Source organism: Oncorhynchus masou, chromosome 31, assembly GCF_036934945.1.
Source record: "Oncorhynchus masou masou isolate Uvic2021 chromosome 31, UVic_Omas_1.1, whole genome shotgun sequence".
Classification (NCBI taxonomy): Eukaryota; Metazoa; Chordata; class Actinopteri; order Salmoniformes; family Salmonidae; genus Oncorhynchus; species Oncorhynchus masou.
Window position 1 is genome coordinate 13627307 of NC_088242.1, and position 140908 is coordinate 13768214.

A 140908-nucleotide genomic window follows, 5' to 3' on the forward strand; every position below is an offset into this window, starting at 1 on the left:
ATGATTGGAAAAATTACTTGTGTCATGCACAAAGTAGATGTACTAACTGACTTGCCAAAACTATAGTTTGTTAGCAATACATTTGTGGAGTGGTTGAAAAACAAGTTTTAATGACTCCAACCTAAGTGTATGTAAACTTCCGACTTCAACTGTATATCTATATTTGCACGTAAAAGTGTTTCCACCACCATTTCTCCCATCAACACATTTTACCGACCAAATCTCACCTTGTCTACCATATTTTGTTTTGTCGACATTCTTAAAATTTTACATCAGGCATTGCGTAACATGTTTTATCCAACATGTACTTTACTCGCATAAAAAGGTTGGATGGAAACCTGGCTAACCTGCAATATATCACTAGCCACTTTAAACAATGCTACCTAATATAATGTTTACATACCCTACATTATTCATCTCATATGTATACTTATATACTGTACTCTATATCATCTACTGCATCCTTATCTAATACATGTATCACTAGCCACTTTAACTATGCCACTTTGTTTACATACTCATCTCATATGTATATACTGTACTCGATACCATCTACTGTATCTTGCCTATGCTGCTCTGCACCATCACTCATTCATATTTTTATGTACATATTCTTTATCCCCTTACACTGTGTATAAGAAATTAGTTTTGGAATTGTTAGTTATATTACTTGTTGGTTATTACTGCATTGTCGGAACTAGAAGCACAAGCATTTCGCTGCACTCGCATTAACATCTGCTAACCATGTGTATGTGACAAATAAAATTTGATTTGATTTGAATTGGAACTGGATTGATAGCACATAGCATTCTAAATGTAGAGCTAAAAGTCTGATGTGCCAGTGCCCATATCATGTTCAACACCAGTCAAAAGTTTGGACACACCTACTCACTCCAGGGTTTTTCTTTATTTTGACTATTTTCTACATTGTAGAATAATAGTGAAAACATCAAAGCTATGAAATAACACATACTGTACAGAATGTGTTAAACAAATCAAAATACATTTGTGGAATATATTTCCTTCTTAATGCGTTTGAGCCAATCCGTTGTGTCGGGACAAGCTAGAGGTGACATACAGAAGATAGCCTTATTTGGTGAACGACCAAGTCCATATTATGGCAAGAACAGCTCAAATAAGCATAGAGAAATGGCAGTCCATCATTACTTTAAGACATGAAGGTCAGTCAATGTGAACATTTCAAGAACTTTGAAAGTTTCTTCAAGTGCCGTTGCAAAAACACGCGCTGTGATGAAACTGGCTCTCATGACGGCCACCACAGGAAAGGAAGACCCAGAGTTACTTCTGATACAGAGGATAAGTTCATTGGAGTTACCTGCCTCAGAAATTGCAACCCAAATAAATGCTTCACCGAGTTGAAGTAACAGACACATCTAAACATCAACTGTTCAGAGGAGACTGCATGAATCAGACCTTCATAGTCGAAATGCTGCAAAGAAACCACTACTAAAGGACACCAATATTAAGAAGAGACATGCTTGGGCCAAGAAACATGAGCAATGGACAATAGACCGGTAGAAATATGTCCTTTGGTCTTATGAGCCCAAATTTGCGATTTTTGGTTCCAACCGCTGTGTCTTTGTGAGACTAGGTGAACGGATGATCTCTGCATGTTTATTTCCTACCATGAAGGATGAAGGAGGATGTGTGATGGTGTGGGGGTGCTATGCTGGTGACACTGTCAGTGATTTACTTAGAATTCAGGGCACACTTAACCAGCATGACTTCCACAGCATTCTGTAGCGATGCGGCATCCCATCTGGTTTGCACTTAGTGGGACTATCATTTGTTTTTTGACAATGACCCAACACACCTCCAGGCTGTGTAAAGGCTATTTGACCAAGTAGGAGAGTGATGAAGTGCTGCATCAGATGACCTGGCCTCCACAAGCACCCGACCTCAACCCAATTGAGATGATTTGGGATGAGTTGGACCGCAGAGTGAAGGAAAAGCAGTCAACAAGTGCTCAGCATATGTGGGAACTCCTTCAAGACTGTTAAAAAAGCATTTCAGCTGAAGCTTATCTAGATAATGACAAGAATGTGCAAAGCTGTCAGAGGCAAAGGATGGCTACTTTGAAGAATCTAAAATGTGGAATATATTTTGATGTGTGGAATTTTTTATTTTTTATTTTGTTGGAAAAGATAAATGAAATAATGTGTATTTTTGCCATAATTCCCCATTTAGGGTCAGAAATTACCCCTGTTGCCGCTTTTAGGGTTAAGGATATGTTATTTGTTTCATGAGCAAACCTCTAAATTACTTTCATAAACCACTCAAGGTGTTGTTATCCTCTTTCCCCCTTATTATTCTTTGTAACACCTTCCACCTTCTATAGAGCGGATATTATACATGTTGAGACATTTCATGACAGTTGTTTAGTATGCAGACCGAAGCTTGTCACCTGCCTTCTTGCCTTTGGGACGACTCCCATTGGTAGTGCGGAGACATGAGCAACTCGTCATTATATAGTCAACAGATCTCGGACTAATGCTGCATTCAATTGCACTCTGAAATTTCCGACATGTGAACTGATATTATTTATACCGCAGCCCAACGAAACAGGAAGTCGGATATTTCAGAGTAGCATATGAACGCGGTATAAGGTAACACTGACATCATCTTTTAGGGTGTGGTAATGAGGTGAACATTAATGATTGCAATTGAGATCAGCCGTGTGGGTGAATTTAGCACATACTGATGTTCATACTGACATCAGCTGGCGTTAATCTCGTGCCATCCATGGTCGCAATAGGCACCTTGTTATTTGATTAAATTCCAATAGGCCACATTTTGCCTAGCCATTGTCACAAATTGAAAGGTGTGAAACCCATTAATAGGCTACTGTTTGTGTTTCCCTGAGCTGATTTGGGCCATCAGTTGATTGACAGATGTCGACCTACTGTAGAATGGTAAACTTTCCTCCAGTGTGGATGCTCGCCCATGTTTTATAGTTAGGCTATGTACAATTTGCAGAGGAATGTATGGTACTGAAAATCTGTACTTAAAGCGGTTATCAGCAGTAGAAACAATAACAAAGTGCTCTCCCAGACCCTGTTTCGGTATAAAGCTGAGGGATGGGGCTGGAGAAATGTAACCATTTAAATTCATAGACAGAGCTATTGATGCAAGGACTGACCATCCATGATATCACAATTATAGTTTTAACCATGTTTTGAGGCTATATAGTCTTTCATTTGTTTAGAAACAGAAAAACACCTAAGTACTAGTCAACAAATTTAGTTAGGATCACCACTTTATTTTAAGAATAATTTTTACACCTTATTGTAAATTGTGACAGCAAAGAAAAAGGACAGTTTAGTGCAAGTGATTTGACATGCATTGTTTAATTTCAGCCTGCCAGCCAGCACCATCTTGCAGATGTCCTCCAGCACAGCTAAAATCTTGATATAATAACCATCAGATGGAAATAAACGGGGTCACGCAATGATATGGTGTGGTCCTCTCACTACATAGACACACATCGAACTTTAGATTTTTATTTCGGTACATGAAAATGTAAGCGAAAAGTAAATTTTGTGTGGATTATGTCATCACGTGACGATGTTTATCCCTAACATGTCAATTTGGTGTTAACACCCCTGGTGGGAAAAGGCACATATTTTCTTTACGCGGATTCTAGAATATTCACATGAAAGTCGCCAATTGGATCGAAACCTAGCTGCTGAGCAAAATTTCATAAAAAGGTAAATGGTAACTGAGACATTTTAATAATTTTACAATTACAATAGCATTAGAACGCCAGGCAGCCCTGAGGTTAAGAGGTTGATCCGGTAACCGAAAGGTTGCTGGTTTGAATCCCCAAGCTGACTAGGTGAAAAAATCTGTCGACGTGCCCTCGAGCAAGGCACTTCACTCTAATTGCTCCTGTAATGGATAAGAGCGTCTGCTACATGAGTAAAATGTCAAATGTAATTGCACAATATAATTTCAAGTACATGTGATGGTGAATGCCCACTAAAACGATTTACACCATGTTTCACTCAAAATGAAATATCAAGGATGATCAGGCAAGCGTACAAAAGTAAAATAACCATCAATATAGAAATGTCACTATCAATCGGGTTACTAGTATGCAAATCAGGCACATTACAACGTGTAATTAAACATCAAGGTAGGTATTCAGGTCAGCATCATAAGTAGCCTAACAGATAATCAAAAGGCCCAATAGAATATCAATTGCCATAGTCAACTCAATCATCTTTTTCCAGTCAAGGTAGGATTTACTGGTCATGTTTCAATAGGATTTTGACATCAAAGTAGATTTATTGGTACATTTTAGCTAACCGTAACCCTTCTTGTCATGTCTTGTTATGTCTGTTCCTGTCCTTTCTCTTCATTCTCTCTCTCTGCTGGTCTTTTTAGGTTACCTTCTCTGTCTCTCATTCCTCAGCTGTTCTACATCTGCCCTAACTAGCTCTTTCACTCTTCCCCACCTGTTCTCTCTTCCCCTCTGATTAGGTCTCTATTTCTCTCTCTGTTCCTGCTACTTTCAGTGTCTGATTCTTGTTTGTGTTTTTTGATGCCAGAAGCAAGCTGTCGTCTCGTTTGCTTCCACCTTGTCCTGTCCTGTCGGAGTCTGCCTGGCAGGTGCCACCTGCACTATACTAACGTTCTTTTTGTTCCGCTGACAACGTTGGAAGAGGATTTATGCCATTCCTGTTTTTTCATTAAAGAACTCTGTTTCCTGTTAAAACCGCTTTTGGGTCTTCACTCAAGTTCATAACAGAAGAATCAGACCAAGAATGGACCCAGCGGCTCCGGACCCTTTTCACTCCGCCGTCGAGATCCATGGAGCGATGCTAGGCAGACACGAGGAGGAATTGTCTGCTGCTCGACATGCCGTTGAGACCCTGGCCGTCCAGGTCTCCGACCTCACAAGACAGGTTCACCAACTCCACCTTGATCCACCGCCCACTTCCAGGGTTTCCGAGTCTCCGGAGCCCAGGATCAACAACCCGCCGTGTTACTCTGGGGAGCCCACTGAGTGCCGCTCATTCCTCACTCAGTGTGATGTGGTGTTCTCTCTCCAGCCCAACACTTACTCCAGGAGCGCAGCCCGCATCGCCTACGTCATTTCTCTCCTTACCGGACGGGCGCGTGAGTGGGGCACGGCAGTCTGGGAGGCGAGGGCTGAGTGTATTAACCAGTATCAGGACTTTAAGGAGGAGATGATACGGGTTTTTGACCGTTCTGTTTTTGGCGAGGAGGCTTCCAGGGCCCTGTCTTCCCTATGTCAGGGGAATAGATCCATAACGGATTATTCTATTGAGTTTCGCACTCTCGCTGCCTCTAGTGACTGGAACGAGCCGGCTTTGCTCGCTCGTTTTCTGGAGGGTCTCCACGTCGAGGTTAAGGATGAGATCCTCTCCCGGGAGGTTCCTTCCAGTCTGGACTCCTTAATAGCTCTCGCTATTCGCATAGAGCGACGGTTTGATCTTCGTCGCCGAGCTCGTGGAAAGGAGCTCACGTTCTCCGTTGCTTCACTCTCCACATCACTGCCACCTGCCGCATCACTGCCACCCTCCTCCGCCGGCTCGGATGCTGAGCCTATGCAGCTGGGGGTATTCGCATCTCGGCCGAGGAGAGGGAACGGAGAATCACCAATCGCCTCTGTCTCTACTGCGGCTCCGCTGGTCATTTTGTCACCTCATGTCCAGTAAAAGCCAGAGCTCATCAGTAAGAGGAGGGCTACTGGTGAGCGCAACTACTCAGGCCTCTCCTTCTGGATCACGCACTACCTTTCCGGTCCATCTCCGCTGGCCCGGTTCATCTGCTTCCTGCAGTGCCTTGATAGACTCTGGGGCGGAGGGCTGTTTTATGGACGAGACCTGGGCTCGGGAACATGACATTCCTCTCAGACAGTTAGGGGAGCCCAGGGCCTTGTTCGCTTTAGATGGTAGTTCTCTCCCCAAGATTCAGCGTGAGACGCTGCCTTTAACCTCACTGTCTCTGGTAATCATAGCGAAACCATTTCTTTTTAATTTTTCGTTCACCTTTTACACCTGTTGTTTTGGGTCATCCCTGGCTAGTGCGCCATAACCCTTCTATTAATTGGTCTAGTAATACTATCCTATCCTGGAATGTTTCTTGTCATGTAACCTGTTTAATGTCTGCTATCCCTCCTGTTTCCTCTGTCTCTTCTTCACAGGAGGAGCCTGGCGATTTGACAGGGGTGCCGGAGGAGTATCACGATCTGCGCACGGTGTTCAGTCGTTCCAAGGCCACTTCTCTCCCTCCACACCGGTCGTATGACTGTAGTATTGATCTCCTTCCGGGAACTACTCCCCCGGGGTAGATTATACTCTCTGTCGGCTCCCGAACGTAAGGCTCTCGAGGATTATTTGTCGGTTTCGCTCGACGCCGGTACCATAGTCTCCTCCTCCTCCCCCGCCGGAGCGGGGTTTTTTTTTGTTCAGAAGAAGGACGGGTCCCTGCGCCCATGCGTGGATTATCGAGGGCTGAATGACATAACAGTTAAGAATCGTTATCCGCTTCCTCTTATGTCTTCAGCCTTCGAGATCCTGCAGGGAGCCAGGTTTTTCACCAAATTGGACCTTCGTAACGCCTACCATCTCGTGCGCATCAGGGAGGGGGACGAGTGGAAGACGGCGTTTAACACTCCATTAGGGCACTTTGAATACCGGGTTCTTCCTTTCGGCCTCGTTAACGCTCCAGCTGTCTTTCAGGCACTAGTTAACGACGTCCTGAGAGACATGCTGAACATTTTTGTTTTCGTTTACATGGACGATATCCTGATTTTTTTCTCCGTCTCTCTCGATTCATGTTCAACACGTGCGACGCGTCCTCCAGCGCCTTTTGGAGAACTGTCTTTATGTGAAGGCTGAGAAGTGCATTTTTCATGCCGCCTCTGTCCCTTTTCTCGGTTCCGTTATTTCCGCTGAGGGCATTAAGATGGATCCCGCTAAGGTCCAGGCTGTCATTGATTGGCCCGTTCCTAAGTCACGCGTCGAGCTGCAGCGCTTTCTGGGCTTCGCTAATTTCTATCGTCGTTTCATCCGTAATTTCGGTCAGGTGGCAGCTCCCCTCACAGCCCTTACTTCTGTTAAGACGTGCTTTAAGTGGTCCGTTTCCGCCCAGGGAGCTTTTGATCTTCTTAAGAATCGTTTTACATCCGCACCTATTCTTGTTACACCTGACATCTCTAGTCAGTTTGTTGTTGAGGTTGACGCGTCAGAGGTGGGCGTGGGAGCCATTCTTTCTCAGCGCTCTCTCTCTGACGGCAAGGTCCATCCTTGCGCGTTTTTCTCTCATCGCTTATCGCCGTCAGAACGTAACTATGATGTTGGTAATCGCGAACTGCTCGCCATCCGCTTAGCCCTAGGCGAATGGCGACAGTGGTTGGAGGGGCGACCGTTCCTTTGTCGTTTGGACTGACCATAGGAACCTTGAGTACATCCGTTCAGCCAAACGACTTAATGCGCGTCAGGCTCGTTGGGCTCTGTTTTTCGCTCGTTTCGAGTTTGTTATTTCTTATCGTCCGGGCTCAAAAAACACCAAGCCTGATGCTTTATCTCGTCTCTTCAGTTCTTCTGAGGTCTCCACCGACCCCGGGGATTCTCCCTGACGGGCGTGTTGTCGGGTTGACTGTCTGGGGAATTGAGAGGCAGGTAAAGCAAGCACTCGCTCACACTCCGTCGCCGCGAGCTTGTCCTAGGAACCTTCTGTTCGTTCCCGTTCCTACTCGTCCGGCCGTTCTTCAGTGGGCCCACTCTGCCAAGTTAGCCGGCCACCCCGGCGTTCGGGTACGCTCGCTTCCATTCGCCAGCGTTTCTGGTGGCCCACTCGGGAACGTGACGCGCGTCGATTTGTCGCCGCTTGTTCGGTCTGCGCGCAGACTAAATCTGGGAACTCTCCTCCTGCCGGCCGTCTCAGACCGCTTCCCATTCCCTCTCGACCGTGGTCTCACATCGCTTTAGATTTTATCACCGGACTGCCTTCATCAGCGGGGAAGACAGTTATTCTTACGGTTGTCGATAGATTCTCTAAGGCGGCTCATTTCATTCCTCTCGATAAGCTCCCTTCTGCTAAGGAGACGGCTCAGATCATTATCGAGAATGTTTTCCGAATTCATGGCCTTCCGTCTGACGTCGTTTCCGACAGAGGCCCGCAGTTCACGTCTCAATTTTGGAGGGAGTTTTGCCGTTTGATTGGGGCTTCCGTCAGTCTCTCGTCCGGCTTTCATCCCCAGTCTAACGGTCAAGCCGAACGGGCCAATCAGACTGTTGGTCGCATTTTACGCAGTCTTTCTTTTCGTAACCCTGCATCTTGGTCAGAACAGCTCCCCTGGGCAGAGTACGCCCACAACTCGCTTCCCTCGTCTGCTACCGGTCTATCCCCTTTTCAGTGTAGCCTCGGGTACCAGCCTCCGCTGTTCTCATCTCAGCTCGCCGAGTCCTGCGTTCCCTCCGCTCAGGCTTTTGTCCAGCGTTGCGAGCGCACCTGGAAGGGGGTCAGGTCGGCACTTTGCCGTAATAGGGCGCAGACTGTGAGGGCCGCTAATAGCGTAGGACCAAGAGTCCTAGATATTGTTGCGGTCAGAGAGTATGGCTCTCCACTCAGAACCTTCCCTTAAGACAGCTTCTCGCAAGTTGGCCCCGCGGTTCATTGGTCCGTTCCGTATTTCCCAGGTCATTAATCCTGTCGCAGTGCGACTTCTTCTCCAGCGCTATCTTCGTCGCGTTCACCCGGTCTTCCATGTCTCCTGTGTTAAGCCCGTTCTTCGCGCCCCCGCTTCGTCCCTCCCCCCATCCTTGTCGAGGGCGCACCCATCTACAGGGTTCGTAAGATTTTGGACATGCGCCCTCGGGGCCGTGGTCATCAGTACCTAGTGGATTGGGAGGGGTACGGTCCTGAGGAGAGGAGTTGGGTTCCCTCTCGGGACGTGCTGGACCGTTCGCTGATCGATGATTTCCTCCGTTGCCGCCAGGTTTCCTCCTCGAGTGCGCCAGGAGGCGCTCGGTGAGTGGGGGGTACTGTCATGTCTTGTTATGTCTGTTCCTGTCCTTTCTCTTCATTCTCTCTCTCTGCTGGTCTTTTTAGGTTACCTTCTCTGTCTCTCATTCCTCAGCTGTTCTACATCTGCCCTAACTAGCTCTTTCACTCTTCCCCACCTGTTCTCTCTTCCCCCTCTGATTAGGTCTCTATTTCTCTCTCTGTTCCTGCTACTTTCAGTGTCTGATTCTTGTTTGTGTTTTTTGATGCCAGAAGCAAGCTGTCGTCTCGTTTGCTTCCACCTTGTCCTGTCCTGTCGGAGTCTGCCTGGCAGGTGCCACCTGCACTATACTAACGTTCTTTTTGTTCCGCTGACAACGTTGGAAGAGGATTTATGCCATTCCTGTTTTTTCATTAAAGAACTCTGTTTTCTGTTAAAACCGCTTTTGGGTCTTCACTCAAGTTCATAACACTTCTCCTGACCTACTCCTCCTAACCTGCATTGTTAATTCTCTTAACCTGCTGCATAACTTCCAAAAGCAGTATCCCTTCTAGACAACCAGATTTACCCTCCGAACCTCACCTTTCCACTTACAAAGGTATTTTATTTTATTGGCTGGCCTATTCTCCTCCCCCTTGGTTATGCTGTAAATAAGACAGACACAAAAACGACTTTGTAGTATATGGCACAAAAAAGCTTACTGATATGATACATTGACTGAATGAGAGATTTGCTCATGGGCCTAGATCATAAAAACACAGGGACATTTACACACACGCACACTGCGCTGAACATTAGCTAGCTAGCTATATGGTTTACACTGCAGCTAGCTAGCTAGTTTAGACAGCATATCTACTTGCACTTAATGTGATAGCTAGTTAGCTATTGCCTCACACATCTGATTAATCTGGGCACTATTTAAGCCAATGACACGGTGGCTAGTTAGCCAATAAGCAGAGATAATATGGAGAGCTAAAAACAGGTAGTTAGCAACCTAGCCATTTAATTTGCACTCGACCCTCAAAACACAATCAAAATAAAATTTCATTTGTCATTTGCACCGAATACACATTACCGTGAAATGCTTACTTACAAGCCCTTTACCAACAATGTAGAGTATGAAAATACTGGCTAAATAAACTAATGCAAAAAAAATAACAAAAAAAGTTGTAAGTTTATATACACTTAGGTTGGAGTCAAACCTCTTGGAACTCCCCATCCGGGATCGTGACTAAAGCCTCCGGCTCATTAGCATAACGCAACGTTAACGATTTCTGAAAATAATGCGTCTGCTCTCAAGCTTAGCCTTTTCTTAACAACACTGTCATCTCAGATTTTCAAAATATGCTTTTGAACCATAGAAATTGACTAATTTGTGTAAGAGTATGCAAAGCTAGCATAGCATTTTGAGTAGCATTTAGCACGCAACATTTTCACAAAAACCAGATAACCAAATAAATAAAATCATTTACCTTTGAAGAGCTTCTGATGTTTTCAATGAGGAGACTCTCAGTTACATACCAAATGCGCAGTTTTTCCTGAAAGCGTCTGTGTGTAGGAGAAATCGTTCCGTTTTCTACATTGCGTCTGGCTACCGAAACGAACCGAAAATTCAGTCACCTACAACGTAAAACTTTTTCCGAATTAACTACATAATATCGACCGAAACATGGCAAACGTTGTTTGGAATCAATCCTCAAGGTGTTTTTTCACATATCTCTTCATTGATATGCAGTTCGTGGAAGCTTGCTTTCCTCTCTGTATCCCATGGAAAAATACTGGCAGCTGCCTTTTGCACACCAATTTCGGCGCAGGACACCGGGCGGACACCTGGTAAATGTGGTCTCTTATGGTCAATCTTCCAATGATCTGCCTACAAATACGTCACAATGCTGCAGACACCTTGGGGAAACGACAGAAAGGGCAGGCTCATTCCTCTCGCATTCACAGCCATATAAGGAGACAATGGAAAACAGAGCCTCAAATATCCTGCTCATTTCCTGGATGCCGTCTCATCTTGGTTTTGCCTGAAGCTCACGTTCTAGGGCACGCACAGAAAATATCTTGGTAGTTCTGGACACGTCAGAGTGTTTTCTTTCGAAAGCTATCAATTATATGCATAGTCGAGCATCTTTTTGTGAAAAAAAACGGGAACGTTTTTCATCCAAAAATGAAATAGCGCCCCCAGAGCATCAACAGGTTAAAACTAGTTTTTCAACCACTCCACAAATTTCTTGTTAACAAACTATAGTTTTGGCAAGTCAGTAAGGACATCTACTTTGTGTATGACACAAGTGATTTTTACAACCATTGTTTACAGACAGATTATTTCACTTATAATTCACTGTATCACACTTCCAGTGGGTCAGAAGTTTACGTACACTAAGTTGACTGTGCCTTTAAACAGCTTGGAAAATTTCAGAAAATGATGTCATGGCTTTAGAAGCTTCTGATAGGCTAATTGTCATCATTTGAGTCAATTGGAGGTGTACCTGTGGCTGTATTTCAAGAACTACCTTCAAACTCTGTGCCTCTTTCCTTGACATCATGGGAAAATCAAAAGAAATCAGCCAAGCCCTCAGAAAAAATGTCTGGTTCATCCTTGGGAGCAATTTCCAAATGCCTGAAGGTACCACGTTCATCTGTAAAAACAATAGTACACAAGTATAAACCATGGGACCACGCAGCCGTCATACCGCTCAGGAAGGAGACGCTTTCTGTCTTTTAGAGGTGAACGCTCTTTGGTGTGAAAAGTGCAAATCAATCCCAGGACAACAGCAAAGGACCTTGTGAAGGTACTTGAGGAAACAGATACAAAAGTATCTATATCCACAGTAAAATGAGTCCTATATCGACATAACCTGAAAGGTCGCTCAGCAAGGAAGAAGCCACTGCTCCAAAACCACCATAAAAAAAGCCAGACTACGGTTTACAACTGCACATGGGGGACAAAGATCGTACTTTTGGAGAAATGTCCTCTCGTCTGATAAAACAACAATCTCTATTTCTGAGTTTTGTAACGCTTCTGCTTGGCTGGTTACTGTTTGTAATAATTTGTCAACTGGGCTATGTTCTTGGCTAGGTATGTTCTGGGCTAGGTATGCTTTCACCGAAAAGCATTTTATAAAATCTGACACCGTGGTAGGATTGACAAGAAGTTAATCTTTAATCCTATGCAAAATATGTTTTGTTTTCTGAATTTTTATAATGAGCATTTCTGTATTTGAATTTGACGCTCTGCAATCTCACTGGATGTTAGCCAGATGGGACGCTAGCGTCCCACATACCCTAGAGAGGTTAACAGTGTCATGACGTTGCCCTCTTTGGACACAGCGAGCACCATCCTCCTACCTCTCTCTCTCCTACACTCAGGCTGCTGTGGTCAGAGAGGTCATAAATTCCTGGAGGAGAATCTTCCTCATGGCCAGACAGTATAGAGAGAGCGTGAGTTTCATAGAGAGAACAAAGGAATTTATTCCACCTCAAAGAACTGGAGAACCGAACAATATTTATGTTCTGGAGAATGTATAAAAGATCGGTGAAGAATCCAGCTACGAACTGGTCCATTTGGTACAATTTTGTGAAAATCATGAGAGTCGACACAGCCGCATTACCATAACCCTGTTTTTACAAGAGTCTCAGTTATGAGGCTTACATCTAATTGTTGTATAAAATGAATGAGTAAAGATGAAACTATTTGTGAAATTATGTAATGTGATTTTAGACTGTTTAATGAAGGAAACTCCAATTCCCTTTGGAGTTTAACTAAATCAGAGGACCGCCCCCAGCACAGGCAGGACCCGGCGTCATGGGACCGCCTCTTTTTATGTTCTGAATAAAACCACCACCTGGGTTTTCCCACTTCAGACCGAGTTTACCTCAATTATGAAAGGGCTAAGGGTTGAGACCAGACCAGCTTACCTCGATAACCACGAGAGGGCTAAGGTTGCAGACCATGCATTTCTCTTGTTGAAAACCATACCACGTGGTTAGACTATTGATACCGACAGAATAAGAACAAATCTTTGATGCTAATTACTAGTCTGCAGCTAGGAATTAGGTATCATTGAACGCGAAGACCGACAACCGCTAAAACATCTATTCTATAACAACATGAATGAATGTTACTCTGAACTATCCATTCTAACCACGGCAGAGAGAGAGGGCGGACAAACTCTCCAACAGAAACAAACTTTTCAACAAAGATCCCGATGACACACTGAGCGTAAATATATATTGATTGCAATTATTCCCAAATGAGTGAGCGTTCATGTGCAAATGTTTAGCATTTCAATTGTTATAATTATCAACTTTGTAGTGTCTCATCTCATCCCACTTCCCTTTTTGTCCACCAAGCCGCAATACCTGTTTATCCCACTAGGAAAACTCCGCTATCATTTCCTTGTAACTATCTACTGCATGTTTATGCATTTATGTGAATTACTTAGTTAGTAAATAAATGATTTAAGACAATTGATGTATGGATGACTCATAGTGAAGACTGGGTTCATGCAGATAACCAACTATTTACGACGTTTGGAATGAGACTAATGTGAGGTAAAGAATAACTCATTAATTCGAAGACTAAGTGATCAAATATTAAAATACCTGAAGTTACATTATGAAAATTATAACTTTGTAATCTGAATATTTTCCTTGGTGCCCCGACTTCCCAGTTAATTACAGTTACACGATTAATTTGTTTAACCTCTTGATGCTATGGGGGCGCTATTTCATTTTTGGATAAAAAGACGTGCCCGTTTTAAGCGCAATATTTTGTCACAAAAAGATGCTCGACTATGCATGTAATTGGTAGCTTTGGAAAGAAAACACTCTGACGTGTCCAGAACTGCAAAGATATTCTCTGTGCGTGCCCTAGAACGTGAGCTACAGGCAAAACCAAGATGAGACGGCATCCAGGAAATGAGCAGGATTTTTGAGGCTCTGTTTTCCATTGTCTCCTTATATGGCTGTGAATGCGAGAGGAGTAAGTCTGCCCTTTCTGTCGTTTCCCCAAGGTGTCTGCAGCATTGTGACGTATTTGTAGGCATATCATTGGAAGATTGACCATAAGAGACCACATTTACCAGGTGTTCGCCCGGTGTCCTGCGCCGAAATTGGTGCGCAAAAGTCAGCTGCAAGTATTTTTCCACAGAATTCAGAGAAGAATGCAGGCTTCCACGGAACGATATATCAATGAAGAGATATGTGAAAAAACACCTTGAGGATTGATTCCAAACAACGTATGCCATTTTTCGGTCGATATTATGGAGTTAATTCGGAAAAAGTTTGACGTTGTAGGTGACTGAATTTTCGGTTCGTTTCGGTAGCCAAATGTGATGTACAAAACGGAGCGATTTCTCCTACACACAGACGCTTTCAGGAAAAACTGCACATTTGCTATGTAACTGAGAGTCTCCTCATTGAAAACATCCGAAGCTCTTCAAAGGTAAATGATTTTATTTATTTGCTTATCTGGTTTTTGTGAAAATGTTGCGTGCTAAATGCTACTCAAAATGCTAAGCTAGCTTTGCATACTCTTACACAAATTAGTCAATTGCTATGCTTCAAAAGCATATTTTGAAAATCTGAGATGACAGTGTTGTTAAGAAAAGGCTAAGCTCGAGAGTAGGCGCATTATTTTCATTTTATTTGCGATTTTCAGAAATCGTTAACGTTGCGTTATGCTAATGAGCCTGAGGCTTTAGTCACGATCCCGGATCCGGGATGGGGAGTTTCAAGAGGTTATTAATCGCGTAATAATAATTACAGAGAGTTATTTGATAAAAATAAGTCTTCAGTTTTAATGATGCCAAAGACACGACAACAGTCTAATGGCCTGGGGATAAACCGTTTCTATCACTCTCCTCCCAGCTTTGATGCACCTGTACTGTCTCCTCTTTCTAGATGATAGCAGGGTGACCAGGCGCTGTTTCGAGTGGCTGAGGTCCTTGATGATCTTCTTGGACTTCCTGTGATACCGGGCTGACCTCACCACCATCTGGAGAGCCCTGTGTTTGCGGACTGTGCAATTGTCATACCAGGGGTTGATACAACCCAACAGGATGCTCTCAATGGTGCATCTGTAGAAGTTTGTGATGGTTTTAGGGGCCAAGCTGAATTTCTTTAGCCTCTTGAGGTTGAATCAAATCAAAGTTTATTTGTCACGTGCGCTGAATACAACAGGTGTAGACCTTACAGTGAAATGCTTACCGGCTCTAACCAATAGTGCAAAAAAAGGTATTAGGTGAACAATACATTTTTACATTTACATATTACATTTAGCAGACGCTCTTATCCAGAGCGACTTACAAGTTAATTTTTACCTTTATTTAACCAGGCACGTCAGTTAAGAACACATTCTTATTTTTTTCAATGACGGCCTGGGAACAGTGGGTTAACTGCCTGTTCAGGGGCAGAACGACAGATTTGTACCTTGTCGGCTCGGGGGTTTGAACTTACAACCTTCCGGTTACTAGTCCAACGCTCTAACCACTAGGCTACCCTGCCGCCCCAAATAGGTAGGTAAAGAAATAAAACAGTAAAAAGACAGGCTATATACAGTAGCGAGGCTATAAAAGTAGTGAGGCTACATACAGACACCGGTTAGTCAGGCTGATTGAGGTAGTATATATGATAAACAGTTTGATTACCTGTTCAGGCTTGGGGGTAAAAACTGTTAAAGAAGCCGTTTTGTCCTAGACTTGGCACTCCGGTACCGCTTGCCATGCGGTAGTAGAGAGAACAGTCTATGACTGGGGTGGCTGGGGTCTTTGACAATTTTTAGGGCCTTCCTCTGACACCACCTGGTGTAGAGGTCCTGGATGGCAGGCAGCTTCGCCCCAGTGATGTACTGGGCCATACGCACTACCCTCTGTAGTGCCTTGCGGTCAGGATCCGAGCAATTGCTGTACCAGGCAGTGATGCAATGCTCTCGATGTCGCAGCTGAGGAACCTTTTGAGGATCTCAGGACCCATGCCAAATCTTTTTAGTTTCCTGAGGGGGAATAGGCTTTGTTGTGCCCTCTTCACGACTGTCTTGGTGTGTTTGGACCATTTTAGTTTGTTGGTGATGTGGACACCAAGGAATGTGAAGCTCTCAACCTGCTCCACTACAGCCCTGTCGATGAAAATGGGGCCGTGCTCAGTCCTCCTTTTCCTGTAGTCCACAATCATCTCCTTAGTCTTGGTTACATTGAGAGATAGGTTATTATTTTGGCACCACCCAGCCAGGTCTCTGACTTCCTCCCTATAGGCTGTCTTGTCGTTGTTGGTGATCAGGCATACCTTGTGTCATCTGCAAACTTAATGATGGTGTTGGAGTCGTGCCTGGCCATGCAGTCATGGGTGAACAGGGAGTGCAGGAGGGAACTGAGCACACACCTCTGGGTTTAGTCCCAGGATCCTTAGCTTAGTGATGAGCTTTGAGGGTATTATGTTGTTAAACGCTGATCTGTAGTCAATGAATAGCATTCTCACGTAAGTGTTCCTCTTGTCCAGTTGGGAAAGGGCAGTGTGGAGTGCAATAGAGATTGCATCATCTGTGGATCTGTTTGGGCGGTATGCAAATTGGAGTGGGTCTTTCTGGGATAATGGTGTTGATGTGAGCCATTACCAGCCTTTCAAAGCACTTCATGGCTTTGGACATGAGTGCTACTTGTCTGTAGTCATTTTGACAGGTTGCCTTCGTGTTCTTGGGCACAGGGACTATGGTGGTCTGCTTGAAACATGTTGGTTTAACAGACTCAATCAAGGACATGTTGAAAATGTCAGTGAAGACACCTGCCAGTTGGTCAGCACATGCCCAGAGCACACGTCCTGGTAATCCATCTGGCCCCGCAGCCTTGTGTATGTCATCCTGTTTAAAGGTATTACTCACGTCGGCTACAGAGAGCATGATCACACAGTCGTCCGGAACAGCTGATGCTCTCATGCATGCCTCAGTGTTGCTTGCCTCGAAGCGAGCATAGAAGTGATTTAGCTTGTCTGGTAGGCTCGTGTCACTGGGCAGCTCGTGACTGTGCTTCCCTTTGTAGTCTGTAATAGTTTGCAAGCCCTGCCACATAAGACGAGCGTCAGAGCCGGTGTAGTATTATTCAATCTTAGTCCTGTATTGACGCTTTGCCTGTTTGATGGTTCGTCGGAGGGCATAGCAGGATTTCTTGTAAGCTTCTGGGTTAGAATCCCGTACCTTGAAAGCGGCAGCTCTACCCTTTAGCTCAGTGTGAGTGTTGCCTGTAATCCATTGGTTCTGGTTGAGGTATGTACTTACAGTCACTGTCGGGACGACATCCTAGATGCACTTTTTGATAAAGCCAGTGACTGATGTGATGTATTCCTCAATGCCATTGGAAGAATCCCGGAACATGTTCCAGTCTGTGATAGCAAAACAATCCTGTAGTTTAGCATCTGCTTCATCTGACCACTTTTTTATAGACCGAGTCACTGGTGCTTCCTGCTTTAATTTTTGCTTGTAAGCAGGAATCAGGAGGATAGAGTTGTGATCGGATTTACCAAATGGAGGGCGAGGGAGAGTTTGTACGTGTTTCTGTGTGTGGAGTACAGGTGATCTAGAATGGTTTTCCCTCTGGTTGCACATTTAACATGTTGATGAAAATTTGGTAAAACTGATTTAAATTTCCCTGCATAAAAGTCTCCGGCCACTAGGAGCGCCGCCTCTGGGTGATTGGTTTCTTGTTTGCTTATTTCCTTATACAGCTGATTGAGTGCCGTCTTAGTGCCAGCATCTGTCTGTGGTGGTAAATAAACAGCCACGAAAAGTATAGCTGAAAACTCTCTAGGCAAGTAGTGTGGCCTGCAATTTATCACAACATACTCTACTTCAGGCGAGCAAAATCTAGAGACTTCCTTAGATTTCGTGCACCAGCTGTTGTTTACAAATATGCACAGCGCCCCCCCCCCCTGTTCTATCTTGCCGGGGCAGTGTGTATCCCACTAGCTGAATATCCATGTCGTCATTCAGCCACGATTCCGTAAGACATAGGATATTACAGTTTTTGATGTCCCGTTGGTAGGATATTTGTGATCGTACCTCTACTCTTGGCGAGTAGTATTGACGGTAACGGCAGCTTTCCCACTCGCCTTTTCCAGGTCCTGACCAGGCATCTGGCTCTGTGATCTCTGTACCTGCGTCGCTACCTCTTGCAAATAACGGGGATGTCGGCCCTGTCTGTCTTGATGTTCGTAATAATGGATGTCGGACCAAGGCGCAGCGTACCTTGAGTTCAACATAATTTATTAAAGAAGTTAAACTTTAGCAAAGACAAAACAATAAACAATAAACTAACAAACAACAAACCGTGACTACAACACTAACTCAAAACATAAACAATATCCCATAACCCACAGGTGGAAAAAATGAGTATGATAAGTATGATCCCCAATTAGAGACAACGATAGCCAGCTGCCTCTAATTGGGAATCATATCAAAACCCCAACATAGAAAAAACAACCTAGAACCACACATAGAAAATATAAACTAGACTAACCCCCCAGTCACACCCTGACCTACTCCACCATGGAAAATAAAGGCTCTCTATGGTCACTTGATGATTGAGTTGGAGACGTGCGTTGCTACACAGTCATGGGTGAACAGGAAGTACAGGAGGGAAAGGAGCACGCACCCCTGTGGGGCCCCCATGTTGAGGATCAGTGTGGCAGAGGTGTTGTTGCCTACCTTCAGCACTGACCCAGGGCCTTGAGCTTAGTGATGAGCTTTGAGATCACTATGGTGTTAAAGTCAAGGAACAGCATTCTGTGGGATGGGCAGTGTGCCTTGCAATGACGATTGTGTTATTCGTGGATCTGTTGGTGGTCTAAGTTGTCGGGTAAGGTAGAGGTGATATGGTCCTTAACTAGCCTCTCAAAGCACTTCAAGATTACAGGAGTGGGTGCTATGGGGCAATAGTCATTTTGTTCAGTTACCTTTGCTATTTTGGGTCCAGGAATAATGGTGAACATTTTGAAGGAAGTGTGGGGGACAACAGACTGGGATATGGAGAGATTGAATATATCCGTAAACACTCCAGCCAGCTGGTCTGCACATGCTCTGAGGAATCGGCTTGGAATGCCTTCTGGGACGGTAGCCCTGCGAGGGTTAACACGCTTAAATGACTTACTCACGTCGGCCAGAGAGAACAAGAGCACACAGTCCTCATGAGCGGAGGGGGCCCGCGTCCGCGACTTGATGTTGTTTTCCTCGAAGTGGGCGAAGGAGGTGTTTAGCTTATCCGGGAGTGAGGCATCGTTAGATCAACACTTAACCCTGCTGAGACCACTGAAACACAAAACTGACATTTCATCAGAACTGGGTGTGCAGTGCAGGGTAGCTCCTGTGCAGTGGCTAACAAGATATTAAATATAAAGGAGCTGATTGACATCTTCAAAATCACGAATAAGATTACAAAATCAGTTATAATATTAAACTGAAATATATTCTGCTATCCATGAGCTCAGTTGTTTCAAAAGGCATGCTAAATGAGGAGAATCTAGGTCAGGGATGTGCATCTGGGCAGGCCCCTTTTGAAGACGCTTATAGCCCTTGGTTCACTCCAGACCTGACTGCCCTTGACCAGCACAAAAACATCCTGTGCGGACTGCCATAGCATCGAATAGTCCCCACGATATGCAACTGTTCAGGGAAGTAATGGAACCAATACATGCAGTCAGTCAGGAAAGCAAAGGCTAGCTTTAATCAAGCAGAAATTCACATCCTGTAGCTCTAACTCCAAAACGATTTGGGACACTGTAAAGTCCATGGAGAACAAGAGCACCTCCTCCCAGCTGCCCACTGCACTGAGGCTAGGTAACACAGTCACCACTGATAAATCCATGATAATCGAAAATTTCAATAAGCATTTCTCAACGGCTGGCCATGCCTTCCTCCTGGCTACTCCAACCCCGGCCAACAGCTCCACCCCCCCATCCCGTAGCTACTCGCCCAAGCATCCCAAGCTTCTGCTTCATTATATCCAGACAGCAGATGTTCTGAAAGAGTTGCAAAACCTGGAAAAGTACAAATCAGCTGGGCTAGACAATCTGGACCCTCTCTTTCTATCTTTCTAAAACTATCCTCCACCATTGTTTCAACCCCTATTACCAGCCTGTTCAACCTCTCTTTCGTATTGTCCGAGATCCCTAAAGATTGGAAAGCTGCCGTGGTCATCCCCCTCTTCAAAGGGGGTGACACCCTAGACCCAAACTGTTACAGACCTATATCCATCCTGCCCTGCCTATCTAAAGTCTTCGAAAGCCAAGTTAATATACAGATCACTGACCATTTCGAGTCCCACCCGTACCTTCTCCGCTGTGCAATCTGGTTTCCGAGACGGTCACGGGTGCACCTCAGCCACGCTCAAGGTACTAAACGATATCACAACCGCCATCAATAAAATACAGTGCTGTGCAGGCGTCTGCATCCACCTGGCCAAGGCTTTCGACTCTGTCAATCACCGTATTCTTATCGGCAGACTCAATAGCCTTGGTTTTTCTGACGACTGCCTCGCCTGGCAACTACTTTGCAGACAGAGTTCAGTGTGTCAAATCGGAGGCCATGTTGTCCGGATCTCTGGCAGTCTCTATGAGGGTACCACAGGGTTCAATTCTCGGGCCGACTTTTTTCTCTGTGTATATCAATGATGTCGCTCTTGCTGCGGGCGATTCCCTGATCCACCTCTACGCAGACGACACCATTCTGTATTCTTCTGGCTCTTCCTTGGACACTGTGCTAAGTAACCTCCAAACAAGCTTCAATGCCATACAACACTCCTTCCGTGGCCTCCAACTGCTCTTAAACCCTAGTAAAACCAAATGCATGCTTTTCAACCGTTCGCTGCCCGCACCCGCCCGCCCGTCTAGCATCACCACCCTGGACGGTTCCGACCTAGAATATGTGGACAACTATAAATACCTAGGTGTCTGGCTAGACTGTAAACTCTCCTTTTAGACTCATATTAAACATCTCCAATCCAAAATCGTATCTAGAATCGGCTTCCTATTTCACAACGAAGCCTCCTTCACTCACGCCGCCAAACTTACCCTAGTAAAACTGACTATCCTACTGATCCTTGACTTTGGCGATGTCATCTACAAAATAGCTTCCAACACTCTACTCAGCAAACTGGATGCAGTCTATCACAGTGCCATCCATTTTGTTACCAAATCACCTTATACCACCCTCCTCTGCGACCTGTATGCTCTAGTCGGCTGGCCCTCGCTACATATTCGTCGCCAGACCCACTGGTTCCAGGTCATCTACAAGTCCATGCTAGGTAAATCTCCACCTTATCTCAGTTCACTGGTCACGATAACAACACGTAGCACACGTTCCAGCAGGTGTATCTCACTGATCATCCCCAAAGCAACACCTCATTTGACAGCCTTTCATTCCAGTTCTCTGCTGCCAGTGACTGGAACGAATTAAAAAAATCGCTGAAGTTGGAGACTTTTATTTCCCTCACCAACTTTAAACATCAACTATCTGAGCAGCTGACTGATCACTGCAGCTGTACATAGTCCATCTGTAATTAGCCCACCCAATCCACCTACCTCATCCCCATACTGTTTTTATTTCATTTAATTTTCTGCTCTTTTGCACACCAGTATCTCTACTTGCACATCATCATCTGTTCGTTTATCACTCCAGTGTTAATCTGCTAAATTGTAATTATTCGCTCCTATAGCCTATTTATTGCCTACCTCCTCATGCCTTTTGCACACACTGTATATAGACTTTCTTTTATCTACTGTGTCATTGACTTGTTTGTGTCATTGGCTTGTTTATTTTTTACTCCATATGTAACTCTGTGTTGTTGTCTGTTTTACACTGCTTTGCTTTATCTTGGCCAGGTCGCAGTTTCAAATGAGAACTTTTTCTCAACTAGCCTACCTGGTTAAATAAAGGTAAAATAAATCATTAAATACAAGTATTGTTGTGATGAGGGCACCCTTGGGAAAGAGACCATGGTCTCAAGGAGTTTTCTCTGAATAAACAAAGAACAATACAAAATAATACATAATAGTACTTGCTAAAATAAAAAATACATCTGTTCAAGGTACAAAAACTAGTAACACTCAAGCAAAGAAAGACATAAAGAACGAAAGAAAGAGAGAAAGAAAGATAAAAAGATAGAAAGAAAGAAAAACACCCTACACAAACTTTAGTGAATTGTCATGGGTTGTTTTACTGCTGTTTTCAGAGCAGCCATTTTGTGGTGTGCCTCAGAAGTAAGGGGCTGTTGATGTGATGGGATTCAGAGCACCTCTGACTCACTGTGGGCTGTAATTCAGCAGGAGGCCCTCCCGAGGGAAAGGAGGCAGTGTATCAATCTGCCCTCAGTATTGCAACTCCTTTCATGTGGTCAGGGGGTTTACGCTAAGAGGCCTCTATACTTGCTGAGAGTTCCTGAAAGTACGAGTTTATTCATGCTAGCCCCGTACGTTATAGAGAGGGAGAAATGTAGCTGGATTGGAAAGAATCCATGATATTAAACAGTAGATGGGATTGTAAGTGCTAGAAGTAATCATGCCAGGCAACAGGCCACAGGAATGCAAATCATCCTCCACGCCAAGAGTTAAGTTAGCAGGTGGCCTCTTCTATTCATTGAACATCAACACTTTACGATGGGAGCGCACATAACATCTGGGCAGACTGGTCACTGCTTTAAATTAAGTGAAATATAGTCACTCAATGTTCTGCCATTTGGAGAAAAAAAAGCTATAAAAAGGGTGACTGAGGGAAGAAAAAGTATAACTGAATACATGTCCTGTGTTTGGTGAAGGTCAATACAGTTGTGTAAATAAATATTCATCTTTAACCTAATCCCTTTGGTTATCTACCTTTCCAAGTGTACTGACCATCCCTGGGCAACCAAAGGACTTCAGGAAGCCCTACTTGGACTGATTTGTTAGACCAGGGGTGAATGCAAGAGCTATTCATCCCAGGTCCCTGCTCTCATTTCATAAATGAGCTGCTATGGTGAGATATTGCATTAGTTAGGACAGCGCATGCTCCTGTTGATAGAACCTTCTTCTGATTCGACTTAAGCCTGCTCATTTCATAGGTAGATGCTTACAGCTTTCAGAATAAAATGTGTGTGAGAAGTAGATTAATATCACTTTATTCATACACAAGATCACTTTTTTCATACACATGATCACCTTATTCATACACAAGATCACCTTATTCATACACAAGATCACCTTATTCATACACAATATCACTTTATTTGTACAAAAGATCACCTTATTCATATACAATATCACTTTATTTGTACACAATATCACCTTATTTGTACACGCAAGATCCAATGGAAGAAAGACACACATACACACTCAGGTTGGAAAGGTTGGCGCGGGGGGCTGTTGTTGTTGTCGTGGAGCAGTTGTTGTTGGGTTTTAAGTGCCTTGCTCAAGGGCACAACGGCATGCAATGGCATCTATGATTTGATACCAGCAACCCTCCGGTTGCCAGCTCAATTCCCAACAGATTTTTCCCATCAGATCCGGGATTCAATCTTGCAACCCTCCGGTTGCTTGCTCGCCTCTCTAACTGCTAGGTTCCCTGTTGCTAGGCTACTCTATAAACATTTTTTTTTACTTTATGTACAGTGGCGTTTATTCATGGATGCCAAGGGAACCCAGGCTTCCCCCAAAAATTAACGAAAAAAAACAATATAAAATAATATATCTTTCGTCTCTCTGTGTTTCATAATTTTGATTCAATTCGCAAGAGACTGAATGTATCTCACCGGAGAAAGCATCTGAGCAAGCGAAACAGTGCCCCTCTCTCTGTCTCTGTATGTGTTGCCCATGCTGTCTGGTCAAAAAGAGTATGACATTTTTGCCGCCCGCAGAATTGAATGCAAAGGAAGCCAGAGAGCATTTGGCCTCTGTTGATAAAAACATAAAAGTAATAAAAGCCAATCAACATTGAGCTAAACTGAGTGAGCTCAACTGTGAAATTAGCCATGGATGGAGACACGAATTTGGACTTAATTATCCATACTGGCCAAAGATTATAACATCGATTCCATTAATTCATATTGTGCCCATGGCTTGAGGATGGTAGTTCAATATGCTGCTAGATGTAGTAGGCTAACATTAACTAACTGGTTCATCATTGCCCATGAAAGGAAGTCAGGCTAGTGAGCAAGCATTTGAGCTCGGTAGTCTTGGAAAACATATATTGTGGTAACTCTCCGTGGTTCTAAATCATCAGTTATTTAGTAGTCCGAAAATGTTGGAAACATTAACTTGCTTGACTATGCTGTAGGTGATGTAACTGTTCGTGTGCTTTGTGGACTTCACAGGACAAATGTTGCTCCCCGGTTTTGTAATGAAACAAAGGTGTTGAATTTATTCTGCCACTGTCTTCTTATTGTCTGGGTCTTAGGCCTATATGTCACAGTGGCAAGGCATAACAGGTTATAGAGCAAACAATGCAAATATCACAACTAAAAGGTTGTAATGTTTTTTTCTGGCCTGGCTTCCTCAGTGATTTTACCCATGCACCGCTACTGTTTATGTATATTGCATAAACAAGAAGTTTGACTGAATCCTACTCTTGGTGTGTTAGTGGTTATTAGGGACAAATTCCTCAATGGTTAACTATCTGTTCTTCATCCCATTTGAGCCAAGTGGGAGCTGGAATAGCAACTATAGCAAATACCATTGCTTCTTTTTTTATCTCGAAGGATAGGAGGCAATGTCAGTGGTCAAAAAAGTAAGTAGAACTGTCTTGAACTGAATTGTGTCTCCAAAGTGTTGGTGTGTCACAGGGAAAACTGAATCCATTTAGATATTCTCCCTCTTGGCAGTTGTCGTTCTAATAGCGTTGATTTCCTAGCTAGTTGATTTAAAAGGTCACTTCTCTATGGAAACCCCATGCACAACGGTGCTTTACCAACAGCTGCTTGGCGGGACTCATGATTAAGTGCTAGCAGAGACGAAAAAAGCATAACAACCATTGTGATCACACCACCGTAATTCAAACCCTGATGCTACTCATATACTTTGCATTAAACAATAATGTAGCAGTAGAACATTTGGTCAATGTATGGTCTAACCCGTACATTTATTTTATATTCTCCAAAATAGGAGGGATGCCTCTTTGGTGCCTAGTGACTATAGATCACCGCACACAGCAACAATATGATGGTGTAATCCTCCCTGTCAGGAGTCAGGAGAGAGCTCTGCTGAAGCTCACAAAACAACTAAACACTAGCAGTCTGTCACTACGCAGCAGATGTACAGGCTCCCTGGGTGGACCCCTATGTTTATATCATTCTTGTCAAACATTTATAAATCTCAGACGGTAGTCCGGCAACAGTGCATAAAACATCCATAGAATTCCAAACACTAATACACGAAGACAACTTGGATTTGAAAAACCTGAAGGCCTGCAGCTGGAGGACAAAAGAGAGTGTTTGTCAATGGAGTTTCTTTAAGGTGGGATTGGTGTTTTAAGCCTTTGGGGGTGGGGAAAATTGTTATTTTCACGTTTAAACTGAACATCTTTTAAGGGATGTAAATTGTCTGTTTATTTTTTAATATGTATTGGTTGAGTTAATAATAAATTGAAAGTATTTGGAAGCAATATTTTCAAAAAGATCATTTAATAATATGTAAACAACACTAACAATACAGTAACCTGTATTTTTCCCAAACATATATTACTCAAATTACTATGAAGCATAACAACATGACAATAATAATATAACATCAATAATAATACAAAAATAACAGTGATATAACCACAATTGGGCAAACAATGTATTTTCTCACACCTTGACCAAACCTGTCCCAAGCATGCATCCGCGTGCGCCATCGTGTGCATTTTGATTTTGTTTATCTCCGCCAAATGCGTTCAGGACACGCAGGTTAAAATACCAAAACCAACTGTGAAGCAACTATATTCATTTGGGGACAAGTTGAAACACAAATGAAACATTCATGGACATTTAGCTAGCTTGCTGTTGCTAGCTAATTTGTCCTGGGAGATAAACATTGACTTGCTATTTTATCTGAAATGCAAATGGTCCTATTTTTTTGCTGGATCTTTGTAGAATTTTGTCCCAATTTGAGTCATACAAAATTGTGTGTCCTCTACTCCGACAATTCATTTTGTTGTCAGTTTTCTTTGATTAATCTCTCCTTGTTAATTATTCAATCACCCATGTGGGTTAGTATGGTCGTGAAAACAAAAGAGTAGATGGGAGAGGCAGGACATGGAACCAAGTTCTGGCTATGCAGACGCTCATTGACACATGCAAGCAGTTTGGATGAAATGACTGAATAACGTGTACATGATGTGTACATTTATTTTGCAACACTCGCGCACACAACGTGGCCGGTCTAGTCAGCATGTTAGGGATGTTTCATCCATTACGTATTGAATATGTAAAATATGAAAATATATACTGGCCATAAAGTACTTTTAAGAGAGCTACTGCACAACTTTTGCCTAATTTTCATATATTCCTACTGTTATTGAACTATGACATTTCAAGGGTCTGAGAATATAGCAGGCCAGTCCTCATGTTTTTTCAGTGAATGCTCTGGAAATATGTATTCAACAGAATATAGCTATGGGATACTTTGGCATAGAGGAAGTACCTTTCAGCAGAACTTATTTGATATAAAACATGATATATACATATATTTTATAGCCAGAAGTCTAAGGATACCGTATAAACAACCACACGTTTTTCCAAACCCATTTTCATGATAGACTGAAGCCTGTGCACAGTGTAAATATGATTCACTTCAAGCCTGGAGGAAAAACTCAGAGTGTTATTCAAGGGGACCTATTTGAAATACTTTCTTTGCTCTTTTACTGCATACCTTTAATGTGATTTATGTTGTGCCAGGCTCTTACTCAGTCAATGACATCAATACGGATTCTGCTTTAACACATCTGATGGATAAATCAAATACATTTTTTTGCAAGTTGCATAGGCTAGTATAGGTTATAATGTGCTTCATAATACAATGTTGATGCAATAATTGACACTATTTCTAGGTAAGATACTGTAGCTACGGAAACCATTTTCAATTGCGATGTCATAAGATTTTACCTCATTTTACTGTAGCAGCATCTTGTAAATCTTTTTTGAGTGGTTAGAATGGTTTAAAACAATGGTTTGTAAATTAAACCTAATGTAACAGTTTGAAAAACAGTGCTATACACTCCTAGAAAACGGGTTCCAAAACGATTCTTCCGCCATCCCCATAGAAGCACCATTTTGGGTTCAATGTAGAACCGTATGTGGAAAGGCTTCTATATGGAACCCCAAAAGGTTCTACCTGGGAAGAAAAGGGTCTCTTCAAATGGTTCTCCTATGGGGACAGCCGAAGAACCATGTTGGTAAAATGTGTATACTTAGTTGAACCGTATTTAATAACAATACGTCCATTAGATCCATATTGGATCGAGAAGTTTCCTTTTGCTAAGATGTACAACAAAATTCTACAACTATAACAACGTACCTGTATATGTTTGATATGGCCTATAGGAGAGAGTGCCAAGTGATGTCTAATATACATGCACTCTAATTTCATATTCTAAGTCATATTCATTGTACAATGTTGAGTGTTTCCACAAAAATAGGGGAAATAAATAAGTTAATACAACTAATATATACATAATACTGTACATCACACCTCCAACCTATCTAAATCGATATTGTACTTTTTCAGCAATACCACATATCTGAAATATAATGCTGCTTGCCCGTTAATGGCAACCACATGACCTGACGACCATGTTTCTGTATTTCTTGAGGATGACATTTGAGCTGTCATCAAAGTAAAGCACAGATATAGCGTTCAGCTTGGTCGGTGCACAGCATGGCTTTGGCACATTGTCAGGGAACATCAGATGGACCTGTGGAAGTGAACAGAAAGGACTGAGTAAAATATAAATGAAAATGACTGAAAGAAAGAAAGAAAGGACTGAGTATAGAAAGGAGATAGCATCAAAGCAGCAGTTTGAGAAGCTCATAAAATCTATATGGTGAGGGAATAATTATCACCATATTGTTAAAGAAATTCAATATGAATTCAAATAAGTAACTTTTGAGACTTTGCACTTACCAGAGTTTGCACAATGGCGTGATTTGTCGCATTCATATGTGCATTGAGTGGAAAAGAACATTCCCCATCGCAGTAAAAAGCAGCATAGCCTTCAGGTGCAATAATCCAGTCCTTCAAATAGAATTAAAAAAGACAAAATAAGCCTCAATGTGGTCCTCATTGAATATTGAAGACACTTCATTCACACTTCATGTGTTTTCTTTAGTCAGTCATCTGTCTGTTTCTCGTGCACTGCATTGAATACTCTAAATAACAGTGTTGAAACTAAAAGAGGTGTTTTTACAAACACACACATATTTGTAACACACATGTAACACACATGTTATGATTCTGATATTTTTTTTTTACTAATTGGTCTTTTGACCAATCAAATCAGCCATGAAAAAGAGCTGATGTTATTGGTCAGAAGACCAATTATTGGAGAAGGAAAAGAATTGGGCTGAATTGGGCTGCCTGTCTAAATGCAGCCTATGTGCCTTCTGCTCTGACATGCTTATGACAGTGTAGAATAGACACTAATAATGTTGAAATGGTATTACATCTTTCTTACCTGCCATCCTAAGTCTCGGAAGCTGACGTAAAGTTCATGCTTCTTGCAGGCTTGTTTCTGTTCACTGGTGTTATGATCTGAAAACAAGAAACATTAAATTAATCTGCAAGTTTACCGGTTTTTCATGCATCATTAGGCTTTTATTTTATTTTATTGAGCACCTGTGAGCACTATTATTATTTTGGACAATGGGAAACTAGAAAATTCTTAGTGAAACGTTAACAAACTGTTAACAGCAAATGGCAGCACCAACTCATTTCTAGTTATTACAGTAAAGCGGCCACTGAAAGGGTGTTGACTGGGTGTCCCTAACGCACTGAACCACATCAGTTCTAAACAGCTGTGGAGCTGAAGCAAGTGCACATAGACTTCTATAAAATGACAGCCAAATTAAACTAATTTATTGAGGGTCATTGGGGACGTTTTGCGTACTTTAGCTAGAGTATTTATTTAAGGTGAGCGTTACATGTTAATATCCATGGACCATCCTGAGTTGAAGGAAGGGTAAAAGATTCAGCAGGTAGGTTTATTATTTTGAAAAGCTATGTGTTTTATATGGATCTATAGTACACGTGTAACTGCCAAAACAAGGCTAATTGGCAACAAGAAGCTGCTTGAGTAGACATAACATCCTGGAGGGTAGACATAACAATTATGATGGTTTAATATGCCCACCTCCACTTTTTGGTGCCTGTGATGATTCCTGTTGACCACCTGATTTGTTACGATTGTGATTCTTTTTCTTTCCACCAGCGGCCCTGACAGAGCGCAGCAATACCTCACTGGCCTTGAAGAATGAGACGAGGAATGGCTGTTTGGATTGTGGTCCATTCCTACCAACGATGCCAGCAGACTTCATGTTGATACTCCGTCCTTTAAAACAACAAGCAGTGTGAATAGCAGCAAACAGAAGCATACTTACGCTCCTATCTAATCAAATGCAATGATCGGGGCACAACATAAGAGTTTATTTCCAAAAGGCAATATCCACCAATCCTTCACATTTGTGTTTTTAGGATTGCATATGGATTTTCAGTTTCAGTTTTTCACAATGTAAAATATTACTGTTCTCAGATGTTTCATTCATAGATTTTAGATGTACAGTTGAAGTTAGAAGTTTACATACACCTTAGCCAAATACATTTTTCACAATTCCTGACATTCAATCTGAGTAAAAAATTCACTGTTTTAGGTCAAATCAAATCAAATCAAATCAATTTTTATTTGTCACATACACATGGTTAGCAGATGTTAATGCGAGTGTAGCGAAATGCTTGTGCTTCTAGTTCCGACAATGCAGTAATAACCAACAAGTAATCTAACTAACAATTCCTAAACTACTGTCTTATACACAGTGTAAGGGGATAAAGAATATGTACATAAGGATATATGAATGAGTGATGGTACAGAGCAGCATAGGCAAGATACAGTAGATGGTATCGAGTACAGTATATACATATGAGATGAGTATGTAAACAAAGTGGCATAGTTAAAGTTGCTAGTGATACATGTACTACATAAGGATGCAGTCGATGATATAGAGTACAGTATATACATATGCATATGAGATGAATAATGTAGGGTAAGTAACATTATATAAGGTAGCATTGTTTAAAGTGGCTAGTGATATATTTACATCATTTCCCATCAATTCCCATTATTAAAGTGGCTGGAGTTGAGTCAGTGTTAGTGTGTTGGCAGCAGCCACTCAATGAGAGTGGTGGCTGTTTAACAGTCTGATGGCCTTGAGATAGAAGCTGTTTTTCAGTCTCTCAGTCCCAGCTTTGATGCACCTGTACTGACCTCGCCTTCTGGATGATAGCGGGGTGAACAGGCAGTGGCTCGGGTGGTTGATGTCCTTGATGATCTTTATGGCCTTCCTGTAACGTCGGATGGTGTAGGTGTCCTGGAGGGCAGGTAGTTTGTCCCCGGTGATGCGTTGTGCAGACCTCACTACCCTCTGGAGAGCCTTACGGTTGAGGGCGGAGCAGTTGCCGTACCAGGCGGTGATACAGCCCGCCAGGATGCTCTCGATTGTGCATCTGTAGAAGTTTGTGAGTGCTTTTGGTGACAAGCCGAATTTCTTCAGCCTCCTGAGGTTGAAGAGGCGCTGCTGCGCCTTCTTCACGATGCTGTCTGTGTGAGTGGACCAATTCAGTTTGTCTGTGATGTGTATGCTGAGAAACTTAAAACTTGCTAATCTCTCCACTACTGTTCCATCGATGTGGATAGGGGGGTGTTCCCTCTGCTGTTTCCTGAAGTCCACAATCATCTCCTTAGTTTTGTTGACATTGAGTGTGAGGTTATTTTCCTGACACCACACTCCGAGGGCCCTCACCTCCTCCCTGTAGGCCGTCTCGTCGTTGTTGGTAATCAAGCCTACCACTGTTGTGTCGTCCGCAAACTTGATGATTGAGTTGGAGGCGTACGTGGCCACGCAGTCGTGGGTGAACAGGGAGTACAGGAGAGGGCTCAGAACGCACCCTTGTGGGGCCCCAGTGTTGAGGATCAGCGGGGAGGAGATGTTGTTACCTACCCTCACCACCTGGGGGCGGCCCGTCAGGAAGTCCAGTACCCAGTTGCACAGGGCGGGTCGAGACCCAGGGTCTCGAGCTTGATGACGAGCTTGGAGGGTACTATGGTGTTGAATGCCGAGCTGTAGTCGATGAACAGCATTCTCACATAGGTATTCCTCTTGTCCAGATGGGTTAGGGCAGTGTGCAGTGTGGTTGAGATTGCATCGTCTGTGGACCTATTTGGGCGGTAAGCAAATTGGAGTGGGTCTAGGGTGTCAGGTAGGGTGGAGGTGATATGGTCCTTGACTAGTCTCTCAAAGCACTTCATGATGACGGAAGTGAGTGCTACGGGGCGGTAGTCGTTTAGCTCGTTACCTTAGCTTTCTTGGGAACAGGAACAATGGTGGCCCTCTTGAAGCATGTGGGAACAGCAGACTGGTATAGGGATTGATTGAATATGTCCGTAAACACACCAGCCAGCTGGTCTGCGAATGCTCTGAGGGCGCGGCTGGGGATGCCGTCTGGGCCTGCAGCCTTGCGAGGGTTAACACGTTTAAATGTTTTACTCACCTCGGCTGCAGTGAAGGAGAGACCGCATGTTTCCGTTGCAGGCCGTGTCAGTGGCACTGTATTGTCCTCAAAGCGGGCAAAAAAGTGATTTAGTCTGCCTGGGAGCAAGACATCCTGGTCCGTGACTGGGCTGGATTTCTTCCTATAGTCCGTGATTGACTGTAGACCCTGCCACATGCCTCTTGTGTCTGAGCCGTTGAATTGAGATTCTACTTTGTCTCTGTACTGACGCTTAGCTTGTTTGATAGCCTTACGGAGGGAATAGCTGCACTGTTTTGTATTCAGTCATGTTACCAGACACCTTGCCCTGATTGAAAGCAGTGGTTCGCGCTTTCAGTTTCACGTGAATGCTGCCATCAATCCACGGTTTCTGGTTAGGGAATGTTTTAATCGTTGCTATGGGAACGACATCTTCAACGCACGTTCTAATGAACTCGCACACCGAATCAGCGTATTCGTCAATGTTGTTATCTGACGCAATACGAAACATGTCCCAGTCCACGTGATGGAAGCAGTCTTGGAGTGTGGAGTCAGCTTGGTCGGACCAGCGTTGGACAGACCTCAGCGTGGGAGCTTCTTTTTTTAGTTTTTGTCTGTAGGCAGGTATCAGCAAAATGGAGTCGTGGTCAGCTTTTCCGAAAGGGGGGCGGGGCAGGGCCTTATATGCATCGCGGAAGTTAGAGTAACAGTGATCCAAGGTTTTTCCGCCCCTGGTTGTGCAATCGATATGCTGATAAAATTTAGGGAGTCTTGTTTTCAGATTAGCCTTGTTAAAATCCCCAGCAACAATGAATGCAGCCTCCGGATAAATGGTTTCCAGTTTGCAAAGAGTTAAATAAAGTTCGTTCAGAGCCATTGATGTGTCTGCTTGGGGGGGATATATACGGCTGTGATTATAATCGAAGAGAATTCTCTTGGTAGATAGAGCGGTCTACATTTGATTGTGAGGAATTCTAAATCAGGTGAACAGAAATAAAAGCTGAAATAGGATCACCACTTTATTTTAAGAATGTGAAATGTCAGAATAATAATAGTAGAGCAAATTATTTATTTCAGCTTTTATTTCTTTCGATCACATTCGAAGCGGGTCAGAAGTTTACATACACTCAATTTGTATTTGGTAGCATTGCCTTTAAATAGTTTAACTTGGGTCAAATGTTTCGGGTAGCCTTCCACACGCTTCCCACAATAAATTGGGTGAATTTTGGCCCATTCCCCTTGACAGAGCTGGTGTAACTGAGTATTGTAGGCCTCCTTTCTGGCAAACGCTTTTTCAGTTCTGCCCGCAAATTTTCTATGGGATTGAGGTCAGGGTTTTGTGATGGCCACTCCAATACCTTGACTTTGTTGTCCTTTAGCCATTTCGCCACAACTTTGGAAGTATGCTTGGGGTCAATGTCCATTTGGAAGACCCATTTGCGACCAAGCTTTAATTTCCTGACTGATGTCTTGAGATGTTACTTCAATATATCCACATAATTTTCCTACCTCATGATGCCATCTATTTTGTGAAGTGCACCAGTCCCTCCTGCAGCAAAGCACCCCCACAACATGATGCTTCCACCCCCTTGCTTCATGGTTAGGATGGTGTTCTTCAGCTTGCTAGCCTCTCCCTTTTCCCTCTAAACATAACAATGGTCATTATGGCCAAACAGTTCTATTTTTGCTTCATCAGACCAGAGGACATTTCTCCAAAAAGTACGATCTTTGTCCCCATGTGCAGTTGCAAACCGTAGTCTGGCTTTTATATGGTGGTTTGGAGCAGTGGCTTCTTCCTTGCTGAGCGGCCTTTCAGGTTATGTCGATATAGGACTCGTTTTACTGTGGATATATATACTTTTGTACCTGTTTCGTCCAGCATCTTCACACGGTCCTTTGCAATTTATTAAAATATCGTCATGAACACTTTGATTGATTTGCACTTTCCGCACCAAAGTATGTTCATCTCTAGGGGACAGAACGCGTCTCCTTCCTGAGCGGTATGACGGATGCGTGGTCCCATGGTGTTTATACTTGCGTACTATTGTTTGTACAGATGAACGGGGCACCATCAGGCATTTGGAAATTGCTCCCAAAGATGAACCAGACTTGTGGAGGTCTCGGTTGATTTCTTTTGATTTTCCAATGATGTCAAGCAAAGAGGCACCGAGTTTGAAGGTAGGCCTTGAAATACAACCACAGGTACACCTCCAATTGACTCAAATTATCAGACGCTTCTAAAGCCATGACATCATTTTCTGGATTTTTCCAAGCTGTTTCAAGGCACAGTCAATTTAGTGACCCACTGGAATTTTGAGACAGTGAATTATAAGTGAAATAATCTGTCTGTAAACAATTGTTGGGAAAATTACTTGTGTCATGCACAAAGTAAATGTCCTAACCGACTTGCCAAAGCTATAGTTTGTGAACAAGAAATTTGTGGAGAGGTTGAGAAACGAGTTTTAATGACTCCAACCTAAGTGCATGTAAACTTCTGACTTCAACTGTATATTTAGATTTTGTTTTGCAAAACGCTACAAAATGTATACGTTGTTTAGCTGGAATTTGTTATTTTTTATTTAACCTTTATTTAACCTGGCAAGTCAGTTAAGAACAAATTCTTATTTGCATTGACGGCCTACCAAAAGGCAAAAGGCCTCCTGCGGGGATGGGCCTGGAATTAAAAATAAACATGTATTAAATCAAAATATAGGACAAAACACACAACACAACAAGAGAGACAACACAACACTACATAAAGAGAGACTTAAGACAACAACATAGTATAGCAGCAACACATAACAGCACAGCATGGTAGCAACACAACATGACAACAACATGGTTGCAACACAACATGGCAGCAGCACAACATGGTAGCAGCACAAAACAGGGTACAAACATTATTGGGCAAAGACAACAGCACAAAGGGCCAGAAGGAAGAGACAACAATACATCACGCAAAGCAGCCGCATCTGTCAGTAAGAGTGTACATGTATTTGAATGAAGAGATTGAGATAAAACTGTCCAGTTAGAGTGTTTGTTGCAGCTTGTTCCAGTCGCTAGCTGCAGTGAACTGAGAAGATGATGTGTGTGCTTTGGGGACCTTTAACAGAATGTGACTGGCAGAACGGGTGTTGTAAGTGGAGGATGAGGGCTGCAGTAGATATCTCAGATAGCGGGGAGTGAGCACTAAGAAGGTTTTATAAATAAGCATCAACCAGTGGGTCTTGCGATGGGTATACAGATTGATGTGTCCTACAAGCAGCATTGGTGGAAAAACTGATGGCCGAATGATAAAGAACACCCATCTGCTAATCTATGAATTACATCTCCGTATTCTAGCATGGGTAGGATGGTCATCTGAATCAGGGTTAGTTTGGCAGCAGGGGTGAAAGAGGAGCTATTACGATAGAGAAAACCAAGTCTAGATTTAACTTTAGCCTGCAGTTTTGATATGTGCTGAGAGAAGGACAGTATACCGTCTAGCTATACTCCCAAGTACTTGTATGAGGTGACTACTTCAAGCTCTAAACCCTCAGAGGTTGTAATCACACCTAGGGGGAGAGGGGCCTTCTTTTTACCAAACCACAGGACCTTTGTTTTAAGGGCAGATAAAGCTTTTTGGACACTAAGAAAGCTTTGTTGTAGAGCATTTAACACAAACTCCGGGGAGGGGCCAGCTGAGCATAAGACTGTATCCTCTGCATATAATTGGATGAGAGAGCTTCCTACTACCTGAGTTATGTTGTTGATGTAAATTGAGAAGAGCATGGGGCCTAGGATCGAGCCTTGGGGTGTACCTTGGTGACAGGCAGTGGCTGAGACAGCAGATATTCTGATTTTATACACTGCACTCTTTGAGAGAGGTAGTTAGCAAACCAGGACAAAGACCTTCTTGTCTACACCCATTCAGCATCATTCACACCCTCTTCAGCTTTAGCCCCAACCAGCTCTTAAGGGTTGTTCCGAATGTACTAACAGCAGCAGTCAAGCACCCAAGCTAACTTGTTAGCTACTTAAGTGAGAGAGAACAGCTCACTGAACATTACTCACCCTAGCAGAGCTAATTAGGCTGTTATGTTATCCAGAACATTGGAGACTGCAACTGTGTTGTCAGACTGTCCGTTAATAAATTCAGAGCATTTCGCGTTCAGAGTGCACACCGGATGCTTTGGCCAATTAGTAGGGCTGATCCGAACATTTTGATGGCTCTTTCTGTCAAAATTAGACATTTGTAATATCTGAAAATATAGCTAGCTAGAATATCTTAATATCTTATCTTACATTATTCATGGATGGAAGCGTCTCCTGTCGGATGCCATGGTTGCTCTTAGGTTGATGTAATCCGGAGACATATTATATTCCACTGATTTCAAAATTCAGTCCTCCAGAAAGTGGAGAACAACACTTATGCAGTTTTAATACACAATAGACTTTAAAAAAAGCCACGCTAGACAGGATTACTTAGACATATTGACCAGCTCAAATAGACAGAAGCGCACTAAACTCAGCAAAAAAAGAAAGTCCCTTTTTCAGTCTTTCAAAGATAATTTGTAAAAATCCAAATAACTTCACAGATCTTCATTGTAAAGGGTTTAAACACTGTTTCCCATGCTTGTTCAATTAACCATAAGCAATTAATGAACATGCAGCTGTGGAACGGTTGTTAAGACACTAACAGCTTACAAACGGTAGGCAATTAAGTTCAAAGTTATTAAAATTTAGGGCACCAATGAGGCCTTTCTACTGACTCTAAAAAACAGCAAAAGAAAGATGCCCAGGGTCCTTGCTCATCTGCATGAACGTGCCTTAGGCATGCTGCAAGGAGGCATGAGGACTGCAGATGTGGCCAGGGCTATAAATTGTAATGTCCGTACTGTGAGACGCCTAAGACAGTGCTACAGGGAGACAGGATGGACAGCTGATCATCCTCGCAGTGGCAGACCACATGTAACAACATCTGCACAGGACCGGTACATCCGAACATCACACCTGCAGGACATGTATAGGATGGCAACAATAACTGCCTGAGTTACACCAGGAACACACAATCCCTTCATCAGTGCTCAGACTGTCCGCAGTAGGCTGAGAGAGGCAGGACTGAGGACTTGTAGGCCTGTTGTAAGGCAGCTCCTCACCAGACATCACCGGCAACAAAGTCGCCTATGGGCACAAACCCACCGTCGCTGGACCAGACAGGATTGGCAAAAAGTGCTCTTCACGGACAAGTCACGGTTTTGTCTCATCTGGGGTGATACACTGAGGCATTTCACTCTGGTGCGGAATCGATTTGGAGGTGGAGGGTCCGTCATTGTCACGTTCTGAACTTTATTTCCTTTGTTTTGTCTTTATTTAGTATGGTCAGGGCGTGAGTTGGGGTGGGCAGTCTATGTTTGTTTTTCTATGTTTGGTTTCTGTTTCGGCCTAGTATGGTTCTCAATCAGAGGCAGGTGTCGTTAGTTGTCTCTGATTGAGAATCATACTTAGGTAGCCTGGGTTTCACTGTTGGTTTGTGTGGTGTTTGTTTCCGTGTGTGTTTGTCCGCACACGGTACTGTTTTGTTTTTTGTAGATTTCACGTTATCGTTTTCTCGTTTATTGTTTTTGCTCATTTGTCTTTATTAAAATATTGTCATGAACACTTACCACGCTGCATCTTGGTCCGATCCTTACTCCTGTTCAGACGAAGATCTGCTGTTAGTCGTGGTCTGGGGCGATGTGTCACAGCATCATCGGACTGAGCTTGTTGTCATTGCAGGCAATCTCAATGCTGTGCATTACAGGGAAGACATCCTCCTCCCTCATGTGGTACCCTTCCTGCAGGCTCATCCTGACATGACCCTCCAGCATGACAATGCCACCAGCCATACTGTTCGTTCTGTGTGTGATTTCCTGCAAGACAGGAATGTGTTCTGCATGGGCAGCGAAGAGCCCGGAACTCAATCCCTTTGAGCACATATGTGACCTGTTGGATCGGAGGGTGAGGGCTAGGGCCATTCCCCCCAGAAATGTCCGGGGATTGCACGTGCCTTGGTGGAAGAGTGGGGTAACATATCACAGCAAGAACTGGCAAATCTTTTGCAGTCCATGAGGAGGAGATGCACTGCGGTACTGTTGATGGAATTTATAGCTTTAAAGGAATGATTAGAATACTCCACTCAGAAACCATATAATTGTAGAAATTGACTAGAATCATAATTGACTAGTTATAATTAATGATGTGTGTAGTTTTAGTCAGTCAAACAATATGTCTATTATAGCGTCTTGAGCACAGACTGTCTGACCAATATTCGGTGCCGACCTGACTAGAGATTTGGGAGAGAACGGGACGTCTCAAGGACAAGGTCTCCCTAATCTCTGTCGGCTGGGTAGTGAGACGGTATGTGCGTCGGATACCTTCTGTTTTGTGTGGATGTATGTGTGTGCATATGTTTGCGTGAATGTGTGTGCGTATGTTTGTGTGAAGGTGTGCGTGAAAAGCCAGTATAAAATTAATTGTTTTGTACAACAGGCTAGCGTGCTCTCGTATATACATTTTCTGACTATTGTAGCTGGGCCTCCGTCTGATTAATTTCAACCAGTTTCTTACAAATTCTGGGTTTCAAGCTGAGTAATTAATTAAATTGGGTTTATGAACATTGAGAACATAATTCTCGTGACATGTACTTAATGCAGCTGGTGGCCACACCAGATACTGACTGTTCCTTTTGATTTTTAGCCCCCCAACTTTGTTCAGGGACACATTATTCAATTTCTGTTAGTCTCATGTCTGTAGAACTTGTTCAGTTTATGTCTCAGTTGTTGAATCTTGTTATGTTCATAACAAATATTTACACGTTAAGTTTGCTGAAAATAAATTCTGTTGAAGGTGAGAGGACGTTTCTTTTTTTGCTGAGTTCATATGGCAGAACAATCCCAAATCATCTCTCGGCAAGTCCAGCCCACTCATTATCTCAGCCAATCATGGCTAGTGGGAGGTTTGCTGACTTTCTGCTCAACCAACTCGGCTTGTATTTTACATTTTTTATTTGTATTTACAGATTGCATACACATTTGTTATTAAGACAAATAAAAGCTCACATGTTCGAGAAGGCATTTCTGCCAAGAACGCATTTTGATAAAAATGTTTACGTTCAAATGGCTCTCCTGTGAAGTAGTGACCCGCGACATAGGCCTAGTTTCCTGAAATGAGTCACATTTTACTGTGATATGTGGCTGTCTTACCTAGCTATCTTAAGATGAATACACTAACTGTAAGTTGCTGTGGACAAGAGCAACTTGCGTTCTTGGCAGAAATGTCTTCTCGAACATGTGAGCTTTCATGTGCCTTAATAACAAACATGTATGCCATCTGTAAATACAAATAAAATTGTTAACCTCTATGAGGAATGGGCTTCTCAGGATGTTCACCACAAACACATGAAGAGGATCTATCCTTAACTTTCATTTATTATTAGGAAAGTCAGTTAAGAACTAATTTTTATTTACAATACTGCCTACCCTAGCCAAACACAGACTACACTGGACCAATTGTACACCACCCCATGGGACTCTCAATCACAGCCAGATGTGATGCAACCTGTATTTGAACCAGGGATGGCAGTTATATCTCTTGCACTGAGACAGAGTGCCTTAGACCACTGCGCCACTTGGGAGCCCATAAAGCCAAGCAACACGTGTTGGGTTAAATGCGGAAGACACATTTCAGTTAAAGGTATTCAGTTGTGCAACTGACTAGGTTGACTTTCTCCTTTACCCAGGGCTCAGTTCTCCTCCCCTGTTGTTCTCTCTGTAGACCACGACCAAGTCACAGGGCTCTGTTTTCTCTTCACAGGGCTTATCCTGCATTTGCTATGCAGAAGGCAAACAGCTCTGTCTGTCCTTCTCTCATCTGACATACAGGTTATGATATGGTACAGTATGTATCTCTTCATGGTAAACATCAACATCACAACCTCAAACCTTGACAATGAAGACCTAAACTCTCCTCTATGGACAGCTGTGTCTGCCTACAAGATGGCAAAGAACTTTGGAAGACCAGTTTTGGGGTAACTACAAAGATTAACTGCCATTTGCTTTTCTATATGTAATTCCCAGCAACAACAAAGACTGAAGAAAAGTAATGCTTCCATTACCATCCATAGTTTCAACAGAGAGCTGCAGACCCATGTTCTGCAGTGGATTCAGCACCCAGTGGTTACTGGTAGCTGTGATATCAAAGACCAGCCAACCCCCATCAGAGGCCTTGATCTTTTTGGAATCCAACAAGAACGTCTCTGCATCCCTGTTGAGGAAAAAATACATAGAAAATCAATAAAAAAATAACAGGTGAATGCATGTGATCACTTGACACGCAAAGCAATGCACATACATTATTATGTGTAATAGTTTGATTTATTGAATAAAAAAGATTTAGCACAGTGGTGATATAATTGATGGGCCTTCCTCTCCTCTTTAAGCTCTGGAACTAATCATGAAATTCCTGTCATTCCACGTTAATTTTGTTAAAACTTGCACGGGGCCACACAAAGAGAGAACATGCTTCCTCTGTGTCGTTTAGACTTGGATGCAGAAGAACAGTTAAGGAGGCCCTGACACACCATATTGGAAATTATTATAGAAACAAAGTACCATTGAATAACCCCTACTGGATGCAATTTATTCCATCTTTCTCTCTCAGATCTGAGCCAAAAACATCCTTTGACAAACATGTATCTTGCTAGTTACATTTATTGATCCCATTTGCTCTGTACTTTGAGCCCCATACTTTGAAGTAGATTCTTCTGAAATACAGGCACGCAACTTTCACTGGGGACTGGGGGTCATGTCGACCCTACATTCTGAAATTACATTTCAAACTCAAATAAAATCGAATCAATTTTATTGGTCACAATCATGTGTTTAGCAGATGTTATTGTGAGTGTAGCGAAATGCTTGTGCTTCTAGTACTGACCGTGCAGCAATAACAAGTAATATCTAACAATTCCACAAAAAATACCTAATGGAATCATTTACATTCTGAAATTACATTTCTGTCCCCCCCCCAGTTTTATCATTGCAATATGATACAAAAAAGCGGCAACGGCGTGCTTTAGGACGACGTGGACGCCTCAGAGAGATCCACTATGCTGTTTGGAGTGTTCAGCAGGCTGGATTTAGGACCATCCGGACACCTCAGAGGGGGCGGACAGGCTGTGTAAAACGCAAAGGAACTGGAAGGCTGGTTGGACCAACACCAGAGTTGAACAGATGCAGCTGCTGTCAGTGTGTCACACTTTTTTTCCAAATTGTAAAAGAAAGCAGAGCAGAAACTGGCTACTCTTTAGTTGACTGATGTAGCTGGTAAGGTAACTGCTGTTTAACTTAACAGAATAAAACAAAACTAGTGTTTATTCACAGTTCTGAGCTATTAGCTAGTGTGCCTGACATATAACATTTGCTAAAGTTTCATCCTCTCTCGACTGAGGTGAATGAATTAGCTGCACCAGCTAGTAACTACCATAGCCAGGTCAGCTCTAGCCTCTAGCTGTCTGTCAGATTGCGATATGAGGTCCCTATTATAACTATATAACAGCAGTTGCTTGTATGTACAGTATTTTTGGGCCTAACTTTAAGAGAGTGGGAAGATTTTCAGACCAAGAAATATGAGTTATCAATATTTAGGCATATTTCTAGGCAATGTAGTAAACTAATTAAGAATTATATTTTCTTGGAAAGATAACTGCCCAGTGCTTCTCTGCCCATCCATAGGCTATAGCCTACTCTATTTAATTGAGACCACAAGCGCACCTGATGTCGCAAGCTACTGAACTTGAAGCAGCAAGAATGATGACAGCGACACTTGCTATTTTTTGCAGAGTCCTATAGGATATAGCCTACCTTTTAGAAGGACGATTTGCAGGCATTGACAAATAAATGGGTAATCAATGCTTATTGAAAATGAAAAGGCGCAGCCCTCGCTCACCATAGTAGCCTAACCTATGTGCGTATTGTGCCTTTTTCTTTTCAGTGATGATTATATTTTTGGATTGCACTTCAACTCAGGTTGGTTGAGCACCCTTCACGTCGTTCCATTACCAATATTTATTTACAGACACTGTGGTAAACTACAGTCTAATCATATTTAAGTTTAACAGCCACGTCATTCTCTGCCCATGGATGTAGCTTAGTCTATTTCAATGAGACCACACATTCTAGATGCACTTAAACTCTCACGCCCAACTAGGAAAGGTAGGCTACTAAAGTTGAAGCACCATATTCTGAGTGTGTGAGTAATGCAGAAAAATATGTGCTTTTAAACCTCTCTTGGGTATGGGGCAGTATTTTGACATCCGGATGAAAAGCATGCTTGTTACTCTGCCCCAGAAGCTAGGATATGCATATAATTGGTAGATTTTGATAGAAAACACTCTAAAGTTTCTGATACTGTTACAATAATGTCTGTGAGTATAACATAACTAATTTGGCAGGCGAAACCCAGAGAACAAACCATCCAGGGGAAAATCAATTGAGGTCATAGGATTTTCCAATGGATTTCTATGGGATACACTTATTATTAGGAACCTGGTTGCAGTTCCTATGGCTTCCACTAGATGTCAACAGTCTTTAGAAATTGTTCAATGTTTTTCTTTTGAGAAATGAAGAAGTAGTTCTATTCATTGTATGTGTCACTCCAGGTGGACTCAAAAATCAAATCAAATCAAATCAAATTTGTCACATACACATGGTTAGCAGATGTTAATGCGAGTGTAGCGAAATGCTTGTGCTTCTAGTTCCGACAATGCAGTAATAACCAACAAGTAATCTAACTAACAATTCCTAAACTACTGTCTTATACACAGTGTAAGGGGATAAAGAATATGTACATAAGGATATATGAATGAGTGATGGTACAGAGCAGCATAGGCAAGATACAGTAGATGGTATCGAGTACAGTATATACATATGAGATGAGTATGTAAACAAAGTGGCATAGTTAAAGTGGCTAGTGATACATGTACATTTACATTTACATTTAAGTCATTTAGCAGACGCTCTTATCCAGAGCGACTTACAAATTGCGACTTACAAATGACTTACAAACTTACAAATGTACTACATAAGGATGCAGTCGATGATATAGAGTACAGTATATACGTATGCATATGAGATGAATAATGTAGGGTAAGTAACATTATATAAGGTAGCATTGTTTAAAGTGGCTAGTGATATATTTACATCATTTCCCATCAATTCCCATTATTAAAGTGGCTGGAGTTGAGTCAGTGTCAGTGTGTTGGCAGCAGCCACTCAATGTTAGTGGTGGCTGTTTAACAGTCTGATGGCCTTGAGATAGAAGCTGTTTTTCAGTCTCTCGGTCCCAGCTTTGATGCACCTGTACTGACCTCGCCTTCTGGATGATAGCGGGGTGAACAGGCAGTGGCTCGGGTGGTTGATGTCCTTGATGATCTTTATGGCCTTCCTGTAACATCGGATGGTGTAGGTGTCCTGGAGGGCAGGTAGTTTGTCCCCGGTGATGCGTTGTGCAGACCTCACTACCCTCTGGAGAGCCTTACGGTTGAGGGCGGAGCAGTTGCCGTACCAGGCGGTGATACAGCCCGCCAGGATGCTCTCGATTGTGCATCTGTAGAAGTTTGTGAGTGCTTTTGGTGACAAGCCAAATTTTTTCAGCCTCCTGAGGTTGAATAGGCGCTGCTGCGCCTTCTTCATGATGCTGTCTGTGTGAGTGGACCAATTCAGTTTGTCTGTGATGTGTATGACGAGGAACTTAAAACTTGCTACTCTCTCCACTACTGTTCCATCGATGTGGATAGGGGGGTGTTCCCTCTGCTGTTTCCTGAAGTCCACAATCATCTCCTTAGTTTTGTTGACGTTGAGTGTGAGGTTATTTTCCCGACACCACACTCCGAGGGCCCTCACCTCCTCCCTGTAGGCCGTGTCGTCGTTGTTGGTAATCAAGCCTACCACTGTTGTGTCGTCCGCAAACTTGATGATTGAGTTGGAGGCGTGCGTGGCCACGCAGTCGTGGGTGAACAGGAAGTACAGGAGAGGGCTCAGAACGAACCCTTGTGGGGCCCCAGTGTTGAGGATCAGCGGGGAGGAGATGTTGTTACCTACCCTCACCACCTGGGGGCGTCCCGTCAGGAAGTCCAGTACCCAGTTGCACAGGGCGGGGTCGAGACCCAGGGCCTCGAGCTTGATGACGAGCTTGGAGGGTACTATGGTGTTGAATGCTGAGCTGTAGTCGATGAACAACATTCTCACATAGGTATTCCTCTTGTCCAGATGGGTTAGGGCAGTGTGCAGTGTGGTTGAGATTGCATCGTCTGTGGACCTATTTGAGCGGTAAGAAAATTGGAGTGGGTCTAGGGTGTCAGGTAGGGTGGAGGTGATATGGTCCTTAACTAGTCTCTCAAAGCACTTCATGATGACGGAAGTGAGTGCTACGGGGCGGTAGTCGTTTAGCTCAGTTACCTTAGCTTTCTTGGGAACAGGAACAATGGTGGCCCTCTTGAAGCATGTGGGAACAGCAGACTGGTATAGGGATTGATTGAATATGTCCGTAAACACATTTACATTACATTTACATTTAAGTCATTTAGCAGACGCTCTTATCCAGAGCGACTTACAAATTGGGTCTGCGCATGCTCTGAGGGAGCGGCTGGGGATGCCGTCTGGGCCTACAGTCTTGCGAGGGTTAACACGTTTAAATGTTTTACTCACCTCGGCTGCAGTGAAGGAGAGACCGCATTTTTCCGTTGCAGGCAATGTCAGTGGCACTGTATTGTCCTCAAAGCGGGCAAAAAAGTTATTTAGACTGCCTGGGAGCAAGACATCCTGGTCCGTGACTGGGCTGGATTTCTTCCTGTAGTCCGTGATTGACTGTAGACCCTGCCACATGCCTCTTGTGTCTGAGCCGTTGAATTGGGATTCTACTTTGTCTCTGTACTGACGCTTAGCTTGTTTGATAGCCTTACGGAGGGAATAGCTGCATTGTTTGTATTCAGTCATGTTACCAGACACCTTGCCCTGATTGAAAGCAGTGGTTCGCGCTTTCAGTTTCACGCGAATGCTGCCATCAATCCAAGGTTTCTGGTTAGGGAATGTTTTAATCGTTGCTATGGGAACGACATCTTCAATGCACGTTCTAATGAACTCGCACACCGAATCAGCGTATTCGTCAATGATGTTATCTGACGCAATACGAAACATGTCCCAGTCCACGTGATGGAAGCAGTCTTGGAGTGTGGAGTCAGCTACTCTACTGTTTTGGTGCGCGTGAACTGGAGCGCGCTTCACATTGTATTTATCCGATATTAGAAACCGTTTATTCTGTCTTAAATTTGATTGATTATTTACGTTTTAGGCTACCTGAGGTTGGTTAGGAACGTTGTTTGAAATGTTTGGACCAAGTTTACAGGTAACTTATTAGATACTGCGTAGGAATGTCAGGCGAGTTGAAACCGATGTATTTCTGAATCAAGCGCCCCACATAAATTGACATTTTTGGGACATAAAGAAGGACATTATCGAACAAAAGGACAATTTGTGATGTTTCTGGGACATGATGTTTCTCGGAGTGCCAACAGAAGAAGTTCTTCAAGGGTAAGGCATTAATTATATCGCTATTACTGACTTATGTGTCGCACATTCCTGGTTGAAAAATGATTTTCATGTGTTTCTATTCGGGGCGCTGTCCTCAGATAATCGCATGGTGTGCTTTTGCCATAAAGCCTTTTTGAAATCTGACACAGAGGCTGGATTAACAGGAATTTAAGCTTTTTTTGATGTGTAACACATATATTTTCAAGAATGTTAAATATTTGAATTTAGTATTTTTGTATTTCGCGCTCTGCAATTTCACCAGATGTTGGCCAGGTGGGACGGTAGCGTCCCACCTGGCCAACAAGAAGTTAATACAATACAATACCATAGGCTAACGCATACAAAGCAGAAAGAGGACCGTTTCCAAATAATCTGTTGGACAAGAAAAATATTTTCATCCCAAAGTCATTTGTCTGACCGCCTACAGCATAAAAAATACAGACCGCACCGCAATGATCTCTGTCAGGTCCTGTAGGCATCCCCCGGGAATGCAGCCCTCTAGTGCACAGACAGTACACAATACTGCTCATCATGTCTTAGCAGGATCAGATGGTCACATGGGTCAGGGAAGACTAATCTACAGAGCTCAGGTGAATTTTGCAGTATATTAACAATATCAGTGAATGATACAACGTTCCATCTTGAATTGATGGGTAGACCTACAGTAGCCACAGGTCATTTCAATTATTGAACCATTGATTATATTCTTGGATAACATCATGTATAAATATACACCAAGGTAATTTGTTGTCATGCCTCATCTTAGGAGGATCAGATGGTGACAGGGGTCTCAGCAGAGTCAGGCAGCCTGGGAAAACCAGTCTGTGACGGAGCTGACGTAAAGGTTTGCAGATACAACACGTTATTCTCTCTGTGCAGCAAACACTGGACAAGCCACATACGGCTTCCAAACTGTATAAAGGGTTGAAAGAGGCTTTGTCTGATGGCACAAAACATTCTGAAACAAAAATGTGAAGAAGACCCATGGGCAGGATTCACAAAACCTTCTTAAGAAGAAATTTCTTCTTAACAGACATTTTTTCCCCTTAACTATAGACTCAAGTTAAGAAAAATTGCTATTCCTCAATAAAGTTATTGGAAATGTTCTTAAGGTTTTTCCTAAATGTCTTCCTAAGAAAAAAAGTTGAAAAGAAATGGGATTCTTGAAAATAATGCTTTAGAATTTCTTCTTGGAAATGTACTTAACTTTAGAACAGCTTAAACCCTTGTCTTGAGACGAATGGATACTTTTTTACCCATGAACATTTTCTGACACAGTTGGCTAACGGATATTTAAATACAGCAAGAATACAAATTAAACATGCATTATCTAGCTAGCTAGTAATTAACAACATATTACAATATTCTAGAAGTGTTAAATAGCTAGTGCTATCTCATCAATTTGCAAAGAAGAACACGGCTAATTTAGCTAACGTTAACATTGTTAGCTATGTTGGCTATAATGTCTTTACACGTCAGCTAGCTCACGTATCTAACTAATTTACTGGTTGCGCAGTCCGTCTACCACCATCTCTATGATGGACGACACCTTCTCCTCCAGCTGGTCCACATGAATGGTCTCTCAGCTCCCTTCTTCTTAGCAGCCGAATTGATGTCGGACCACTTCTTCTTTACGGCGTCACTGTCCCTTGCCATACCCCCGACGGCAGAGACAGATTCGGCCATCCTTTCTTTTTGGTCTCTGCAGTGACCACACAGTTATCAAGTCTCACCAATAGCAACCTTTTCCTGGCTGCTATTTCCTCCACCATCACTTCAATCTCTTTTTTTTGGTTATCAATTTTTGATTTTGATTTAGTTAGTCTGCTTGGCTGTAATGTGTGAAAAATAACAAAATAACCAAATCTGATCATCCCTGTCACATAGGCTTATTGACTGGTTTCAAGCACGTCACTAATGTCAATGCACATAAGGAAGATATTTACGAAGTTCTTAAGAAAGATATTTACGAAAGAAAACTCAGAATTCCTAAGAACATTTTGAGGAATTGCATATAAGAACTATCTTATGAACTTCCTTACTTTTTCTTTAAGAAACTTCTTACGTTTTTTATAAGTAATGTTTTGTGAATCTGGCTCCTGTTAGAAGCTATTGATGATGATGAATGGATACAGACATGTTGGAATGCCCAGTCATGTTCATATCATCTCAGGCAGTTTAAGACCATCCATAGAATGTACTATATGCCAGTGAAACTGAATGTATCACCAGAATTGATTTATTACCAGATTAAGGGTATACTGGGCAACTTTCATAAGGGCTTGGTGCCTTATATGGAATACAGTACGACTAAAGGAGTCTGTTTTGAAAACATGCCCACGTCAGAGGAGATAACTATTTAGGCAACCCCTAGCTGCTGGGCTGCTCAGTCCTGGCCCTGGGGGTCTGCCATCTTGTGGGTTGTCACTCTGGTCTTGGCCTAACACATCCAAAACCAATAAATGAATGTTTCACAAAGATCCTAAAGCTGGGTTGGGGCGCTGCAGGGTGGTGGACCCCTAGGGACAGGAAGGGGTGACCCAGCTATATTGTGTGCAAGTAAAAAGAGCTCTACAGTACTATCAGGCCTATGAGACTAATTATATGGAGGATTTGCTGTTTCTTTGTTGTTTCCAAACCTTTTCCTTGAGAATTAAAACAATTCAAGGTGGGAACTGGGAGGGAAATTGTGTTGGGAGTGAGTTGAGTTATTGACCAGACTGGTGGGGGTCGGGCGTGCAGAAGGATCAGGCTGGCTGGTCGGTCTGGCTTAAAATCGATAGAGAGGAAGTCTTAATAAAGACAATGAAAAGTCTATCTTTTTTAAGGAGTTTGTTCATTTGTTAAGCTATTGGTTAAACACATTTAAATAATGATCTCTTACCTAGCTTGGTAACTGTGGGAATTTTTACCTACTTTTTTGTTTTAAATAGAGACGGCATATTGGATTGTGTAAAAATGCAGGAAATTAGCTTTAGATGCCCTAAAATAATCTGGGGAAGGATCCCCAGATCCCCCGCCAGGTTGTCCCTCTCACTTCTAAAACCAAAGTGGCGCCCAGGGTTGAAGTAATTGGATTACATGTAAGGGATTATAAAAAAACAGTAACTATAATCCGTTACGTTACAAACTAAAATATTGCAATCAGATTACAGATACTTTTGAAAAAGTAGATGATTACAACGAGAATTACTTTTAAATTCAGAAAGGATGTTTGCGGAAAAAATCTTTGACACTTCACTGTTTTCTCAATGACATTCAAACTGTTGAAGTGTAATGTCAATGCATCAATGCGCAGAAACCGCATTGGCCCAGCTCTCTATATAAATTACTCTATAGGGAGAACCATGTAGAACGATGAATAAAGTATTCTTGCTGTATTTAAATATCCGTTAGCCAACTGTGTCAGAAAACGTTCATGGTTAAAAAAGTATCCATTCGTCTCAAGACAAGGGTTTAAGCTGTTCTAAAGTTAAGTACATTTCCAAGAAGAAATTCTAAAGCATTATTTTCAAGAATCCCATTTCTTTTAAACTTTTTTTCTTAGGACGACATTTAGGAAAAACCTTAAGAACATTTCCAATAACTTTCTTGAGGAATAGCAATTTTTCTTAACATTAGTCTATAGTTAAGGGGAAAAAATGGCTGTTAAGAAGAAATTTCTTCTTAAGAAGGTTTTGTGAATCCTACCCATGGGTCTTCTTCACATTTTTGTTTCAGAATGTTTTGTGTCATCAGACAAAGCCTCTTTCAACCCTTTATACAGTTTGGAAACAGTATGTGGCTTACGATACAATATTTTTTTATGGTGGTTTTGGACCAGTGGGTTCTTCCTTGCTGTCAGGTTATGTCAGGTTATGTCGATATAGGTCTCGTTTTACTGTGGATATAGATACTTTTGAATCTGTTTCCTCCAGCATCTTCACAAGGTCCTTTGCTGTTGTTCTGGGATTGATTTGCACTTTCCGCACCAAAGTATGTTCATCTCTAGTAGACAGAACGCGTCTCCTTCCTGAGTGGTATAACGGCTGTGTGGCCCCATGGTGTTTATACTTGCGTACTATTGTTTGTACAGATGAGCGTGGCACCTTCAGGCATTTGGAAATTGCTCCCAAGGATGAACCAGACTTGTGAAGGTCTACAGTTTTTTCTGAGATCTTGGCAGATTTCTTTTGATTTTCCAATGATGTCAAGCAAAGATGCACTGAGTTTTAAGGTAGGCCTTGAAATACATCCACAGGTACACCTCCAATTGACTCAAATTATGTCAATTAGCCTATCAGAAGCTTCTAAAGCCATGACATAATTTTCTGGAATTTTCCAAGCTGTTTAAAGGTAGAGTCAACTTAGTGTATGTAAACGTCTGACCCACTGGAATTGTGATACAGTGAAATAATCTGTCTGTAAACAATTGTTGGGAAAATTACTTCTGTCATGCACATAGTAGATGTACTATCCGACATGCCAAAACTATAGTTTGTTAGCAATACATTTGTGGAGTGGTTGAAAAACAAGTTTTAATGACTCCAACCTAAGTGTATGTGAACCTCCGACTTCAACTTCAACTATATATATTTTTCAAGACTAATGATGAGTGACAAAGTTACAAATGCACAAATATCCTAATCCTAAAACATGCCAACCTCTCACCATTACAACAACAAGGGAGGTTCGCATATTTTGGGGGATATGATATTTGTGCGTCTGTAACTTTCTTCCCCATCATTATTCACGGTTCATTCAGGGTTACCTGTAACCATGGTAGCATCCACATTAATGTAGAAGTGTTTAGAAACATATTATATTCTTATTTACAATGAAAGTTACTCTGAAGTTCCACAATACATTATTTACCATTAACCTCTATTGGGCACAAAATAATCTGAAACACAACCAAAACAACCAGCAAATGCATCCAATAAGTTTTTGTCACAAGCTTGGAATTTGGGACCAAAACATACAAAAAGTGCTCTAAATTATAAATTCAGCCAATATGGATGAAAATACCCTCAAATTATAAAAGTCTACACTTTAATCTCATAGCCATTGTATCATTTCAAATCCAAAGTGCCGGAGTACAGAGCTAATACAACAAAAGATGTGTCACTGTCCCAATACTTTTGGCGCTCACTGAGTGTACAAAACAATTAAGAACACCTTCCTAATATTGAGTTGCACTGATTGAAGTGGATTTAACAAGTGACGTCAATAAGGGATCATAGCTTTCACCTGGATTCACCTGGTCACCTATGTCACAGAAAGAGCAGGTGATCTTAATGTTTTGTACACTCAGTGTGTGTGTGTGCGTGTGTGTGTATATATATATACAGTGGGAGAACAAGTATTTGATACGCTGCCGATTTTGCAGGTTTTCCTATTTACAAAGCATGAAGAGGTCTGTAATTTTTATCATAGGTAAACTTCAACTGTGAGAGACGGAATCTAAAACAAAAATCCAGAAAATCACATTGTATGATTTTTAAGTAATTCATTTGCATTTTATTGCATGACATAAGTATTTGATCACCTACCAACCAGTAAGAATTCCAGCTCTCACATACCTGTTAGTTTTTCTTCAAGAAGACCTCCTGTTCTCCACACATTACCTGTATTAACTGCACCTGTTTGAACTTGTTACCTGTATAAAAAACATCTGTCCACACACTCAATCAAACAGACTCCAACCTCTCCACAATGGCCAAGACCAGAGAGCTGTGTAAGGACATCAGAGATAAAATTGTAGACCTGCACAAGGCTGGGATGGGCTACAGGACAATAGGCAAGCAGCTTGGTGAGAAGGCAACAACTGTTGGAGCAATTATTAGAAAATGGAAGAAGTTCAAGATGATGGTCAATCACCCTCGGTCTGGGGCCCCATGCGAGATCTCACCTCGTGGGGCATCAATGATCATGAGGAAGGTGAGGAATCAGCCCAGAACTACACGGCAGGACCTGGTCAATGACCTGAAGAGAGCTGAGACCACAGTTTCAAAGAAAACCATTAGTAACACACTACGCCGTCATGGATTAAAATCCTGCAGACCACGCAAGGTCCCCCTGCACAAGCCAACGCATGTCGAGACCCATCTGAAGTTTACCAATGCCATCTGGATGATCCAGAGGGGGAATGGGAGAAGGTCGTGTGGTCTGATGAGACAAAAATAGAGCTTTTTGGTCTAAACTCCACTCGCCATGTTTGGAGGAAGAAGAAGGATGAGTACAACCCCAAGAACACCATCCCAACCATGAAGCATGGAGGTGGAAACATCATTATTTGGGGATGCTTTTCTGCAAAGGGGACAGGACAACTGCACCATATTTAGGGGAGGATGGATGGGGCCATGTATCACGAGATCTTGGCCAACAACCTCTTTCCCTCAGTAAGAGCATTGAAGATGGGTTGTGGCTGGGTCTTCCTGCATGACAACGGCCCGAAACACATAGCCAGGGCAACTAAGGAGTGTCTCCGTAAGAAGCATCTCAAGGTCCTGGAGTGGCCTAGCCAGTCTCCAGACCTGAACCCAATAGAAAATCTTTGGAGGGAGCTGAAAGTCCGTATTGCCCAGCGACAGCCCAGAAACCTGAAGGATCTGGAGAAGGTCTGTATGGAGGAGTGTGCCAAAATCCCTGCTGCAGTGTGTGCAAACCTGGTCAAGAACTACAGGAAACGTATGATCTCTGTAATTGCAAACAAAGGTTTCTGTACCAAATATTAAGTTCTGCTTTTCTGATGTATCAAATACTTACGTAAAAAAACTAATGCAAAAAATGCTTTGTAAGTAGGAAAACCTGCAAAATCATCAGTGAATCAAATACTTGTTCTCCCCACTGTATATACAAAACATTAAGATCACTTGCTCTTTCTGTGACATAGGTGAACAGGTGAATCCAGGTGAAAGCTATGATCCCTTATTGACGTCACTTGTCAAATCCACTTCAATCAGTGCAACTGGCCTGCACAGAGCACTTACCTCAACCCCATCGAACACCTGGATGAATTGGAACACGGACTGCGAGCCAGGCCTAATCACCCAACATCAGTTCCCAACCTCACTAATGCTATTGTGGCGGATTGGAAGCAAATTCCTGCAGCAATGTTCCAACATCTAGTGAAAAGCCTTCCCAGAAGAGTGGAGGCTGTTATAGCTGCAAAGGGGGATCCAAACCTATATTAGATGCCAGACGAGCAGGTGTCCACATGCTTTTATATATATCACCTATGTCACAGAAAGAGCAGGTGATCTTAATGTTTTGTTCACTCAGTATGTGTTCACTCAGTGTGAGTGTGTATATATATATATATTTAACATTTAATAGCAACGGACATATATATATATATATATATATATATATATATATATATATATATATATATATATATATATATATATATATATGTCCGTTGCTATTAAATGTTCACTCCCTGTACCTGCTTCTCGGCTCTACCAGCGTCAACCCTTACAGAATGCTGACACCACTAAAAGAAGCATCAGGGAGTTTTGTTTTTTGTTTTGGTTGGCGTCGCCGAGGGAACCGAGTGTGCCTCAGCTAGCTCGTCGGGCTTCCATGCCTTAACTGGCTTGAGAGGTCTGCTTGCCCTCGGTGGCCTCGGCAGGCACCCACCCCATGTCATGCTTCAGCCGGCCCATCAGGCTCCCACGCCTCAGCCAGCTAGCTGGCTCCCATGCCTCTGCCGGTTTGTCGGGCTTCTCCGCCCCAGCCGGCTTGTCCAGCGTCCATGCCTCGGCACTCCCTCTACCTGCTTCTTGTCTCTACCAGCATCGACCCTTACACACTTGACATTGTGCATGGGTGTGCACTGAAAGCCAATTCATGAAGCTCCGATGAACAGTTCTTGTGCTGACTTTGGTTCCAAAGGCAGTTTGGAACTTGGTAGTGACTGTTGCAACTGAGGACAGATGATTTTTACGAGTTACACGCTTCAGCATTCGGGGGCCCCATTCTGTGAGCTTGTGTGGCCTACCACTTTGCGGCTGAGCCCTTGTTGCTCCTAGACGTTTCCACTTCACAATAACAGCACTTACGGTTGACTGGGGCAGCTCTAGCAGGGCAGAAATTTGACAAACTGACTTGTTGGAAAGGTGGCATCTGACGGCGGTGCCACGTTGAAAGTTACTGAGCTCTTCAGTAAGACCATTCTACTGCCAATGTTTGTCTATGGAGATTGCATGATTGTGTGCTCGAATTTATACACCTGTCAGCAACGGGTGTGGCTGAAATAGCCAAATCCATTCATTTGAAGAGGCTTCGATATGCTTTTGACAGAATTAGATTACTTCCCAAAAAATGCAGGTTTTTGTCTTTGGCAATAGCAGGTTGTAACTCAGCCTCTGAATATCAAAGAAACAAAAAATGATATCAATATGCATCTGAGTAACGTCTTTCCCAGGTATTTTACATCTTGTTTCTAGCATAAAGCATTGCAGACCAAAGCGCTTTTATAGATCACTTTATATAATCGGATCAGTTTTATTTGAATCAAAATCTTAAGCTAACAAGGGGTAGGCTTTTAGACATTTTCTTTAATAAAAGGTCAATCTATGGGATACCCTCTCATACCCCCTCAATTCGAGTCTTGGTTTAAACATAACAGCCCTTCACTGGCACGGAGGTAGGCTTTTTAAAGAGTACAATATGGGTGGAGGAATTGACCAACAAATCTATGGATGTAGCAGCATATAGCCTAATTTTGTTTGTCAAACAGGTAGGCCTACTTTTTATTTCTTAAATAGGAAGAAATAGGTTCAACACAAAGCCCTCTTGTTGTTAGTAAAGTCTAATTTAAATGAAGACTGTTGAAATGAATTATGCTTACTTGAATTTGCCTACTTTCAGCACCCTGAGCTGTCTATTTCTGATTGATTGTGGCGCGGCTGCTAATTCGAAGTTTAAGCACCACAATGTAAATTACTCCAATCTGGCTTATTGTCAATAACTCTGATAAATACACTACTGTTCATAGTGATAACACCTCTACTACTGTTCATAGTGATAACACCTCCACTACTGTTCATAGTGATAACACCTCCACTACTGTTCATAGTGATAACACCTCTACTAGTGTTTATAGTGATAACACCTCCACTACTGTTCATAGTGATAACACCTCCACTACTGTTCATAGTGATAACACCTCCACTACTGTTCATAGTGATAAGACCTCCAGTACTGTTCATAGTGATAACACCTCTACTACTGTTCATAGTGATAAGACCTCCAGTACTGTTCATAGTGATAACACCTCTACTACTGTTCATAGTGATAACACCTCCACTACTGTTCATAGTGATAACACCTCCACTACTGTTCATAGTGATAACACCTCCACTACTGTTCATAGTGATAACACCTCCACTACTGTTCATAGTGATAACACCTCTACTACTGTTCATAGTGATAACACCTCCACTACTGTTCATAGTGATAACACCTCCACTACTGTTCATAGTGATAACACCTCCACTACTGTTCATAGTGATAACACCTCCACTACAGTTCATAGTGATAACACCTCCACTACTGTTCATAGTGATAACACCTCCACTACTTTTCATAGTGATAACACCTCCACTACTGTTCATAGTGATAACACCTCCACTACTGTTCATAGTGATAACACCTCCACTACTGTTCATAGTGATAACACCTCCACTACTGTTCATAGTGATAACACCTCCACTACTGTTCATAGTGATAACACATCCACTACTGTTCATAGTGATAACACCTCCACTACTGTTCATAGTGATAACACCTCCACTACTGTCCATAGTCATAACACATCCACTACTGTTCATAGTCATAACACCTCTACTACTGTTCATAGTGATAACACCTCCACTACTGTTCATAGTGATAACACCTCCACTACTGTTCATAGTGATAACACCTCCACTACTGTTCATAGTGATAACACCTCCACTACTGTTCAAAAGTTTGGGGTCACTTAGAAATGTTTTTGAAAGAAACGCACATTTCTTGTCCATTAAAATAACATTAAATTGATAAGAAATACAGAGTAGACATTGTTATTGTTGTAGATGACTATTGTAGCTGGAAACGGCAGATTGTTTATGGAATATCTACGTAGGCGTATAGAGGCCCATTATTAGCAACCATCACTCCTGTGTTCCAATGACACGTTGTGTTAGCTAATCCAAGTTTATCATTTTAAAAGACTAATTTATCATTAGAAAACCCTTTTGCAATTATGTTAGCACAGCTGAAAACTGTTGTGCTTATTAAAGAAGCAATGAAACTGGCCTCCTTTAGACTAGTTGAGTATCTGGAGCATCAGGATTTTTGGGTTCGATTACAGGCAAATGGCCAGAAACAAAGCACTTTCTTCTGAAACTCAGTCTATTATTGTTCTGAGAAATGAAGGCGAATCCATGTGAGAAATTTCCAAGAAACTGATGATGTCGTACAACGCTGTGTACTACTCCCTTCCCAGAACAGTGCAAACTAGCTCTAACCAGAATAGAAAGAGGAGTGGGAGGCTCTGAGCAAAATGACAAGTACATTAGAGTGTCTAGCTGAGAATCAGATGCCTCACAAGTCCTCAACTGGCAGCTTCATTAAATAGTACCCACAAAACATCAGTCTCAACATCAACAGTGAAGAGACGACTCCGGGATGCTGACCTAGGCAGAGGTGCAAAGAAAAAGCCATATCTCAGACTGGCCAATAAAAAAGATTAAGATGGGCAAAAGAACACAGCATCCCGGAGTTGCCTCTTCACTGTTGATGGTGAGACTGGTGTATTGCGGGTGCTATTTAATGAAGCTGCCAGTTGAGGACTTGTGAGGTATCTTCTTCTCAAACTAGACACTCTAATGTACTTGTCCTCTTGCTCAGTTGTGCACCCGGGCCTCCCACTCCCTTTTTCTATTCTGGTTAGAGCCAGTTTGCTCTGTTCTGTGAAGGGAGTAGGACACAGCTTAAGTTAGTCATTTACAACATTAACAATGTCTACACTGTATTTCTGTTCAATATGATGTTATTTTAATGGATAAGAAATGTGATTTTCTTTCAAAAATAAGGACATTTCTAATTGACCCCAAACTTCTGAACAGTAGTGTACATCATGGGCAGGAAACATACTGTTTTTTATAAAATCTACTATATTAGTAGCAAGCTATCAAAGTTGATCTCCTATCATTCCTCCTAATCTTCACACTCTCCTTAAACTGATGAGAACATAGGCTATAGGCTAGTCCATGCGCAATAAATGCGTTTTTTGGACTAGGCCTAATCTTTTCCCAAAAATCGGAAGAAGCCTTTGACTCCTCTTCTGAACTGCAACCTGCACAGCACAGCCACTGGCCAGGCAGCACATAGACACGTTTTTGATCAGCAAGAGCAGAGCAGGCAGGGGCTCAGGGTTGGAATATCCATTGCGGTGTGTAATGCAGCCTAGTTTAATTACACCGTCACAGCAGCTATTTTCGAAATGTAACTTTACTCTGTGATTCTCCGAGCGTGCACTTCATAGACTACAGCCTATATGGAAAATCTGATTGAGACCACAGTAAATAGCCTATAGGCGCAATTGATATTGCACGCCCAGCTGAGAATCATAGATGAGGGGCAGCATCGATATATAACCTAATAAGCAACTAATTGTACAAATATGTTTTTTAACCAATTACAAATTACTCTGACTAGATTTAAAAAAGACTAAACCTTCTCATGTCTAGACTTAAAAAAGACTAAACCCTCCTCTGACTATATTTAAAAAAGACTAAACCCCCCCCTTGACTGAAATTGAAAAAGTATGGTCCATTTTCCTCCAGGTAACCATTCTGTAACTTTCGATTCATGCCTAATGACTGTTTGGCCACAATCTGTTTTCACAACCGCACAATGTATGGACAGGCAGGATATTAATCAACCAGTCACATACTCAAAGCCATAATTTCCAAGTAGTGAAAAAACGTTAAAGTTACAAATGTGTCTTTGTTCTACCACACATTTAAAGTCCTATGTGTCTGAGCTGTTGAGCAGTTTAGAGCCATCTTTATGAGAGCTTCGTGGGGGAGGAGCAGAGAAAGGAGGTGCTGAACTGTGAAACTCTGAATAAGTTTTATCCAGCAGAAAAATAACAGTTAGGACCTAAGAAGCTAAATGTGTGGTGTGTGATGGCTCCAGACCTGGGTGAGCTATAAAGGTGACCGTGATGACTGGGGCCCAGGGCTTCAGATGGGAGAGTTTATTGACTAGGACCTCCAGAAAAGCCCAAGAGGGCCATATCTCCCCTTCAATCACCCGCACACATATTTGGCCAGTGAATGTGGGCCCTGCTTTAAGTAGACCCCTGTGTGTTCAGCTATGTCACTGCTTCCCACTTCCAGAACAGCTTTTAAGAGAAGCAGGTAGGCATAAGGGTTACCATGGGAACCCCCTAGGCAGCTCCTATTGGGCCAATATGGCTTCAACTGAAAGGGAATGCAACAAGTCGCCTAATAGTTAACACATAGAGCAGGAGGACTGATAACTAATGGATTTCTGAGGCTTCACAAGTGGTGAACTTGCTAATGGAAAAGCTTTATCCAAGAACTATATTTGTGAGCCCCTGGTGTGGTGAGAATGAGACAGAACAGGGTTTGAGATACAATGATGAGGTTCACAAACTGTATCTAGTCAGTCAACTGAAAGGAGAGCAATGCAGAACACTTTTAGACCAGGCAGAGATCAACTGTAGAATTCATACATAACATTGACATATTTACTTAACATGCAAATGTATGTTTGTTCTAAAGTTTCAATAACTTATTAAAACCTATTTTTCATGTCCAAATACACATAAAGTCAAAATGTATGTTTGGTCTTAATTAATTAAAATAAAAACCTGATTGGGCCAGAATGTTTGCGTAACCATGTCCATTAAGCTGTGTTTACACAAGCAGTCTAATCAGATCTTTTGCCAATATTTGGTCATTTGAACAATCAGATCTTTAGCCCATATTTGGTAATTTTAACAATCAGATCTTTAGCCCATATTTGGTAATTTTAACAATCAGATATTTTGCCAATAATTGGTAATTTTAACAATCAGATATTTTGCCCATATTTGGTAATTTTAACAATCAGATATTTTGCCCATAATTGGGTAAAAGATCAGAATTGGGCTGCCTGTGTCAACCCAGCCTTATTGCCTCCTTTGTTGTTTGCTTCATCTTCATTGGATTGTTTCATGACTCACCACACTGTGTAGGCTACCGATTGCATTTACCACAGCTAAAACTCTCTTTCCATGGAAGACGTATAATATAAGTACCACAATGGATGTTTCTAGTCAATAAAATAAAATAACCTTAATCTAGATCCTCCATTTGGAATCAAAGTTAAGATAAAACAAAAGTATAGTCAAGCTCCTAACGATAATATATTTGACAAGCTTCATTTCGTGGCATTTCTTATTACTTTGTGCCACTTAATGCTCTGCAATATCCATCTATTGCCCAAATTTTTGTATCACGTCATGATTTGATATTTCAAAGGAGACAAATAAAATGTTTGAAGATACTCAAAACAAGCTGATTAATCAAGGAAAATACCCTCTAAACTTTAGAGATGGGCTAGTGTAAACATGTCCTTTATTTTCTGTCAGATTGCCTGCCACAAGTGTTTCACAGTATTGTGCAGGTGTTAAAGGGACATTTGAAAGCCTCCCTTGGAGAAAACCTCCCTTGGAGTTGATTGATTGACTGACTAAGAGCACAAGATTGGATAGTGCTCGAGGTTCCAAGGGTGGCTTCTGATTTAAGGCCAATTTATGCTTGATCTCCAAATGCGGTTGGAGGTTCCGTATGGACGGTGTGACACAATTGTGGAGCCGCTGGAGGCATGCAGAGGCCATTGAAGCCCGTACCGCATTGCCGTGCGCCTCCCAAATTTTGCAACAATGAGGATGGCTCTATTGCTCCGTATAGCTCCGCATTGACATGATTGGTTAAAGAATGGTAGGGGCGGGAGGTCCTGTGTCAACACAAACTCACTTTGTTAACAACTTCCTTCACAACAACTCTGCTTCATAAAGCACAATACGTATGAATGCCCTGACTTCTGCGGAAGCTGCATCACAGTAAACGCTGTAAAGCCACGGCAGACGTCAGATTGATCATGCATAGCCTTTTAGGGAGAGCTGCTCATAGATGTTATGCTCTACAGATGTAGAATATGTTGCACGGAAAGCTCAGGCTTGAATGCCTCGTGCCCTTTACGGAATGTACAGCATTAGTGGGGGATGCTCTAACGGAAGATTGTGTTTGTTTTTTATGTTTATGTCTTGTAATTTAGTATTTGTGTTTTGTATTGATGTGCGTGTTTGTATTGTGCAGGGCTCATTTGTAAAAGAGACTTGGTCTCAATATGACACCCTGTTAAAATAAAGGTGAAGAAAAAGTATAAAATGTGATTGATTGGATTTATTGATTAATTAATTAGTTAATTAATTAATGCATTTATTCATTCATCCATTCATTTGAAAATACATTTAAATCCATATCACTGAGGTATTACATCTCACATATGATAAAGTCATGTTTTCTATTCTCAAACTTTCCAATTTAAAAATCCAAATCAGCAACCATTTTGGATCTCTAACTGGCAAAAAGACCAGGGCAGAACAAGGCAAACTGGTTTGTAAACTCACATGGCTGCATCTTTTATGTACAGTGATTCAGGATGCCTATAAACAGTTATAGGGGACATTTGAGATGGCTGTTTCCTCTCAGTTAAACAGAATAAGATGTGCTTTCACCTCCCTTCGTATAGGCGTTTGATTGAGGAATCCACCACTCTAAACCATAGAATGATCAATTACATGCAGTAGCAAATTCAGTTCATAACATAGTTTGATTTAGACCAAATGTACAGTGACCGTCTAAAGAGGTATAAAACTGGATGTCAAGGATACTCTACTGTGCACAGTACTGTTTTAGGAAGAAAAGATTGTGGAACTTATTCCAAAGGTGGCATTCAATATACTCTGTTTCTGTGGAGGGACTTTTAAATGCCCATGCCTTATGAATCATAAATATACAGTTCACCCTATTCCAAAGGTAGCAGTCAATATAATCTGTTTCTGTGGAGGGACTTTTAAATGCCCATGACTGAATGTATATTCCATTTCACAAGAATTTACAAGGTAATGATATACTTCATATAAAAACATTTTTATAGGATGGATGATTTACAGAGTCAAATTGAAAAGCAGCTGGTCATGATTTGATATTTCAAAGGAGACAAATGACCTGATCAAGAAATCAAGAAAAAATACCCTCTAAACTTCAGCGATGTACTTATATAAACAGGATGTCCTTTATTTTATGCCTGATTGCCTGACACAAGTGTTTCACAGAACCGTGCAGGTTTTAAAGGGCCATTTAAAAGCCTCCCTTTGAGTAAGCTGTCACAAGCATGTCCCCAAACATGGATGCTCAGCTTTAGATAATGATCTAAAGATATCCACGCCCAAAATTCCAAACTTTCAAATGCATTCACATCAAATCAAATCAACTGTTGTTTTTCACATGCGTCGAATACAACAGGTGTAAACGTTACTGTGAAATGCTTACTTGCAAGCCCTTAACCAACAATGCCATTTTAAGAAAACATAGTTAAGAAAATGTGAAAATGTGCCGATGTGTTCTTGCCTACCCTTACCGCCGGAAGACGACTCATCAGGAAGTCCAGTATCCAATTGCAGAGGGAGGTGTTTAGTACCAGGGCTCTTAGCTTAGTGATGAGCTTTGTGGGCACTATGGTGTTGAATGCTGAGCTGCAGTCAATGAACAGCATTCTCACATACTGTAAGTGTTCCTTTTGTCCAGGTGGAAAAGAGCAGTGTTGTGTGCGATTGAGATTGTGTCATCTGTGGATCTGTTGGGTTGGTATGTGATTTGGAGTGGGTCTAGGGTTTCCGGGATGATGGTGTTGATGTGAGCCATGGCTAGCCTTTCAAAGCGCTTCAGCTATCTTCCGTCCTGAATGCTACAGGGGGGTAGTCATTTAGGCAGGTTACCTTCGCTTCCTTGGGCACAGGGACAATGGTGGTCTGCTTGAAACATGTAGGTATTACAGATCCGGTCAGGGAGAAGTTGAAAATGTCAGTGAAGACACTTGCCAGTTGGTCAGCGTATGCTCTGAGACAAGTCCTGGTAATCCGTCTGGCCCCGCGGTCTTGTGAATGTTGAACTGTTTAAAGGTATTGGTCACATCGGCTACGGAGAGCATGATCACTGATCACAGTGTCCGGAATATCTGGTGCTCTCATACATGCTTCAGTGTTGCTTGCCTCGAACAGACCATAAAAGGGATTTAGACCGTTTGATAGGCTTGCGTCACTGGGCAGCTCGAGGCTGTTTTTCGACTTTGTAGTCCGTAATAGTTTGCAAGCCCTGCCACATCCGACGAGCGTCAGAGCCGGTGTACTAGGATTCCATTTTAGTCCTGTATTGACACTTTGCCTGTTTGATGGTTCATCTGAGGGCTGTCATGACGTTGGTATGTGGGTAAGGTTTATGACCCCCCCATAAATACCTTTCTCCCTTCCCTCTCTCTTGACTCTACAGAGGGACTCTTGAATAGCCTTTGTTAAACAGAGATTCTGGGAACATCAGAAGGTGGGGGAAATGAACCATATTTTGGTAATCCAACCAGTTGAACATATGCGTTGGTACTTAATGAATATGATGTCAGTTCAGTTGTCATCTGAGACATTCTCATCAATGATATGATGACATAAACGGTACAGTGGAAAGTCTACACATTATAGTTATCAGATTCACATGGAATTGTGTGCAATTTAAATGTTTGAATATGAAATTATTTGGGAGGGGATGAAATGTGATTTTATATTCTAAAATGTGAGAATTGGGTTTTCATGAATGAATTAGGCCCGACTCAGTGGCCCGCCCACGTGAAGAGACACTGGTTATTAGCTATGAAACACGCCCTCCTCTCCCTTCCTATATAAAACCTTGATGACAATATAACTTTCTGTTCCGGGTACATTAGGATGACATTCCGATGTCAGAAGGATTCAGATAATAACTACAGAATGAAGCCAACCTCAGTGTGAGCTTTGGTTGCGAATGGTATCAATTTTGAACTCTTATTCACTACAGAAGTGATACCTCCTAGCTGTTGAGTTAGCAACAGCAGCTGCAAACGTGGGCAAGGAAAGAACAGACATAGTATCCCGTCTACCACACAACAACGTTATTACAATGTATTCAATTTACCACCAGAGACATTCTTCAAAGGACAAAGGACTCTGTTGGGCAACACGGCCTTCTATCTACCACCAGCCTACCGAAGTGCAGCTCAAAGTAAATATTTATTGCATTTTCCTTTTCCAAATGGGCGGTAATTTAGAATGCATAAGATACTGTATTTCCGAGACACCACTTCTCCCTTTTTCTTCAGTCTTTCCGCTCTTTCACTCAAACCCAACCCCCTTTTCTTTGGATAACCAGCTGTCATATCTGTTCTGTCCGCTAGGTACGCTTTCCTTTATGACATAATTTGTAATCAAGGTATGATTCATTCTGTGTATATGTAACTCTGTGTGATTAGTTAGGTATTTAGTAAATAAATAATTAAACCCAATTTTGTATTGCTGATTCAACTTGTTAGCCAGGGTGTTTGTGAAGATAACCAAGAATTTACAACGTTCATATGAGACTGAAATAAGCTGACGGTATTGATATTGACTGCTATTGATGTCAAATATTACTAGGTCTTTAAGAATTTATTTCGGAATATAACTGCTCTATAAATATTATTTTGTGGTGCCCCGACTTTCTAGTTAATTACATTTACATGATTAGCCTAATCAAGTAATATTAATTACAGAGAAAGGATTTTTATAGAATAGCATGTCATATCACTTAATCCGGCATAGCCAAAGACACGACAGGGCATAGCAGGATTTCTTATAAGATTAGTCTCCCGCTCCTTCAAAACGGCAGCTCTAGCCTTTAGCTCGGTGTTGCTGGTTATCCATGGCTTCTGGTTGGGATATGAACGTTCTGTGACTGTGGGGATGATGTCGTCGATACACTTATTGATGAAACCGATTACTGAGGTGGTATACTCCTCAATGCCATTGGAAGAATCCCAGAACATATTCCAGTCTGTGCAAGCAAGACAGTCCTGTTGCGTAGCATCTGCATCATCTGACCGATTCCATATTGATCGAGTCACTGGTACTTGTATAATTATTGTCAAATTTGCCAAATGGAGGTTGAGGGAGTACGTGTATTTGTCTCTTTGTGTGGAGTAAAGGTGGTCTAGAGTTTTTTTCTCCCTCTGGTTGCATATGACATGCTGGTAGAAATGAGGTACAACATATTTAAGTTTGTCTGTATTAAAGTTCCCAAACACTAGGAGCGCTGCTTCTGGATGAGCATTTTCTTGTTTTCTTATGGCCTTATGCATCTTGTTGAATGCAGTCTTTGTGCGAGCGTCGGTTTGTGGTGGTGAATAGATGGCTATGAAAAATATAGATGAAAACTCTCTTGGTAGATAGTGTTGTCTACAGCTTATCATGAGGTACTCTACCTCAGACAAGCAATACCCAGAGGCTACCTTAATATTAGACATTGCACACTAGCTGTTATTGACAAGTAGACACACACCCCCCTGCCCGTCATTTTACCGCACATAGCTGTTCTGTCCTGCCGATTCATGGAAAACCCAGTCAACTGTATATTATCTGTGTCGTCGTTCAGCCACGACTCGGTGAAACCTAAGATATTACAGTTTTTAATGTCCATTGGTAGGATAGTCTCGAACGGAGATCATCCTGTTTATTCTCCAGTGATTGCACGTTGGCTAATATAACAAATTCTTACAAGGCACCCTAATCTGTGCCCCCTATATTTCAGTTTTTTCTTCATAAGAATGACAGGATTTGGGATCCACCATAAGAGATGGTAGCATCAACATTATGTACAAAAAAGTTACAAACAATGCGGGAAAAAACCCCACAAAATAGCACAATTGGTTAGGTCCCCGTAAAACGGCAGCCATCCCCGTCAGCGCCATTATCAGTTTCAAAGATGATTCAAAACTAATTTAAGCTGTGTTCAATTTCATAAAATGTTAGGTTCACTCTAAGACCGTGGTGATTGGAAGATTGGGTGATTGGTAGATTGGTTGTTTGGTGGATTGGAAGATTGGTGGGTTGATTGATTGATTGATTGATTGATTGACTGATTGATTGGTTGGTTGATTGGTAAATTGGAAGACTGAAATATTGACTGATCTGTTTGGAAGATTAGTTGATCGATAGATTGGATGATTGTTTGATTGATATATTGATTGATTGATTGATTGATTGATTGATTGATTGATTGATTGATTGATTGGAAGATTGCTTAATTGGTAGATTAAACGATTGGTTGGTTGATTTATTGGTTGATTGGTAGGTTGATTGAATTATTGATTGAATGTTTAATTGATTGGATTTATCAATGCATTCATTTGAACATACATTTACAGCCATGTCACTTAGATATTACATCAGACATGTGATAAAGACAGTTCTTCCATTCTCAAAATATCCAATATAAAACCCAAATCAGCAACCATTTTGGTTCTGTAACTGGCAAAAAGGCCAAGGCAGAACAAGGCAAACTGGTTTGTAAACTCACATGGCTGCATATTTTATGTACAGTGATTCAGGATGCCTATAAACAGTTATAGGGGACATTTGAGATGGCTGTTTCCTCTCAGTTAAACAGAATAAGATGTGCTTTCACTTCCCTTCGTATAGGCATTTGATTGAGGAATCCACCACTCTAAACCATAGAATGATTACACAATTACATGCAGTAGCAAATTCAGTTCATAACATAGTTTGATTTAGACCAAATGTACAGTGATCGTCTAAAGAGGTATAAAACTGGATGTCAAGGATACTCTACTGTGCACAGTACTGTTTTAGGAAAAAAAGATTGTGGAACTTATTCCAAAGGTGGCATTCAATATACTCTGTTTCTGTGGAGGGACTTTTAAATGCCCATGCCTTATGAATCATAAATATACAGTTCACCCTATTCCAAAGGTAGCAGTCAATATAATCTGTTTCTGTGGAGGGACTTTTAAATGTACATAACTGAATTTATATACCATTTCAGAAGAATTGAAAAGGTAATGATATACCTCATATTTAATTGGGATGATTTGGGGTGTTAAAATGAAGAGCAGCTGGAGCTTACTTGTTTTGATATTCCTTGATGACCTGGTGGATGGTGACCTTCAGGGTAATGTTCTCATAGCGAGGAGGACTGCCATCTTTGTAGATCCGAAACTCAGCAGCAGTCACCGCCTCCCCCTCTGGGATCTGAGTCAAGTCAAAACGGAACTCCTTGAAGTGTCTTCGCTGATGGGAGAAATCTTTGTCTTTCTCCACTGAAAAAGAAGACAGTATGGTCCATGAGGACTAAATAGAGGACTCGCATAACTGCATAAAAATGCTGAGAGGAAATGTATAAACCTTATTCAGATCAGTGATTATTATTACCGATATCTTCCTCCCTGATACACAATAGATCCAAAATGTGTTGCAAAGCGACAGAATGTGGTGTGACAGCAGTAACCGACCTAACTGAAAAAAAAGTAATTTATCAAAACTTTTCACATTCCAAAAGCCAATCCAAACATTTTGACTCCCAACAAAAGCACTCTCCAGTCCATTCAATCAGTCAACTGAGTACAAGTAGAAGTTTCCAGACAGGCCCTCCACTGTGTGCCGCACAACATTCTCTGCCGATGATGAATGGGCTGTCAGTTATGAAAAACAGGGTGATTCCAATAAGTTAGTTTCGTCTGCCCCTCCACGTGAGAAAAAGAGATCAGACAGCCTTTTTTTTTACATGATTTGAGTTACTGCTTTGACCTCATTTACCAACCTAATATTGATCTCCTGTAGTTCCTATATAACATATTGGCTATGTTTGATACAAGAAACCCATATTAAGATACAAGGAACCCATATTAATCTTTGTCTGATATATTTGTTTAAACTTGTTTCATAGGAGGACATTAGAAAATGTGCACATTTCCAATTTACAAAAATTATAAATGCAGGTGTAGCATCTTTATTTAACTAATATTGTCACCACTGGAGGTCGTGCCTTTTAAAGATTAGGGAGGACAAATTGTTTTAATGAGCATGGTTTTATTTCCATTACAGCATTATTGGATGATACTCTAATTTGCCATATTCCCATCATAAGGTTGTTACAACTTAGCATGCAAATTAAAGTTTATAACATTGGTGCACAGGTCAAGAGACAAATTGGAGTAATCAAGATGACAGACAGTGACACATTCAATACAGCCTTGCACAGTCTTGACTGCATCTAGCTGATCTGGGGTGTAATCATTAGTCCAAATAGTTTCAAAATGTTTCTCCTCTTCTCAACCTTCACTCTTTGCTTGTGGACTTCAGTGCACAACACAATAGCTGTGACCAAGGGCAAAAAACTCTCCAAGCCAAACCTTCATACCATAACCGCTAACCGCTACACAGCTTACATCGTTGTCACTATATTAACATTATAGTCAACAAACTAGAACTAACATGTTAGTAAACCCACAATCTAATCCATATGTATAATTGCGAAGTAAGCAGTTTAGCAGTTACACCAGTGGGCCCTGGTGGCAATACATTTATAAAACTGAAGGTTTACCTGGACTTGGAAGAGTTGCAGTGTTTCATAGCCTCACAGCAGTGTTATAGAATATTGGACCTTTGACTTTCATTCTTTTCTCATTCTCAGCTCAAACTATTTCTCCAACTGTCAATAAGTTCAAATGAACAGAGGACACGTATCAGAGCTGCGTAGCAATGTCACAATGGGATGCCGGACTATCACGTCTCAGCATATGTGGACTATGATTTACTCTTTAGCCAGCTAGCTAACATACAGTAAATAGCTATCTAGCATTCCTCAATGTTGGAGTCAGGTTGTTGAGCAGGCTAAATGAGCTGCATTACCTAAGTAAGTGAAAGGTAAAACAATAACAACAACAAAAATACCATGAAATCTCTCTCTCTCTCTCTGCTGCTTCTCCTTCATTTTTGAATAAATTAATTTATTCAAAACTGTTCCAACTATTGTCTTTCTCTCTCTTCGAGTCAACTACTCACCACATTTTATGCACTGTAGTGCTAGCTAGCTATATCTTAGGCTTTCAGTAGGCTACTAGATAAATGATCTGATTTTTTGATTGGATGGCCAACGTGTCAGTTCATACTGCAAGAGCACTGGTAGGTAATTATGAAGTCGTCATAATTACTGTGTAAGTCTATGAAAGCGGGTGAGAACCATGAGCCTCCTACGTTTTATATTGAAGTCAATGTACCCAGAGGAAGGAGGAAAATAGCTGTCCTCCGGTTACACCATGGTGCTACAGTAGAGGGTTCCTTTAAGGCCACTGTAGACCTTCATTGCAAAACTGAGTAGGATGGTCCTTGCCTTCCTCCTCTGAGGAGCCTCCACTGATAGTCACAGCAAAATAATCCTGCAGCAACATGATTTGAACATTTAGTCAATAATGTTGCTACATCAGTGGTTAGGCTATTAGCTGGCCAAATGTAAGCTACATGAAATAGCGAATTTATGTAAATTTATGTAAAGCTCATCTGCATTTCCTGCGGTACAGGAAAAATTATCAGCAACAAAATATTGATCAAATTAAGATTGTACATTTGTACTATATTATATGACTGAGAGTTACACTTGACAAACAAAGAAGAGCAGACCTCATTTTGAACCCTGTCTGCAATCAAAGGCATGCCATAATGCAGTCAAGAAGACACAAAGTGACAGCCAACCATCCAACACTTGCTAAATAGCAGCAGAAAAGCATTGATGTTGAGGTGTGTTAGTGTTCTGGCACAGCAAGTGAAATCATACAGCCAGTGAGTCCATTTCACTGATAGTTTATCTACAGTGAAAGTCTGTGGTTACTTAACACAAACAGGCCAGGGGTCAGGCCGTCCTGTTATAGATTGGACTTGCTCCATGATTAGCTTTGGTCAGTAATCGGAAGCAGAAGTGAGGTTGAGTATATAGTATTTCAAGCGTCAGATAGCTGCAGATCAATTCAGAGGGTGGTTTGACTCACTAAAAAGGGTTGGCAACTTAGGCTACCAGACATGTAGCAGTTTCAGTGAATAAACTTTGATGATAATTTGGAAGAGGAACATATTACATACATACATATTTTGCACAATTGCTCATCATAATGTCTCCCGAGTGGCGCAGTGGTGTAAGGCACTGCATCTCAGTGCGTGAGATGCAGTTCCTGGTTCGAAACCAGCTGCATCATATCCGGCTGTGATTGGGAGTCCCATAGGCCAGCGCACAATTGGCCCAGTGTTGTCTGGGGTAGGCTATCATTGTACGTAAGAAATTGCTCTTGCCTGATAAAAATGAATGTTGACTAGAGTGAATATGCATTTTTGTGAATACCTCACTTAAATGGCCTAATAATCATTCATAGTAGTAGTATTATAATAGGCGTTAGTAGTAGCATTCGTGTAGTTAAATCCATTATAGCTGTAGTAGTAATACTTGCGTAAATAGTCTCATTGAACACTTTACCACTGACTGTCCCATGAATGAGAGCACAGAGCATTAAAGGCTGACAGTGAACATGCCATACAGCTCTAAGTGCAAACAGATGGGACTGGCCAAGGTGAGGGATTTTACATCCAACAGCGTTCACACAAATACCTTTTACATGCTTTCGCTATACAGCACTTATAAGAGCTATATCTCGTATAAGCCTATTTGTTGTTAAATGTGTTCTCTGTAACTGTAGTTGTTGGTAGATGTGTCTGTATCGTTGTAGGATCATAATTTGACCTGTATTGTCCCAGCAAAAATAATCCTGCAGCAACAGGATTTGAACTGTTTAGTCCATAATGTTGCTTAATCAGTATTTGGTCAAAGGTAGGCTACATGAAAAGTGCAGTTCAGTTAATATAACCTGTGTTAGTGTGGGTTTTCAGTGAATTTCTGAAATCACAAAGCTCCTCTGTATTTCTTGCAGTGCAGGAAAATTATCTGCAACAATAGTGATAGTGATTTAATTAAGATCCCACATCTGTAAGTGTAGTTTGTGTTTTATCATAGTGGCACATGTGAACAAGTATAACATTTCACTAGCTCCTTTTTTGCCGCTGTTGTACTATTCCTGAAATGCGATATACATTACATTTCACTCTCCTTTGGGATGTAATGTTTAATGAAAAATGACACAAAGACGAATTAACAATGCTACTGCTTTCACATCTTACTTCCCAAATCAACTGCCACGATGAATAAGTGGCGAAAATGTGCAGCCCTCATTCGATCGCTTTCCTTTCTTTAACAACAGGACGTAATTAAGGCCAATTTAACCAAGGCCAGACAGTCATCTGATAAGTTTGTATGAACTGCGGGTATAAAGGTCAGCGCTACTGAAGAAACAGTGTTAATCATATTTACCAGAACGCCTTTCCTTAGGCTACAATGCGTTTTGACAATTTCAAAAAATATAAATATTCCAATGTGGGCCTTATAAAGTACTTTGATAAACATCTATTCATTCAAAATGTATGTGCTGGATATCTAACATGTGCTGAATGCTTTTGATGTCCCCTTGTCAAATAACCATTGTCCTAGGTTATTCAAATATGAAGGTTTAAGAGAAAAGTCATGCATTTTAAGGGAAGCAAGACTTATTATTTCAAGATCTCCATAGAGATGAGAATTTGAAGAATGTCCATACAAACAGCTTGTTTGATCAGACCTTATTCAAAGAGCATATGGATAAGGTCTTAAAATATGGCTCGTTTGTGCTTTTACCACTGTTTAACCTTGTAAATATGGTCTGACGTTAATATCAGGCATCTCAAAGTCTGAAATAGAAACTGATATTGACATCAAAATATACTTGAAACATCAACAACAGTATAATGAAACGTACAGCATGAAGACAAACAGCACAGTGACCTTGAAGAGAACTTGGGAACACTTCTGAGCAGTGTGCCACACTGTTCCTGCTACAGGTGACAAAGGGGAAATGAGTGCCTGATACTACAGGAATAGCCTAGAACTTATATTCATTGGAAATCTAACTGAATACCATAATTATCTGCAACAAAATTAATAGCATTGCATATGCTACTGTGGGAGGAACATTTGTTTAACATGTTTAGGGTTTTTATTTTCGTCTAATGAATCCAATCAAATTCAATAAAAATAAACACAGATTCGTGTTAATTTAATCAATGTTGTTAAGTTAGAATTTGTATGAATCTATGTGGTATTTTAAATGTAAAATGAAAACATGGTTTAAAGAGTACGTTTCCAGCATTGAAGGACATATGGACAATATAAGAAAAAGAATAAGCCTATAATATATTAACAAATCTAAATATTAAAATATTAGTCGTGAGAAGGCCATGTGACATTGTTCTAAGGATTAAAAAATACTGTGGTTAATCAGTTACCGCAATATTTGCGCTTTTTTTGTGTGTTGGAGCGCACGGCACAAATCAGCAAGCTTGAAACCTTTCTCAATTCAATTCGCTTACCTAAGTTGACAAAGCTCATAACCATATCAGCATCGTTTAGAAAGTTGGTATCGTGAGATGTAGTGAGTGGAGGGCTTTGGCTCGTCAGAGGAGCCGCGCGGTAAGGTTGCGAAACACGAGAGTGTCCCTGCGGAGAGCCGTGGTACCCTTTACGCGAGTTTCCATGAGCCTTCGCGCTGAATCCTTTCCCTGTAACCTCTTGTGTTCTCAACCCTTCTTCCTCCTCAGTAGTCATGGCATTGTACAGGTCAAGCATGAACAGGGGTGCTGAAGATGCTTGTTTTCCTGGAGAAAAGGGCCTTGGACGATGTGGTAAACCCAAAATAGAGAGAATCTCTCTCTGAATCTCTCTCCGTTCATGGTTACGCAATCTCCTGTAAATAAAACTAGAATGCACATGGTTGTCGCCTAAACCACAATGAGCGCAGTATAGAAAACTCAAGCAGCTCCAGAAAAGTCCAAACGTTGCCCGGTTCAAAGAAATGAAAGCTCTCATCTTGCACAATTATGTTTTTGATGATGATGTTACACAAGTATACAGTTGTTACCAATGTATAAAGATGATCTCCATTTCAAAGCAAATATCACAATTTCTGAATGTTTTTTTTTACATCCAGCATAACATAAAGGTTATTATGTCACAACACTTAAGGAGAACGTCTGCCTGCAATGATGTTCTTGTAAATCTCACATCAACGTATGCTGTGGAGCTGTCCCTTCTCTTCGGCAAAAATAAACACGTTTTTGTTGAAGTTCTTTCCAGTGCTCTGCTTAAATCCAATGTCCCACTGTCACATGTTTCAAAATAGGCGCATCACATGTGGAATTGTTACTTTCTATCGCACCTACACAATAACATGCAGGTACGCCCATAAAGGTCGAAAAAGCCCAACGCTTTCATTGAATAGGAACATAAAAGCCCATTTGAGTGGAAACCAGTAGACTATATACAGTAATAGCACCCGTTGCCACTAGTTGCCACGGCGCGTAAAGTTTTTGGGAAAATGTGTTGAAGCTTGTTGTCTATCCAATGAGTCCATCCCATCCAGGAACACGTTTTTGCATCCACCTCTAGCGGCCACAATAAAACTTAACCGACATGAAGATGAATGTGGCAACTCAGATGTGCAAGGGGAGACACTTGAAATCTGAAACCTGTCGTAACAAGTCAAAGAATAACGACACGGCCATTTAATTACCCCTTCAGGGTTGGCCATATCCGTGCCTTTAAGGAGAGGACATTTGGACAAATGAGTAATTATTGTTTCCAAAATCAAATCTGTACATTCATTGAATCTAGAAATATATCAATCAACGTATATTTTTGACCACCTACAATATTATGTCAATGGTCTTTTAGGACAGGCCCATCTATATTGAACAAAAATTTGATATGAATGCAACATGTAAAGTGTTGGTCCCATGTTTTGTGAGATGAAATACAAGATCCCAGAAATGTTCCATACACAAAGCTTTTTTCTCTCAAATTTTGTGGCCAAGTTTGTTTACATCCTTGTTAGAGAGCATATCTCATTTGCCAAGATAATCCGTCTAACTGACAGGTTGGGCGGCAGGTGGGGCGGCAGGGTAGCCTAGTGGTTAGGCCGTCATTGAAAATAAGAATTTGTTCTTAACTGACTTGCCTAGTAAAATAAAAAAAATAAAAGGTCTGGCATATCAAGAAGCTGATTAAACAGCATGATCATTACACAGGTGCACCTTGTGCTGTGGAATATAAAAGGCCACTCTGAAATGTACAGTTTTGTCACATAACACAATGCCATAGATATCTCAAGATTTGATGGAGCGTGCAACTGGCATGCTGACTGAAGGAATTTTCACCAGAGCTGTTGCTAGTGAATTTAATGTTAATTTCTCTGCCATAGAGAATTTGGCAGTACATCCAACCGGCCTCACAACCACAGACCACGTGTAACCACGCCAGCCCAGGACCTCCACATCTGGCTTCTTCACCGGCGGGATCATCTGAGACCAGCCACCTGGACAACTGATGAAACAGAGGAGCATTTCTGTCAGTAATAAATGCCTTTTTTGGGAGAAAAAAACCCTATTCTGATTGGCTCGGCTTGCCTCCCCAGTGGGGGAGGTAATGTGTAATAAATTGAGTAGGGCCTAATGAATTTATTTCAATTGGCTTTTTTCCATCTATGAACTGAAATTGTCACATGTTGAGTTTATTGTTTTTGTTCATTATTATTTCCTTTTAGCTCCACAAAGTTGCAAATCCTTTTTTTCTTAATGAGAAGACTGTAGGCTGGTGAGGTGTGACATGTGCGCGAGTTATCCTCACCAACACATGGGACTGTATGGTCATCATCATTGGACATAGTTAAATAATGGGGTTAGTGCATACATTTTCATACGTACTGGTGCTCTGTGGGAATGAAACATACAACCCTGGCATTGCAGCAACTACGCTCTATCAACTGAACCACACAAGCCCCAGGCATGTGTAAGCCTATGTAAGTATACAGGAACGTATGTGATATTGATATGGCTGCTAAGTTCTCTTGCCAGGTTTGCAATAGTGTATTGATTGGGTATATCATGATATAAATATCCTAACATTCGTTTACGTCAAAGGCAACACGATTACTTTTCCAATTATGTTCAGACCTACAGTCTGTATACACTATTAAAATGTTAACTTTTGAAGCGATAGATAGCAATAGTCACAGGTAAGAACAACCTGTAACCATGCAGTAGGCCTACCTCAGGTTTAATATTACTGATGTACTATCATAGTGTCCAAGCTATCAGTCATTGGTTGGCTCAGGTGCAGCTTAGCAGTGCTGTCAATATTATCCCCACGACATATACAGTAGCAGCATAAACTGTCCTTCTCCACATTTTCTCCATCAAAGTCTTGGCCTCTAATGGTTGGCTTCGCTATAGGTAGGCTGCTCATGGTGATGTATTGGTTGACCTCGCTAACTATAGCTAGGCTGCTCATAAAGATCTATTGGTTGTTTGTTCTATGCCTTTGAAGCTGAGTTTCTTTTGAAAAGAGATAGAAATGGTCAATTATTACTATTATTATTAGCAATCTATAAAGTATTTAATTTTCATTCAATTAACTAAGCATCCCCAATGATTAAGTAATTTCACAGTTTAGTTGCAGAGTTGTAATCCCATTGCGCCATCTAGTGTAGGATGTGTACATCACCTGTTATTGCAGACAGACAGCCATACAGATACACACACACATGCGAGCACACACACAAATTCAGGCTGAGTCATCCGGCAACTGTGATGTGACAGTTGATCAAGATCGTACAAAGATGTAAGAGTGTGAGAGTGTTAGGACCATCATTTATCATCCCCAATTACCACCAGTGAGAATTCTGTATTTAAAAGGAAATTCCACCACTTTTTACCTGATATTACCTCCAGAACCATACAAGTGTCTACATACAGTATATGAAAATGGCACATTTCTACATTCTGTATGTAACAAGATAAGAAAGCTCTCATTATGATTTCATCAAAAGTTATTTTTTTTAACTGTGATTTTGAAACAGAGGGAAATTCATGATATAAGGTAAAAAGTGGTGGAAGTTATTTTTTAATTTGCATAACACACACACAAACACAAAAAACTTCACATCATAAAAAAGTTTTAATTAATGATACCAAAAGTCAATACAAAAGTCACCATTACACATACAAAATTAGACAGAGCAAAAAAACGACCATGCTCTCACAGGTAAAGCCCATCAATACACAGTAAATTAGTTCAGTTTTATAAATAACCAAAAATACTTCAACTTGATAGGCTAAGGTAAGACAAGGTACGGTAAGGTAAGGTACTCAGGCACATAAATGTCATATATGCACGAACAGTAAAACATTTGCAACAGAGCAAACTTCAGATTAAGTCAAGATGTCAACATGTTTCATTTATCCCGCACTCTTTTGGCAGAAAGTAGCTAGGATTTCCCAGGTTTACATTTGTTATAGTAGGTAGGCCTATCCTCTACTCAAGTTTAAAAAAAATACTTGTTAATGTATTTTTCATACAATACATAAACTAGTTTTTGTAAAAATAAAATGTTTTAAAAGGAATATAAACTGAAATCGCATCGCTGTTAGATTATGGCTTTTATATGTTACTTCATCAAAATGTTTCATAAACATAGCAGCCTCCATTATAGAGATAGTAAGCTCACAGATTTGCCCTGAAACTATGTATTAATTATTTAGATGTTGTTTACAACTTTATTTGTCAAATTACAAATTATAATACATTACAGGGTCTTTAAACATTTCATTAAAAAATACAAACAAATTTGCTAAACAAATTGAGGGGTGACCATGAAAAAGAAATGGTGCAAAAACACAACTTTTTTGGGGTGACCAATCAGAATGTATGGTGCAAAAAACAAAAACGTTTTGGGGGGACCAATCAAAAAGTATAGTGCAAAAACACCAACACCAGGGGGCAGTATATGGCAACAAAATGTACCATCAGCATTGTCCAAGTGGAGTACCAACCCTTTATTCCTGTGTACTTGAATTCTTTACATTGGATTTTTTGTATTGCTATTTGACTCAGAATCTAACCAATGCCAACCAAAGCCATCCAAATGTAGGAGCAATTACTATCATTCTTTTAAAGGGATAGTGAAAAAAAAAATCATGCTAGATGTTCCTGTAGCTGTTCCTGTAGACTTCCAGTCATTGTGCTAATGCTAGATAGCAATGACTCCAGAAACTACCTTCAAACTGCCTGCAGAGACAAATGGTATCCATGAGTTCATCTGACTCTGGGCAAGTACAAAAAGGAAAAAATGTTGTACTATCCCTTTAAAGCAAAATGGAGCCCATGACATAACAAGCAGAATGTGACAAGGACAGAATTAATATGTTTTTTCCCCCTCTAAAGCCGGTTTATACCTGCTGCTAATATGGGTTCCTGTGTCCTGATCTTGTCCACATTGTGATTGTTCCCAAATTTTCAGAAATGTAATCTCTTATCCGTCCACTGTGCATGCATTGTGACCAGATTTCCTGGCCCACCCCTGTATGCAAATTATTTCACAGTTATTCTTTCAAAAATAATCTTTATTTATTTTAAGACACATATTGAAGACATAAGTCAATGCTGCCATCTGTCCAGACTCGTCTACACAGATATTTCCAATCCCAACGTGTGCCTAACTACCTAAGAAGCTGGTCAGGAAGATTCAATCACAATCAGATCACAGATCACAATCTTATAATTGTCTACACCTGTCTAAAAATGTGGGCACAGTCAAAATGTGGACAAGATCAGGACAAAGGACCAGGTTAGAACCAGGTATAAACTGGGCTTGATAAAGGTCATGAAAGGATGCACATGAGTATCTTTGCTATATACATGTTAAGAGGTACTTCCTGTTTCCGTGACTAATGGGAAACACTGTAAAATGTGATCTTCCTGAGATTGGAAAGATTTGCTGTTTTTCTTTGAGATGTATGCATCTACTCCAGACTGTTTGATTGCCTGCCTGCTGCCATGTTGGGTCAATAGTTTGGTCCTTTACTAAAAGGATCCCTGCTCCTCATCATGACACCGTAACACATGGATAGATGACACACCCCTGGCTGGCCCGGGACCCCAGGGTTACCTCTCTTCCCCTCCTCCCCGTTTAAGCCAGGGGGTCCTGGCTTCCCTGGATGGCCTGGTTTACTGTACCCCTGGGGACCCATTTGACCTAGGAAAGTAGACAATTACAAATTAGATGTTTCTCTTGTGGTTCCAAAACATGTCTTACTGGTTTGCCAACAATTCCTAATCCTGTTATTTGATCACTTTTGATTGAAAAAGGGTAGCTAATGTCCCAGAAGGCTTACAATATGTTTATCTGCAGAAGAGGGGAAAAGGGTCATAATAGATTTGAAATGAATCCCATAAAGTACTCTCCAACAGCTTGGACTGAGGACATGATTGGACACTATGCAGTGACTCAGATGCATCAATTTTAAAAACATTCTCCTGATTCCATTTCTATCTTAACTAAATAACTGAATAGCTGAACTACACTGAGTGAACAAAACATACAGAACACCTTCCTAATATTGAGTTGCACCCTTCCTTTTTCCCTCAGAACTGCATACATTTTTTGACACAAACCAGTGCACCTGGCACCTACTACCATACCCCGTTCGTTCAAAGGCACTAACATCTTTTGTCTTGCCCATTCACCCTGTGAATGGCACACATACACAATCCATTTCTCAATTGTCTCAAGGCTTAAAAATACTTCTTTAACCTGTCTCCTTGTCTTCATCTACACTGATTGAAGTGGATTTAACAGGTGACACCAATAAGGGATCTTAGTCTATGTCATGGAAAGAGTAGGTGTTCATAATGTTTTGTATACTCAGTGTATATTGCATTTATCTGATTGGATGTACAGTAGCGTACCATACATAGTAAACATGTATTATATTCCTATTATTACCTGGAGGCCCTGGTGTTCCCGGATCTCCAATCTCTGTTCTTCCTTGACTGCCCTTCTCACCCTTTAATCCAGGATCTCCTGGGAACACAAATAGAATGCAATGTGTTCCAGACAATACAAATAGAATGCAATGTGTTCCGGACAGTACAAATAGAATGCAATGTGTTCCGGACAATACAAATAGAATGCAATGTGTTCCAGACAGTACAAATAGAATGCAATGTGTTCCAGACAGTACAAATAGAATGCAATGTGTTCCAGACAGTACAAATAGAATGCAATGTGTTCCAGACAGTACAAATAGAATGTAATGTGTTCCAGACAGTACAAATAGAATGCAATATGTTCCAGACAGTACAAATAGAATGCAATGTGTTCCAGACAGTACAAATAGAATGCAATGTGTTCCAGATAGAACAAATAAAATGCAATGTGTTCCAGACAGTACAAATAGAATGCAATGTGTTCCAGCTAGAACAAATAGAATGCAGTGTGTTCCGGACAGTACAAATAGAATGCAATGTGTTCTGGACAATACAAATAGAATGCAATGTGTTTCAGACAGTTCAAATAGAATGCAATGTGTTCCAGATAGAACAAATAGAATGCAATGTGTTCCAGATAGAACAAATAGAATGCAGTGTGTTCCGGACAGTACAAATAGAATGCAATGTGTTCCGGACAATACAAATAGAATGCAATGTGTTCCAGACAGTACAAATGGAATGCAATGTGTTCCAGACAGTACAAATAGAATGCAATGTGTTCCAGAAAGTACAAATAGAATGCAATGTGTTCCAGATAGAACAAATAGAATGCAGTGTGTTCCGGACAGTACAAATAGAATGCAATGTGTTCCAGACAGTACAAATAGAATGCAATGTGTTCCAGACAGTACAAATAGAATGCAATGTGTTCCAGACAGTACAAATAGAATGCAATGTGTTCCAGACAGTACAAATAGAATGCAATGTGTTCCAGACAGTACAAATAGAATGCAATGTGTTCCAGACAGTACAAATAGAATGCAATGTGTTCCAGACAGTACAAATAGAATGCAATATGTTCCAGACAGTACAAATAGAATGCAATGTGTTCCAGACAGTACAAATAGAATGCAATGTGTTCCAGATAGAACAAATAAAATGCAATGTGTTCCAGACAGTACAAATAGAATGCAATGTGTTCCAGCTAGAACAAATAGAATGCAGTGTGTTCCGGACAGTACAAATAGAATGCAATGTGTTCTGGACAATACAAATAGAATGCAATGTGTTTCAGACAGTTCAAATAGAATGCAATGTGTTCCAGATAGAACAAATAGAATGCAATGTGTTCCAGATAGAACAAATAGACTGCAATGTGTTCCAGATAGAACAAATAGAATGCAGTGTGTTCCGGACAGTACAAATAGAATGCAATGTATTCCGGACAATACCAATAGAATGCAATGTGTTCCAGACAGTACAAATGGAATGCAATGTGTTCCAGACAGTACAAATAGAATGCAATGTGTTCCTGAAAGTACAAATAGAATGCAATGTGTTCCAGATAGAACAAATAGAATGCAGTGTGTTCCGGACAGTACAAATAGAATGCAATGTGTTCCAGATAGGACACATAGAATGCAATGTGTTCCAGGCAGTACAAATGGAATGCAATGTGTTCCAGACAGTACAAACACATTTTGAAATCTTATTTGAATAAAGGAAAAAGCTAGGCCTATGTTTACATTCTACTCTACTGTTTACCTGTACATGCTGCACAGATTAATTGAGTCCTCTGTATTAATTGAGTCCTCTGTAAGCCTATGTATTACCTTTCAAGCCAAGCATCCCAGGATGCCCAGGTCGACCTGGATGGCCTGGCTGTCCACTGGAACCAGGGTTCCCAGGAAAGCCTGTAGATCCTTGGGGCCCAACCGGGCCTGGTACCCCCGGAGTCCCATCCCTGGTCTGACAGTGGTCACAGTTACTCAGCTGCTGGTTACTGAGGAGTAGTGAAGGCATCTCCACTGGGATGAAAACACAATGGAGAGGGCTCAGATATAGGTGTACTACACAGAGCACAGCAATGATCAAACATAATCAATACTCACATCTAAGTACCTCTCTGCATATTTCCTGAATTATTTGCTTGGACATCTCCCTTCCCTGTGGAAATGTGACATGATTGATGGCATCATGCAAAATGTACGAGTCAATTAATACAAATGGCATAGACATTGATGGAACAGTGAACGATTGTTGTTGAAAAGTGACATGTTGGGTAGTTGTTGATGACCAAGGATGGTCAGTGTACTAGTGATTGTACTGGTGAGGTACATACAGGTCTCCCCTCTAGTCCAGGTGGCCCAAGAGGGCCAACGTCCCCGCTCTGTCCTCGAGGCCCAGGCGGGCCTGTCTGCCCAGATAGTCCTGGCTGGCCTTGGTGACCTCCCAGTCCCCTCTGACCGGGATCTCCTGTTGTCCCTTTCTGGCTTCCACAAGAGCATAGTATAAGTACACACACACTGCTCTAGATGGGGATGTATGCTTGGCTATTAGGGCTACAGCTACTTACAGTAGTCAATGACAAACTTACCTCTCCTTTTTGTCCCGAAGAGCCATTAGAGCCCTGTCAATCAAAGTCATAATGGCTGATTATTAGTAATGTTCATGAATTATAATGTAATTGGAATTGATTGAGATGGAAATACAACTAACTTCCATATCCTCTAGTTGTGGATAAAGGGAAAACATGCTGTTTAAATCGATATTGCCAATGGAAAAGTGATCGTCAGAAGTAAATTTGAGAGATGTTCTGACACTTCCAAATTCACAATACAATTTCTGTACATGAATGTATTAGATCAGTGCTGGTCTATGATATGAAATAAATACATTGTGACAAGAGGAAAATATTCCCATTTACAAATTATTTAAGCTATTGAAGAACCACTATAATGTGGTGAGAAAAGTTTCCCAATAGAACAAGTCTACTGCAGCACTTGAAAGCAGTAAATATTATGTAACTGGGTTTCCGAGGCTACTGGACAATCAACTGTCCAATTGGACAAAATGCTCTTGTATAGCCATTACAGAATTCATTCATTGACGTAAAAAAAATAGATGTAATCATAGGAAGGGGAACTTACATGATTCCCTGGAATTCCCATATCTCCTTTTTCACCTCTCAATCCCTGTAGAGAAAATTAAACTAGCAATTATGGTTTTTGTTTTTAGTCATTCTGTTTGTGATTAAATGTAAGGTCATCCGTAATCAAATTAGTGTCCTTCAGAGCAGTGTTAAAATTGACTGAGATTTTACAAGAAGGTTGTTGCTACGTCCATGACAGTCAGTTTAATGATATTTCCATCCAGAGACTCAGTACAAGTGACTTCTTAACCGTAGTCCTGTGGTGACATTGTCATTTGACTCGATACGCTTCCTAATTTCCCCCCCAAAGATCATAGCTGTCCCTGTTTTCCATGACTTTTGAATTAAGCGGTTGTTCAACATGATTCCACTCTGGCTAAATGAAAGCAACCACATTTGGAAGGAGGTAGTGAACCAAGCATCCGATACTTGAAACAGTCTTTTGTACATGGAAAATGTAGCAACCTGTATATACAGTACTAGTCAAAGGTTTGGACACACCTACTCATTCAAGGGTTTTTCTTTATTTGTACTTTTTTCTACATAGTAGAATAATAGTGAAGACATCAGTTAATAGTGAAAACATCAGTTGTGTTGTGACATGGTAGGGTTGGTATACAGAAGATAGCTCTATTTGGTAAAATACCAAGTCATTTTGGCAAGAACAGCTCAAATAAGCAAATAATAATACTGAAGACATCAAAACTCTAAAATAACACATGTGGAATCATGTAGTAACCAAACAAGTGTTAAACAAATCAAAATATACTTTGAATTTGAGACTCTTCAAAGTAGCCACCCTTTGCCTCGATGACCGCTTTGCACACTTTTGGCACACAATGTTGAAAATAGTAAAAAAGAAAGAAAAACTCTTTAATGGGTAGGTTTGTCCAAACTTTTGACTGGTACTGTATGTTTCCCAAAGCAACCTCCGGTCCATAAGTCAAATGAAGGTTTCAATATGTTCATCAGTTACAGTATATTACATTTAATTTTGTTGCTGTTTACCATTATTTGCTCTCTTGGACTGAACAGCATGGAAAAATATAACTCAACTCTATGCTTTACAGGTATGAAATCCTCTGAGAGGACAGACGCTCCATACAAAGAATCAAGGGCAGCTAATGGATTTGAATTATCAGGAGTTATTAAATGTCGCGAATACCTCCCCTCCTCGTTCACCTGGATCTCCCCTTTGTCCCTGGTGAGAAATAAATGACACAACAATCACGTGTTATGATATTGTTCTAATATTGTTACAATAGGAGAATACAGAGTTACAGCTACAAATGTCCAAACTTCAGCTGCATCAAGTCCATGGAACATGCTATGGATATGCCAGACGACAGCGTGTTCAACATTCTACAAGCCTCTTGTAGTGTTTCCCTGTTTTTGGAAAATATATTTTGTTGTAAGATTGCAAGTTGTCCTGAAGTGGTAGAAATGAAACGAAAGGCAAAAAGTGCTGTTTATGATACGGTAAGCTAGATATAATTGTCTCTAAGGTGGAGCATCAAATAATGACTGTGAAACAGTTCCTGTAAAATATACTGTTATTGATCAATGATGTATTTTATTGCATTTGATTAACCCTCATCTGTAAATTGCAGTCGTTGGGGAAATGTATTTATTTCATCATATGAAAGGCTTATTGGAAGCTGTGGTATAAATTATTATTCTTTATTGAAGTTAATGGAGGTAAATCTGGAAACACAGCTCACTATAAAGTAGCTTTCTGGCTCCTAATTCTTCATCAAAATGCAACGTCAGTGTTTTTCCTCGCTCATTAAATAAACAATTTGATCGGGATGGCAACACTGAAAACATTTGCAGAAAACATTCTTAATGCTTAATCCCAGCTCAATCGTACACTAAGCCTCAGAAAAATAAATAATTATACCAATTTCAAAATAACCTATTTGAGCAGAACATTTATTGAAAATGAGTATAATTGCTAATTCCAATAATTCCAATAATTGCTAAATAGGTTAATCCCTATTGAACAGTATAGACATAGTAATTTCACAGCAGTTAAGAGTGATTTTGTTTGGAGACTGTCCTCTCCCTAATAACTACCTTAGGTCCTGTCAGGCCTGGCATTCCTGGGTGTCCTGGCTGACCTGCTCCACCATGGTCACCTGACTTGCCCTGGAATAACATTCATTCAATCAGCATTATACTGTACATGTCCATTTGAGTCATTTAGCAGACACTTATTACAGCGACTTACAGTCTTAAGATAGCTGGGTGAGACAACCACATATCTGTACATAGTAAGAACCCACAGTAAGGACACTTTGTCTCTTAGACGTTCTGTAGCTTACGGCGTAAGGGTTCATCAATGACTCACACAACCTTCTTAAAACAGATCTAAATGACTTTACATTCATAATAGACAATATCAACCGATATAAAACTTTAAATGTTGACCTCCTGTCCTGGAACCCCTGGTTGACCTGGAAGTCCACTTTCACCTTTGCTGCCCTTTATTTGAGAAAAAAATATTAGTTGAAGGAGGTACTTCATAAAATACAATACAAATACTGCTGTGAAAAAAGGCATTGTTGAAAGGCATTGTTTCCACATTGGCAGAGACCACATTCAAGGTAAGTGCTGCGTATGTCGGCTCAATCAGAAATTCCATTTAAATGTCAAGCGTGCTATTACATTATCTAGTGCTGATCGGATTTAAACCTAGCCCAAGTTTGTGTTTTTTCTTTTTCTAAACAAATATCCTCTCCCTAATAAATGCTGTTTGAAACTAGGACATTAATATGAAAACCCTGGTCATGTCTATAAACTACTATTTCACTCCTGTGCCATTAACCAATACACATTGGCTCTTGTTAAACAGATATCAGTTAATGAAAAGTGATTGGGAGACAGAGAGTCGAGACCAGAGAACCAGAGTACCAGACCGCTTTTGATTTCCGTCCCAAAATTCCACTGTCGAAGGCAATAGTAGTCAACTTGTATCACCATTTCATTTGGCGTCTCTAGTATAACCATGGCATTGCTCTAAACAACATACTGGCTAGAAATTATATCACGGCAGAAAATGTTAACCCAAGCACTATATGCATCTACAATAAGGCAAAGTTTTGTTCCATGTCTCGGTAGGCCTATACAGTGGCACTCTAACATGACTAGAGGAACGGATTTCACACACCAATAGACAAGGGCTGATATGCACAGCGCAACTATAAACCCTTTTAAGGACAGATGAGGTAATGTAGCCGGCAATATTTTGAATTTCATAACACTGCTCAATGTCATTAAGGGTTTTAAAGTTGCTCTGTGTGGTCATCACTGCCTCTAGTGGTGGTGTTGCAGCGCTGCCTCTAGTGGTGGTGTTGCAGCGCTGCCTCTAGTGGTGGTGTTGCAGCGCTGCCTCTAGTGGTGGTGTTGCAGCGTTGCCTCTAGTGGTGGTGTTGCAGCACTGCCTCTAGTGGTGGTGTTGCAGCACTGCCTCTAGTGGTGGTGTTCCAGCACTGCCTCTAGTGGTGGTGTTGCAGCACTGCCTCTAGTGGTGGTGTTGCAGCACTGCCTCTTGAGGTGGTGTTGCAGCACTGCCTCTAGTGGTGGTGTTGTAGGAGACAGGAGTAATTGAGATCTTCAACAGGACACTGTACCAGTACCAGTAAATGGCCAGAACACCGAAATTCGTCCAACACATTACAGATGTAGGGTTTTCATTTGTGCCAGTTTGCTGCAGCAGGAAAAATACTTGTTAAACCAATTATAATTCATGGACATTTTTGTATGAGGTGATGGATTTTTTGTTAGATCAAGGCTGAAATGTATAGGTGGAAATGTCAAACTTTAGAAGCCTTTTTAAAACTCAAATACACTCAAAGTTAGCATTTCCTGCTGTGCAGGAACATTCTCAGCAACAAAACAGTGAAATTAAGATCCTACATTTGTACCTGTATTGGTTCACATCATTTCAATGCTAATATGGTGTATTAAGGTATGTGTTCGAGCAATCTTTACTAATACTATTGACTATATTTACACAAGTTATTGAGATGTTCTCAGCCACCCATGAAAAGTGCATTTTACTACTTCTGCAAATAGTACTCACATGGACACTGGGCAAAAGAAAATCGTCATAATCCATGATTGACATAATCCCATTGACAAGATGTTACATTTCTGGAAGAGAACAGAAACCACTAGTACCTTAGGTCCAGGTTGTCCTGATGATCCAGGTTCACCAGGCAATCCATTGTCCCCCTAAATAAGAAAAACAAGAAAACAACATCAGTTTCGATGTTCCCGGTATCTCTGCACATCTGTATTTGTATTTATTATGGATCATTGAGTATGTGTGAAAATTACTTAGAACATTGCTCCATGCATATGTCAAATATACTACTGTAAGTGTGACCCTGAATACATTTGGACAAATTGAAACTGGATCTATTGGTGGCAGCCAACTTACAGATAGTCCAGTGGAACCTTTGGCTCCCTTCGGTCCTGGTAAACCATCTTCACCCTGTAATTATAGAATCATATAATTAATAACACTGGTAGTCACTTTTCTATACTGCAATTAAACCAGTGGTTGTTCAATTTGGAAATATTTTTAGCTAAGAAATACAAGTTTAACAACTTCCCTGATTGTTTGCATGTGTGCTCTTTCTCTCTGTCACTTATGACATCTTTATTAAAGATTATTTATGTATTTCAATATCAAAACTTGAACCATAGTTTATAAAAGTCTAGTGTTATGGGGATAAGGTACTGGGTCCTCAGAGGACTTTTGAAATTGTACTTATTTGTGGGCAAGACTGAAGTCTTCAATTTTTGTAATCCCAAAATAATTTGTGGATTTTCCAAAATCCATCACCTGCACTTATATTTTTGTCATTTAGCAGACGCTAAAATCTTATCTAGAGCGACTTACAAGAGCAATTAGGGTTCAGTGCCTTGCTCAAGGGCACATCGGCAGATTTTTCACGTAGTCGACTCGGGGATTCAAACCAGCATTTTTTTCCGGTTACTGGCCCAACACTTTAACGACTAGGCTTACTTTATTATATTCCTATTTATTTGAGTCTATACTTTATAACAGTGCACGTAAACCATAGTTGAAAACAGCATAGTGTTCATAAATTGTTTTAGACATAAAATAAGGGAATTCCCTTATTACAATAACATTATAGCCATTCTTGCACAAAAGTTTGCTATAAAAAATAGCCGGGAAGGAGATTGTGACTTTGAATCAATATTTAATAAAAATGTAATAGACAGTATGGGTACGTCCTGATATAAGGGCAGACGTTTATGAGAATAACAGGAGCTCACCTTAGTTCCACTCTGGCCCTCATTTCCAGGCTCGCCAGGCATACCCTGGAAACAGAAGAGTATGCAGCTTACTCTATATGACAGAACACGATCACAATACCCCGTGTGTTATGCATTACAATTGTTTTCAATATATTGATGAAAGACAGACAGGTAAGTGTCCTCCCCATCTAACACAGCTAACATACTGTATATGGTTCAGGGATAGTTTTGTTTTCTTTCTTCTGAGAGGTCTGGATTATTCACATATCAAATGTCTTTCCCCTGAGCTTCGCTGGCTGTATCAGACAGTGGGTTTAATAGCTTTCACAGGATGTGAAATACCGCCCTAATGAAGAGAACAGTAGTACTAGATAGCATTGGGTATCACTATGAATGGACAGGTCGAATGAGGCTTGAAATCTCATTGCATTTATAATTCATCAGAGAGATTGTTGTACCAATCTATATAACATACAATGTGTGTGTTAACCCTTGGCGATCTCTTCATAACATGTTCATTGATTTTATATGAATAACTAGTTGACCCCTAACAAGGATAGACCTAATAGTACAAATAGGTTTGTTGTCCAACTAAACTAATGGTGTTTTCTAATGCAAGAAATAGACCTCTGAACCCTTCACCTATTACTACCTGTCAGGGCAAGGAGATTGAGGTTGTAACCTCATATAAATATCTTGGAATTTTAACTGATGATGCCTGTCTTTTAAATTGCATATTCAACAATTTGCAAAAAAATTTAAGCTGAAATTGGGATTTTATTTTTAGGAATAAGGCCTGTTTTTCTTTTGAAGCCAGAAGGAGGCTTGTATCAGCTACATTTATGCCTTTACTAGACTATGGGGATATTTTATATATGAATGCTTTCGCTCAGTGTTTGAGATCAATTGACACCCTTTATCATGGAGCATTGAGATTTATTTTAAACTGCAAAACCCTTACGTACCACTGCACTTTGTATACCAGGGTTGGCTGGCCTTCTCTAGTCACTCGTAGGCTCAGTCACTGGTATACTTTTATGTACAAAGCCATTTTGGGTTTACTACCTTTTTATTTGTGCATTTTTATTGTTCAGAAATGTGGTGGGTCGTCTCTTAGTTCACTGGACTTTATACTGCTAACTGTTGCAAATGTCCCAACTGAATTTGGTAAAAGGGCTTTTATGTACTCTGCACCATCGTCTTGGAATACCTTACAAAATACTTTTAAACTGGAAGAACTTGTCCCGATTGGTGTCACCGATGAAGGATTTTGAGGCTGATTCCCTAACCTGTCAATGTTTTTAATTTGCTGTTTTATACTCTTGTGAATTAAATGGTTTTTATTAGGTTACTTGTAGTTTTTCATGTTGTTTGTCTGTAAAAAAAATTGTAATGACTTGTGCTGCCGATCTTGGCCAGGGCGCTCTTGAAAAATAGATTTTAATCTCAATGAGCCCTTCCTGGTTAAATGAAGGTAAATTTAAATTAAAAATATACTTCCTAAAGTTTGTATAGAAGAATATACACACCTTTATGTGGACCTATAAGTGTTCTCTGCACACAATAGTTTCCCCACTAATCAGTCATTTCAACATGGAAAATGTATCTGGGACACCTCCAGAGTCTCATTCTGACAAAGCCTCAGACCTCAATGCTCTTAAAGCCACAGTGTATATCTTGGTTTAAATGAATAGCAACACAGTCCCAAAAATATTACTCATTGAAAACAGCAATAGGTGTTTCAAATGCTTGAGGATATGTTCCATGAAGTGGAACGGATGCATTCCATTTCCATGAAAGATGGCCCACTTTGTCTGACCACTCAGTGTCAGAAATCAGGAGTTTAAAAGAAGAAGCATGTATGTAGTGATACATATGCCATGTTTATGGAAGTACTAAATAAGGACTACTGCATTTAGTGATACCAAATATCTCTGAAAATACACTGTGGTGTAACCCTGTGAACGATGAGACCAAAAGGAGACTATTGTGTACAGGCCAAAGGTCAGTTGATACATCATATTTAAGTAGTCCCAGAGATGACTGTATATCCTTTTTCAAGTATGGTCTACATTCATGACTGTATGCATATTATCTATTGAAAACATTTCCTCCTCTTCAAAGGCTTTCGACAGACACATCTCTGTCACACTTCAAACAAAGACTGACGTTGAAGGTTAAGGATATGGATATGGGTGACATAGCAGGTCATCCAAGTAGTGGTTGGCGGCAAATGGTTGGCGGCAAATGTAGAATAACCAACAATGTCAAATCCCAAGCAGAGATTGTCACATCCTAAACCAAATTCTGCATATTCCATTACACCTCACAGCATAATCTGATATATGTTTGGTAGATGAGAGACAATATTTGTTGTTAATGGACAAATGTGAAAAGTGCCTGGCGTTTAAAACCCTCCTGGGGACATAAATGGTCGTAAATAGTAAATCTGTTAGTTTGTGAATGTTTAGTTGAGTAAATAAACAGTTTATAATTGTTGAGCACATCCAACAAAACTACCTTGAAATGCCTCTTTAGTCAGTTTTCATGATAAACGGGTACAGATGTTTGGAAAACGGCAGAGACTTTATCTTGAGGGGATTGTAAAGGAACATGGAAACATGGAAAATAACTCATCAAAAATCCTCCGATGCTGCAAATATATTAAAAGCTGTTCCCCAGACGAGGCTATTGACAATTAGCCACTTCAGTTAAGACACCATGAAAATCTATGTATGTGTCATATAGATAAGCCAACGCGTATTTATGTGTTAAACAGCAGAGATGTTCTTGGAATAGGCAGAGTAGTACATCATGGTCAACTATAGTTTGTTACATGTATTCTTGGATCATTGATGGGAGTATGGGGGAGATGAATGCAGTTAATCCTTGAACAAGTTGTGACTGTGAGACTTATTATGGCTCATTGGAGGCACAAATGTTTCATATCATTTTCTTCCAATGGAATTCATAAAAAATGTTGCACATCAAAGAGTTGCCTAGCTATGGAAGTGTCCAAGAACAGCCTTTGTTTCCTTCTCTTTACATTGTGTTCTACTAATTAGAAATGTGACGATAAAGAACCCTTTCAATTCCAAACACTAAATACCTAAATAAGGACCTCTAACCAATTTTTGGCAAGAACACCGCATGAGCTATGTTTTTCGTTATGTGCAATGCTCAAATCCTGTTAAATGCTAACATGCAGTACTGTATCTATCTGCTGCAGAGGAGGCTGGTAGGAGGAGCTATAGGAGGACAGGCTCATTGTAATGGCTGGAATGGAATAAATGGAACGGTATCAAACACATCAAACATATGGAAACCACATGTTTTACTCCATTCCATATGTCATTCCAGCCATGACAATATGCCTGTCCTCCTATAGCTCCTCCAAACAGCCTTCTCTAATCTGTTGGCATCTATCTGTTGGCTTTGGATAGGGCCTGCAAGTGGTTTTGGAGGGCCAATAGTGTGTGCTCTTCCATCTAATCTAAAAAAAAACAATGACTCAAGGTGATGTCTTTCGGATACAACACTCTTGACTCTCATTGGTTATTCAAAATCACATGACACTTGTCTCAAGAGTAAGGTTGATAACCCAATCCTTTTCCCCATGCCATTATCAACAAGTCAGGTAAAATAAGTACCTAAATAGAAAAAATATAGAAAAAAATATAGAATAAAGTCTCAAAATACAATCATTTTTAGACACTAGCTCAGAGGGGGTTACAGGCAGATACAACTATTGTGTTATTTAGTCCATAAAGACATTGGATCATTGGATGTTCTGGCAAACCAAATGGCTTACAGCCCTGTGGAGCAACTGACTCATCTAGAACATCGTAGTTCCACCACTCGGCTTGTGCGGCCAAATCTGCAGAACTCCCAAGACTAATGGGGATGCACTTGTGTAAAACTCTTTTTCAGATGTATTATTCTGTCCCCAAATGACTACAAAATGACTACATGAAGTCACCAAAGTATTGCCATAATAGGGTTTATATCCTGGGATGAACTAGAGGGAAACCACTACAAATTTACTAGCTGTCAGAAATACTGTCATGATCCATGATGTCGGCTGTGATTCAAGTAGCTCCAGATGACTGAGTCTGTTTTGGATATCCCCTGCTGAAGTCAAGGAACTCATTTTATTTGAGGGGGCGGAGGGCATTCTGGCATTGTTCATATTTCATAGAAACCTAAGCATACAAGAAAGTAGACCGTCTAAAGTGCATAGAATGTAGATTATAATCCATGGTTATAGAAAGAATATAAATGTCCATAACTTACAGGATGGCCCTCCCTTCCGTCTAGACCAGGGATGCCAGCTGCCCCAACCTCTCCCTATTGATGAAAATAATGCATCAGAATATCATTAACACAGACATCATGCTTGATGATTCAGTGAACCGGCTACATGTACAATTCAAAGAGATAGCAGCACCCACCATGAATTTGCTAATTGGATACTGTTGAATCTATCTTTGTTAGATGAAAGTGAACAGCAGAGGCGGCAGGTGGCCCAGCAGTTAACAGTGTTGGGCCAGTAACCAAAAGGTTGCCAGTTTGGATCCCCAAGCCAACTGGGTGAAAAATCTGCCCATGTGCCCCTGAGCAAGGCACTTAGCTGTAAGTCACTCTGGATAAGAGTGTCTGTCAAATTAGGTGTTAAATTAGGTGTCTGTACCATATCAGCTCTACATGTGACCCAGCTTGCCAAGCCAGGCAGCAGCATAGCCTAGTGGTTAGAGTGTTGGACTAGTAACCAAAAGGTTGCAAGTTCAAATCCCTGAGCTATCAAAAGATACAAATCTGTCATTCTACCCCTGAACAAGGCAGTTAACCCACTGGGCCATCATTGAAAATAAGAATGTGTTCTTAATTAACTGACTTGCCTAGTTAAATAAAGGTAAAAAAAGCCATAATAAGGTGTCTACACAGTATCAACTCTACATGTACAGTAACCCAGCTTGTCAAGCCATTACTTTCAACCAACTGGCATTCTAAAAACATCCAATGAGACACTACTTGTTCTATTTTCCACAGTGTAGAAGGGAAGAAACCAACTGTGAACATTTTTGGAAGGTTCTACATGTGGAAGACAAAAGTCATATAAATCCAGAAGTTATAAGGCAGACACAACCACCTAGATGGTGATGAACTGCCATTAAGATCATGGAAACCATGTGTCAGAAAAGCCTGAGCTGAGTAAGAACACAAGGAAACAATGGTGCTCACCCCCTTATAGATCACAATGTGTTCTAACAGCAATAATATATTTCCACTGTTGGGGAACTGCCAGACAATAGCAGCATATCCCTTTGGTGGTTCAGTTCAGACCGACTACGACAAGTCAACCTTATGGTCAATTTTGTCAAACGTCAATCCCATCCATCAGTGAGTTAACTTTCCTTTGTTTGGTCACATTGAAAACCAACCTTTTGACCGATGTGTCCTGGGACTCCGTTCTTTCCATCCCTTCCAGGTAAACCCTGAGTTGAAGAATGGGAGAAAGAGATATTTTTTCAAACTTAAAGCCATGTCAGTTCCTGGTTTGAGACCAGAGTATCTATATTTTACATACTTGTACTCCTGGATGTCCGGCTGGCCCAGAGAATCCCCTGGCTCCTTTTTCTCCCTGAAATCGTTAAATTGATATATAGTATTTAGTCTTTTATTAGGATCCCCTTTAGCTGCTGCCAAGGCAGCCGCTACTCTTCCTGGGGTCCATACGGGAACCAAACAACACATCACACCAAAACGGTCTACATCATCAATAAAACAATACATCACACAATACCTTGTGTACTATACAAATTCACCCTTATCCATCATTACAAATGTACAATATAAAATGTACAATATTACAACAATATAATACTGCAGTATATTGGCCAGAGGTCAATATACTGTATACATTTGTCAATATGTTTGTCATCTTGAAAGCATAAGCAAGTGGCCAGTTAACTACTACCTAACCTTTGCTGTTTACTTGGCAACTAATGTACATAACCGTGTGGTTAACAGTATTGGGATATTCTTACCACTAGGCCATCTTTGCCGGCAAGTCCTGATCCCCCTGAAAGACCCATAGAGCCCTGGGAAAGAAATTAGATTAATTTAATAACGCCCCTTGCCTACCTTTCCCTGAAAACATTTGATTAAGATGAACAGTGAAATGTTTACTTACGAGCCCTTTCAAACACAAAAATAATAACACATAATAATAACAACAGTAACAATAAATAATATACAGAGTCAATGTCTATGTTCCTTATAACCTACAAATGTGTCATGTTCTTTTTCATTTCCTTTGGCTTGCTCTCATAGAATACAAGGTGTATTGTTTTATTAGATGTGGGATTCGTGACATTCAGTTCACCAGCTGTTTATTTCCATTTAAGACGGTTCTATTAGGATAGTTCCGAGAGTTTATTGCTATGGATTACCAATAGCTTCCTTTTCTGTTCATAATTTGACCAAAATAATTAATCAATGCAACATATGTCATCTTCCGAGGATGTAAGACATTTAGGGAGATGGATTACTGATTATATACAGATTAATTGGATAACCTGGCTGATAATGTGCATGCAAAGAGTTGAAATTATATAGAGATGTATATATTTGATAACCTTATTCAGTGAAACCAGTGTTATGGAGTACCTTTTCACCTGCTTGACCCAATGGCCCAGGTAATCCCGGAACCCCTCTTTCACCCTGAAAAGACAAGAGATTTATACATAAAATTTGTGTCTGATAAAAGTGATTGTAGATTATTAGAAGTAGCTTTGATCAGTTGGTTGGAATACAAGCATTGGTTATAATGCATGAAAGTGGGTCTCCTACAGTGTCATAAAATACATAATGCTGAATCGATAAAAAGTCATACTAATGCTTTTTTTTGACCTTCCTACCGAATCACCAGGCCGTCCTTGTTCTCCCTTGTTGCCATCAACCCCGCGTCGCCCCTGAAAGAGAGAACAGAAAGAGTAGCTCCATTGATTTTACATCAAAACACTACTCTGATCAAAACATAATTTGTTTTTAAATTCAGCTGATACCTCTGTCCCAGTTGGACCCTGTGGTCCAGGAATCCCTCGGTTACCAGGCACACCCTTCAATTTAAAAAGAGGAGAGATGAGAATTCATGAGATATTTACCCTTTTTATTAACGTTGCTCATAGATAAAACACATGAATCAGCTGTGTTCAATTAAATTAGTCTCACTTAATGTGGCAATCAGCAGTTAAACATTAACAAGGCATGCTCCCAGCCTGTGTTTCGCTAAAAATTTGAGGGATGGGGCTGGAGAAACGTAACCACGCTCAAATTCGTACACAGAGCTATGGATGCAAGGACTGACCATCCATTATATCAAAATTAAGGGTAACAATTTACTTTGACAACACAGCTATAAAGTATTCTTTATACATCTATAAGCATTTCATGAATGTGTTATAACAGGTCCCAAATGCATTATTAATGAAAGATTAATGAAATATATCCATAGCATATCTACAGAGCATATCTATAGCGCCTTCATGTTTTCCTAGTCTGGTGTGGATCACTTGGTAGAGCACAGCACTTACAACACACGGTTGTGGGTTCAACTCCCATAGGGGACCAGTATGAAAATCTACGTACTTAGTACTGTAAGTCGCTTTGGATAAGAGAGTCTGCTAAATGTAAAAAACTGTAATTGCTATGCAAAAGCTCATGTTTATGTATCTTTATAGATGTGTCATATGGTGTACTTTATCCTTCATAGTTACATTTTCATTGACTTATGCATGCTCTCACAAATTATTTATCTTAATTGCTGACATGTGTGTGCTGTAACTTTCTGTACTTAATTAACCACCTTCCTCCTGTGATTGGAGCATCCCTTAAACTACTGATGTCAGAAGGTGAATTCACCAATTTGTAAGTCGCTCTGGATAAGAGCGTCTGCTAAATGACTTAAATGTAAATGTAAATGTACTGACTCTCTTTCATTGTGGCCCACACGCTCTGCCTCCTTTATAACCTGTGGTGCACCTGTGTTTGAGGTCAAGCGCGGTGAATAAAAGACGCAAATTGTTGGCCCAAACTACAAAGGTTTGAGCTGCGTAGGTGTGGTTGAAGCTAGCTCATAGTGGCGTTCGTCCTAAAAATAGTTTTCCCTGAGTTCAGGGTTGTCGTCTATCGTTAGTTTTTTTGTAGTTGTTGGTCCAAGTGCCACACCCCGTGCTCCCCCATGCTCGTGGTGACGGTGGCTGCGCCAGGTAGATTTATTGTGATTCAATAATTGACAACGTCATTTATTTGCTCTTATGGACAGTAATGTGGTTGTAGTCCTGTGCATTATTATTGTCTAAGAGGTGTGCAAGCCACCATCTGGGTATCTATTGACTGATGATCGTTGTGATACTGGCTTGGAGAAAGAAGATTGTAATAAAATATATTTTTTTTAATGGTGTTGTCTGGTCAATTGCATTGCTATTGACCCAACTCATAAGATTTGGTCTCCCGAGCGGCGCAGCGGTCTAAGGCACTGCATCTCAGTGCAAGAAGCATCACTGCAGTCACTTTTTTCCCACATTTTGTCACATTACAGCCTTATATTGTTTTTTCCCCCTAATCAATCCAACAATACCATATTATGACAAAGGATATACAGGTTTAAAAAAATGTTTGTACATTTATAAAAAAATGTAAAACAGAAATAAACTCAGCAAAAAAAGAAACGTCCCTTTTTCAGGACCCAGTCTTTCAAAGATAATTCGCAAAAATCCAAATAACTTCACAGATCTTCATTATAAAGGGTTTAAACACGGTTTCCCATGCTTGTTCAATGAACCATACGCAATTAATAAACATGCACCTGTGTAGCTAAGACACTAACAGCTTACAAACGATAGGCAATTAAGTTCAAAGTTATTAAAACTTAGGGCACTAAAGAGGTCTTTCTACTGACTCTGAAAAACACCAAAAGAAAGATGCCCAGGGTCCATGATCATCTACGTGAATGTGCCTTAGGCATGCTGCAAGGAGGCATGAGGACTGCAGATGTGGCCAGGGCAATACATTGCAATGTCCGTACTGTGAAACGCCTAAGACAGCGCTACAGGCAGACAGGATGGACAGCGGATTGTTACACGTGGTCCACTGCGAGGACAACACCTGCACAGCATCGGTACATCCGAACATCACACCTGCAGCACCAGGTACAGGAAGGCAACAACAACTGCCCGAGTTACACCAGGAACGCACAATCCCTCCATCAGTGCTCAGACTGTCCGCAATAGGCGGACTGAGGGCTTGTAGGCCTGTTGTAAGGCAGGTCCTCACCAGACATCACCAGCAACTACGTTGCCTATGGGCACAAACCCACCGCCGCTGGACCAGACAGGACTGGCAAAAAGTGCTCTTCACGGAAAAGTCACGGTTTTGTTTCACCAGGGGTGATGGTCGGATTCGCGTTTATCTTGAAAGAATGAGAGTTACACTGAGTCCTGTACTCTGGAGTGAGATCAATTTGGAGGTGGCGCGTCCGTCATGGTCTGGGGCGGTGTGTAACACTAATTCCTTCACGAAGGAGAGTTACACACAGCGTCATCGGACTGAGCTTGTTGACATTGCAGGCAATCTCAATCTCAATGCTGTTCATTATAGGGAAGACATCCTCCTCCCTCATGTGATACCCTTCCTGCAGGCTCATCCTGACATGACCCTTCAGCATGACAATGCCACCAGCCATACTGCTTATTCTGTGCGTGATTTCCTGCAAGAAAGGAATGTCAGTGATCTGCCATGGCCAGCGAAGAGCCCGGATCTCAATCCCATTGAGCATGTCTGGGACCTGTTGGATCGGAGGGTGAGGGCTCGGGCCATTCCCCCCAGAAATGTCCAGGAACTTGCAGGTGCCTTGGTGGAAGAGTGGGGTAACATCTCACAGCAAGAACTGGCAAATCTTGTGCAGTCCATGGGGAGGAGATGAGCTGCAGTGCTTAATACAGTTTGTGGCCACACCAGATGCTGACTGTTACTTTTGATTTTGATGCTCCCTTTGCTCAGGGACACATTATTCAATTTCTGTTAGTCACATGTCTGTGGAACTTGATCAGTTTATGTCTCAGTTGTTGAATCTTATTATGTTCACACAAATATTTACACATGTTAAGTTTGCTGAAAATAAACGCAGTTGACAGTGAGAGGACGTTTCTTTTTTTGCTGAGTTTACTTTATTTACATGCATGTTCAGACCCTTTGCTATGAGAGTCGAAATTGAGTTCAGGTGCATCCTGTTCCCATTGATCATCCTTAAGATGTTTCTTCAACTTGATTGGAGTCCACCTGTGATAAAGTCAATTGATTGGACATGATTTGGAAAGGCACACACCAGCCTCCAAAGTTGACAGTGCTTGTCAGACCAAAAACCAAGCCATGAGATAGAAGGAATTGTCCATGGAGCTCCGAGACAGGATTGTGTCTAGGCACAGATCTGGGAAAGGGTAACAAAAAATGTCTGCTGCATTTAAGGTCCCCAAGAACCTCTGTTGCCTCCATCATTCTTAAATGGAAGAAGTTTGGAACCACCAAAACTATTCATGGAGCTGGCCGTTGCCAAACTGAGCAATCGGGGGAGAAGGGCCTTGCTCAGGGAGGTGACTAAGAACCTGATGGTCACTCTGACAGAGCTCCAGAGTTCCTCTGCGGAGATGGGAGAACCTTCCAGAAAGATAACCATCTCTGCAGCACTCACCAATCAGGCCTTTGTGGTAGAGTTGCCAGACGGAAGCCACTCCTCAGTAAAAGGCACATGAAAGCCTTTCTTGGAGTTTGTCAAAAGGCTCTCACAGACCATGAAAAACAAGATTCTCTGGTCTGATGAAACCAAGATTGAGCCCTTCGGACTGAATGCCAAGCGTCAGATCTGGAGGAAACCAGGCACCACTCATCACCTGGCCAATACCATCCCTACGGTTAATCATGGTGGTGGCAGCATTATGCTGTGGGAATGTTTTTCAGCGGCCGGGACTGGGAGACTAGTCAGGATTGAGGAAAAGGTGAATGAAGCAAAGAAATCCTTAATGAAAACCTGCACCAGAGCGCTTAGGACCTCAGACTGGGGCGAAGGTTCACCTTCCAACAGGACAACGAGCCTAAGCACAATGCAGTCAAGACAACGCAGGAGAGGCTTTGGAACACTCTCTGAATGTCCTTGAGTGGCCCAACCAGAGACCAAACTTGAACCTGATCAAACATCTCTGAAAATAGCTGTGCAGCGACACTCCCCATCCAACCTGACAGAGCTTGAGAGGATCTGCAGAGAAGAATGGGAGAAACTCCCCATATACAGGTGTGCCAAGCTTGTAGCGTCATACCCAAGAAGACTGTTGGTGGTTGAAGATATCCCTCTAGTGGTGTGGGGGATCATCTTTGGCAAAGTGGGTGGGGATATATCCTGCCTGTTTGGCTCTGTCCGGGGTATCTTCAGACAGGGTCACAGTGTCTCCTGACCCCTCCTGTCTCAGCCTCCAGTATTTATGCTGCAATAATTTGTGTAGGGGGGCTAGGGTCAGTCTGTTTTATCTGGAGTATTTCTCCTGTCTTCCTGTGTGAATTTAAGTATGTCCCCTCTAATTCTCTCTCTCTTTCTCTTTCTTTCTCTTTCTTTCGGAGGAAATAAGTGTCTCCTGACCCCTCCTGTCTCAGCCTCCAGTTTTTATGCTGCAATAATTTATGTGTCGGGGGGCTAGGGTCAGTCTGTTATATCTGGAGTATTTCTCCTGTCTTCCTGTGTGAATTTAAGTATGCCCCCTCTAATTCTCTCTTTATCTCTTTCTTTCTCTTTCTTTCGGAGGACCTGAGCCCTGGGACCATGCCTCAGGACTACCTGGCCTGATGACTCCTTGCTGTCCCCAGTCCACTTCATCATGCTGATGCTCCAGTTTCAACTGTTCTGCTTGTGGCTATGGAACCCTGACCTGTTCACTGGTAGTGCTATCTGTGATAGGTGAGAATTGTCTGTTAATTGAATGATTAGAATATTCCGCCCTGAAACATATAATTGTATGGAATTGATTAGAATGTATGAAATCATAATCAATAAATGTGTAGTCTTAGTCAGAATTAGGGTAAAACAATATGCCTTTATGGTATTCTAAACACAGACTGTCTGAGCTTGGTGCCAACCTGACTAGAGATTTGGGAGAGAACGGGGAGTACGTCTCAAGGACAAAGTCACTATCTCTGTCGGCTGGGAAGTGAGACAGACAGTGTGTGTGTGTAGCAGGACATGTGTGTGCGTATGTGTGTGCGAATGTTTGTGTGCATGTGTGTGCGAATGTTTGTGTGTATGTGTGGGCATGAGAAGTCAGTATAAAATGAATTGATTTGTATTCTTGACTTCAGAACGTGCCCGTGAATAAACATTTAACTTTGGTAGACTGGGCCTCTGTCTGTTTCCTTTTCTATCAGTATCTTACAAATCCTGATATAACAGACTAAGGGTAACTTAATTGGTAAATGAACAGGAGTATAGAATTCTCCTGACACTATGAAAAGCCAACTGACATTTACTCTTGAGGTGCTGACCTGCTGCACCCTCTACTACCACTGTGATTATTACTATCTGACCCTGCTGGTCATCTATGTACGTTTGAACATCTTGGCAATGTTCATTTATAATCTCCACCCGGCACAGCCAGAAGAGAACTGAACACCCCTCAGAGCCTGGTCCTTCTCTAGGTTCCGTCCTAGGTTCCGGCATTTCTAGGGAGTTTTTCCTAGCCACCGTACTTCTTCTCTGCGCAGAGTACTGGGTAAAGGGTATGAATACTTACGTAAATGTGATATTTGAGTGTTCATTTATTTTTTAATGCAGAAAAACGGATTATTCTTTGTCATTATGGGCTATTGTGTGTCGATTGATGAGGGGAAAAAACTATTTAATCCATTTTAGAATAAGGCTGTAATGTAAAAAAATTAGCAAAATGTCAAGGGGTCTGAATACTTTCCGAAGGCACTGTATTTCATTAACCTTTAATGTGGTTGGGAACTGTTATAACATGTTCCTGAAAAGCTTATATATGTGTAATGAATTCTTTAAGGCTATATAGTGTCGGGTTCGGATTTCTTGACTTATGAAATCATGAAATATACTTATTCATGTCACTGAGGGAGAGAGTGGAATGTATCATGTTTACATTGTGTCAGGATGTGTTATCGTTAGCCTTCAGGGATCCTAGTCACCATGACAGAAGTGATTTTGGTAGGATTGAGCACTTTGGGGCAGAGGTCAGGTCAGATGAAGTGAGGAAGAACAGATATCACTAAGGTTCTGTCTAGCACCAGGGATGCATTGGCTTTTCAGATGTGTAGGAGGAGACTCAGCCTGGGAGAAAGAGTTCAATATCAGTGCTTGTGTGAATATGTTTTTTGTCTAATGCAGCTGTATTGACCCGAATAAACTTGGTGTGAGCTTTCATAGTGTCCGTCGAGTTCTTACTCTGATAATTAGAACATAACAATAGTCAAATTATAGTTTTAACCTATACAGGCTATACAGTGTTTGTTTACAAACATTGTTGTAAAACAAGGTCATATTTTGGGTTCTGATGGGGTACGACAGTTTAACTAAGCTCATGAGGCATTTATAAGTTATATTCTTCAAGAATCAATGTGTACATATCATTCCTTTCTATGTCCAAAAATGGATGGAGCTACTGCAATTGCCCCTTCAACATTTTAAAACAACTTTTAAAACCTTCATACATACACACTTTATAAGCCTTCATTAGCCCTTTATAAGGCCTATATAGATGCTTCAGAAGTCATTCATAATCAAATGCCATATGAAGGGTGCCAAAAGGGTTTTGATAGATTTGACAAAACAGATGTAAGCACTTTTCATATCACTCTTTTTGTAGTATGACTTTGCTCATAAAGGATTCATAAGACCTCTATGTAGGGAATATTAAAGCTCTAAAAAGCATTTATCAGTTGAAACATGTTGCTGGTATAGTTAAGACAAGGTTTTTGGTATCCTGTAAAAGTCAAGGTTATAAGGTTATCGGTAAACTATGCCTTTGTCCTCACAGCAGGACAACCACAATCTATATGAGGACATGACCTCCAGCCAGCTTTCAATTGGAATCTGTTGAAAATGCTAATCAGTTTAATGAAGCATCAGGCAATTTATTTTCTCCAAATCTTGTTCTTACATGGCCATGAAAGAGGGTGAACCCCTTTTTCCATTGCTATTAGGAGACGTACTTTTATCCTCGTGAGAGTGGTGAGCACCACCGCCAAGCACTATATACTTCATAATTTTACGTCAAGAGAGCATATGAAACTCATTAATGAATTAGCGCTCATACTGCTGCTCTGCAGCTGTTATGGAAAACTTGAGCCTCTGCCCTAGATATGAAGTACTACATAGGTAGCAATTTACAATTCACACTACCTGTTAGCTACAATATAGTTCCATGCTGCATTTTACTTGATTTTAATATCATAAACTGGCACAGTAATGGTATGTTCTTTTTTTGTTTTTTTGACATCTGCATGTCTATATTCAACAGAAGAAAAAATAGTCAGGAGAAAAGTATGCTTTCCGAGTGTAGATAAGTTTCTGCATTGATCATAGATCTTTTCTCTTAGTATGATGGTAAACTTGATTACTGTACAGAATATGTTTCCAGTTCTGTAAGTTCTTTCATACTTCAACACACATACTTGATTATACTACAAGTGGGTACCATTTGTTTATTCAACTAAGTGTGTCGACAAATTCATTGGGGAAAATTTGAGGACTGTTCAATTAAGATAATTATTCAATTCTATTTAATGACTCAAACCACTAGAGGATGTTTACTGGGAACTAAAATATTCTCAGTTGCTACGGACATGAGCATTTGCAATAAAACAGCCCTCATATTTTGGGATAAACCCAAATGTAACATCTGCCCCAACTTCAGTGGGAGGATGAAATGTAGGAGGATGATATGTACTGCTTTCATTGTTATGTAGTGTAGGGTTTGAACGAAACTAATATCTTTCCTCTGGTTACAAAGGAAAGACTTCACAAGATATTTATGAAAGACACTCTCTCATCCCTTTATGGCACTTTGGAGGAAGATTTGCTCCAATTATGCATTGCCAGTATTTAAAGGCCACAACATGTTCACGAAGAATTCTTCTTTGTACTGTAAACTGGTCTACAATTCTCGTGACCTCAGTCATCAGTAGAGATTAGTATCGAGTGCAAGTTGAACACCCCACACAGACCAACGTACTGTCCTTCCAACCATACAGCATTTCAAAGCCTCTAATGGAAAAAGCTAGGAAAATATAGGACTTCAAAATGTCATCCGAACAGTGAGTTGATAAAGAGTTCATTGATAGATAACAATGAACAAATTGAGTTCATAAAAATTAGTGAAACAATGGTTATTTTGTCCCTGATATAGTTTCGGCAGAAAATGACACAATAGTCTTTGTTACATGACTATTTACAAGAATAATGATGATATTCAAAATTGACTTTATATGCCACTTTGGGCAAACATTACTGAGTCATTACAGGGTGGTTTTCCGGACACAGATTCAGACTAGTCCTGAATTAAAAATAACTTTTAATGTAGATTCTCCATTGAGCTTACTTTGTAGTCCAACACTAGGTATAATCTGTGTCCAGGAAATCGCCCTACAAGTTCAAATTGATGGTAGAGCTGGTACAAGCAAACAAGCAATATCAGCAAATGTGCCACATGTTTTCAGTTACTGAATTTCAAGGTTCTTATGTAAGTATTCATACAGACACTCTTACCTCCTGCTTAACAGTTTCAGTGAAATCTGAGTCATACCACAAAAAACAACAAATGCCAAACCGCTAATGCACAAACGCCTACTAAAAAAATCTACTGCTTCTGTAAGATTTATCTTGTTACAGTGACAGTCCCCTGCGAGGTAACATGTGCTGTACTGTTTCATGGAAACAATGACCATGAGTCCTCTTAAAACATTTGTCAGATTTCCAAAAACATTTGCTTCATGGCATGAAGTCTAGCCCTTAGAAATGAACAGTCCCCTAAAGGTCATGATCCAATCCACTAAGGGTCTATTCAATCAATTCTAGTAAGACAATTCTGCTCTAACTCAAAGAAATCAAACACCAACATGGAACGAAGATATGTAGGGACTTTATCATGAAGCTAGACACTAGGTTAGAGAGACATTCACCTTTACAAAGTACATGACCGATGATTCTCTTTTCCTTTCTACTTGATGTTAGAGAGCATCTCAGGGAGCACTTGCTCCTTGACTATCTTCCTGATCTGTTTCATCATCGTCATGTTCTGACTATCAGCCACGTAACATGTAATCAGGTGAAGATCCAATATGCTTTAGCATCTTCAGTGGCAACCAGATCACTCTATCAAATCTACACTTAGAAAAAAAGGGTTCTAAAAGGGTTCTTCGGCTGTCCACATAGGATAACCCTTTTTGGTTCCAGGAATAACTTTTAGGGTTTCATGTAGAACCCTCTGTGGAAAGGGTCCTACATGGAACCAGAAAGAGTTCTACGTGGAACCAAAAAAGGGTTATCAAAGGGTTATCCTATAGGGACAGCCGAAGAACCCTTTTTGGTTCTAGATAGCACCTTTTTTTCTACTCTCTGCAGATGTATGTATGTTAGAAACTGTGGCAGCGGTGATTACTTACGTTTGAGTACAATCTAGTCTAGAAATAGTAGATCTGGGCCCGTATCCACAAAGCGTCTCAAAGTAGGAGTGCTGATCTAGGATATGCCCATATAATCTTAATCTTTGTGATCAACACTCCTACTCTGAGACACTTTGTGGATACGGGCCCTGGACTTATTAAGCATATTTAACACAAAGCTTTTCTGCAAATAATGAAATTTGATCTCCATCTGGCCCGCCTCTATCTGGCCCGCCTCCATCTGGCCCGCCTCGTGTGCCCAGTTATCACACTGGCAGGAGTCATAAAGTTTCTCCTGCCACCCAGTTGGGAGAAAAAGCCTTTAGAGTTAAGTACCAGATACTGTACTTAACACTCAGACATGAACCTCTTTTCCCTTTCCTTTTAAGCATGTGAAAAATGCCCTGAAATCCTTAGAAGGTAAATCCTGTTGGAGAAAGGATACTATTAGCACCACTATGTACTCTACCCCGGGTGCCGATGGCATGGGCGTCAATTAAGGCAGCCCCCTGCACCTGATTCAGAGGGTTTGGGTTAAACGTAGAAGACACGTTTTGGTTGAATGCATTCAGTTGTGCAACTGACTAGGTATCCCCTTTCACCCTCTCTCTCCAAGTGTGCTCTTTAACAGTTACAACAATAAAGGGAATTCTCTTGACATCCAAAATATCCAACTGGCATCCAACTGATTTGAATGCCCATTCAGCAATGTCCCGAATAGCAATTAATCAATTTTCAATGCATTTATTTTCTCCAAAAGTGTTGGATTCTGATGGGTGTTGAGTAAGTAGATGTTTGTATATTAAACTATGTAGTACTCACAGGCTTACCATCAGCACCAGCAGGACCAGCTTGACCTGGGTTCCCCATTGTTCCTGCTTCCCCCTGACAGAGAACACAGCATGTTATTGACTGGACCATTTTGATCTTTAAAACAACACAATTGCACCACTCATGAAACCGCTGAACTACTCAGAAACTGTTTGTCTATTGCATGCTGCAAAGCAGCACCGATTTGGTTTTAAAACATGTTCTTTGTGAGGAGCATCAAACAGAAATGCTTTTTACCTTTCCTGGAAAAGATGTTTCAAGGTTTTACAGACTTTATCAGTACGAAAGATCATTCTGAGTTCATGTCTCAGCAGGACATGTTGAGCTTTACTTGATTCAAGATGCCCTTTGCTACAATTCCTGTTAATATATCAGCCCCACAGGAGGCTGGTGGGAAGATATATAGGAGGACGGGCTCATTGTAATGGATGGAAGGGAGTAAATTGAATAGTAGGAAACACATAACAATTATGGAAACATGTTTAACTCCATTCCATTGATACCATTCCAGCCATTACAATGAGCCCATCCTCCTGTAGCTCCTCCCACCAGTTTCCTCTGATTCAATTTGTAAGTCGCTCTGGATAAGAGCGTCTGCTAAATGACTTAAATGTAAATGTAATTCAGCCCAAAAGATCCATCTGCGAACCAGCCATGCTTGTAGCCTTTTGGATGTATTATTAAAACCTTTAAGAGCAATCTTTTCCTGTTGAAAAACTGGATTTGTACCCATGCGTGACTATGGCCTTATAAACACAAACATGCCTGCAACCTTGTGCACTTTTACAGAATAAAAGGACCTGTTGCTGTGGTAATATTGCTTAAAGGTGAAACGTTTTAGTTTAACTTTTAACATCTTGTAAATTCTTTGGCATATGCTCTGTGAACAATTAAATGTGTCACACAGCACTTTATTTTGTGGCCCATTTAAGGAAACTTTATTTTGCCTAGGAGCCAGTCTGTTTGTACTTTTAGTCAACTTGTCATTCTCTTGCCAAACAATCCGTAACTAGTCCCTTTTTCAATGGTTCAGTATTTCCATCAATAAAGACGTTGGACAGTGGGGCAGGTCTTATTGATAACATCTTCCAACCACAACCCAATCACATGCATCGCTGTCACAGTGACGTACTGTAGGCACAAAGCCACATCCGTTTGAACCACATCTTTCTATTTGGCTGTACGTTCGCGTCTTGGATGAATTGGTCAAGCAAGTTGTGGGTAGACAAAACCATTTATGTCAGAAAACTGTTCAAAAGTGAAACGCTTTGAGGTGTATTTGATTTGCACAGCATCATGTCCTGATGGAAGGAGTTGACACCTGATTTAGAAACTGGCAAGCGAGGTGATGTAACCCTTCTGACTGACCTTCATTCCTTGAAGACCAGGAGGTCCAGGAGGACAGGTACATGGTTCTGGAGTGGGGTCCACGTCTATGTCACCAGGGCCATTGGCACACTGGAATAAACAAGAAACACGCACACCATTCACTAATGGCACATAGCCCTTTCCAGCGGTCAAACCACCAAATCGCCCTGTAGTGGCCTCATGGGTGGAAAGTTATTTAATAATTTCATAATTAATCAAGATGATTAAAAAAACTGCCAAAGATCCAGTGTTTCAATGTCAAACTTTTTTCCCTCTTATTTCTTCTGTTACGTATATAAAGTGTAATATTGGGATGCGAACTCAAAATTGAATACATTTCAACTCTATATCTGACATGGTACAGGTGTTTTTTTTAAGCCTTTTTTTAAGCCCATAGCCATGTGTGTGTGGTGTTTACTTTTGTTTCAAAGTAGACTACCAAGAAACACTCTGCCTACTGCAGTAAAAGGTTTGAACATAGTGATCACTAAGCCATACTCTTGTCATATGGAAGACATACGAGCAATTAATCAACGATATGTCTGATTTCCTGCTAACAGACACTCAGACAACTGAAGCCAAGGGAGTGCATTCAGTTCAGGTCTCTTAGCAGTCGTATCATTTAGCATTTGGCAGCCTAGTAGCATTCACACAGCAGACACTTCCAGCAAAATGACTTTGCAAACATAGTTCTTGAGACAAAGGGCTATATTACATGTTTATAGCAAGAGGGAAAAAACCTTGACTGCATATTAGTACAAATATGTTTGCCTGCTTGACGCAAGGGAAAAATATTACTTTGGACTTACCCTGAAATTCATCAAATGTAACTATAGGTATGTTCAACATAACGTTATTACCATGTGATTACTTTTGTATCACCGGTAGCCTAGTGGTTAAGTGTGTTGGGCCAGTAACTGAAAGGACGCTGGTGCAAATTGTCAAGCCGGCAAGGTGGTAAAAATCTGACGTTTTGCCCTTGAGCAAGGCAGTTAACCCCCAACAACAACTGCTCCCCGGGCGCCTATAATGTGGACGTCGATTACAGAAGACCCCCGCACTTCGCTGATTCAGAGGGGTTTGGTTAAATGCGGAAGACACATTCCGATTGAATGCATTCAGTTGTGCAATTGACTAGGTATCCTCTTTCCTCTTTCCAATGTTGTAACTATAGTTAGTGTTGTGTTACCTGGGAAACTTAAAAGAAAACTCCACCCAAAAACTATATTTTAATTTGTTTCATGAGTCCCTTGTTGATATAGTCCCAAAATCTGTTGCATGTCAGCAACCACATTTTGAAGATACTCTATATAACTTTCAAAATACAGTAATACAGTCAGTATTTTGCATTATATGATGGTGTGTATTGCATCATATAATTGCTGGCATGCAAAACAAATTGGGATTATATCAACAATGGACTAATAAAACCAATACCAAAAGATAGAATGTTGGGTGGAATTTTCCTTTAAGGTGAAGTGTTACCTAAACATCGCACAACCCCTAGCAGATTAGTGATGGCAGGTAGCCTAGTGGGCCAGTAACCGAAAGGTTGCTAGATCGAATCCCCGAGCTCACAAGGTAAAAATCTATTGTTCTGCACCTGAACAAGGCAGTTTACCCACTGTTCCTAGGCTGTCATTGTAAATAAGAATTTGTTCCTAACTGACTTGCTTAGTTGAATAAAGGTTAAATAAAAAATTAATAAAATAAAAAAGTGACACTGCAAAAGACCATAAAATAAAGTATAGTCTTACCTCTCGCGATGAAAATTAAACTAGGGTTTACTTTGTAAGCGAGCAAAGCCATCAGCCAAAATACATACCTCGCCGTCCTGGAAATAAAAGGAGCGAGATCATGTCATGGAAGCGCCTGGGACCTGTAATCTCACACTAATAGACCAATTCGTTTCGACAATAACACTGGTTGAAGGTAAATGAGACAATGCAAGACATGCAGGGAGAGAGAGAGAGATGCTGGCATGCGGTTGTGTTTTCAGTGCCTCTCTGTCCCTCTCTTTTTGTTTCTCCCAACCTGATATCCAGAAACCACATATGCAAAACAATGGTCTGGCATCGTGGGTTAGTAGTGAAAGCAATAGCCAAGCCAATGCAGCATTTGGCCACTGCTTCACAAACAGATTTGCTGTCAGACGGTAAAATAACAGTGAGAGCAATGTGCATGTGGCAAGCAGAGGTAAAGGCGCTCCACCACAGCACAATAGAAAGCAGGATGAGGTCAAACAAGTGATACGTGTAATAATCTATAAAACACGGGTCATATATCGTGAATCATATTCCTAGTACCATATGATTCAATGCACAACTGAAAGAGGAGAAACAAGAAAGAAAAAAATAACGTTTTTTGACAAATTTCAACAGATTTCAAGATGAACATTGTATGGATTTTCCCCGATACTAAGTCATGGTGGTATGGTGGTATACAGTATAGTGGTGCATTGTGATCACAAACAGGAAAATATGTGATCCCTTAAAAAAATGTGGTTTGGTGTTAATGTGCCACATTAATTACAAGGACACATCCAAAAAGTTGGTTGTACTCACAACTCCAGGTATTTCACAGGCTGTCTCACGGTTGTTCTGCTCGGGGTCGCAGTAGATCCTGAGTTTCATAATCTCAAACTGTTAAAGATAAGGGAATTATTGTACGGTCGGGGGAAAAGCATTTCAACACTAACAAATGGCTACTTTATCTTCTTAAGAGTTTTATAACGATTCATGAAAATGAATAAGTCCCTCTCATCACCATACCAGGAAGTTATTTCTCTAGACTTAAATGACACCTTCATTATATTTACCGTAACTTGTAAGGATTTACTTGCAGGTCATTTTCAAGTTTTATGGGTTGAAAACAAATCCAGCAACAATCAGGTTGCACGTCTCAAATTAGCTTGGCCAAAATGTGTTCATTTTAACACACATCATTATGATTGATTGCAGGTTGAGGATGTTTGGTACAGCACACCAAGTATCAACATGGCCTAATAAAGCAAAGACTAAATAAGACGAAGAGGGCAGAGAGGTTCTTTGTGGCAAGATTTTCTAATCCACTGAGGTCAGTATGTTTTAGAGGAAAATACAGAATATTGACTCTTCACATCCTACTGTTAAACAGTTACAGCAATAGCCGCTTAAATGCGATCCAATGTACAGATGTAGGATGTTAATTTGATCACAATGTTGAAGGAGAACTTTGCAAACTTGTGGTGTATTTTAGGTTTTAAAAGGCTTCTAAAATGTGTAATGTCCTTCGCAAAAAAAATCATCAACCCCTACCCCTGTGTAATTCACATTTCCTGTTGCAGAAGGATTATTTTCTTGTTGTAGCAAACTGGCTCAATTTAAGATATTACATCTGTAAACGACAGTTGTCTTGCTCAAAGAAGCACAAATGCACGTTATTGGTTTTGAAAATGTTGTCTCCGGATACTTACTGGTACAGTCGTCTCTTTGCTGACATACTTTCCGATCTGGGTCTTCCCATTAATGAAGATACCAACAGGAGGTTCCAATGGCATGGTTTCAATTTCCAGGTCATCAACATACAGGGTAACATCCTGCTCAGTGACCAGTAGGCGAAGCTGGTGCCAGTTCTCATCAAATAGTTTCTATTTGACAAGAAAAGAGGATAAGGAATGATTATATATACAAAGGTCAACAAGGTCTAGGAGAATGTAGCAACCTGCCTACTAGAGAGTGCAATGGATATGAAATTGTTGGGCAATCACAAAACACTGATAGAAGGAACAATGGAGAAACAAAGAATAAAGACAGCCTCAGCTTTAGAAGATCAGTTTCTTTTCTTTTTTGTTAAAATCACTAATCCATATGGTCAAAACGTAAGAAATCAAAGGCTGCGTTTAGACAGGCACCTCAATACAGATATTTTTGAACTAATTGGTATTTTGACCAATAACATCAGATATTTTTTACATCAGATATCTTTTAGAGCTGATCTGATTGCTCAAAAGAACAACTAGTGAAAACAATATCAGAATTGGTCTTCCTGTCGAAAATGCTTCTTTGGAATATAATGTAGCGTGTTGTCATATCATTAGTGTGTGTAGTAATAAACCCTATCACTGTTTTATGAGGACTCTGTGTTTCATGGACTGTAGAGACTGTACATCTGCCTCAGAGATTTTCATGATGATTGCCAGTTCTGGAGAGAAATGAATTAATGACTTAGCCAGACTATTTTTGTTTCTCTTTTCCAAATTTGATGTTTTATAAATGCCACAAACAGATCATGATTTTACATTTGTTGGGGCTCGGTACAGATTTATCATCTTAATCACTATTTTGTTGCTGAGAATTTCACTGTTTCACAGGAAATGCACATGAGCTTCGTGATTTACAAAAATTAATTGAAAACCTGCACTAACAGATGGTTATAATAATAGTATCCCACTTTACAAGTAGCCTCATTTTGACCCGCTAAAAGCCTAACCACCGCTCAAGCAACTTTATGGATAAAACGTTCAAATCCCCGAGTTGACAAGATACAAAATCTGTTGTTCTGCCCCTGAACAGGCAGTTTTCCCACTGTTCCCCGGTAAGCCATCATTGAAAATAATAATTTGTTCTTAACTGACTTGCCTAGTTAAATAAAGGTAAAAAAATAAAAATTATTTTGCTATGACTATACTCATTCAAGGGGTTTTCTTTGCCTTGATGCAAAGCTGTCATCTTTGAAGAATCTCAAATATAAAATCTATTTTAATTTGTTTAACACATTTTCTGGTTACTACATGATTTCATATGTGTTATTTCATACTTTTGATGTATTCACTATTACTAGAAAATAGTAAAAATAAAGAAAAACCCTTGAATGTGTAGGTGTATCCAAACGTTTGACTGGTACTGTAGGTAGGGGTAAAAGTGACTAGGCAATCAGGATAGATAATAAAAAGAGTACCAATAAACAGAGGTCAAATAAAGATCCAACATCTGTAAAGTACTATCATGTCATGTGTCTGTTTTGGTGGTTTGGAAGACTCATGGTGTTGAGGTACCTTGGAAGGTTCTTGTTGGAAGACCACTGTCTGAGTATCACCTGGTGCTACACTGGTTGTAGTGAACTTGACATTGCGTTCAAATCCGTTAAGTGTGACAGCCATTTGTGGTTTCCCGTTATTGGTCTGTACCCTCCATAAGTCCCACTCTTCCCTGAGCAGAGACCCCTTGTACCTCAGTGTGGACACAAAGACGTAGGACGGAGGCAGGCCGTCTGGAAACAAGTTCCTGTGGGCCAAAATTAAACAACCAGTCAATCACATCACCATGAAACAACCAGTCAATCACATCACTATGAAACCAGAGTAATAAAGTAGACATGGCAACAGTGAGACTCGTAGGAAAGGTTACCATCTTTACCTCACAATCTGTGGATACTACACGATTAGAAATGTAAAAAAATGATGTAAAACATCACAGCACAATTGAAAAATATATGGCACATGGAAACTAAACGAGGGTGGTCTACGGTGATAGGTGGGATAGGCTGAGGGTTGGGATTAAAGAGCTGAGGTCTATGGTGATGGGTGGGATGGGCTGAGGGTTGGGATTAAAGAGCTGAGGTCTATGGTGATAGGTGGGATGGGTTTAGAGTTTATGTTTGGTATTGTATTATTGTTATGTGAATGCTTTATATAAACGTACCATGTATGTAAAATGTGCATGTAAAATGTGTATGCAAAATGTATACGAAAATGTATTTATAAAATGTATGTACACCACCATTCAAAGTTTGGGGTCACTTAGACATTTCCTTATTTTTGAAAGAAAAGCAAATTTTGTCTATTAAAATAACATCAAATTCATCCGAAATACAGTGTAGACATGGTTAATGTTGTAAATTACTATTGTAGCTGCAAACGGCTAAAGGAATATCTACATAGGCATACAGAGGCCCATTATCAGCAACCATCACTCCTGTGTTCCAATGGCATGTTGTGTTAGCTAATCCAAGTTTATAATTTTAAAAGGCTTATTGGGGTGGCAGGGTAGCCTAGTGGTTAGAGTGTTGGACTAATAACCGAAATGTTGCAAGTTGAAATCCCTGAGCTGACAAGATACAAATCTGTTGTTCTGCCCCTGAACAGGCAGTTAACCCACTGTTCCTAGGCTGTCATTGAAAATAAGAATTTGTTCTTAACTGACTTGCCTACTTAAATAAAGATAAAATTAAACCACTTTGCAATTATGTTAGAACAGCTGAAAACGGTTGTACTGATTGAATAAGCAATAAGTAAGTAAGTAAGTAAGATGGCGCCTGAGAGGATGGCAGATGTTTGTTTATTTGTGTTATTTGTAACTTTTTAAAATCTTTTTTTGTACATAATGTTCCCGCTACCGTCTCTTATGAGCGAAAATAACTTCTAGACATCAGGACTGCGATTACTCACGACGGACTAGCAGAATCCTCTTTTTCCTTTCACAACTATGATGAGCCCGACACGAAGGATACACTGCTTCCTCGAGAACAGGCCCCGATCCCGTGATCTGCGTGAAGAGGAGGCGGAAAAAGAGGGGGTGAAGGTCAGGCTGCCTTCTCAGAATTCATAGGCGGTCGAATAAACCCCAACTTCCCTCCATTCTGGTAGCAAAGTGCAATCTTTGGACAATAAACTCGACGAGTTATGCGGAAGATTAAACTACCAACAGGACAAAACTGTAACATCTTATGTTTCACGGAGTCGTGACTGAACGAGTACAACATCAACATACAGCTGGCTGGTTATTTGCTGTACCGGCAGGATAGAACAGTGGCGTCTGGTAAGACAAGGGGCGGCGGTCTATGTATTTTTGTAAACAACAGCTGGTGCACGATATCTAAGGAAGTCCCGAGCTATTGCTCGCCTGAGGTAGAGTATCTCATGATAAGCTGTAGACCACACTACTTACTGAGATAGTTGTCATCTGTATTCTTTGTAGCTGTTTACATACCACCACAGTCAGAGGCTGGCACTAAGACAGCATTGAATGAGCTATATTCCACCATAAGCAAACAAGAAAACGCTCACCCAGAGGTGGCGCTCCTAGTTGCTGGGGACTTTAATGCAGGGAACCTTAAATCCATTTTACCAAATTTCTATCAGCATGTTAAATGTGCAACAAGAGGGAAAATAACTCTGGACCACCTATACTCCCCACACAGAGACGCATACAAAGCTCTCCCTCACTCTCCATTTGGCAAATCTGACCATAGTTTTATCCTCCTGACTCCTGATACCAAGCAAAAATTAAAGCAGGAAGCACCAGTGACTAGATCAATAAAAAAAGTGGTCAGAGGAAGCAGCTGCTAAGCAACAGGACTGTTTTGCTAGCACAGACTGGAATATGTTCCAGGATTCCTCCTCTGATCAGTCATTGGCTTCATCAATAAGTGCATTGATGATGTCGTCCCCACAGTGTCTGTACTTACAGACCCCAACCAGAAGCCATGGATTAGAGGCAGCATCCACACTGAGCTAAAGGCAAGAGCTGCCGCATTCAAGGAGCGGGACTCTAACCCGGAAGCTTATAAAAAATCCCGCTATGCCCTCCGACGAACCATCAAACAGGCAAAGCATCAATACAGGGCTAAGATCGAATCGTACTACACCGGCTCTGACGCTTGTCGGATGTGGCAGGGCTTACAAACCATTACAGACTACAAAGGGAAGCACAGCCGAGAGCTGCCCAGTGACACAAGCCTACCAGACGAGCTAAACTACTTCTATGCTCGCTTCTCACATGGAATAGCCTTCATTTCTCAGAACAAGAATTGACTGACGAGTTTCAGAAGAAAGTTCTTTGTTTCTGGCCATTTTGAGCCTGTAATCGAAACCACAAATGCTGATGCTCCAGATACTCAACTTGTCTAAAGAAGGCCACTTTTATTGCTTATTTAATCAGTACAACAGTTTTCAGCTGTGCTAACATAATTGTAAAAGGGTTTTCTAATGATCAATTAGCCTTTTGAAATTATGAACTTGGATTAGCTAACACAACATGACATTGGAACACAGGAGTGATGGTTGCTGATAATGGGCCTCTGTACACCTATATAGATATTCCATTAAAAATCAGCCGTTTCCAGCTACAATAGTCAATTACAGCATTAACAATGTCAACACTGTATTTCTGATCAATGTGAAGCTATTTTAATGGACACATTTTTTTGCTTTTCACTCAAAAACAAAAAATAAATAAATAATAATAATAAATAATAAAAATAAAAATAATAATAATAAAGACATTTGTCCTCCGAAGCGGGATGGTTAATAAAAAACACAAATAAAAAATAAAATATTGACACAGCCACTGGCGTTGCACATACTGAGGTACGGTGGGGGGGGGTCAACGAGATTTGGGGTCCCCCAACCACCCCCAAAAAATCATCATACCGTGAAAGAAATGTTCAGAATTATAGGAAATTAGCTTTATAACTACAACATTTTCTCTCAGCAATATGTAGAATGTCAGGAAATTAGCTCGGAGACTCTTGAAAGTCAGGACAATTGTTGTCCGACAGAGAAATTGTATTTTTATAGTTTTTTTATTTGAGCTCTAAAATGTACATTCATGAGAATCTTAGAAGGGACGAGATTTGTTTTAGGAATTCTCTAAACTTTCAAAATGCCTTTGTCCGAAGCAAAGGAACCCAATTTCAAACTTTCCAAAAGTGTTTAAAATTTTAAAAACTGGCAATGATGGTTATTAACTAGAAAATTATCTTATTGAGTTTCATGAAATAGCCATCTCTGACTTTAAAACCCCCTAGATTTGATTGACACACCCACACCCACAAGGTGATGTCATTTTGGATATTGAGTAGCTCCCTGTGTGTTTAAGTTAGAGACATACAGTCCAATTTATTGTATTGGCTGCAGCTCAATCCCCTCTTTCCAGATATATAATGTTTTTACTTAATCCATACAATGGGGCTTTTGAAAGTGGCCTTTTTATACACATGAGAGAATCCAGACAAGACATTTGCAACAAATCTGTCTGTAAAACCCAAACAGTGTGAGTTACAAACTAAAAAGCTTCAGGGAAGTTGTCTGCAGGTAATCCAGTACCAGGCTGCAAACGATGTTTAGGTAAAATGTGCCAAAAATAACGTGACCAAACATGGGTCTAAGTTTTCTCATTCAAAACCTTGTTCCTTATTATTTATTTGTTGACTGTCTGTTTTGCCATTGATTAATGTGTAGTTCAATGTGTTTCTATGGGCTGTAGCAATAAAGGTCCAATTCAATATTATATCAAATATGTTTTTTTATATAGGCCTTTAAACACTTGTTCGATAGTAATTGTAAAAATAAAATGCATTTTATGGTGTCTGATGGGGTTGGCAGGAATCCAGTTAGTTGCATTTTATGAAAACATAGAAATTGGAGATTGTTCCTTTACATGCTGTTATACTGTCGCTGATACTTTGGTCTATCAAAATATATGTTTCATTTTTATTTTTATTTTTATTAAGACAAATATTTGTGGAAAGAAAGTTGAGATTGTCCTGTCTTTCAAGAATCCCTGAGCTATAAAATAGCAAAAAATATATATACCTCATAGACAAAATGTGTAAAATAGCATGAGATTAGCTATAAATCTGCACATTTTTCTCTCTGCCCACATGAAAAACAGGGGGCCCAGTGAAACTGTGCTACGCCACTGGACATGGCATGGTGTTTAAAGCTTACGTCGTGCTTTCACTCAGGTCAACGCGAGATGTCACCTGGAAGGCTTTGGAGCCATAGAAAGACCCTTGAGTTTTTTTGACCTTTTTGGCCAAATTAAGATACTGTAGAATATCGAAGCCCTTCACATCACCGTTACCAACTGAGATACTGCTTGGACAAACAGTCTCTGAAATAAAGAGAATGAGAGAATTTAGAACACAGCAGAGTACGTATTTTTGTGTGACTGGTTGAACATCACAAACACACTTTCATATAAGTACCATCATCCTTTTTTCTGGTCGGGCTGCATGTTAATTTTGAGTTAAATCCATTTAATTTGACCTGGAAACCGAAGTGTCAGATAATCTGTTGTAAAAGGCATTGGAAAGGATCGCTGGACATTTTGCAAATATGCAGGCTGTCTAAAGAACACCCCCCCCATTGTGAAAACCAGACAGAATTTGACCATTACACCCACCCCTTAATCACGCATGTTAATTATTACAGTAGGTAATTCATTTACATGGGATCAGGCATCCTTATTGTTTTTAAGTGGATACAACCACTCAAATAGGTCCGATTTTCCTTTTATGCTTGGTTCTGGGAGTTGTTTTTGCTCTTGTTCTTGATGAAACCCTTTTGTTTTAAATAGCTTCACTAACCTTTACTTCACTCTGAAGCATGAACCAGTATCTGGGCAAAGGAGATGATGAATATGACGAGATCGCCTCTCTGCACAAAACGCTACCATTCAAGCTACCATTCACCATTCACCATTCACGCTCTGCAAGCGTCAAAATTACAGAATTACTAACCAAATATGCCTGGGCTGCCAGCAACTATTGTAATTTACTGCCGTTACGCCATGTATGTTCCTTAAAAAAAGATTGAAATAAAAATCTACAAGCAAACAAAAAAAATAATTATGTATTGTTTCTTACCAGAAGGTGCCTCTTCCGGTCAAAAGCAATTGATAGCTGTTTTGTTGTTGTTGCTTGTTCATTTTTATTTAGGCCTTGGGCAGAGAGCAGATCACATCATATCATCCTCTCCTTTGCCCAGATATTGGGTCACCTGAAGTACTAACATCACATTGACATTACTCTCTTGGCACAGTTTGGCTCGTCATCCATAGTCATCAGCTTTAGAAAACATTTACATTCCCAATCATTAGATCTTGAGAAAACATTTGATTGCAAGACATTTCTTGGTTTTGAAGAGCTTCAATGTTTGGCAATGTGCAAACATGTTAAATGAACCGAAGAGTCCTTAAAGGCCCTCTCCTTCATTTTAACGAACAACAACAAAAATGATTGCCCCACTTGGTTTGTTATAAAGCTGAGGGATAGGGCTTATGACTGTCCCCATTTTGTCATCACAACAATGCCTACCTTCACACAATTTCTGCCTTATGGTCTCACGGATCTTGGAAATAGCTTTATAGTCATCAACGTAAAATACGTAATTGGAGGAAGGCTTGTTTCCAATAGCATTCAACTCTGCCTCTTCTGTCTCAGATCCCACACCAATGGCAAAGATGATTATTCCTCTTCTCCTGGCTGCCTCTGCTGCAGCTTTCACCTCATCTTGTGACTTCCCGTCTGTTAGGACCACAGCGATTCTAGCAACGCCCTTTGGGCCTCTCTCAGACAGGTTAAACAGTTTGTCGCTAGCAAACTGTATGGCCGTCCCAGTCCTTGTATTTCCTCCCATGTAGTCAATGGATTCCATGGCTCTAATGAGATCCTTGATATGAAGGTGCTTCCCTAGTGGAATATTTATGATTGGATCATCACTGTATTGGACCACTCCGATCTGGGTAAACTTCTGTCCGATGTTAAAGCTTGTGGTAATGTTGACTAGCCATCGCTTGACTATTTCAAAGTTCACATCAGCTACACTCCATGAGCCGTCTAGGATAAAGACCAGATCACTTGCAACAGTCTTACAACCTGTAAGAGACATGAGACACATGAGTGGTGGTACACAGCCTTGAGAAAAAACATTAATGCAGAGTATTCACTTCTTCTAAAGGAATGGCCTTTACCAATACGGTTCATAGAGAGCTTTCCTGAACATCCATTCTGTTTTTATAGTAAACCTGAGAGATAATGGACACCATGCAATGGAAATGTGTCACACATAACGATGAAGACAGAAGCACTCTTACTGAATCTCATGTCCTCATCTTGTGCTGTACAAGACAAGTGAAGGAGCATGAAGCACACACACCGCAAGACACAATGCATGGATCTTGTTTTGCAACCCATGATGCTGAAGTACCAAACTCCAATTGTGCCCCTATAGGGAAAGGGAAACAACACATGCATTGCTGAGATGCATTGCTGAGTTACAATTGCTCATATCAGTTAACCAATCAAGACCGTTTTTCTTACTTGTCACTGCTGTTACTTGAATTGCATGCAATGCATATCTTAATATTGAAAGTAGACATATCTGTGACAAAAGATGGAGGGTCAGTATATTGCATTTGTTGTAAACAAGATAAAGCAAATTAAGTATGTGTTAGTGGCAATGAAACATGGAAGAGCATTCTGAGGTCTCTGTCTCACACACACTCGCTCTCTCTCACACACTCGCTCTCTCTCCGTGTGTGTGAGTACTCAGAATTGTTTTGATCATACTTCTTTGTTTCCCTCTGGCTTCTTTAGGAAATGGTATATTTTATTACAGTTTCCAGCCCGTGAAAGTTAGAAACTGCAGACATTATAAAAAGAAGCAGCTATAAATGAGGAGCAGATATGTTCCATAGAAAGCATTTGTGGAAGGAAGGAAGGAAGGAAGGAAGGAAGGAAGGAAGGAAGGAAGGAAGGAAGGAAGGAAGGAAGGAAGGAAGGAAGGAAGGAAGGAAAGACCTTTAGTCAGCTCAGTCAATCCATCCGATCAACCTTAAGCAGTGGGTTTTTCTAAGACAATGACCAGACTTGGATAGAAGAATTCTGCAATGACCGAAATCTAACCCTGATCCACCATATGTAACTGTGCAGTCAGTTTGTTGTCACAGCCATTACATGACTGTGTTTTTCCACTCCCTGACCTGGGATTTGCGGCACAGCTCAGTGAGGCTCCAAACTGCCATGGTAGAGCCGGCCATTTTGTTCCGGTCTTTCCCCCCCTATCCGTCCAGAGCACTAGGGGAGGTCGCTGGAGCAGCAGCGTGACATGGGCAATTTGGTATGGTCAGTAAAATCCTGTATCCTTGGGACATTCCTACCATAAACCTTAACCTTAACCCTTACCCTTACCCTTACCCTTACCCTTACGGTTTTACATTTCAACTTCAATGAGGTGACGTCAGAGTTGGGACTTCCCAATGATCCCAGATAGCAAAGACCAATTCGCTAGTACCCCAAACTGGATATTTCTACATTTCTGCTAAAGCCACATGGAATTCATTTATGGCGTCAGACAGTGAAATTCCAGCTCTGGACAGTGACCAAACACATGTAGTCATGACGAATGGATGGCAACCATTGTCCAAGACATAAAGAGACCTGGTTGTGATTGGACTACACAGTTGAAGGAACACATTCCTGAATGGGCTACATTAAAGCTTGATGGAGTAGGCACCAGCTGAGAATGCATGCCACAAAATTCTCTCATATAACCCGTGCACTTGTTTTGCCGGTCAGTGCAGTGCCGTTAACCATATGTTTATTTTTATTTTGTATGACCCAGTCATTGACCTCTGATGTTATTGGAGCAGTGCACATACTTAATAGCTCTCCATCTTGGTCAAGATGACGGGTCGCTGGTATGCAGTTTATTATAACCCCCCCCCCACTAGAAAAACACAAAACAATATCCATCATAAAGATTTTTTTAAATCTGACATATTGCCTAAAACCCGTAACATGACTTCCAGATTCTATTCCAGACACCTTATTTATTATTATCGAGTCTGAGTTATTCATCTAGTTTGCAGCAATACTTTGTAAAATATTTATGTCATGCCTGGTGGGTTGCATCCAGCTGGACATGGGAGTCAGGAAGCTCATGTTGAACAGCTGATTCCTCCCACTTTTCCAGAAAAGGTGCTACCAACAGAGTTAACCTGTTCGTGGTTCGAGCTGAAAGCACAAACTTATATAGATGATCACTTACGGATTTTCTGGTTCCTTCATCTGGTTCTTACCCTAACCTTTTTGGTTGCTATGGTCTTCTGATTGATAGAGTTGTTGTTAGGGATACATTTGAGATGCCGTTTTCACAACTCCAAAGCTAATTGGGGAAGTTAATGTGCACCTACTAGAATAGCTATTTAAACATTAGCACCTGCTGTCTTAAATGACTTTGTTTAATATGTCAACCATTGCATTTTGGACTGAACTCCTTTAAATAATGCAATTAAAAGTTATTCCATCCCAAAATCAACAGCTGCTGTTCAGCATGTACTACAACCAATGATTTATACAGTATGTACACTAGCTGACTGACTAGCTGTTTCTAAGCCACCGCGCCTCAATGGTGACTCTCCGCCACCATTGTAAAAACTATTTTGGAAGCTATATAAATACATTTATTTCTATACCTTCATTTGTTTTTGCCAGCTTTATTCTATTATAAGCTCCTTATTTTATTACAGACACATACATTTGATTATGTTAGCTAAGCAGACAAATATATATATTTAGAAATATTCTTAAAGTATAGTTTGTTACTTTCCCCACTACAAAAACAAAAATACTTACTGCCCAGTGCAGTAAAATATGTATATATTTCCACACTGAGGTTGGAATAATAATTTGAAATTCAGAAAATGATGATAATGCCCTTTTAGTGTAAGAGCTGTTTGAAAATACCGCCTGAAATGTCTGCCTGTTTTGATGGGAGTTCCAACGCTCTCTGCCAATAACAGATCGTCCGTTATCCCTCCCCTCTCAGACCACGCCCAGGCTGTCCTAGCAAAATTCTTCTTTGAGAAATTGCTCTTTGCTAAAAAGCAATCTTTTTGTTTGACCATATTAATAGAAATGATTTGATATTGAGATACAAATGGCTGCTTTGGACCTTTAAATACATGTAATTTTGTTCTTAACAAATGTAATTGAAATACTGTAGAAATACTGTAGAATTCCATTCATTCATGTGGAGGACTGCATCTTCTGGGGAGTGCCAATATAGCAGACTGGTGGTTTCAAAGCCTCTCTTTGGCCAATACATAGCATCAGCAATCCAGGGTTTATATACATAATTGATTACAACTTTGCCAAGGTAAGGGGAACGTAAATTACTGCCAAGTTCCTCAGGCACCAAGGGAAAAGCCAAAACATTATATTAGCTCTCCCTTGAAATCAAATCAAATAAGCAAAACCATGAACCCATATCATCACAGTAGACTAAACCACTTGGAGCCTGGGAGGGGTATAATATCATCCAATATGTTCCTATTTTAGAATGAGCTACAGGCTAGGGGTTTACGTTTGGGAATGCCTAACTTTTGTTTTATATAAATCTGTCACACTCACAGAAACTCATGAAAGCAATTTATGCAAACCCCTGATCTTGGTTTTTCTATGGATTTTGTTCCCTCAACTTTCTTTTTCTGTTTATGAGAGGAGACTGAGTCGAGCGCCAAGCAGAGTTCAGTTAAATAATTCCATTCATTCTTTGCATATGACAGAGGCACAAACAAGGGACTGATAACTGCTCCTAATGTCTTCAGTATGCTACCTGCTGTCTGCTGCTGCAGCCGCTCAGATCATAGGAATATAAACACTAGTAGATTATCACATCTATTGAGAAATTGATAAAGCACAAAGCTTCAGTGAAAGCTACAACACACTAAAACACACTCAAAAACCAGAATGATCTGAAATTGTACTGAAAGTTCGTACTCAGTCTAAATCCCAAAAGGATCCAACAGGTACAACTTGCTTTACAATGCATTAAACAATTGAATAAGAAACACATTTCAAACAAGAAACATTCTGTTTCCTAATTTAAACATGAAACATTCGTTATCATACCGTATATTAAAGTATTGGCATCAAAGGCCCTTGCAGACCCAAAATCAACAAGTGTACAAAATGTAGTTTTCCAAAAATGGCAAAAGCAAACCCCCCAACCCCCCCCCCAAAAAAAGTTACCAGAGGTTAGTGTAGTCCGAGTGTCAGTGTCCCCTGTCACCTTCTCATATGTGCCCTGTGGCCATAACCGTGGCAAGGTCTAGGTAGAAGAAGAAGCTGTGTTTGGGGAAGAAGTTTCAGCACTGCACCAAATGTTCCTCCTGTGACTGAAAGTGTTAAGCCTGCCCTCTCCATTCACTTTCCAGTTCTCTATCTCTCTCTCTCTCTCTCTCTCTCTCTCTCTCTGTCTTCCTCTCTCTTCCCTGCCTCCCCTTCTCACTTTCTTCCCCTCTCTCTTGCTCTCCCCCTCTTCCCTTTCACTTTCTTCACCTCACTTCCTCCCCCTTCTCTCTACCCCTCTCTCTTCTCCTCTTTCTCTGTCTGCCTCTCTCCCTCTCTCTCTTTTCTCTGGGTCTTCTCCAACATTTACTGACCAACAGCCACTCTTAATTATCCAGGCTAAAAGAGAGAGAGACAGATAAGAAATACTGAGAGAGACAGCCTCTTTCCGTCAGTGCCAGGAGAAAAAGAGTAGTCAAAAGGACAGGATTGTGTGTGGGGGCTGAGGGTATACACATGAAGTCCTGAGGGTTCCAGGAACCAGGGTGGGTCCTAGATAAGGCTACAGGCTTTCACATGCTGGGACCAAACCTCGGGCTTGGTAACTGGCATTCTGTTCCGTTGTTTTTCATATTCCGTTGTTCTTCATATCTCCATCTGCCCATTGTCATTTTCCTATTGTGTGCTCATGGAAAGGGCTTACCAAGGTGGATAGCAGGAGATCATGTTGTACAAGTGAGCAATGAACAAGGGGCATAAAATGACTGTGATATGGTACCGTTCCTAGTAGCCTAGTCTTACAGCTGAAACTCGTCAAAAATGTCCAACCAAATCTGATATCAGTTGAGAATGTTGTTGTAGACTTCAGTTTGTCATATTTCTTTGAGTTTCATAGCTCTGCAGCATCCTGCATCAACTAATGACTCCATTTTGGCTTTCTGCACGTCAGTATTGCAATGATTAACGGGGGCAGTTTCAGCATACAGGCTGAAATACTCCCAGGGTAGCCCAGAATACACAATGTTAGGCCTTCACAATGTAAATCTCATGAGAATAAAAACACACATTGTACACATCAAGATGATTTCACAACCTGACCTAAGGGAACAAAAAATTCAGTGTAATAACTAAGATACACATGAAATGCTGTCCAGATGCTATAGGACAGGGTTTCCCAATAGGCGGCACACGGGCCGAATTTGGCCCGCTGGTGATTTTATTTGGCCTCCCAAGTTTTCTGAGCAATTTCTTTATATATTTTTGTACATAAAATACTGTAACAACACCAGCAAATCAGCTCCAAGTGATTTTGATTTGGGAAGTCTGTTCCAAAGTATTCCCATGTATAATAGAGAGATAGATGTGGTCGTTTACAAATGTAAACTGGGTTTGAAATTATTACGTTTAGTCAAATATTACATTATTTTTGGGCTTCTTGTGGTCAATTTGCAGTCTACAAATTATGTGTAATTATGTTCTGGCCCCGTGACCATCCGCTCAAGAAAAACTCTAGTTGACGATGCCTGCTGTAGGAGAATGCATTGAGTCAAGCATGATCGTCATCTGTTCGAGGAAAAAAGGGGTTTACGCTACTGATACAAATAAAATTAAATGACATTTGTCACATACGCCGAATGCAACAGGTGTATATCTTACAGTGAAATGCTTACTTATAAGCCCTTAACCAACAATGCAGTGTTAAGAAAAATACCCCCACCCCCCCCCCCAAAATGAAAGTAACAAATAATTAAAGAGCAGGAGTAAAATAACAATACCGAGGCTATATAGAGGGGGTACCAGTACAGAGTCAATGTGTGGGTGCACCGGTTAGCCAAGGTAATATGTACATTTAGGTAGAATTATTAAAGTGACTATGCATAGGTAATAACAGAGAATAGCAGCAGCGTAAAAGAGGGTGTGGGGGGCGACAATGCATATAGTCTGGGTAGCCATTTGATTATATGTTCATTAGTCTTATGGCTTGGGGGTAGAAGCTGTTTAGAAGCCTCTTGGACCTAGACTTAGACCTAGACCTGCTCCGGTACCACTTGCCATGCGATAGCAGAGAGAACAGTATATGACTAGGGTGCCTGGAGTCTTTGACAATTTTTAGGGCCTTCCTCTGACACCATCTGGTATAAAGGTCCTGGATGGCAGGAAGTTTGGCCCCTGTGATGTACTGGGGCATTCGCATTACCAGACCAGGCAGTGATGCAACCCGTCAGGATGCTCTCGATGGTGCAGCTGTAGAAACTTTAGAGGATATGAGGACCCATGCCAAATCTTTTCAGTCTTCTGAGGGGGAATAGATTTTGTCGTTCCCTCTCCATGACTGTCTTGGTGTGCTTGGACAATGTTAGTTTGTTGGTGATGTGAGCACCAAGGAATTGGAAGCTCTCAACCTGCTCCACTACAGCCCCGTTAATGAGAATGGGGTGTGCTCGGTCCTCCTTTTCCTGTAGTCCTCAATTATCTCCCTTGTCTTGAACACATTGAGGGAGAGGTTGTTGTCCTTGCACCACACGGTCAGGTCTCTGACCTCCTCCCTATAGGCTGTCTCGTTATTGTCGGTGATCAAGCCTACCCTTGTTGTGTTATCTGCAAACTTGTGACCTGATGTAATGAAACACTGTTTACATTTTTGACATGATTGTGCTGTGATAGGGGGGCATCTAGAGCCTAATTTATTTGATTTGGCCAGCATTTTCAGAAATATGTCTACACATGGTATTCAAATGTCACTTATTCGTCCACTGTGTCTGCATTGTGACCAGATTTCCTTGCGTCTCCCTGTTTGCAAATTATTTGACAGCCATACTTTCAAAATAATATAAATTTATACATTTTAAGACAAATATTGATGCCGTGAGTCAATGGTGCCACCTGTCAATATTAGAAGGCGGGATAATGATGATTTAAATGGTTCCACTGTCCAGATCCGTCTACACCTGTAAGATATCCAGATACAATGCATGCCTGACTACCTCCGGGGTGATCAGGAAGATCTGATCACAATCAGCTAATCAGTTTTTAATCCTCTAAACCTGTCTGAAAATGCAGGCACAATCAGAATGTGGAAAAGATCAGGACAAAGGATGCATGTTAGAACCATGTATAAATGTCTTACATAAGCCTATGAAGACAGCATACTGATGAATAATGTCAGAAACATGGTTGTTTTGTTGAAATGTTGATGATGGAATTGTAGATAAAGAATCTAGTAGCAGTGGAAGAAGGGGTGGACAATCCTCCTCAGTGAATTTCATAAAATTAAAAATAGTGAAACATTAAAAAAGTGATCGTTTTTATATAAAACTATACTAAATATATTCACGTCACCAAAGAATTGATTAAAGCACACTGTTTTGCAATGGTTTACAGTAGCCTCAGCAGCACTTTGTAGGGTAGCATGATGGTATACCCGGAGGACAGCTGGTCCTTCCTCCTCTCGGAACATTGACTTCAATAAAACAAAAATAGGAGGCTCGTATTTCTCACCGCTTTCCATAAACTTACACAGTAATTATGACAACTTCCAGATAACATCCTCCAACCGATCAAAGCTTTTGCAGCATGAACTAACATGTTGTCCACACAATCAAAGGATCAGGTAATGAATCTAGTACTAAAAGCATAGGCTACAGTACAGCTAGCTAGCACAAAATCTGGTGAGTAGTTGACTCAAAGAGAGAGAAAGTCAATAGTTTAACAAATTTGAAAATGTGTATTTTGTTCAACTGAAGGAGAAGCAAAAGAGAGAGAGAGCGAGAGAGAAATAGCTATATTTCATATTTTGTTCACTTTCACTTTCACTTAGTTAGCTAGCAAATATAGCTAGCTAGTTTAGCTATCTAACATTGGGACTCTTCCAAGTCAAGTTAAGCTTTTGGTTTTATTAATTTATTGCCACTGCGGCTTGCCGATCGATGTAACTGCTAAACAGCTTGCTAACTGTACAGTGTACTACATGATTGTAGCGGGTTTACTAATGGGTTAGCTCTAGTAGCTATGTTTTTGACTTGACATTAGCTAATGAGGTGACAACAATGTAGTCTGTGTGTAACGGTTAGCGGTTATGATATGAAGGTTTGACTTAGAAAGTTTTTTTTGCCTGGTCAAAGACCACTGATGTGTTGTGCACTGAAGTCCACAAGGGAGGGGAAAGGTGAGAGGAGGAGAGTGCATGGATGCAAGAAGGAATTATACAACGATCTGGCTGCTATGAAAGTGAACTGTTTGCGTGTGATCAGGAGTGTATTGATTCTACCGATTCTGTTGAAAAACAGGCATAAACATACCTGAATTTGTCCAATAGAAACTCTTGTTTGCAACTGTTGGACTAATGATTACACCCGAGATCAGCTAGTTGCAAGCAAGAGTGTGCAAGGCTGTATTGAATGTGTCAATGTCTGTCACCTTGATTACTCAAATTTCTCTCAATCTGTGCACCTACAGTACATTGTAAACTTTAATTCATAGGCTAGGTTGTAGCAACCTTGATGGGTATAGGGAGAATTTGAGTATCATGTAGTAAGTAGCCTAAACCTATCCATGTTACATTGAGCTGGATGAATGGAATATGAATGACTGTCATCCAATATGCTGTAATAGAAATAAATCCATGCTCATAAAACACCTAATCGTCCTCCCTCATCTTAAACAGCACCTACCACCACTCGTATCTAGCATACCTCTATTTATTTGTCAAGTCGACAGGAAATTGAATGGTGCCCTGTAAATCTTTGATGACTCATTAGATTGGTCAATGAAAAATACATAGCCTTCAAAAAAATAACCCAACAGAATGTTTATTGGTGTTTTATATGGTAGGATCACCAGCCGATGAGTCAGAAGTTCATTAATCACAAATGATGACTCCATTGTAGCGTACAGTTGAATTTGTAGTATTTTCTCACTGTAACAACATTGCTGTATTCTGTAACAACTGAAATGGCAACGTAAAGACGGAAAGCGCATTCCCAAACTTGACCAGACATGTTACATTTTGATGACCTTACAGCTTTAAGGGTCCCAATGAAAATGTTTAGGTACTTTGTTGAATGAACAGAAAACTACTGACACTGCAAATCACTGTCATCCTAAAGGAAAACACTGGAAACTCAAAAGCACCATTATTAGCAATTGTAACAAGTATTAATGTTATACCCATCAAACATAAACCCGTCATTCAATTCCTTGAAAGTTGACCCAACCTACTACTATATTTCAGCTGCTCAGAACACTCCAATGTCGCACAGAGAGTTTCTTTCAAAAGTCCATTAGACATGTTCTTGTTCTGAAGCCAAGCAACAGAGGCTTCCTGAATCAGGCCTGAGAGACCCTGTGTCTCGGCACAACCTTGTGGTAGAGCGCCCACCTGCTGACAATCTTCTGGCAACTTAGTTCCACGTTTGACGAATGGTTAATCTGTGGTTTACACTGACGGATGACATTTAAATGGGAACACCTGGAAAACTAGAAAATCTCTGGGAGTCCTGTCATTCTGTCATAGCTATCGAAATGTAAAATTTACAGCTAGGATCATTCTGGATGATTTGGAGGCCTTAGAGGAAGAACCAGGGAGAAGGGAACATTGTGAGGTTAAGGAATTATAGGTCACACAAGGGAAATAGCAGGGATGCATGAGAGACATACATGTATGATTATGCAATTATCTTGGTTCTCCCCCCCAAAAACGTTATATGTATGTGTATGCATGTGAACCTTTCGGAGGGGTTGGGTTCAAAGGGGAAGTCAAATTTAGGTTGGACCTTATGTGCTATTGACCAATAAAGTGATCTTCATCTTAATCTTGATTTTGTAAATGTAGCCGAATTACTTTGAATATAGTTGTATCGTATCATATGTGCATTTTTCAAATACATGACAAACCTTAAACATTAGTGAGGACCTACTATCCTTACATACTGTAGCCTATAGTATACTTGGGATGGAAGGGCTGGTACACCAACTGTACAGTATACCCTCTCTCTCTTCGGACGACCCTCTCTCTCTTCGGACGAAGGTAGACGCAGCGATATGACTTACATGCAGAAAGTAAACAGCATACTGGGTCAATTTCCACAACAACTGAGAGCGTTGAAGTGCGATGCTCAAATTCTCTGCTGTTTTGGATACCGGGAACCACCCATATGTGTCACACTTCAGCATTATCACCGTGCTTCTGGGCTGTGTGTTGCTGCTTGGCTACCTGCCAAACTCCTTCTTTTTACTTTTAAAAGCCGTTTAATCAAACTTTGCATTTAACACATTTCCCAACGTCTTAGTTTTGTCCAGTAAGTACAGGTGGTACTAACTGTCTGCATGCTCAACCGGTGTTGCTCATTCAACCGATATAAACTTTCAACCAGTTTTCCCCACTAAGCCAGGAATCTGAGTCAGAGCCTTCTCAGGTCTCTCCTCTACCTGTTATGGGGTCTGAGCCTCCCACCATTAGCTCTGACAAATTGAAAACCCTAGTCATTGGCAACTCCATTACCTGCAGTATTAGACTTAAAACAATCATCCAGTGGTCAAACATTGTTTACCAAGGGGAAGGGCTACCGATGTCAAGGCTAATCTGAAGATGGTGCTGGCTGAGGATAAAACTGGTGAGTGTAAAGAGGATAGGGGTATTGTTATCCACATCAGTGCCAAAGATGTTAGGATGAAACAGTCAGAGGTCACCAAGCTCAACATCGCTTCAGAGTGTAACTTAGCCAGAAAGATGTGTCAGCATCGAGAAATTGTCTCTAGCCCCCTCCAAGTTAGGGGTAGTGATGAGCTCTGCAGCAGACTCGCACAACTCAATCGCTGGTTGAAAACTGTTTTCTGCCCCTCCCAAAAGATTGAATTTGCAGATAATTAGCCCTCTTTCTGAGACTCTCCCACAAACAGGAAGAAGCCTGGCCTGCTGTGGAGTGATGAACTCCATCCTAGCTGGAGGGATGCTCTCAACTTATCTACCAACATCTGGTTGCACTAGTTACCATATCCCCCGCTCATCCCGCAAAGGCGAAGGTGTTGCTAACATTTATGACAGTATATTTCAATTATTAAAAAAAGAGTGTTCTTTTCTTTTGAGGTTCTAGTCATGAAATCTATGCATGCTACTCAATCACTTTTTACATCTACTGTTTACAGGCCTCTTGGGCCATATACAGCGTTCCTCACTGAGTTTCCTGAATTCCTATCGGGCCTCGTAGTCAGGCCAGATAATATTCACGTTTTTGATTACTTCAATATTCACATGGAAAAGTCCACAGACCCAATCCAAAAGGCTTTCGCAGCCATCATCGACTCAGTGGGTTTTGTCCAACATGTCTCGTGACCTACACATTGCCACAATCATAGCCTGGATCTAGTTTTTTTCCCTTGGAATAGATATTGTGGATCTAAATGTTTTCCTTCATAATCCGGGACTATCGAACCAACATTTTATTAAATTTGCCAATCTCAACAAATAATTTGCTTAGACCCCAACCAAGGATTATCAAAAGCAGCATCATAAATTCTCAGACAATCCAAATATTCCTAGATGCCCTTCCAAACTCCATCCACCTACCCAAGGATGTCGTGGTACAAAAGTCAGTTAACCCCCTAGAGTCGATTTCCATGGCTCCGCTGAAATCTAATTAGCATAATAAAAACATCCCCAGCAAGATCCATCCGTTTAAAGCTAAAGATATCTCCATTGGGTGCATCTCAATCTACCATATGTGCCAATGTCGCACTTCCGCATTCCGCAAAGCTAAAGTGGTGTTTGTCAGACCATGAAACATCCCGAAAATCGGTCTTCTCACTAAATTGTCTGTAGCATCTGAATGGTTCGGCCTACAAACTACACTTCTATAGAAAGAGGAAACTCTTCTATAGAAAGAGGAAACTCACAAACATGAAGGTGTTTGCAGTTTCGCTTTAGGACGCCCACAAGTCTGAATGTCCCCTGGTACCAGTTTAAAAAATAATGGATGTACAGTATATGGACAAAGTTTAGTGTCAAATCTAAGGGGTTAAATGCATGTAAAATAAATAAAATCTCTCAGATATACAGTGCATTCAGAAAGAATTCAGACCCCTTCCCTTATTCCACATTTTGTTTTGTTACAGCCTTATTCGAAAATTGATTAAATAAAAACAAATCCTCATCAATCTACACAAAATACCCCACAATAAAAATAAAAAAACAGTTTTTTAGACATTTTTGCACCAAAAAATGGAAATACCTTATTTATGTAAGTTTTCAGACCCTTTGCTATGAGACTCAAAATTGAGCTCAGGTGCATCCAGTTTCCATTGATCATCCTTGAGATGTTTCTACAACTTGATTGGAGTCCACCTGCGGTAAATTCCATTGATTGGACATGATTTGGGAAGGCACACACCTGTCTATATAAGATCCCACAGTTGACAGTGCATGTCAGAGCAAAAACCAAGCCATGGGATCAAAGGAATTGACCGTAGAGCACCGAGACAGAATTGTGCCGAGGCACAGATCTGGGGAAGGGTCCCTAAAAACAAATTGCCGCTTTGAAAGTTGCCAAGAACACAGTGGCCTCCATCATTCTTAAATGGAAGAAATTTGGAACCACCAAGAATCTTTCTAGAGCTGGCCGCCCAGGAAAACTGAGCAATCGGGGGATAAGGGCCTTGGTCAGGGAGGTGACCAAGACCCAGATGTTCACTCTGACAGTGCTCCAGAGTTCCTCTGTGGAGATGGGAGTACCTTCCAGAAGGACGACTAAAGACCTCTCAGACGATGAAAAACAAAATATTTGACCTGAATGGAAAGTGTCATGTCTGGAGGAAACCTGGCATCATCCCTAGAGTAAAGCAAGGTGGTGGCAGCATCATGCTGTGGGGATGTTTTGCAGTGGTAGGGACTGTGAGACTTGTCAGGATCGAGAGAAAGATGAATGGAGAAAAGTACAAAGAAATCATTGATGGAAACCTGCTCCAGAGTACTCAGGACCTCAAACTGGGGCAAAGGTTCACCTTCCAACAGAACAATGACCCTAAGCACACAGACAAAACAATGCAGGAGTTGCTTCAGGACAAGTCTCTGAATGTCTTTGAGTGGCCCAGCCAGAGCTCGGACATGAACCCAATCTCTGGAGTGACCTGAAAAGATCTGTGCACCAACGCTCCCCATCCAACCTGACAGAGCATGAGAGGACCTTCAGAGAATAACGGAAGAAACTTCCCAAATATAGCATCATACCCTAGAAGACTCAAGGCTGTAATCGCTGCTAAATGTGCTACAACAAAGAGTCTGAATACTTATGTAAATGTGATATTTCTCGTTTTTTTTATACATTTGCAAAAATGTATAAAAATCTGTTTTTGCTTTATGGGGTATTGTCTGTAGATTGATGGGAGGAAAACACAATTTAATCCATTTTAGAATAAGGCTGTAACACAACAAAATGTGGAAAAAGTCAAGCAGTCTGAATATTTTCCAGATGCACTGTAGGACAGACACTTCAGAACAAACTTCCTTTAGATTTTTTGGGGGGACTATCTGTTGATCCATGTAATGAATCCGTTATTAAATGTGTTTGTACGGGCTAATAATAATAAGGCCAAATTCAATATTTCATCAAACAATTGTTTTCTATATATTGTTTTTATACTTCAAGGGGTCTTACAATTCCAAATCAAATAGCTAAATGATCCTTGGTATGACCGTCTACATGTTAGCTTAGTAGCTTGGAAAGACAGTACCATGCAATATCGAAAAGAACTCACTACTCCTCGATCAGCCTCCTTGTACACCCTGATGGAGGAGAACAACTATCCACAATGTATTTAATATTTAATCAGTATTTAATACTGATGAAGAGCCATGTAAAAAGCAGCATGCCCCAAGTGAGGATGGCCTTCTCTTCAGAAGTGATGAGTTTGTGAACTTCTTCTATGAAAAGATCATGGACATTAGAAAACAAATTACAGACTATACTTTGACTATATGTATTTCTCCAAAACTCAGTTGTTCTGAGTCTGCAACAAACTTCCATGAAATCGTAGCAATAGAGACACTCAAGTTTTTTATCCTGTATCTTTCGACACATTCACAAAAATAGTCATGGCCTCTAAAACCTCCAGCTGTCTACTGGAACTTATTCCAACTGAACTACTGAAATAGCCACTTCCTGTTGCATTTAATAAATTGCTCCCTGTGTACCAAACTCACTAAAAGTGGCTATTATAAAGCCTCTCCTGAAAAAGCCAAACCTTGACAAGGGAAAAAAATGTTTAACTATCGGCCTATATTGAATCTCCAATTCCTCTCAATAAAATAAGCTGTTGATCTGCAACTCAATGCCTTCCTGAAAACAAATAATGAAATTCTCCAGTCTGGTTTTAGACCACATCATAGTCCTAAGATCACCAACAACGATGAGACAGCCTATAAGGAGGAGGACAGAAACCTGGCAGTGTGGTGCCAGGACAACAACCTCTCCCTCAATGTGAGGAAGACAAAGGAGCTGATCGTGGACTATAAGAAAAGGAGGGCCGGACAGGCCCCATTAACATCGACGGGGCTGAAGTGGAGCGGGTCGAGAGTATCAAGTTCTTTGGTATCCACATCACCAACAAACTGTCATGGTCCAAACACACCAGGACAGTTGTGAAGAGGGCACGACAACACCTTTTCCCCCTCAAGAGACTGAAAATGTTTGGCATGGATCCCCAGATCCTCGAAAAGTTCTACAGCTGCTCCATCGAGACCATCCTGGCGGGTTGCATCAACGCCTGGTATGGCAACTGCTTGGCATCTGAACGTAAGGCGCTACACAGTGTAGTACGTACAGCCCAGTACATCATTGATGCCAAGCTTCCTGCCATCCAGGACCTATACTCTTGGCGGTGTCAGAGGAAGTCCCTAAAAATTGTCAAAGACTCCAGTCACCCAAGTTATAGACTATTCTCTCTGCTATCACACGGCAAGTGGTACCAAAGGCTCCTTAACAGCTTCTACCCCCAGGCCATAAGACTGCTGAACAATTAATCAAATGGCCAACCAGACTATTTATTTGATCCCCCACCCCTTTGTTTTTACACTGCTGCATCTCGCTGTTTATTGTCTATGCATAGTCACTTTAGTCACAAATTACCTCAACTAACCTATACCCCTGCACATTGACTCGGTACCAGTACTCCCTATATATAGCCTCATTATTGTTATGTAATTTTCTTGAGTTCTTTTTTATTTTTTTTATCTAACATTTTTTTCACTTTAGTTTATTTAGTAAATATTTTCTTAACTCTATGTATTGAACTGCATTGTTTGTTAAGAGCTTGTAAGACAAAAACTATTTGATTTGATTTGATTTGAATGTGATAAATGACCTTTTAATGGTGTCCAACCAAGGCTCTGCGTCTGTCCTCGTGCTCCTAGACCTTAGTGCCTCTTTCAACACCTTTGCTCACCTCATTCTTTTGGAGAGATGGTCCTCTTTGTAAAAGTTCTTGCCTGTTTTTGATCTTATCTTATCTGATAAGATCTTATCTTATCGGAGAGATATCAATTTGTCTCTGTAGATGGTATTTCCTCTGACAAATCAATGGTAAATTTCAGTGTTCCTCAAGGTTCCGTTCTGGGACCACAATTCACTAAATATGCTACCTCTTGGAGATGTCATTCGGAAACACAATGTCAACTTTCATTGCTATGCAGATGACACACAGCTACACATTTCAATGACACTTGGGAAGCTCCAAAATAGCCTACCCTGGAAGCTCGTGTTTCAGACATGAGGAAGTGGATGTCGGCAATATTTTTACTTTTAAACTCGGACTAAACAGAGACGCTAGTCCTAGGTCTTGAGAAATCTGACAATGAACCACCCTTGCTGTCTTTGCCTAGCTGGCTAAATCTTCTCTCCACTGGAATTCTGTGCCTCTGATCCCATTACGGAGGCTAAGTCACTGGCTTGCTCGCGCTCTCCCATGCAATCCCTAAGAGGGGTGCGTCACGCAGGATTTTTCACTATACTCGACCTGAGTGGGTTGAGTAACTGACAAGATCTTCCTTCCTGTCCTTGGGATCGTGCGGTGGGGGAGATATTCCAGTATCTATGCTGCAGTAGCCTATGTGCTGTGGGGCTAGGGTCAGTCTGTTATATCTGGTGTAATTCTCCTGTCCCTCTCTTTTTCTCTCTTCCCTCCTGGAGGACCTAAACCGTAGGGCCATGCCTCAGGCCTACAGTACCTGGCCTGATGACTCCTGGCTTTCCCCATCCGCAGTCCACCTGGTCGTGCTGCTGATCCAGTTTTTTCTGTTCTGCTAGCAGCTATGGAACCCTTTATTTGGAACCCTTTATAATGGAACCCATTATTTTTATTTCTACTTTGCACATTCTTCCACTGCAAATCTACCATTCCAGTGTTTTACTTGCTATATTGCATTTACTTTGCCACCATGGCCTTTTTTTGCCTTTACCTCCCTTATCTCACCTCATTTGCTCACATCGTATATAGACTTGTTTATACTGTATTATTGACTGTATGTTTGTTTTACTCCATGTGTAACTCTGTGTCGTTGTATGTGTCGAACTGCTTTGCTTTATCTTGGCCAGGTTGCAATTGTAAATGAGAACTTGTTCACAACTTGCCTACCTGGTTAAATAAAGGTGGGGAAAAAACAAAAACATGTTCATTAGTCGTACTCCCATGTCCCGGACCTGCTGTTTCTACCCTCTCCCTCCCTCTCTCTCGCTCTCTCTGCCTCCCTCACTGGCATTATTATTTGACCCTACTGGTCATCTATTAACGTTTGAACATCTTCAAATCAAATCACATTTTATTGGTCACATCCACACATTTAGCAGATGTTATGCTTGCATCTTGAAGAATGATCTGGCGTTAATTGACATGTACTGTTAGAATTTCCACCTGGCACAGTCAGAAGAGGACTGGCCACCCCTCAGGGCCTGGTTCCTCTCTAGGTTTCTTCCCAGGTTCCTGCTTTTCTAATTTGTTTTTCCTAGCCACCGTGCTTCTACATCTGCATTGCTTGCTCTCTTGGGTTTTATGCTTGGTTTTTGTATAAGCACTTTGGGACAACTGCTCATGTAATCTGACTTTATAAATCCATTTGATTGATAGATTGATTGATTGATTTGTTCCATGGCCACCACGCTGTAACATCTCAAAATCTGCAGTGGTGCGCATGGCCATGTCATTTCACTGACACTACCATTAATATACACTGAACATAAATATAAAGGCAACATGTAAAATGTTGGTCCCATATTTATTGTGTTGAAATAAATGATCATAGAGATGTTACATTCGCACAAAAAGCTTATATACAGTTTCCCTCAAATTTTGTGCAAAATGTGTTTGAATCCCTGTTAGTGAGCATTTCTCCTTTACCAAGATAATCCATCTACCTGACAGGTGTGGCATATCAAGAGGCTGATTAAAAGGCCACGAAATTAAAGGCCACAAAAAAAACTTTGAGGGAGAGTGCAGTTGGCATGCTGACTGCAGAAATGTCCCCCAGAGCTGTTGCAAGATAACTGAATGTTAATTTGTCGACCATAAGCTGCCTCCAGCGTCATTTTTGAGAATTTTTATTTATGAAGCCGTTTTACATCAGCAGGTGTCCCAGAGTGCTTATACAGAAACTGGCCTCACAACCGCAGACCTAGTATCAAGCCACCCGGACAGCTGATGAAACTGTAGGTTTACACAACTGAAGAATTTCTGCACAAACTGTCAGAAACCATCTCAGGGAAGCACATCTGCGTGCTCGTTGTCCTCACCAGGGACTTGACCTGACTGCAGTTCGGCGACGTAAACAGACTTCAGTGGGCAAATGCTCACCTTCGATGGCCAATGGCACGCTGGAGAAGTGTGCTACTCACGGATTAATCCTGGTTTTAACTGTACTGTGCAGATGGCCGACAGCGTATATGGGGTTGTGTGGGTGAGCGGTTTGCTAATGTCAAAGTTGTGAACAGAGTGCCCCACAGTGGCGGTGGGGTTATGGTATGGACAGTCATAACCCATGGACAACAAACACAATTTCATTTTATCAATGGCAAGTTGAATGTACAGAGATACTGTGATGAGATACTCACCAGACATGTCACCCATTGAGCATGTTTGGGATGCCCTGCATCAACATGTACGACAGCCTTTTCCAGTTCCCGCCAATATCCAGCAACTTCACACAGACATTGAGGAGGAGTGTGACAGCATTCCACCAGCCACAATCAACAGCCGGATCAACTCTATGTGAAGGAGATACAGTATGTCGTGCTGCATGAAGCACATGGTGTTCACACAAGATACTGACTGGTTTTCTGATCCACACCCCTATGTAGTGTTTATATCTTTTAGTTCAGTATAATTCATGTTCAGTATCGTCACCCTGAAGAAAGGAGTTTATATATGGAGTTCGACTCTCTTTATTTTGATCCTTTTCAGTATAATTAATGACATCAATAAGATCATATTATTTTTGGCCTCCCGAGTGGCTCAGTGGTTTAAGGCGCTGCATCGCAGTGCTTGAGGTGTCACTACAGACCTGGGTTTAATCCCAGGCTGTGTCACAACCGGCTGTGACTGGGAGTCCTATAGGGTGGCGCACAATTGGACCAGCGTTGCGAGGGTGCTTTACATGGCTCATTGCGTTCTAGCACCTCCTTGTTGGCAGGGCGCCTGCAGGCTGCCTTTGGTCGTCAGTTCAACGGTGTTTCCTCCGACGCATTGGTGTTGCTGGCTTCCAGGTTAAGCGGGCAGGTGTTAAGGAGTGTGGTTTGGCGGGTCATGATTCGGAGGACACATGATTTGACCTTTGCCTCCTCTGAGCCCTTTGAGGGGTTGCTGATGAGACAAGATTGGATCTCAATTGGATATCATGAAAAAGGGGGAAAATATCCCCCAAAAAGATCTACTCATTTTCCTCAGACATTTTGGAGTCCTTGTACAATAACACAGGTTCATTTCGTTTTGTTGGCTTGTTAACGTAAGATCCACGGAGCCCATTCCAACGGATCTTTGTGGTTAACTGAGGTCGAAATAAAGCATCTCCCTCTCTTTAAAACTTTATTTCACTACCCTCACTTTGAACCTTACCATAGCAAACCAGCTTCTTTCTGTTGGCACTGAGGATCGGTGGAGCGGTAAGGGTTTATAATTACATGCAATAAACGGCAATTAACATGATCACTTGTTCGGTTTGCCACAAAGATTTGTGTGATGCGTTGCTGAGGCGAGTGATCAGGCTGACGGAGAGACTCCGGAGTGGAATAATAACAAGACTTTCCATGGAGAGAATTGGCCAGGACAGAACAGAACATCCTCTGAACTGAAGGAACACTACAGAACAGAAAGCTGCAGGCCGGGATGCTACAGGCCGGGATGCTGCAGGCCGGGATGCTGCAGGCCTGCATCCACAGCCGAGGTGTCATCAAGAGGATGGGAGAATAGGATGGCCACCTAGGTGGGTCTCTCATATGGAAGGAAAACACACTGTAAAGAAGTACATGGAGACATATGAGATCCTTATGTGGTCCCCCACAGGACCTGTTTCTGTCTCCATTCACTGGGCCTGGTATTTGTAACAGAGAATAGTACATAGTAATAGCAACCCACAGTGGAGTAAAAATGCTTGAATGTACTGCTTAAATAGTTTTTGGGGGGGTTCTGTACTTTACTTTAATATTCATATTTTTGACAACTTATACTTTTACTTCACTACATTCCTAAAGAATGTGATTTTTACTCTATACATTTTGAATGCTTAGCAGGACAGGAAAATGGTCCAATTCACACACTTCTCAAGAGAACATACCTGGTCATCTCTACAGCCTCTGATCTTGCGGATTCACTAAACACACATGCTTCATTTGTAAATTATGTCTGAGTGTTGGACTGTTCCCCTGGCTATCTGTAAATGATGTCTGAGTGTTGGAGTGTGCCCCTGGCTATCTGTAAATGATGTCTGAGTGTTGGAGTGTTCCCCTGGCTATCTGTAAATGATGTCTGAGTGTTGGAGTGTGCCCCTGGCTCTCTGTAAATGATGTCTGAGTGTTGGAGTGTTCCCCTGGCTATCTGTCAATGATGTCTGAGTGTTGGAGTGTTCCACTGGCTATCTGTCAATGATGTCTGAGTGTTGGAGTGTTCCCCTGGCTATCTGTCAATGATGTCTGAGTGTTGGAGTGTTCCCCTGGCTATCTGTAAATGATGTCTGAGTGTTGGAGTGTTCCCCTGGCTCTCTGTAAATAAATAAAAACTTGAATGGTGCCGACTGTTTTGCTTAATATAAGGAATTTGAAATGATTGATAGTTTTACTTAAGTATATTTTAGCAAATACATTTACTTTTGATACTTTTAGTAAAACCAAATACTTTAAGACTTTTACTCAAGTAGTATTTTCCTGGGTGGCATTCACTTTGAGTAATTTTCTATTAAGGTATCTTTACTTTTACTCAAGTATGACAATTGGATACTTTTTCCACCAATTGTAACCCATGCTCATGTTAACTTACACTCAGGAAAGAGAAGAAGAAGAAGAATGATTGTTTTGTTAGGTTTCTAGTGGGTAGATCAGCTTTAATATTGCAGATAGATTGTGGCTTCTATCAATGTAATTGTCTGCATCATTTCCAATACATTTGTATATCATTTCCAATATTTGTATATATATATTTTGTAAATACAGTATATATATTCCTTTAAATATATATATTTTAAAATATGTATTCCTTATTTAATATTTTCCCCTAACCCTACCAGCCCTTCCCTAATTGGAGTAAACTAATGGACAACAACACTGAGGCTTCTGCTTCCAGCTTATACATACTATATACATTTTACGGACAGTATATTTTACATTAGTTATCTTTTGTTTGTTTTTAGGTCCAGCCTTCAGCTACCCTCAACCCCTCCCATCAACCTCTGAACACCATCGGGTTTCGATTTCAAGCTGCCATATATTCTTCTATATATAGTGGGGAGAAAAAGTATGTGAACCCTTTAGAATTACCCGGAGTTCTGCATAAATTGGTCATAAAATGTTATCTGATCTTCATCTAAGTCACAACAGTAGACAAAAACAGTCTGCTTAAACTAATAACACATAATAACAAACAATTTTTCATGTCTTTTTTTAACATGCTGTGTAAACATTCACAGTGCAGGTTGGAAAAAGAACCGGTTGACCCTCCTTTGGCAGCAATAACCTCAACCAAACGTTTTCTGTAGTTGCAGAGATAGAAGCTGTTTCAGTCTCCCAGTCCCTGCTTTGATGCACCTGTACTGACCTCGCCTTCTGGATGATAGCGGGGTGAACAGGCAGTGACTCGGGTGGTTGTTGTCCTTGATGATCTTTATGGCCTTCCTGTGACATCGGGTGGTGTAGGTGTCCTGGAGGGCAGATAGTTTGCCCCCGGTGATGCGTTGTGCAGACCTCACTATCTTCTGAAGAGCCTTACGGGCGGAGCAGTTGCCGTACCAGGCGGTGAATCAGCCCAACAGGATGCTCTCGATTGTGCATCTGTAAAAGTTTCTGAGTGCTTTTGGTGACAAGCCGAATTTCTTCAGGCTCCTGAGGTTGAAGAGGCCCTGCTGCACCTTCTTCACCACGCTGTCTGTGTGGGTGGACCAATTCAGTTTGTCACTGATGTGTACGCCGAGGAACTTAAAACTTAGTACCCTCTCCACTACTGTCCTGTCGATGTGGATAGGGGGGAGCTCCCTCTGCTGCTTTCTGAAGTCCACGATCATCTCCTTTGTTTTGTTGACGTTGAGTGTGAGGATATTTTCCGAAACCACACTCTGAGGGCCCTCACCTCCTCCCTGTAGGCCGTCTCGTCGTTGTTGGTAATCAAGCCTACCACTGTAGTGTCGTCTGCAAACTTGATGATTGAGTTGGAGGCATGCATGGCCACGCAGTTGTGGGTGAACAGGGAGTACAGGGGAGGGCTCAGAACGAACCCTTGTGGGGCCCCAGTGTTGAGGATCAGCTGGGTGGACATGTTGTTACCTACCCTCACCACCTGGGGGCGGCCCGTCAGGAAGTCCAGTACCCAGTTGCACAGGGTGGGGTAGAGACCCAGGGTCTCGAGCTTGATGAGGAGTTTGGAGGGTACTATGGTGGGGTTGAGGTCAGGACTGACTGGGCCACTCTAGGTGTATTTTCTTCTGTTCAAGCCATTATGTTGTTGATTTACTTTTGCATTTTGGGTTGTTGTCAACTTCTGTTGAGCTTCAATTGGCAGACAGAGAGCCTTGCATTCTCCTGCAAAATGTCTTGATAAACTTGGAAATTCATTTTCCATAGAGGCAGCAAAGCAGCCCCAAACCATGATACTCACTGCACCATAGTTTATAGTTGGGATGAGGTTTCAATGTTGGTGTGCTGTGCTGTGCCTTTTTTTCTCCACACATAGTGCTGGGTGTTCCTTCCAAAAAACACAGCTCCAGTTTCATCTGTCCACAGAATATTTTGCCAGTAGCACTGTGGAACATCCAGGTGCCCCTTTTGCGACCTTCAGATGTTCAGCAATGTTTTTTTTGGGCAGCAGTGTCTTGGTCCACGGTGTCCTCCCATGAACACCATTTTTGTTTAGTGTTTTACGTATTGTAGACTCGTCACAAGAGATGTTAGCATGTTCCAGACATTTCTGTAAGTCGTTAGCTGACACTTAGGATTCTTCTTAACCTCATTGAACATTCTGCACTTTGCTCTTGCAGTCATCTTTGCAGGACGGCCACTCCTAGGGAGAGTCACAACAGTGCTGAACTTTCTCAATTTATAGCCAATTTGTCTTACCGTGGACTGAGTTTTACAGATCATTTTGTATCCTTTCAAGCTTTATGCAAAGCAACAATTCTTAATCTTAGGTCTGACATCTCTTTTTTTTTGAGGCATGGTTCACATCAGGCAATGCTTCTTGTGAATAGCAAAGTCAAATTTGTGTGTGTTTTTTATGGGGCAGGGCTGCTCTAACCAAAATCTCCAATCTTTTCCAACCTACACTGTGAATGTTTAAATGATGTATTCAATATAGACAAGAAAAATACAATAACTTGTGTGTTATTAGTTTAAGCACACTGTGTTGGTATGTTGCTGTGACTTAGATGAAGATCAGATCAAATCAAATGTTATATAAAATGTATGCAGAAATCCAGATAATTCCAAAGGGTTCATATACTTTTTCTTGACACTGTATTTTGATAGTATTTTGCATATGAGTGAAAGACAGAAGCACATCAAACAGAATTGTTGATAAATTCTCAAACGTGAAAACAAACCTGTTGATGTTGTGGAAGTAATGATTAGTTTCCGTGTTTGACTACACTCATAACCGTATGTTTCCATTTGAGGTGTACAAGCAAACATCTTGTGAAACATACAGGCAGTGAAAAATCTTTCATTACAGAATGAAAATAAAACGCATGGAACTCATTAATTAAACAAGATAAAAGCCTCAATCTACCAGATATAGAATACTGTCCAGGCCTGGAAGATAAATAAAATAGGCACACAATGTGTACTGTTCTTTATGCTCCAGATTTTTCCACTACAATAGGTCATTTTGTTGGTTACTTCATAACAAAAAAGCATTGTGCCTTCTGGATAACACCTAAACCCTCTAGAAACAAGGCATACAAAACATTGTCATAATAATCAAATAACATCATCATTTCACAGTTAATGTCAGCTTATGGCAACTGATGTTTCACTGTCTGACACAAACTGTTATTAAAGACAGTTGGCTTTACAGCATGCTGCTAGCCATAATAGTGACCATTGGCTAGTAATTGTACCTGCTAGCAATAACAGCAACTTTTGGGTTACAGCATATTGGCCAAATAGTGGCCCTAAACAATGGTGTAACTGATGACAGAGGCTGTCATAAACTGAGGTAGAATAAATGTTAATGTTTTAGGAAATTATTATGCAAGTATCAAGTAAGCCTTTTGAGGGAGGTTTTGAGTGTTTTTGGATTTAGGTAGGTAGCATGCCTTGACAGAATTGTGATAAACAATTTGTTTAATTATGAATTGTACGCTTGATTTTATATTCTGCACAGCTCAATAATATATGGTAATAAAAAATAAACAGTGGAGCAAATGTTGTAGTAAAACAAGTTAGCAATCGTTTTTGGACTTTTATTATAAAGAACAGTGATATTTGAAGACAACTAGGATCAGTTTCAATAAAATGTGTCAAATAAACGTTCATAATTTTTAACAAAAATAATACCGTAGCTATTGGTGTCTTTTTCAAATTAACCATGAGAATGGGATGTTGTTTTAAGGCCAACAGAACAAGTTTCT

The 140908-nt window shown here is 41.0% G+C and overlaps 2 protein-coding genes across 3 annotated transcripts; both read right to left on the reverse strand.

Annotated features, from left to right (window-relative positions):
• Positions 1–25652: 25652 nt before the first annotated feature.
• On the reverse strand, positions 25653–71970 carry bmp5 (bone morphogenetic protein 5). The gene is made up of 7 exons (XM_064950158.1): positions 70958–71970; positions 65583–65775; positions 39861–40009; positions 29337–29534; positions 28662–28738; positions 28112–28222; positions 25653–27902 (listed from the first exon to the last, which is right to left on the reverse strand). The coding sequence occupies exons 1-7, from the start codon at positions 71451–71453 to the stop codon at positions 27753–27755; spliced, it is 1374 nt and encodes a 457-aa protein (XP_064806230.1). The 5' UTR covers positions 71454–71970; the 3' UTR covers positions 25653–27752.
• Positions 71971–75055: 3085 nt separating this feature from the next.
• col21a1 (collagen, type XXI, alpha 1) lies at positions 75056–121070 on the reverse strand. 2 transcript variants are annotated; one of them, XM_064950159.1, is made up of 29 exons: positions 120568–121070; positions 116628–116758; positions 115849–116409; positions 114479–114644; positions 109805–110033; positions 108224–108397; positions 107334–107411; positions 104770–104859; positions 103393–103455; positions 92922–92975; positions 92775–92828; positions 92524–92577; positions 91902–91955; positions 91442–91495; positions 91296–91349; positions 90148–90201; positions 85873–85917; positions 85007–85060; positions 84745–84798; positions 82993–83046; positions 82639–82710; positions 81728–81763; positions 80561–80605; positions 80008–80040; positions 79753–79899; positions 79523–79577; positions 79244–79438; positions 77425–77502; positions 75056–76674 (listed from the first exon to the last, which is right to left on the reverse strand). In XM_064950159.1, exons 2-29 carry the CDS (start codon positions 116725–116727, stop codon positions 76484–76486), a joined length of 2898 nt encoding a protein of 965 aa, XP_064806231.1. In that variant the 5' UTR covers positions 116728–116758; positions 120568–121070; the 3' UTR covers positions 75056–76483. The 2 variants fall into 2 exon arrangements, with proteins under 2 accessions (XP_064806231.1, XP_064806232.1); XM_064950160.1 differs by lacking the exons at positions 75056–76674; positions 77425–77502 and having other exon boundaries at positions 79349–79438; positions 79753–79903.
• Positions 121071–140908: the final 19838 nt, after the last annotated feature.

Bases quoted from the DNA above. Each gene is read 5' to 3' on its own strand.
- col21a1 (XM_064950159.1), bottom strand. From the start codon at position 116,727: ATGGGTTGCAAAACAAGATCCATGCATTGTGTCTTGCGGTGTGTGTGC. The intron at 92,976-103,392 runs GTGAGTACTACA...TTTAAATTGAAG, and splicing joins CTGGTGCTGATGGTAAGCCT to GGTGTGCCTGGTAACCGAGG. The intron at 85,061-85,872 runs GTGAGCTCCTGT...CTATAATTACAG, and splicing joins AGGGCCAGAGTGGAACTAAG to GGTGAAGATGGTTTACCAGG.
- bmp5 (XM_064950158.1), bottom strand. From the start codon at position 71,453: ATGAGAGCTTTCATTTCTTTGAACCGGGCAACGTTTGGACTTTTCTGG. The intron at 28,739-29,336 runs GTGGGCATATTA...TCTTGTTTTCAG, and splicing joins ACAGGCACCAAAAAGTGGAG to ATCATAACACCAGTGAACAG. The intron at 28,223-28,661 runs GTAAGAAAGATG...TTCTATTTGAAG, and splicing joins TCCGAGACTTAGGATGGCAG to GACTGGATTATTGCACCTGA.